Source organism: Scatophagus argus, chromosome 24 (genome assembly GCF_020382885.2).
Source record: "Scatophagus argus isolate fScaArg1 chromosome 24, fScaArg1.pri, whole genome shotgun sequence".
Classification (NCBI taxonomy): domain Eukaryota; kingdom Metazoa; phylum Chordata; class Actinopteri; family Scatophagidae; genus Scatophagus; species Scatophagus argus.
Window position 1 is genome coordinate 11,837,235 of NC_058516.1, and position 139,825 is coordinate 11,977,059.

The following is a 139,825-nucleotide window of genomic DNA, read 5'->3' on the forward strand; positions in this document are numbered from 1 at the left end:
CCTCCACTGTCTGATGCAGAGGGTGAGAGGTGTTATCTATGATGGATGTCAGCTCAGGACAGAGTTGTCCCTCCTGACCAGCTTATTCAGTCTTTTCCTGTCCCAGTCAGTGCTGTTCCCCAACAGACCACAGCGTAGTGAATAGCAGAGGCTACCACAGAGTCATAAAAAGTCCTTAGGAGGGGCCTGCACACTCCAAAGGAGTCTCCTCCTCAGAAGGTGGAGGTGACTTTGGCCCATCGTGTACAGGGCATCGGTATTATGTGACCAGTCCAATTTATGGCTTAAAGCTGTCCACCATCTCAATGTCCGAGCCCTGGATGTTCACCGGTGTAAGTGGTCGTGTCCTTCCCCGGAAGTCAATCACCATCTCCTTCGTTTTACTGGAGTGTAAGCACAGGTGGCTGCGCTCACACCAGTCCGGGGGCCAGCCGTGGCCTAGAGGTTGGAGAAGCGGGTTGTGATTGGAAGGTCGCTGGTTCGAAAATTCCCCCACCAGACGGACAGGAAAAATTTGAGTGTGGTGGAGTGATAATGTCCCAATCCCCCATTAGCCGGCTGATGTGCCCTTGAGCAAGGCACTTAACCCCCCAATATATGCTACCTGGTCGCTTGATGCAACCCTCCTGTGTGTTTAATGTCCACAAAGTCCACGATGACTGACACACAGCCAACAATGGCTGAGTCATCAGAGAACTTCTGGAGATGACACCTACTGGTGTTGTAGGTGAAGTCCAAACGTAGGTGAAGTACTCTTGAACGTGGAGAAGGTGTCCGCCTCCTGGTCCGAAACCTGAAGATGATTCCATAGAAAGGGAGCTTGATAACTAAAGGCTCTGGTTCTCGTTCCAGGATGCAGGGTTACTTGTGAACTACAAGAGTTCTGATTGGATAATAAGGTACTGTGAGGACTTTGAGATAAGGTGGCGCTTGACCATTTAGGGCTTTGTACATTTTAAAGTCTATTCTGAATTTCACAGCAAATAGGAAACAAAATTACATGGTTTCTTGTGTGATGAGGCTTTCACTGTCACATTCTTTAGAGCAGCGAGATAACTGACGGAAACATAAAAGCTCAGCGCACTGAAGTGTCATTAATGAAGCTTAAAACCATGCAGGCAGTCATTTAAATCAGTTTACCCAGTGCTCTACCATTATCTCTGTACTCAAAATTCAGTGCCTAGAAGTAAGATATTAGAGGAAGATCGGTTTCAGTGAAATAGGGCTTTAACATAGGAATTTATGCAACTTTTTGAAATTCTTTTGACTGAAAAACTATACATCATCAAGTGTACCTAGACCTTTTTTAAGCGTACGTAGTACATAGCTGGGTCACAGGTGGCAGCAGACTGAGCAAAGTATTCCAGACATTGTGTATAATATAGTACAGTATAATAAATAATTTACTGATTGAAATAAACAGAAATAAAGCTACAAAAGAACTTAAATTAATAATAGTAGTAATAATAATAACAGCAGTAAAGCTACAATTGTAAAACTATGATTGGTTGTTTCAAATAAACAAATATTGAAATTAAAGCTACTTAACAAAACATTCGGAATGCTTATATGTACTAAATTAACTGTGGCTCTGGATGGAGGAGCCCTAGCAAACAGAGAGAGCCAGCTGGTACATGATTGTGTTAGCCACCTGCGTGTTTATGAAAGTTGATTTTTATCTGGTTCACAGCCATCTTTCATTTTGGTACAATTAACAGAGCGTTAATTTTGTGTCTTCAAGTGGACACAAAGGCAAGTGACTCATAACTTTACTCTGTTGTTGCTATTTCAGCCCTCAAGAGGCCAAAAAAATGCAATTGTCCCAATTTTTTTTTCTTTTTATTTCAAAATTCTTTTTTTTTTTTGTGGTGAAAGTTACAATTAGGACTAAAGATTCTCCAAACTTGGCTTGCGCTTAGCCGAAAGACGTTTGATGAACAAGTCTGCATTAGATTGGTTAGCTGAGCAATCGTCCAGCCTATGAATAGTTCTAAAAGGACTAGCTCTAACTCAAAATGATATACTACAACACTTGTTCTGTTGAAGTGTGTAATCTTCTTCTCATCAGATCTTGATGTTTGCTGGCTGATGAACTACTTTTCACGTACTAATCATTATGTTGGTCAGCCAGTCCTAATCATCCAAAGAAATGCGACTAACCTTTAGTTTTGACTGATTAACCTAATAATTAATCCAGTAGCTGTCCAACTTTTTTTTTTTTAATGTCAAGGATTCCTAAAATGAAATAAATTAGATCATAGACCGAGACAAAGTGACTGAAAAGATTTATTGTAACTTATCTTATGTGACATAGACACAAGAAATGAATCTTCAGTCAGCCTTGTTGTGTTTCTGAACCATCAGAGGTATACTGAAAATACAAAATTTTTACTAATTTATGGACAGGGTGTAATAAAAAATAAGAAAAAAGAAGAATATCACACAAATAATTTCCACAGTGTCCTAAAGCCCTTGCATGGTGGATATAGATGTGAGAATCATCTCTAACGCGTAATAAACATTGCTCTGTGAACATTAACCATGCAGTGGTGGCGGCAAGCTGGAAATCAATGCAGTCTCTTCAAGTTGCCACCGCGGAGCATCTTCCTCTTGCCTGACGGATGAGCAACGCTCTCTCTTGCTCTTTATGTAGCGCTGATTAGATCCTGAGGCTTCCAATGACATCGGCACCTGCATGGTGATGTGATTAGTTCACAAACCAGCAGGTGAAAAACCACTCTGTCATTTGCAGATGGATGTATTTTTCCATTTTCCATGGCTGTTTTGTTGCAGTAATTACGGAATATAACATCATTAAATCAGTCTCACTTTTATTCTTTAATGTTTTTCATATATTCACCTAATACCAAAAACACACATAATTAACGTGTGTAGATCACATGTGGGAAACGTCACTCAGGAATGTGTGGGGGAAATACATATTTTCATATCACCTGTATTTGTGTTGAGGTTCACATGTGAAAAAAAACTAACATGAAATACACATGAGGAAAAACTAGCATGATGTCCAGATGCGTTCAAAAATCACGTGTTCTCAGTTGGACATTCACATGCAGTTTCCACATGTGTTTTTTTTTTTTGGTGCTAAACCTTAATGATTTCTACTTGCTTGGCTTGAATGTAATCTTAGTATCATCAGTTAAAGAAATATCATGCAACAATTTCACCTTAAAATAACAGCATCAAATTGTTTTGAATGATTTTTGAATACTTCTTTCATTCCCACCCTGTTCCCCAAACACTTGCTCATTTATGTTTATTTCAATTCAGTTTATTTATATAGCGCCAATTCATGACAAAAGTTATCTCATGACACTTTCCAATTAGAGCAGGTCTGGACCAAACTCTTTAATTAAATTGTAATACAGAGAGTCCAACATTACCCTTTGAGCAAGCAACCGGTTTCCCCATGAAACCGGTTTACAAAGCCCTGAACCCAGCGTATTGGCTCCTTGGGTCCTTCTTGATGATCAACAAACTTGCATTTCAGCTGTAACCCTGTTGGTGTCTCAAGTTTTGTAGCTCTTCTGGATGCCTACAAGCCATTTAACCTGTCTCCGCTGGCTTGTATTAAAGTACACTGTCTAATGTATATTTGCTGCAATTTAATCTATATGTTGCCAACCTATTTGATCAGATCCAGTACCTCCTTTGTCACCAACAAAGTCTGTAAATAAACCATGTGTAATATTTAATGAAATTTGTTGTGTGAACCTTTTATTTTCCAAGTAAGAAAGCTGGCATTTGTGTGGTGAAATGAGCATGGCTAAATTAGGGTGTCCATTGTACTAAAACGTAGGGCAACAGTTTAAGCACTGACCACTGCATGTAGGAGGTCAGCAAACAATATAGCATACTTTTGTGAACGTTGAGACTTCTATTCAAGAGCTGGGGGAGATGGACCTCCCTCCCCTCATCAGAGGCTATTAAAGTTCTTTTTTGTAGGATTTCATGGTGTAGTAAAGAATTGCATGGAAAATGTGGAATAGCAGCACTTCCCCTCCCTCATTACCACCGCTGAGGCACCCTTGAACATGGTCCTTAACCCCTAGATGCTTTAGTGGTGCAGGTCAGCAATGGGCAGATCTGGATCCTGAGAGAGAGAGACCTTCAAGTTATCCCTTTGTGTGTTTTGTATGTAGAGAGTTGCATGTCTATATTTATGGAGTTTGGAGTTAAGTACTGGGTTTGCTATTTATTCAGCGAACTGAATGGGAATAAACCTGCACTACCACTTACGGGCAACAGAACAAGCTACAAGGACAACATTGAAAAAAAAAAATACATTTGATATTGTGAGAGTATTAGCTTAGAGTAAGCAGTGACAGTAACATTAACATTGAGGTTTGTTCAATTGATAAATGTTCACTCTCCTTTCAGATCTGGTATGGTCTCCACCAAGTTCTGCTAAAAAAAAATTCTCCATGCAGTGCGCTGCTAAAAGCTCCAGTATGTTCAACAAAGAGTTGTGTTTGTTATCTGCTTTTGGGCACATAATGTAAATAAACTTATGAGTACTTTTTTTTTTTCTTTCCACTAGAAACAGCTGCCTACTGGAAACCAACTTGGATGAGATCAGTTACACTGAACCAAAATGGTGAATCAGTTGGCTGTAAAAACCAAACCAATGAGCTAAAAGGGTTGGTCTTGCAACAAACATCTCATATCAACATATCATATCATCCATCCATTTTCTATACCGCTTATCCATCAGAGTCACGGGGGAACTGGAGCCTATCCCAGCTGACTACGGGCGAGAGGCGGGGTTCACCCTGGACTGGTCGCCAGTCAATCACAGGGCCAACATATTGTGGGAGGAAGCCGGAGAACGCGGAGAAAACCCACACAGGCACAGGCAGAACATGCAAACTCCACATAGAAGGGCCCACACCGGGATTCGAACCTGGAACCCTCTTGCTATGAGGTGACAGTGCTAACCACTGCACCACCATACCGCCCACATATCATATCATATCATATGCAGTATACTTAACTCTAAAAACTAGAACCACAGCAACACTAAAGTTAATGGTTGTATTGCCCCACCCAACCACTATTAATCTAAATAAGGCCTTTCTGTAAACACACAGTTTCATTTTCTATTTTATTTTCAGCTGCTGACGCTCATTTGCAGTGAAAAGAGCAACGTCCCACAGTGATAACATGTAAATTGAGCAAAAATTTCAAAATTCCAAGACAAGAGGAGAAGCAGAGTCACAGCAGGGTGCACGGCTAATATACAGCTTTTCTATGGGTTAATCAATGAAGACTGCTACCTCTGTGTGAATCCATGTAACAAACTCTCAGACAGGATATTAATGGGTTCAGAGCTCTGCTCCGGGTTGGACAGGTAAGGACCCAACACACTCACACACACAACAGAAAAGAGTAATGGTAATGGCTAATTGTTGAACAGCTCACAGGAGATGGGAGATGTGCACCCAACAAAATAAGAAATAATTGCATATTTGAGCTGGTCTTACAACTCCCCTCTTCACATGACAGGCACCTTCAGATAGATTCTTTCCAAAAATGAAGAACTTAATTTTGACACTGATAATGGACCCACTTTCTGGAAGTCCAAGACATCAACTTGATATATGTGTCAGGAAATACGGCATCGCTGATACAGAGGAAGCTGAACCCCTAAAATCCTGGACTGTAAACAGCATGGCAAGCAATTTCAGACATGAAGACAAGGCAAAGCACTGACAACAGTGACGGGGAAGACGAGGACTAAATAGACTACATAACAAGACACAGGTGAAACACATTAAGGGAGGAGAAAGCAATCAGGAGAACCAAAAGCAAAGTTACATGAAAACAGACACACAGAGGAAGTGACGCTTTCAAAATAAAACAGGACATGGAAACAAATACACATGGACTCAAAAACCAAAAGACAAAGCATAACCTAAACTAACACGGCGTGACACTATGTTGAAAAAATGAATGAACTTTTCTAAAATTGACTTAATTCAAATCCTCAAGTAAAACTACAAATACCGTACGGCAAAAGTACTTTGTTAGAAGTCGTTTCCAGAGTAACAGTGTTACCAGTCAGAATGTAATCAGACATATATTGCATTAATGACATGAACAATAAATAGCCATTAAAGAATTCCACTAATGTTTCTTACATTTTACTCATGGGTTCTGCTTTAAAACTTTATGTCCAAGCTAGCCAGTAAACAACAACTCCGGCCCTCCTCAGAGAATCCTGCATGTTTTGTTCCTGCAGCCACATTGACAGCACTACATCTGTGTCTGCCATAAAGGGAGAAAGAGAAAGAGAGAGACCTCTGTTATACAGCAGTATTAAAAGAACCTGCAGGGAAGTAAGGTCCTGATTAAATTTGTTAGTCTGAGACAGACCCTTTACATTTTGTGAGTAACCCAATTTTAGTTGTGTCTGCTGGGGCTCGGTGAAAACATTGTTCCCTGTGCTGCTGCCGTCCAGCCAGCCACCATAAATCATCCGTACTGTTATATCTGGCGACCGAGTGGCAAGGCAAAATATCATCCTGCACTGACCTCCTTGTCCTACATGCTACGGTTTCCATCAGAGGGAGACACACAATTGCTCCTCCATTTTGCTAACATTGTGCTATACATAGACCCGGAGCTGTGCGTAACAGTATGGGTAATAATCTTTATTGGTTCCCAGCTGGCATTTGATGAACAGCAACTTACAGGCAGTAAAGATGAACATCAACCTAAACAAGAAAACAAGAACATAATGTTCACAACATGATGTTAATGCTGAGTAATTTCCATTCAAAGCATGAGATATTTTAACAAAACTACCCTCTTCATCTTCAGCGCTACTTTCATTGCTTTCAAATCTATCAAACGCATGCAGTTTGGTAATGTGACCGATGGTGTTTTTAAATTTAGCAGGAATGGATAGCAGTATTATGGAATCCACATACATGAATGGCAGCAGAATCCTTTTTTTTTCCCTGTAGGAGGATCAGGCTCCAAAATGTGAATCATGGAAATTGAAATTCAGGAATCATATTAATAGTTTATAGCCTTTGGTGCATATAAATAACATCAGTACAATCCAGTGTGTTTACATTATGACACAGCAAAATGATGTGATCAACTTAAGTATTCATAGTCACTGTAAAAATGTCTGGTGATATTATATCCATCCATAAATCCATCTGTCCTCTAACCCGCTTACCCTATCCAGGGTCACGTGGGAGCAATTCTCGATGTGCTTTTCAAATAAATATCTCTAACACAGACTGGATAGTAATCGCAAAGAAGATAATCCCAAGTAAAGCACAGATGTAAATATGATAACCCAATACAAAAAAAAAAAAAAAAGCAGGTGGACTGAAACTTAACTAAACAACTTCAAGGATTTAGTGCCGCACATGCTTTGCACATTCCCTGTAATATAACCATTAGCATCTTCAGTTAGACCTCCTCTGGTCTGTTTTGCAGATACATATGTCCTTATACATTCCATCCCTTCTGTTGGGTGCATAGACTTAGAGTTGATGACATCACAGTGAAGTCATCAGAGTTATTTTCTCAGACTGGACAAACCTCCTCCAGAACCAAAAATAGTGTTATAATGATTGTATTCACAGACTGTACAGAAACTCACCTTCAGATCAGTGGAGTTCCCCATTACTTGAATTACCCTCGGGATCAATAAAGTATCTATCTATCTATCTATCTATCCATCTACTTAAATGAGTCCAGAATTCAAACTTTTTTCCCTTCACTAATGGTCTCTGTCTCCTATAATCAGCTGTTGGTGCTTTATCCCTTGTTTCCTCTTCTGTGCATGTGAAGTCCACTTAGTGGTAGAGAGGAAGTCTACTTTCCTCTACTGTCTACTATCAACATCTGCCTATGTTGTTCTTCTATGTAGTGCTATTATAACTAACTTAAACAACATACCAGCTAAAAAACAAATACATACAATACATAGTCTTCAGAATTCCAATTATAACAACCTGTCATTTCTGTCCTTGTAATGTATGATGGCATGTATGTTTCTCTCTCTCTCTCTTTCATCCTCTCTGTCCTGTCTACCTCTTCTTTCCCCCCCTTCACCCAGCCGACTATCAGCAGGATGGTTCTCCCTTGTGAGCCGGGTCCTGCTCAAGGTTTCTTCCTGTTAAAAGGGAGTTTTTCCTTGCCACTGTCTGCTTGCTCGGGGGTTCAGGCTCTGGGTTTCTGTAAAGCATCTAGAGACAATTTTGATAGTATAAGATGCTATATAAATAAATTGAAATAACAACTGAAATAAAAAGTTGTGAGCTTGGGTATTATCATAAGATGTTCATGCCTAAAAAACATTTCATTCATCATACAACTACGTAGACCATTCAACCTAATGAAATATGAACCCTCTGAAGCCTTCAATTAAATCTCATATATTTGATAAACAGGTCTAGAGGTCAGGTCAAGATTTTGCTTACATTGAGCCCGAGGATTAACCCCAAACCCCTTAATTATTTTAATATTTTGCTCAAATCTCCTTTCAAATCTTGCATTATGCTGGAGCTTTCCATTTGTTGGCATTCAAAAACTATTGGAACCTTTTGCCACCGTAGTTGAAATAATATTAATATGAACACGGACCAGGCCAAAAACATTTAACGATAATAAAAGAGTCAACTTTTTCCCCCCACATCTGCCACCAGAAAACCGGTGGTGAAGTTGTACGACAGCTTAGCACACAACATGGCAGTACATCTGCTCAGCAGTCACACAGCTACGTTCAGCAGCATAATTACACTGCATCTGTCCTCCAACCCAAAAGCAGTCTTTCTCGGCCATCCTTTCCCCGTTTGCTGTCTTTCCAGTTCACATCGTTGACTGTAAATATTTTAATCGAATGGCATCAGTTTGATGTTGTGATGAGACAATGAAAGAGTGAAGAGAAATGAGGACATTAGAGCAGGCCAGCTGCTTCCCCCAGATGCACTCAGCTTACAGCATTAGTCCATCCGGGATCATTGGGGGGTCCTGCTGGACAGTCCATTACACACAAATGAAGCCTTACAGTGAACTGAATCAAAGTCCAATTTTAGTAGAGCAAATTGCAAACAACATATTTTTCCAATAGAAGTCAGCGCAAATGAATAGATGGAACAGACCATACAAGAACATGCATGTTAAACAATATCATCCCATGGACAAATTCCTAGATTACTAGGAATGTTGGTTTTTTTTCATGTTTAAGGCCAAAATCCAGCCTGCTGTCAGAAGAAGGGGTGAGACAATATTAATTATGCAATGATAATAATGGTGCTCACTTTCTGTCTCTCTCTCTCCTCAAAGGCATTCATAATGTTGCACTTAGTTAGATACATCCGAAATGGTTAGAAATCACGTAAAGCATCAGTGATTTGGAGTAAACGAGTGGGACTTGGATCATATATATTGACACTGAAGTGACAAAGCCCCCTAGAAGCCTGTAGAAATTACAATTGCTGTCCATCGTGAGCAAAAGAAAAGGCGGAGGAGGACAGGCTGTTCTTTGAAACAGGACGTTGTGTCCAATCAAGCATTATGTTGTTGTTTTTTTTGACCTCCTCACCATCGGCAAGAAGTTTAATAAAGAGGTACGTCACACCTCAACATGCATTGCGTGTTGAGGTGTGACATCGGGATGTGATGGGTTGAAAATTGCTCATTGCGCCTTTTTAAATCGTAAATGGACTGTGTGCTTATAGTGCACAGCCCTATTCTAGTCTGGCTGACCGCTTTACAGCACAAGCCCACACACACACACGGACACATTCATACACCTGTTCATAAAGAATCTTAACACTCTCCATTCAAACATGGGCAGCCTTCCCCCTCAAGCCAGTGTCCCTAAGGCGCATTGGTAACAGGAGGTTTTTTGCTAACCATATACTTAGTACTTTTTAATTTTGGCATCATCATCATCATCACCCACATCACACCTTATGTCATCATGGGGCCACGCCCCCTACAGTGACTCTCCTCTGCAATCTTGCAGTGTTGCATCTTTTGAATATGCTTGGGTAAAAGGAGGTAGCAGAACTTGGGCGAGCAGTTACTCTTTTATGACAGTTAAGGTCCTTGACAGCGAAGGTCTTAATTTAACCCCAAAAATGGTTTCCTGAGTCAAATAGCCAAGCCAAATTTTTTTTATCCCGAGTGTTGAGAGATCAGGATGCAATTTTGTTTTTGTAATAATCTGTTGTAACAGCTTCTCAGCCCAGAGATCAAGCCGATACTGTGGAACACTCTACCATGTTAATCCAACCTTGGATAAATGGCAATGTATTTTAAAAATCTATGGATATGATAAATAAACCCGCTGCAATGCAGGGTAGAAGAAATTGTAATGGCAGTTTTCCCAGAGACATGCAAGGAGGTGCAGTTTTTGCAGCCGGAGGTGTCTTTTTCCCATTGTTTCCTATGGGAAGTAACCATTTTGTGCACTACTACTAATGCTTCCTGGGCAAATCTAATTTTTGTAGGTGCACTCTAAATGACTCGTGTTAAAAACAACTTTCAACTCAGAATAGCATGAAACACTATTTGCTTTTTTTTTTTTTCATTGTCCAATTAGATGAATTGAGAGGCGGGGCTTCTGCGGTGGTGACAAGAAAGCATATAGTTGCTTGGAAACTGTTTCTGGTCACCCGGAGCTATATGAGTTTAGTAAGTTTAATTACTACAATTTCAACAAGAAAGAGCAGGCCTGGAGGCAAATTAGTGTGGCACTTGAGATTTCAAGTAAATTGTTTTCATTAATTTAAACTGCATTTTTTTTTCCCTCCATTTTTTATTCTACAATAACAAACAAAAAAAGGCAGTGCAGGGCACATCAAATTTTGCAACCTGCAAAGCCTGTGTGATCCGGTCCACACACACACACACATTCACACACACATTTTTGACTCTTTAATACAAGGCTACATGAAATTTTGTGAAGGTGGCATGTCGTGGCAGGGGATTTAGAAAGTCAGCTGGCATGAATCCCGTGGTCCTTTGCTGCCATCACCTCTGAGTCACTCATTTACATGAACAGCAAGTGATGTAGAAAATTCCTCAGGTCAGGTATCTTGTGCTGCAACTGGTGAGAAAACTATTGTGTAGGCTGAAGGCTGATGTGAGCTGAGGACCCTTTCTATAATAATGTTGAGTGGGGATTTCTGGAGGCCATTACTGCTCCCTCAGTTCCTCACCACTAAACTGCATATATATTTATACAGAAGATTTCATATTCCTCTATTAAGGCTCCAACTACCCAGGGAGGGGAATGCAATCAACTGGCTATGCTACTCAGGTAGTTACCTGCATTTTAATTCATGTTTGTGGAAGGTTCTTGCTGCAGTTGTTCACAGCAGGGTTTTGTGCGGCATTCATAGCATTTAGAAACACCTCAACCCTCTTTCCCCTACCCCAAATCACACACACATACACAGAAAAACCTTCAGCCTTTGCCCACTCCCATTTGGTCCTCTACCTTGTCACCGTGGCGATCGATATGCCTCGGTAATGGCTGCCTGGAGAGCGGAGCGCTTGAGTGACAGTACTGGGACCGTGGTTGAGTGATGGAGCACTGTTGCCAGTTTAATTAACTTCCAGGCCAATCTCGAGTATTCACATCAGCACCCACCACCTTCACCATTTACCCATTACCCTAAGCATAAACAACATGCCAATTAAAAGGGTGCCTGCACATTTGCACTGCTTTGTTTGCACACAAGTCTCAAAATAAATATTCACCTCGGTCTGTGTAAGGCTTCTTTTCTGGATCATATATTATGGATGAAACAATTTTGATAATGAAAGAAAGTTTTCCCCACCTCATAAAAAGAATTTTACACATCAGCCTGTATGGGGGAGCTTTGCAAATGTCAAAGGAGATTGTATGGAGACATCCACTGTGCCTCAGTAACTGCAGATTACTATTAAAGATTTCAATTTTCCCCCTGTCACTTCAGTTTTAAGTCAAACGCTAATTTGCTTGGCTTGTTGCAAAAGAAGATCAATAGATTGAATAGTGAGAAGGGAGGCAAGGTGGTGGTGATGGGGAGGGTGATTTCAAGGCAGTTTTACTGAATGCAGGATGCTTAAAAGTCTGGATGTGAGTGTCAGGGGAGGCCTTAGAACCACAGCAGCAGAACTCTTTGCTATTCAGCTCAGATGTCTTGTTTTCCCTTACGGAGCAACAACGGCAAATCACATAGGCCAAAATAGTTGCAGAATTTAGCTTAGCTGGCAGAGCCCAAACTGTTTGCAAATGCAATTCAATGTTTCAAAAGTTTTAAGTACTAGATTGCCTGTATTGATTGAGTCAAACCCTATAAGAACCATGCATCCACAATCTGCCAGAGTCAATTTACCTTATTTAAATTGGGGCCATTTTCATTGTATCATCAGAATGCTGTAACAGGTAAACAAACTCTCAAATTCTGATATTGCTGACTGGATCACCATGTAGCATTAATTTTCCCCAGGAGATTTTGTGTCCGATGGAAGACGGACTTGGGTATTGAAAGGTAGGTTTATGGAGAAGCATTGTAAACAGCAGTGGTGTCATTATTCTTTCGTCATTACATCGTGCAATCACCGTTTACTTAAGAATGTAACATCAAAGCAAAGTGTTGAAAATCAATTTTAAATTACAAAAGTAAATGTGCTCATTTTACTGCTTTATCTGATATTTTTGGACTCATTACTGCTGCAGTAATGTATATATTGCATTTTACTGATCTAGCTTTTTACTGTTGAGCTGAATTTAACTGCTTTAAATACTGTTGGGTTGTTTAATCTACAACAATGAATCCCATTTTGTAAGCGTGGCTGTCCTTTGAGAACCATGTATCTCTAAAATATCAACTTTTCATCAGCTCAGAAAAACAGCACTGTTTCTGCATTTTCCAGCTAATCCAAGAGGGGTTTTACTGGTCCACTGTTTATTATTTAGCGGCATATAGCTTTGAGGTTGCAGTGAGGTCTAATCCATGCCTACAGTGAAAAAAGTCAGTGTTGGGTTTGTTCATTCTGGGATATTGTAGAAACGAGGGGGATTCTTTCGAAGAAGACTGGCTACCTCTATAGGCTCATTCTACGGCAAATAAAACCTAATCATTCCTCCATTCAGATTAGAGTCTAAAATCTCTAAATAAATAAACTATTTAAAGATGTAGGGGGATCTCTATACATAAACTGAATATTGAATTGAAGATTTTTTCAAAGCCCATAAAGGAATCCTTCATTACATCAGAAAACGTCAAAGTCAAAATCACATTTGGAAATGGTTTTCATTGGACAGGAAGGGTGGAAAAAGCTGCAGTAAGGAACTGGTAACTAAAGCTGTTAGATAAATGTAGTGGAACAAATAGTACAGTATTTCCCTCTGAGATGTAATGGAGTAGAAGTAAATGGTAAATGGACTATACTTATATTGCGCTCGTTTAGTCTGACTGATCACTTAAAGCATTTTACAACACTAACCAGCGTTCACCCACTGACACACGCATTCATACATTGGTGGCAGAAGATATCATGCAAGGTACCCCTTGATCATCAGGGGTGGTAATCATTCACACAGACACTCGTACACCAATGGAAGGGCCATCTGGTGCAATTTGGGTTTCTGGGTGTCTGGCCCCAGGACACATCAACATGTACTGGACTGCAGGGGCCAGGGACAGAAAGTTGACACCTACCTCCTGAGCGATGGTAGCACAGAACATCAAACCGGATAAAGCCACACAGTGCACACTCGAGAGCCAAGCACGTCATTGCTGTATGGTTTCTTACAGTTTCCGAGAAAATACAATCTTATTCCTCCTTGCCCTCAGGTGTGCATAAACTACAGGTTATGAACTTCTTTTAAAATACAAAAATGAGAAATTACAGTCGATTTCAGTTGTGTTAAGCAGGCAATTATGAGATCAGGAACCCTCAGGAGGCCATATGTATGTGTTTCAATGTATAAAGCAAACTTGGAACAAATAATAAATAAAGTAAAAAGTACACACCCATTGCCATCATCCCTAGATGTGAATGTGGATTTGATTGTCTGTCTGATAATTATTCAGTGGAATTAAGTTTATCTTTAGCAATAGTGTGAGATGATTTTGTGTTTTGAACTTCATAGCATGAGAGCTCATGTGATCAATACCCCCTGCTGGAGGCATTTCTGTTTTACAGGCTTTTGGTTATGATATAATAATCACGTAATTGTTCTTTTCAAGTTTCAAGTCAAGTTTGTTTTTTGTTTTTTTTTCCAAAGACACGTCAGCATACACACTTACATGAGAAATTCTAGTTTGTGAATGTGTAGTCAAGATTTGTGGTCTTAAAGAAATTACTTTACACTCTAAAATAGGGGCAACACTTACGCTTCTCACTTAAATGTGCGTGAATGGGTGAATTCAGTGTCATGCAAACTGTGGGAGCTTTCAGATGTATGCATAGAATTGAATTACACAGAGGCTGTATTCTCATAAAGAATATTTTTGCAACCAAAGGCTTTGAATTTTTTTTTTGAATTTTTCTTTTTTTTTTTGACCCAAAATTGAGCTTCTCCTTTTTTTTGGTTTCTTTGTTTTATTAAGTGCCTGTAGGCGTCATTCCGCTCAAGAATAAATGTTGCCATTACAAATTTCTGCTAACCAGGGATTATGCTGAAATGTTTGGTATGTTGTAACTTTGCACTTATTTACATTTAAGGTTTTATTATGAATTGATTTTTAGATTTAGGCACAAAAAACATAAAAACACAAAAGATCACGTTTTTGGCTTTAAAATACCTAGAAAATTTGAGAAAAAAAAATGAAAAAAGAAATAAATAAAGTCAGGCTCTGGTTCTTACTGCACTTTAGGTAAAACACTGAAGTAGAACACTAAAGACATCCAATCACATTTACACACACAACAAACACGCTCGTTAAATCAAATCCAATTAAACCTTCCATTTCTTTTTTTATCTTTTTTTTTTTTTTTTTTTTTTTTTTTTTTAGAAAATACTGTGATATTTTATTAAAAATGTTGCAGAAAAAGTTTATACAGGTGTCCAGCCAGAAATATCTCTATTATTACTTAAGGCAAAACCGCAAACAAATATAAGACAAACTAAGGATTTTAAAACTCTACATTAAAACCCTTATTATTTTGACTGGTTTAGGGACCAAATGGCAAGAATATATATATATTTAATAGAATTTACAAATAGCTTAAAATCTTCTGGATGTACTTCCATTTTTTCTAATAGGATGCAAAACAGAAAGAGAGTTAATGATTACTTCTGTTGTAATTTTATATTAATTAATCATTAATATTTACACTCATTCACTTGCTTTTGTAACCAAAAATATCACAAGCCTGGCACAATACTTTACATATTGCTAGCATATGACAATTTGAAATATCTAACATATATTTCTTTACAAACATATCCAACTAATATTGATACAAAAAAAAAAAAAAATCCACTGCCTTTTTTTTTTTTTCATTTCTAAATAATACATTGCTGGTCACATTGTAAGCTCAGGCAGTGCTGAGATTGCAAGACAGAAAAAGCCCACAAATAAAACTATTGGAAGCATAACAGGATGACAGCAGGTGATGGGATCAAGTCAGTCCTCATTCTCAGACAGGACACATGTCTGAAAATGGAGAGTAAAGCTCTTCCTGGACATGCAATGTCTAAAAAAAAACGGTAACAAAGCAAAGCACAAGACAGTACTGTATGCGATGACCTGCAAATGCACAGTGTACATCTCTCCAAGGATGGGATTGTGTTTGCATTTTGGTTGTTCTGTGAAAATAATAATATTAATAATAATGAAACACAGGTTGTAAACAGAGAAAAAGAAAGAAGGATGTTGGAATATATTTACACGCACCTAAACAGAAAGCACAAGCTGGGAAAACCCAAAAGATCTCAGCCAAAAAATAAAAACAATAATAGGAGAATCTCCTTTCATATATATTTTTTTTCTTTTTTTTTTTTAAATCTTTAAATTCCCACACACAACGATATACTATTTTTTCTGTTTTGTTTTGTTTTGTTTTTTTTAAAAAGTTTTTTAATAAATACATTTCACGCTGGGGTGTAGAATTCTGTGCCCAAGTCAGGTGTCCGATGCATGAAGAATCATGAAAAGATGATGCTCCGGATGCTTAACTGTTGCTTTTCAACAACTGTTGCCATTGTCTTCCTATTTATGGCACAAAAGCCTCCGCAAAGGCTTCTTTGTCACACTGAAACTGTTTTTTTTGTAAGAATATTAACAGTAATCCCCTGGTTGCCTTGTCTTTTGGTAAAACTCCTCAAAACCTCCCATGAAGCTTAGCTCCAAATAGAGTTATTACTATGATAACATTCACTTTGAATATTTTTCAATTTATACTATATATACTTTTCAAGAAGGCATCGTAGCAAAATAGCATCTGCTGAGTCTGTGCTTCACACAGTTTTATCTTGTCATATTTGCCTTGCAAGGTTAGTGGCTAATCCAGAGGGAATCCAGCACTGTCCAGTCCCAGCAGAGCTATACCCTTGTGGTGGAGTGGCCGTGGGGTAAGTTGGTACTGTTCTGGCTGCCACCGAAAGTGTTGAAATTGTGCAGGGGCTGCATGCCAGCCAGCGAGTTGGGGATCATTGTGATGGTGCTGGGCGTCATCAGGGGTATGTCATCGGGCGATCGGCGCAGTGTGAGGGTGTAGTCGGGTGGGCACGTGAGGCGAAGTGTGTCGTGGGTCTGCAGCGACTCACACTCGTGGTGGTGCTCGTGCTCAAGCTGCTGCTGCTTCATCTGCAGAGACATCAGCTCCTCGCTCTGTAGGTGGGCCACATCATTGGCTGTGGATGGCGTGTTGGTTGGAGCAGAGTTGCGTTGCGGGGTGGGGACGCGACGGTTTGATTCGTGCCGGCGCTTGTCTTTCTTGTAGTAGAGCGCAGCAAAGGCAAGGATATTCAGAAAGAGTAGGGATGCTCCAACTGCGATAGTGACACTGAGCTCGGTGGAGTAGTCCCTTTTGGTTTCGATCACCACGGTTGACTCATCAGTCAGGTCACCACTCTTGCGCTGGTCAGTAGTCTGTTTGGTGTTGGCGGATGGAACCCCTGGGTGACGGGTGGTGGACGGCCAGTTATTTTTTCCAGGGAAACGTTTGGTGTAAGGGTAAGGGGTGGTGTCCTGTGGTGGTATCTTGGTGGTGGTTGATACATATTGGAAAAATTCATTTATGTTGTGAAGATGCGGAACTAGTTCTAACCAGAAAGCGACCTTGGTAGCACGGTAGTGGTCTCGGACTCTGGGTTTTAGACCAATGTGAAGGTAGAGTTGGTCTTTAGGGTTATACTTGGTCCAGGCGACCTCCTCAAAGCGGTTGGGTTTTGTGTGGATGAACTTTGTGTCCTGTGGTACTGGTTGATTGGGATCCCTGAAGGAGGAAAATAAAAAAGAGAAGAAATGAAAACCAAAGACAGTTAATCAAATTACCAGCCCGTACTTATGTACCTGAATACAGCCCCAGATGTACTGCTCGATGATTGAATATATGGTACCTTTCTCCAAATCCATTATGACACAGTAAACATGCAGTAATGAGACATAAAATAACATAATGACTATATTTAAAACTGTCTGTAAATTTGCTTTTTTTTTTTCTTTTGAAGCAGCATGAGAATACAGATGAGTCATTACTCCATAAAGTCAAAGCCTTTCCTCTATTTTCCCTCTCCCTCTGTTCAAAGCTAATGTGTTTCCAGGTGACTCAGAATTTGAATGCATGAGCTGACAAAATGTTCTGCGTCCTTTATACTCTAATGAAACATTCCCGACTCTGTTGTCACATTTTTTTTTTTTTTAATCAATGTCACCTGGGGTGCTTTTTTTTTTGGAGTTTGGAGTTTGCAGCAAGGGAGTGAAGGCCAGACAACAACCTTGGAGCTGACACACTCAATCATTTGTGCATGTATGGATGAAAATTCTTTCCAAGTTTATTTAGCACTTACTCACTAGTATGTAGCGGTATGTATTTAGCATGGAATTGGGAAACAGCATATACATGTGAGGAAGTCAAGTTTAAATTAAAATAAAATGAAAACCATATGGCCTTTCATTTTCTTTCTTTCCCTTTGAAAACCAAATTGCAAACTCACATCTGAATTTGAAATATCTCTGTTTAGTCTAATTATTAGACTACTGCATCTAAAACTGTGGTATTACACACAAACACACTATTACAATCAGTGTCAAGGAAACTTGTTTCCATGACAATGTAATCAAGTGAAACAGCACATGCAAGCGGCATTTTTGACTGATCACAGCTCTCGTGATTGTAAGATAGTCTTAATAAGGCGTTTTCTTTTTCTTTGGTTTCTTTGGTTTGGTTTTCTTTCCATACTTTTTAATAATTTAGTAAACAACTAACATTATATCAAAAGTCACAAGGTTCCTAGTACTAGTACAAGAAAAGTGGGTCACCTTGTAAAACATGATGTATTATCTAAGTAGTGTCTGCATAAAGGATATTAGTGCATGGATTCATGGAACACTTTATAAATCTGTTGTGCGTATTGTGTTGTACTCCGGCTTCCTCCCACAATACCAAAAAGTAGCCAATTAACCTAATGTGCATGTTTTTGGTATTGTGGGAGGAAGCCGGAGTACCTGGAGAAAACCCACTCAGGCACAGGGAGAACATGCAAACTCCACATAGAAGGGCCCAGACCGGGATTCGAACCTGGAACCCTCTTGCTATGAGGCGACAGCGCTAACCACTGCGCCACCCCTACATTTATACATTACATTTATATTAAGACATTGAACTAAACTGTGTGATGTTCATACCACAAAAAGTACCCTTTGGCTTTCCATGCTATTGTAACAGAGTGTTTTGTTAATTAGGACCTCAGGAAGAGTCGTTGTTGCCAAGATAACAGCTATGGGGGGGGAGCTGCTAAAGGTAGGGCAAACACGCTGATCCAAAATGTGCACACTTCCACCTGTGCCTTTGCCTTTTGTGGCTCTCCTATTAATAATTCTGCACCCAGCCATAATGTAAGGTCTGCCCTCCAACTGGTGGCTGCATATGGAAGCATACATGAGGCTGTACTAACATGTGGTGGGCCTGTCATCGTAGTACTAACATATGCTGGAACAATATGCCACTCCTCTGCCAGTGAAAAAACACAATAAAACAGAGCCTTCCATGCTCACTGAACTGCAAAATAAGTGATTTGCTTGAATATGTTTCCATAATGCATCCAAACTGATGATAATAAGAGTGACTCTTGCCATAGGTTGAGATGCAAAATCTGTACTCCTCTTAGTCTCACAGGTGTGTGAATACTGAAAATTCCCAGTTCTCAGAGTGATAGAACAGATGCTTTCAATTACTTGGATGAGCCATAATGTATTCAGCGTTATCTTCTACTGTCTAACACCAGAGCAGCTTTAGATGTTTGAGAAAAAAAGCCGCTTGTATATGTTGTGTGAATTTTAGAAATATAAACATATAGCTTTTTACTTCTTTGACCATTATTTTCATTCGTGCTTAACCTTTTTTTGATATTTATGCGGAAATGTTGCTATATTCACAAGATTTCTTTTTTTAAACAGAAATATTAAATTAATATCAATATGTGAGTCTGTCTGCAAGTGCTGAATGCAACCCAAGGTGACCCGACATCCTGCAACCAGCCTATGTGTGCACATCCACAACTACCAAATCCTTTTTGCTCTGAAATCAGGAAGAGTTTCTAAGCGTCAATCTGTTGTGATTCACAGCAGGAGACTTTGCATAGAATGGATGAGACTTGTTGAAATATGGCCACGCTCCCAATGACGAATTTGCTTTCAGTCAAGAGAAAGGAGCCTTTCCAAAATGTCTTTAAGGCAGCCATCCCCCTGCTGATCAGGCATCAGCTGGATGGAGGCCAGACGGGGAGCAGGGGAGTGAACGCTACGGCGTATGAAGCTCATCAAGACTTTATTTATTCACCTTAAACTGAATTTTCAGTCTGACTGCACTGCAAACACCCAGATACCTAATCTCAAGGTGCATGAAACAAAAACACGATCCAAATATAAACAGCAAGCAAATCCTCTCATCAGATTCAGCATTGCCACAGCACCAGAGGAGGATTTGACTTGTTTTATTAACCTTCTCTTGATCCCATTGACTCAGAAGTCAATCATTAATTAATCGCTAATCATAAAAGTTTTTGTTGATAGGCCACCCCAATTCCATCTTTTAAGTATCTAAAACTTCTTGTCTATAGCTACACTATATAGACAAATTATACAGATGCAATTATTGCAATTAGTTGTGGTATCGGGCTGTTTTTCAGGGGTTGGGCTAGGCCCCCTTAGATTTCATTTGTAGCGAAGGGAAATCTTAATGCTTCAGCGTACCAATACATTTTGGACAGCGATATGCTTCCAACTTTGTGACAACAGTTTGGGGAAGGCCCCTTTCTATTCCAGCACTGATTGTGACCCAATGCACAAAGAAAAGGCCATAAAGACATGGTTGGATGAGTTTGGTGTGGAAGAACTTGACTGGCCTGCGCAGTACCCTTACAAATGCTCTAATGCATTAATGGACAAAAGTTTCCACAGAAACACGCCAAAATCTTGTGGAAAGCTTTCCCAGAAGAAGATGCTGTCTATGTATTTAGAATGCAATGTCATTAACGACAAAGGTATTGGCGCATTTGGTCATTTCTTCAAAGTTAGTGAGGAAAATTTGGCTTCACCTATTTAGCTTTTGGTTAGAACTGATAATTATTAAATTGCTAGATCTTCATGTTATTATTTGGATGGTAATATTTACCATCATTATTTTCGTGTTCTGTGGTAAGCACGGGTTGAGTTCGGATGAGAGCATTGTTACGTCCACGATTTTATGGATGAATAAATTGAACCCTGAACCTTGTGTGTATAGACAGCAATAAACTGATTACTTTTGATACAAAAGAAACAGCAAAACTCTCACATTTAAGTGATTTCTAAGCCAATTATAGGTGTTTATTCTCAGTGGACAGAGTAAAGAGTAAGTGATTCCAGCAGCACGTTTGGCTGAGTGATCATTCCCTGAGGATGAGGTGCAATTTTAGATGCTGAAGTGAATAGTAACGTTCTGCATTTCATAATACTGTCGGAAAGGTTCTCATATATATAATGGTACAACATGAATAAAAATGCATGAAAACCCAAGGAAATGAAAGAAGGACTCACCCTGTTTTAGCAAAGTTTGTCCAGTAGGTCATGACGACAGCGCTGAGCATCACGTCATTCTTAGAGAAGTTGCAGTTGAAGAGATCTGTAGGGCCTATCATGGGGATTCCAAACACATATGGTACTTCATCACCATGGGCTGAGTCAGCCCAGCTAGGCTTCATGTCGCTCTGACAGTGGTGGTAGAAAGCATAGAAATAGGTTGGTGAGCCATACTGGGCATGAAGGTCAGCTGTGGCCACAGCTGGTGCCACCCACTGGTGGTCAGTGAACAGAGCCACCAGGGTCTTGCGCCTTGTCTCTGGGTTCTCCTTGTCTGCCCAGTCTGTATACATGAATTTGATGGTCTCGCGCAGAGTGTCTTTGCCCTCTGGGTAGCCATAGAGATGATCCACAAAGTCCGACACAGCAAAGTCAAAATCATTGGCAGACACCCCATCCTCACTGTCCACAATGCCATCTACAAACTTAAACCCCTCACCTTGATTGACCCCAAGCATAATGTCATAGTTGAGGAACTCCCCTTGTTCCATGAGGATTTGGGGATCATCTGGGATAACGTCACCATCAATCACAGGCCCGAAGGCGATGTGGTACTTTGCAGGTGTGATGTACTGCTCAATCAGTTCTTTGTAGTTCTTGTTCTGCAGACACTCCACCAGGTCGATGGTGTCCAGCATGTTGCAGCCCACCTTCTCAGCCAGGGCACGTGTGTACTTGGCAGGCTGGTAGTTGACTGCCCAGCTGGATAGTGCTGTGCCACTCTGGATGATGGCTTTCTGGAACAGATCTGAGATTGGAACTGGTATTAGTGAAATACAAACATACATACACAAATGCTGCCAGCAAAGAGTTGATAATTAATTCTACTAATTCGAGGTAGTTGATGCTTCTGTGCATGGAAAAGGGCACATTTTCTTTTCTCCCAAATACAGATCCTGATACACAGACTCGGGTATCTGCCTATACCAGTACCAGTGTATGATGCTGTGATCTTTTTTAAATTATAGCTCACGTTTTCTCAAAACCAATAAAGGGGCATTTCAGTGTTTGTGATTGATGGACAGTTAAAGGTTTGAGAGGCTGAAGAAAGCATCCAGGATCCAGCTGTATCATTTAGAGGGTACAATATCAATCCACCGTGTCAAAACAACCTACTGATGAACAGTGTAGAGTGTTTTTTTTTTTGTTTTGCTTTAAAGTGACTAGTGTATATGGCAAACATCTTTGACATTAATAACGAGAAACATGGTCAACTCTGGTTCCACAGTGAAGTAATATCACTGCCTTGAAAAATCTATCTCTTTTCAAGCACACAGAAGGTCTGACATGGTCCTAATCGTAGCTTTTGCACTTTAACAAAACAAAATATTAAAAAAAAAAATATTTGCTGTTTATATGGCAACAACACAGTTTCAACATCCTGGAACACAGCTTCACTCACTGCTATTCATCAAGGCCACAATATTCTAGGAACACTGGAGATATTCATATATATATATTTTTCTATATTTACTCATACAAACACAGTTGTGGTGACTCAACCAGTCCGACTTGAAAAGTATGTTTTGCGCACACACGCAGACATTTCCCACAAGGCCTGGTTAGCAGTATACAAGCTTTTACTGCTGCTGCTGTCAGATATGGAGTATCAATTAAACCTCAAGTCAGATGTTAACTTCAAAACTATACATACAGAGTGACTGAGATTTGCTGTGGTGCGTTTTCTGATGCACAAGCTGAGTGTAGTCCCATCTTCATGGCAGCTTTATAACAGTTTAGCTCCAGCGTACAATAACAAATGTAAAAATGGGACTTTCCTGATGTTGTATTATAAATCACCAAGAATGCTTGGGCTGGCCATAGCGTTGACTCTCTCAGTCATTATTTCTGCACTTCAGAACATGATGACTTTTATCTAAATGTAAAGTAAGCCATTCCTGTTCCCTCATGTACAAGTTGAAGAAAAATGAAACAGACCTAATCACTGCAACACAATACCCAAAGAGTGAATAGAAAGCCTTCCCCAATCTTACTGCCTATAAGGCAAACCAAATGGATTTTTACCAGCAAGATAAAAAGGTTGATTTTGTGAAAATATGTATTTTCTTTTCACAAAGCCTACATTTGTCCTACACAGAGAAGAAAATGGCTTGGGAACTAAAGCAACACTGAGATCCAATCCTTCAAATTCTTTTTTTTTTTTCTGACAGATGGGTCAGGCCATTTTCCTGGCTGGTTGTACACATTTGAGTTGCAAAAACTATTCATTTGAGCAAACGAGGCTCTTTTATTTAAAATGTACATTGTTAATATATGTAAATACAGCTTGATAATCTCAGTATCTGCTCCTACTTATCTCTTCTCCTCTAATGCTTTTAGACTGAGGCAGAATACACACTCGAATAAATACAGACTTTGTTGTTTCTGCGTGCGTGTGATCATGATGAGTAATCTGATAAAAAGTTATCAAAACAGGCTATTTGAATAACCAATGCAAATGAACTGATTCAGTTGTATTGTTAGGGGGGTTAGGGTTGGCTTCTGATTTGTGTTTGCTTGTGTACAAAATCAGGACTTTTACATGTTGTTCACACAAACAATGCACGTCAAAACAAAATACTCTCCGAGGCTACACTAAAGAAAAAAAAAATATTTTTTAGTAAAAGTGCACCCTGAAAATATTAGATCAATAGGAAATCTACAGTACAGAAAGTGGCCCCTTGATGCCTCAATACTAACTATCATAGCAATTATGAGAGTCTGGATGGGCTCAAACTCAAGTCCCAAGAGGGTTTTATCCACTCTCTACAGACTGCAGATCTCCCCAACAAATTTCTTACAATTCTGTTCTGTTACATGTTCTATTCAAGAGGACATTTTGATCCAATGTTTGAGTTGAACAGGAGAACTGCTTCTCCTGGTTACAATTTCCTTCTCTACATTTAAACACATTGTCATACCAATATGTGAATCAGCCCAGCCTTACTTATCAATTTCAGTTCAATTTCAATTTATTTATTTATATAGCATCTTATACAATCAAAATTGTCTCTAGATGCGTTAGAGACCCAGAGCCTGAACCCCTAAGCAAGCAGACAGTGGCAAGGAAAAACTCCCTTTTAACAGGAAGAAACCTTGAGCAGGACCCGGCTCGCAAGGGAGAACTATCCTGCTGATAGTCGGCTGGGTGAAGGCAAGGAAGAAGAGGTAGACAGGACAGAGAGGATGAAAGAGAGAGAGAGAGAAACATACATGAATGTATGCAGTCACATTAGAGAATTAATAATCCAAAAAGATAATCCACAGACTTTGTTGTGAGCTGTTTCACGCAGGAACCTTCTTCTTTCTGCTGAACTACGCAGTGTCACCATACAGAAGGAAATATGCATCCACTCATGAGCGAGAGGCTTATGCTCATGACAGGATGGATTTCTTTATTCTTTTTGCTCTTTTAAACGTGTCATGTAGTACTCAGACTTGGAAACTCACACCAAAATATTCAACATAGATATATACCACTACAGGTACTAGTTTATTGGGAAAAATATGTATTTTTGATTCTAGGGTGAAATGTCTCCTTAAGTGAAACGCAACTCACTGTTGATGTTGTTTATGTGAAGCCTGCGATGTATGTATGTATGTATGGCGTGATGAGTAGATGAGTAAATGATGAAAAGGACCTTTGAGTGTGAGCATATCTCTGTGTGGTTATGCATGCCTGTGAGTCAGGAAAACATACCTTCTGAGTAATGCGAGAGGGTGAGCAGGCTGACGCATGATGCTCCAGCACCAGAGCCAAAAATGGTCACTCTCTTTGGGTCTCCTTTGAAGGCCTGGATGTTTTCTTTGATCCACCTCAGAGCCTGAATTTGATCCAGCAGGCCGTAGTTGCCCTTCGCCGCCTGGTCTCCTGTGCTTAGAAACCCTGGATTGATGAAAACAAACAAGAGAAAAACAGATCTAAGCTTGCTTTTTTGGCATTGATTCAACTGAGAAGTCCAAATATTTTTTTTTTATCGTTTTTATTCATCAAGTGAAGTGCAGAATCCATTCCTAAAAGGCCTAAAAACCTCCTAATGTATCTCTTTCACTGTTAAATTAAGTTAGTTTAAGTTAAGTTAAATTAAGAAGCCATTGCAGCTTCCATCTGAGCTCCTGTCTTCAGTATTTTATGAAAAAAAGCTGTTTGACCTGTCAGTGTATATGACTTTATTACCTTGGACAGCTATCTTTAGTGAGATTTTTAAGCGAGGTTAGACCTGTAACAAGCTGTTGCTGAATAGCCTGCTTGAGAAATTACATGCCATGTGCTACGTAAACAAGTTTTATGAGTGTATCCAAAACCTGATATATTTTATTATTCCTCTGTGCCATAGAGCTTCAGCGCTGTCCAAAAAACACACTGATGAGCCACACTGCTGCTCTGGGTGACATTTTCCTTTATTACCATAGGCACACATCGATTGATTCAATCCCACATAAACAGTCCTATTCACTACAGAGCACAAAATGTGGATTAATCTGCTCCTTAAAATTATCCCCAACAAATTTCGTCCTGTTTGAGCAATTCTTAAAATCTACAGCATCCGGCTGTTTTAGGAAATGAAACCATGTAACCAAATGTCTGTAGGAAATGTACTTGTAGCTGAGAGCTTTTTGGGGCTATCATTCTTATTCTTATTCTTTGGCGATCAGTGGAGTAATAGTGATCAAACATTGTATCTCATGTCCATAAAGTTACCGTACTTGGGTCTTAAAGGTCTCGAAATCTTCAGAAAACACATTTCCTCTATTGTTCAGAGGTTGCTGGTTCAACATTTTTTGGGGTTTTAAAAGCATTTTTGAGACAATTATAGAGCTGATTTATGAGCGATGTGGTAACAGATTGTTCCAGGAAAATGACTGTGTAAAAGCTCACTTTGTACTAAGTGCATTCTGAAGAATGTCTTCCTATCTTAGTCTATTTTCTTCGGTTTTACATGTGTGGCTATGGTGATTATATATTGGACTATAAACACTGCCTAATCTTAGATGGCTTACACTTCACTACTGTGCCTAAACACATCCTGTAAAGACACTGAGCACTGAAGCTACTGCTCAGTTAATGTGCTGTACACAATGTGAGCCTCTTCAGCGATAGCAAACGTGTGAATGAGACATATTCTGATAGATCTGATCATCTTAAAAAAAGTGACTTTTAATTTCCAAAACATCTTTTCTGAAAAATCCTCAGAATCAGTTTACAATAAAACCTCGGACAATTATAATTAGTTAGCACATCAGCATGTTTCTACTGCCTCAAGTATGAAAAAGCCTTTGAATATGATTTCACTCATGGGTCCAGAAATGGTTGGCCAGTTGAGATCCCTTCCAGTCAAGTGCCAGACCAACCAGCCTGGCAGGGAGCTCCACATCCAAAACTTATTTACAAATTAGCAAATACGCCTAAACCCATTAAGTGGCTTTCTAAATGCTGCCACTGGGGGAACCGGTGGCTCCTCCTTGCCAGGTCTAGGCTTGGCAGCCAAGCCTGGCAGCGACAGCTCGTCCCTATGAGCTGACCAAGACCGAGGCAGTGTAAATGACAAATGGGATGAGGACCGCTGGGTAAGAAAGGAGGAAAAATAGGAGAAGTAGCCTGTGGCACTTTGATAGAGAGCAGATCCGGTTTGTCATGGTGAGGTGGAGGGGATGATAAAGAGGGAAGGAGGGCAGGGGTGGGGGAGGATTACAAGGACCCTGGCAGCCTCATACACCCTGTAGGATGACCACAGGCTCTCCACTTCACTCCCCCCTTCAAGCCCTCTGATTTCTCTTCTGTTCCCCCTTTTGCTGTCCCCCTGCCATCCCTCACCACAAAAGAACTGACGAGACAAGCGTGGCCTACCAGGCGCTCTCCAGGATGTGTGAAGATTAGCTGAAGCTTCATTTCAAAGAACTATCCCTAAAATAGACTGCAATTATAACTAAGCCTATTGCGCGCATACGTCACGTCAAAATATATGAAGTGTTTTAGCCAGGGAAATTTTATGTCAATGACCACTGATTTCATTAGCTGTAATGAAAATGTATGTGTAGGAGACAATGGCTGTATTGTCAGAGTAGGCACATAAAAAGCTCTTTCAGAGAGTCTTTCATATGGATTATTTTGTGAAGTAGTTCTCTTGCCAAAACCAAACCGCAACAGCAAATAACTCAACAATATAAACATAATTTTCACACATAATATGAATCCCTGTCTCCACAATACTCCCTAGGTGGTTTTTGTTACTCTTTATGTTATGTCACCTGACTTCCTAAAGTCTCTCCTGTGTTTTCCTGACAGAAAACGTCTGATCTGTTATGCTTATGTATATTTGTTCTGTCAGTCTGTTAAACAAACGCTGTTACCTCAGGCTCAGTCATCACAAATATCAGAACATTGTCACATATGAACGGTAGTTTGTCATCATAAACCATAAATGGTCACCTATGCAGCTGTTGTAACCTGCTAATTATAATGCCACTTATGAATGTTCTGCTTATAATTAAGTAATGTTCATAATTAAAAATGCCTTATTTCAACGGCATGGCATGGCATAAAAACTCCAGTTAGCAAATTGCATAGCTAAAAATAAATATTCTGCACACTTGCCTTCCTCAGGGTGCCTATGCACAATAACCTCCACCAATAAGTAGTAAGCTGTGTTGAATTGAACCCAATACATTAGACCTCTAGAAAGGAAAGGAGGCATTAGATGCTTCTAGTATTACTGCAGCTTAAAATATTTTATGTATTTTTTATATATTTTAGGATATTACCTCACAGTACTTGCAATTAGACATAAAGTTACCAGACAGAATAGGCAGTTGACGGTATCATCTGATTGTGAGCAATGAACCATGCCATGAGATCAGGTTCCTCATTTAGCCTGGGTCATTTAGGGCTTTATGGATATATGTGTAATTTGTTTCTCCACCACCTCTAATATTCAAACATATGGCCTCTATGCATATAAATCTCAAAAGCGGAATCATTCACACATGTTTGACCACAATCTGGCCAATGGATAGCCATTCTCAGATGTCCTTTACCTTAGCCTTCTTGTAATGTGACCTGTATAGCAGCCACAGGGAACCCAAGCTTGTAGGGAACTCTGGAAATGTTTCTGTTGTAATTATTTTCTCTATTATTGAGTAAATTTACTTGAAGGTGGAATTTCCACTTGTTTAATAAAAGAATTGTGGGAAGGCCTTCACAACTGTTATTTAATCTGCTTCTTTTTATGTAGAAAACAAGATCAAACAAGTTTTTGTTGATATTTGATACATTCATATCTTATTTAATGTTTTGCTTACCACAAATGCAGACAAAAAGTTCTTAATAATAAAGCATATAGCCTCTGATATCAGAGCCATAGTGAAAGGCATTTACATTCTGAGTACAAGAGTGTTGGAGAAAGACAAATGGCTGGTAAATACAACATGACTCACGCTGGCATCGCCCATTCATTCCACTGAAAAGTTCATGATTTCAAAGACTGGTTTTAAATTCAGGGAGAGAAAAGAATGAAATAAGTTAGGCTTCCTGGAAATCCAGTGGACATTTTACCCCTGCTGTGTCTGTCAGAGAGTCAATAGTGAAATTAGAGCCAGAGGAGAGCTGTCAATAATAAAATGGAAAGCATTTTAATGGTACACTTTAAAAAATATTCGGCGTGGTGAGTTATGTGGGGGGAAAAAGCTGTCTATCCTTTTAAATGGATTGTTAACACAAATTAAAAAAAAAATTGTGTCAGTTTGGCAGGCAAAGATAAGTGCTTGGTTAATGTAATATAATAATGATAATACTTGGACTCTGGGAAACAGTGAGGAGTGATGACTTTTTAAGCACCAAAGGGAACGGTAACCCTCTTCATTTCAAGGGTCCAACGGAGGCTTTTTTTTCTTACTCTTTGGAAGGGTAAAGGAAATCCTGAAAATAATACCGTTGGGTAGGCTACTGTTCATATCTAGAAAGTCTTATACCCCTTTCACATTGGGCAAAAAAATCCACCTGGCTTTTGTTGGCAATAAGAAAAGGTGCAATTGGCATTCATTCCCACGTCAGATGATTCTGCAGTAGGCATGGGTATTTATCGGGTTCAGCTTCAATTGTCTGTGATGTAAACATAACACAAGGGTGGGCACAGTAATTTTAACCAATTTTCCGTTGTGACACACATTGAAGTTAAAGATGATGGCTTAAAAATACTTGGTTACCCATTCATTTTTTTTTTTTTTTTTACAGTGTCATAATTTACCTTTTCAGAAACCAATCAGTTCTAAACCAACCACCTTTTTTTGCCAAGCTGTAAAGAAGTGTATCATCTGCATACGTATAAATTTAGCTATTTCAAGAATCAAGAAAGATCCTTGAATCTCAACTGGTGACATAGAGTGCTTATCTCAGTAATGTCCAACTATCCAACTGAAATGTTTTCTGATTTTTTCCAGGTCTGTTTTCTTGATGTGACTAAGCATTCAGTGTGTTTTCATGCTGTGCTACCAAAAGATTGCCTGTTATTCAACCAGTTCCAATTTGCAGTATGGTTATATGTGCCACACGTACATGTATATCATCAAGTTTTGCTTTTATAAGCAAAATTGTTAACTAACTCGTTAAAGTCTACAGCAATGCTGAGTCACCATTGTGTTGGATAAATTGGTGTCTTTCAATAATATCAAAAGGTATCAAATGATTATTTCAGCCAAAACACTGAATCCTTCCCCACTTGTATTTGTATTAATCCAACCTTAACACTGACACAATTGATGTAAATCAAATTTAATGACAAAGCACATAGTGGTGAAAACCATGAACAACAGATATGAACACTGAGCCAAGAAGTCTAATGGGTGACAGCATAGACTGATTTTTATATCGTTAAAATACCCTGAAAACATAAAGGCTTTATGAACAATAACTGAAAACATAATCCCTCCCTAACCTTAAGTATTTAAGTAGTCTAAATCTTCAACTTTGTACACCCACCATCCATTCTGATCACCAACCAACAACTTCATAACATAATTTTGGCAGCTATTATGTTTTGTACCTTCACATAATTTATTATCTTTAAAGACAACAGCTGCAAACTCTACTGGAAAATCAGCTTGGTCAAACTCAACAAGGGGATAAAATGTTGGCATTTTGGAGACACAAAGACATTTGTACCAGACAGAATTCCAAGTGCCTGAGCTTTAAGCACAAAATGTTCACATTCTTTATGTCAATTTTGAATATTATAGTTACATAGTTGGTATATTAGGTATGTAATATGGCAAAGTCAGCAATCAGCAAATCATGACATGACTGACACATTAAATACAGTTTCTTTTCAGTGTCATTATTAAACAGGGCATTTTTGGAGCCCTAGGTGAAATCTGTTCAAAATGCCTCTGTCAAACCCCGACAAATAAATACTATAGATAGTATTTATTTGGCTGCATTTATACTTCCATCCGAGCTGCCCTAGACACATGAAGAGACTAAGTTTAAATAGGCTAGCTGAGATTAATTTTCATTGAAATTAGGTGCAAGATCTGGATCACTGACACCAGACTGAAGTACAAAACAAACTAATAAAACTAAACTGAATAATGCACACGTATTTTTTTTCATCTATAATTGTAATAGTACAGAAGATTAAAAAGTAGAGGTCCTTTATCATCCTATCCTATGGAGAAAGGCAGGGCACACTGACAACATGACAGTAATAGTACTTAATTGTGCTCTCTGTCCAGAAGATAATCGCTCCAGTGGCTACGAGATTAAATGTTAATTATCAAAGGGAATGATGGGAAGGGAATGGTTCAGGATAAGCTCGGCAAGGTCAGCTCAGCACAGCTGTAGCTATGTTCAAACCTCCTATCTGTCAGATATGAAGTTGTCCACCAGGCCAGGTCAGACCGGCTTCAAACGCAATAACAGGGAATGAGGGAAGGTGAAGAGAAGACAATCAAAGTCAGGCGTTTTCTCGCTGCTGATGTCTGTAATTAGACTGATGCATTAAAGCCCACATGGGGCACGCCTGGTGTTAAACATAACCTCCCCTGACTGACATTACAGCAGTGAAACAAACACACCACAAGCTGTCAGAGCATGTCAAACCCACGTCGGTGCATTTGAGGGTCACATCATGTGGCAGATTTTGGATGACAGCAGAGCAATGAGTCACACTAAGAATGACATTATGATAATGACTAGAAAAGACAAATGTGGATGTCCCTCTACAACTTCTATTTTTCTTAAGCTGCAGATTAGCTGTGCTTGGCTAGGCTATGTCCTGCCTCCACAGACTAGATGTATTTGAGAGTATTTAAGAGGATGAAGCCAGTGTCAGTTTTTTTCTATCATCACTGACACCTGTGGAAAAAAAAAACCCCAAAGCAGGTTCTTCTTACTACCCAAAAGTACTAAAATTTATTAAAAAGACCTCACAGAAACACAGTGCTGCCTTATCTAATGTCGTCAGTCATGTTCAACAACACATGCTCTGCAGTTTTGTCTTGCTGTGAATTTATTAGGCAGCTAATTGCAGTTTAATGTGACTATTTTAACTTTTCCGTGACTGTGCACTGTTATTTACTTGTGATGGTAGTGATTAAAACACAGAATCTTATCAAGAAAATTTCAAAGTGACTATGAACTACAGCTATAACATGTACAGTCATCTAAAAAGTATCAAATCTTGAGTAACATCTAGTGTAACTACTGTATGTTAAATGAAGGTGGGCAACCTAGACAACTGCTTGAGCACAGGTCTTTGAGGGATCCTAGATCCCCAGGAGCTGCAGAACCTCAAGGTACCCTTAAACTGCATTTTGCTTCTACAAAATACTTTTGGTAATATGTACCATTTTCACCAGTCCAGGGTGAACCCCGCCTCTTGCCCGTAGTCAGCTGGGATAGGCTCCAGCTCCCCCGTGACCCTGACAGATAAGCAGTATAGAAAATGGATGGATGGATGTACCATTAGCATAGAGCATAAACTGAAAGGTGTACCACTGCTGCATTTTAATAGCAGCTTTAAAGATAAACCAAGGCCATAACAGTATGCCCTTTTGTTTGTAATAATGAGTAAATATCTGAGCATCTCCAGAGGTTTCTTGGATGAGATCTTAACTTGCATTCCGGAACAGGGTAGATGTGGATTTAAAGAATTTCTATAATTACAATCTGGTCACCACGGACATGAGGGAATGCAGGTGGCGGAATGGTTTCTGTGTCCACTGCATTCTGACATTTGAATAAATTCAAGTGGTGGAATATGGGTTTGAAAATCACAGCCAAGCAAAACAGAAACCAAACATTTACACACACATTATAGAGGGAAATTAAATGAATTATACAAGCTTTTTTGCTCATTCCTCCTTGCCCTTAGCAAAATGTTTTTCAATATACATATGCAGAATAAAAGCCATCGACTTACAAGAGGAAAAAAAGGGATTGGGAATGTGCCAGAGAGATATTCTACCACAGCAAGTCCCCCTCAACTGTGGAAAAGTGCGATTGGTTACACATTCATTCAGCCAGGGTGCTACCCTAGTGATCCACCAGTGTATGTTCATTAAATTTTGCAGAGCTAATTAGAATCTATTTGACATCCGTGGGGAGACATTTGCACAGCTTGCAGAACTGCACAAACAATTCATGGGCATAAGCATGCTATGCACAACGAAAGGCATTTTAAATGGGGAAAAAGATGCTTTTACAGCACGCAAAGTATTGTACGGTAAGTAAATAAGGAATGTGACTTTAGAACGTCTCATTAGCCACATATGTGGATTAGCTATTACTCCTCCTTAAACAAGATGTGCCTATGACAGCCATCATGTTCATCACTATTATCTGATGCTGACGCAGCTCATCACTGAAGAACCATCAGAATGTAAAATCCATGAGGATTGTTCCCTCTGATACTCATTTCATGCCATCAGCAAACCAATTTGCCACAATAAACGCTGGCACAAATCTTCAAACCAGAGACATATTGATGCTTTACATTTGGTATGTATGGAGTGACAACACTGTGCTTAAGGTCTGATTATGTTTGGGCACAAAAACATTTGGTTAGGGTTAGGAATAGATCACGTTTGCTTTAAAATACCTGGTTTTGTCACCCAAATCACACCTGGAAAATCTGCTTTTTGGTGCCACAAAGACAGCTGCAAAATGTCCCACCGGTCATTAAATGACCCAGTTTGTTGCCGTCGTGCCACCCTCTACCCCTCAACCTGCTGATGGGACAACTCTCACCTTATATGTGATGTGATACGTATTGTAGAAATGCTTCTGTGATACACCTGGTTTCGCAGAAATGGACAGTGACAACATTTTTCTGGTGACTTGAATGGTCATTATTGTCCAAAAAAGGCCTGAAACATCCATCCATCCATCCATTTTCTATACCGCTTATCCATCAGGGTTGCGGGGGAGCTGGAGCCTACGGGCGAGAGGCGGGGTTCATCCTGAACTGGTCGCCAGTCAATCGCAGGGCCAACACACAAAGACAAACAACCACACACTCTCACACTCACACCTAGGGGGAAATGTAGAGTAGCCAATTAACCTAATGTGCATGTTTTTGGTATTGTGGGAGGAAGCCGGAGTACCCGGAGAAAACCCACACAGGCACAGGGAGAACATGCAAACTCCACATAGAAGGGCCCAGACCGGGATTTGAACCTGGAACCCTCTTGCTATGAGGCAACAGTGCAATGTTTCGGCCCGGCCCGAAACATGAAAAAGAAAAATGGTCTAAAGTATTGTCAGTTAATGGGAAAAAGTAAAGTTTTTATTCCAAATGTAAACTGACTTAGTGAAATGCAGGCCTTATCTCGATAATGAGCTTGTAATAAGAAGACTGATTAAACTTGAGCACCACACTGTTCTCCTCTCCTGCTGTAATCTGTAACATTTTGGATTCACACTGGATGTCTCGTTTCACAATTAAAAGTCTTTAAATAAATGCAGTTATTCAGGTTATGTTCTTGGCTGAACGAGAACATGGCAGAAAGCAGGACTGTCGCCATGGGAATAGATGGTCGCACCCCGGTACAGACTGAGCTTTGTTAATGCAGATGGAACATGAGTCAAATCTCATGCCAGGTTGTTGGGTATTTTTTATACACTGCTGTGTCACACTGTGTTTGATAAACTCACTTCAACGAGAACATTTCGGGGACAACTTATAAAATCCACACTTCAATATCAACGTAAGTAATTCAATTCAATTCAATTCAATTTTATTTAAAGTGCCAATTCATAACACAGTAAACAACATATTCAAAAATGCGTGAGCATTTGGCGACAGTGGCGAGGAAGAACTTCCTTTTAACAGGCAGAAACCTTGATTAGAACCAAGACCCTTGATTAGAACCAGACTCAGTGTAGCACAAAAACGGCACGCATCACCTTTAAAAAAACAAACTACGAACTTGTTTAGTCAGATTCCAGTGTGGAGTGTGATATTCCCAAGGCGTGTGACTCCCCTAGTGTTTGTCACTTCATAAATGTCAGTAGACTCCGACCATGTGTCAGTCCGAGTCAGGGCTACTTCCTTTTACTCCTCCTCTCCTTAGCTTCCATCCGTGACGGCAGGCCAGGGGCAGAGCCGCTGCAGCTCCAACATCATTAAAGCCTCATCATCACGGGCCATCCACGTGATGGTACACACACTCACACACACACAAGGCTGTTAGGAGGCTGACAAGCCTGATGCAGAATCTGTGAAAAAGCTCCTGCTAAACAGCCGGTGAGGACAAATCAAATGGGCACCCTCATGTGTATCTGGTACAAGGGGGGGGAAAAAAACCAAAACACGCCTACAGGGTCCAAAATATTCAGTATTTTGTCTGCCTTTGCCTCCCATAGCACTCACCCATTCTCAACTCCCCCCCCTCCTCCCATCATGCAGCTGAGTTGAGTGGGGATGTCAGGCCCCTCTTAGATTTCCAAATTGCTCCTGAAACCTAGCCAGGCATGGCAAGATCCGCATTCGGCAAAGGACGGAATGAGGGCACAAGGAGAGGAATAAGTTTCTGAAATGAAACATGCAGATGTTTCTGAGCTATGATGGCCCCCGGGAAACAAGATTTTTAAATGGCGAGGGGGGGGGGCACTTAGTCATACCGGCGGATAAAAGTCGACCTTCAGGATACTCAAAGGACAAAGAAGCAGTTTTTTTAATGATGCGCAATGTATGTAGGCATTTTCTTCTTTTTTAACGTGTACAGTTTTAGCCTATCTCCTTTTCTTTTCCATAAACACTTTACATTCAACACGAGTTATGTCCCCCCCCAACCCCCCCGCACCGCTTTTCTTTCTGATATTCTCTTTCAACTTTTTTTTTTCCTTAATACCTTCTTAATTCCTCACTTGCTCACCCATGTCACATTTGTTTCCTTTCAGTTCTTCTTTTCTTTCATGTCTTTCCCGGATTTTGTCCTCATATCTTTCTATCTTTTATTTTATTATTTACTCCTTTCAGTTCCTCTATCTCCACAACCCTGCAAGGATAAAGCAGGTATAGAAAATGGATGGATGGATGGATGGATGTTGTCCTCTACCTCATTCTTTGCTCTTCTTCATTCTTTCTTTTTCCTTCTTTTTATGTTTTAATTCATTTTTATCATCCTTGTTCATTCCCGTAGTCTTTCGCCAACTTTGCCATCCCACCCCAATCAAACTCCTCCAACAGGAGTGTTTTTTTTGTATCGACCATTTTATCATTCCTTCTCAAGCTTTAACTGCAAGGCGGTTTTACAGTTAATGCAGTATTTTCCACAGTAGTATTGATATTTGAACTTTTAAAGATCAGAATATTTCGTGCACAATAGTACTCTTTATTATGTGCACAGAATTAGGTGTATATTGACTCAAAACTTAACTCAAAAGCAAAATTGGTGGAAATTTGAATGTGCAGTAGCGACTGTGGACCTGGCAGCAAGGCTTAACAAGCTTTCTGCTCTGACCCCAGCTGTGCTCCCCCCCACCCACCACCACCCTCCTCGGACTCTGCAAGCGATGGCGTACATATTGCAAGGGTGTATGATGTGTGACAGAGCTGTCATAGATATCAAGCCTGCGTGCGGCAAATCCACCGACTGTGGCGAGGAGACTGGGGAGGACAAGCGGGACGGGAGGGAAATAATGGGGGGGTGAGGGCTGAGGTGAGGAGAGGAAGGGAAAAGGGGGATCTCCATTGGAGTGACAGTGAGGTGGGGGGACAGCTGGGTGACAGTGATGGAGGGGAAAGTAACTACAACACACACAGTCACCGTGTCCCTATAGTCACTGCTATCCTTTGCTGTCTTGTGCAGTTTTTATACTGCTGAGAACCCCCGACTGTTTTCTACATTTGTGCAATAAAAGCAAATAATAGTGTGTACACGTACTGCATTGCAGCATGTGAAACTATACAGACACGCACAATCACTGTGAAAATGAATACTGGACACACGTCACTGCTTAGGCTAGATCTGGGTCACAAGGCATTAAATCCTCTTGTTCATCAGCTGCCCTTACACACACACACACACACACACACACACACACACACACACACTACTACTGTCACCTCACCACATACCATCTGTCCTCCAAAAGCTGAACTATGAAATCCATCAGGGTCTAACAGGTCAACCTCCATAGAGCCGGCAGACACATGTGAACCAATGGGCTGACAAAGGCCATGCCTCTGCTAACAACACAACATACAGCCTGGAGAAAAAAAATCAAAATTTTAAAATACAATTTTTTAATCTTCTAATAATGATGTAGTAAGTCTCATGATTATGACTTAGCGTCTTGTATGTTTTCACCTCGCACATTGTACCACCTGCCAGCCACATTTGCTGGGCTTATAGGGCGTATGACCAGAGCACCAAAATCTTTCATTTTCATCACATGTGGCATATTTTGTACTAAACCCTAGCTGTGGAGGAAGCAGTGTTTTTTTAAAAGGAATGGTCGGAGTGAAGTGCTAATGGAACATGTTGGCTCTCTGCCCAGCTTCTGTCACTGGAGTGCCGGCTGTGTGACTTTCCATTGGACTGGCTTTTATGTCCTGACACTCGGGCCACTGAAATGAAATTGGCACAGTCGACGTTGTCGTCGGACAGCTAGTGTTAATTCCGAATCAAGTTGTAATAATGTTTGATCAGATTTCATTTTACGAACTTCACAGATGGCGACATGTGTTCCCGTTGTGTGTCCACAATGTGTTGAATGACAAAATGCTTGTTAAACAATGTAATTAAACACATTTTTTTATTTCATTTTATTTTTTTTCCACCAAAAATACCTCTGGAGTCTTCTGTATAATTGTCCGTTTTTGAATACTTTTGATTTTACCTTTATATTTCAACTTAAAAATGGTTTACCTTGCCTTGTTTGGTATCATTTTTCTTTTTTTTTTTGATATCATTTTTTTCAGAACAACCTCTCAAGTGTGACTTTACTGTTAATTTTTCATTTTGACATACTGTATTAACACACTGGACCTAAAAACCACACAAAAATGTAAAATCCGAGTGGGAAAAAGTTTGATTTTTCACTGTGAAAATCACAAAAATTTTTAACGAGCAATTTTTAAAACTTAGAATGCAAATATAAATTGTAAATTTGAAATAATTATGTGCAAATTTAGCAAACAAGAGCGTTTTATTGTACAGTAATATACAGTACAGCTATAGTACAACACAATCAGTGTCACAATAAAATACACCACAAGTTATTTGTAACTCCAAAGACCAGAAAAATGACTAAACTACACACTACACACACTTCACTACACACTAACTACACTAAACTACAATCCAAACACACCAAATGTCATAAACCACTCAAATCTCAAAATGCGCTATCGCCGTTCACAATCTCTCGTTCGCTGCCGTTTCTCCGACAACTTTTCCCTAGCAACAGAATGCCATGTGTGGTCAATCACACATTCTGATTGGTTCCTGTGGTGTATTTTTTCACCAATAGGAAAGAGGGTGTCATGTTTCCTTACAACGAGCCGGTGTTTACTCCATCTTCTTGCATAAAACTCGCACCAAATGTGGCGACAATGTTCAGGAAAAAAACATTGCGTATATTGTTTATCATAACTCGGGTTTTACTTGACATATTAAGAAAATTTAAAAACTTGTATAAAGTGCCCACTTTTGACTCAAATTAAAATGGAGACTCAGCAGCTACGTCATCTTAAATCAGTCACGTGACAAGGACGTGCCGGCGCGTCTGTCGACTCCAGCGGGTTAAATACCCTTAGCGTTAAATGTTTTTTTTTTTCTGGCAGAATTGATCTTCCATAGAGAATACCTCCATGTTAAAACCTTACCATTCATGGTAAAACTGCTGTAGAATACTCTCGGGAAAACCGATTGGCCAACTGATAGAAGCGACCATAAAAAGGAGAACAGAGAGGCACAGACAAGGCAAAGACACAAGGAATGCTATGCAGAAAATGAAGAACGTGTGGCAGGAACAGGAGAGCAGAGGAAGATCAACAAAGATGGAGGAGGAAACCGCCAAAAACCTCAGCAGTGTTTTTATAGACGGTATCTTCCTGTCAAACCCCACCGTAAAATGCTCGGCTTGTTCTTCAGAAAACCATTCAAGGCAGATGAGAAAAACTGACCTCCACCACGAAAACAAACAGACCGTCTAACAGACATTCTGTCCAATCAAGCATTAGCCTGTGTTTATTGGTTATGCTGAGCCACAGAGATGTTTTTACACCGCTTGAACAGTTCTGGAGCACCCATACCAAATTGGAACCATGTGGAGTTCACGCTCTGACAGGTTTATGTTATGAGGGTGAGGGGAGAAATTCTATATCATAAACAATCAATATATGTGATTACATATCAACTCCAGGAGTCGCTGATGACAGAGCATCGTTGTCCATGCCTTGACTTTCCATTTTTCTGGGCTTCTTTCCATCACATCAACCATCATGCCAAATTGACAGAAGTGGGTCATGAATCAATACTAAGCAAACATATAAGCATGTAAAAGCAGCTGCTAATCCTTTTTTTGTCAGGCAGCGGTTCATATAAGGAAGGCGACAATGACGCAAACAGCTTGATAACACCCTACCTTGAATAACAAGGTGTGAAATCAATCCTCTGCTACTGGAATATGTAAAACACAATTGAAGTATTTGCTTACAGTTCACTTACATCAAGTTTTTTACTTTGTAGTCACAATTACCGTCACAGGAAAGAACGTGTAGCTTTTTCTCTAACGTCACGTCTTGCCCTTTATAGCCGAGATGGCTGAAAAGAATTCGGCTGGATGCTTTTTTTTGTAATTATCACACATGAATGCTGTGAAACGCAGCAGTGTGACAGGTGATCTCCTCTGGGGTGCTAAGAGAGAACAGGACATCACTCATCTCAGTCATACGGGATGAATTCAGGTATTACGGGACATCAAACTATTTTTAAGATCCTCCTAACTCACTATGAAAGGACACACTGCACAGTCATAACTCTCATGCCATCCATTTTTTTTTTTGTTTGATTCCTGTTGATCAAATCAATAGATGGCAAGTAATTGTACTGTTATTGCATTGTTTCCTGGCTCCCCCATCCAGCTGTTTTCTGCTTGAGCAACACTGCTTTCCAAGTTGCTCTACAAGTGCATGTGTACAAGGTGTAAAAATATAACGGACGAAACTGCCTGCCAGATGAATGCAATGTAATGATCATTGGGTGTGAGACAATACTCAGTACACTTGAGTACTGTGATATCATGTTTTGTGATGCTGTATAAATTTCCAAAAACACTGTATTGATTTGTAATTAATAGTCTACATGCCATTTTGTGTTCAGCCTCTGACAGCGAGATAGCAGTATTGTAATCAGTCTTTTCATTTCACTCTTCCCCTCTAATGCAACAGTGTCATCTGAGAGAGAAAGCAAGCAAGCACGTAAACAGAGAGAACATGGGCCTATGAAACAGTACACGGCCTTGCTTCCAATATGTCACACATTAAGGGAAATCTTAATGCTTCGGCATACATTTTGGACGATGCAATGCAACAACAGTTTGGGGCATGACTGTGCACCAATGCACAAAGCAAGATCCATACAGACAAGGTTGGATGAGTTTTGGTGTGGAACATTCTTTCTCTTTCATCCTCTCTGTCCTGTCTACCTCTTTTTCCCCCCTTTTTTACCCAGCCGACTATCAGCAGGATAGTTCTCCCTTGCAAGCCGGGTCCTGCTCAAGGTTTCTTCCTGTTAAAAGGGAGTTTTTCCTTGCCACTGTCTGCTTGCTCGGGGGTTCAGGCTCTGGGTCTCTGTAAAGCATCTAGAGACAATTTTGATTGTATAAGGTGCTATATAAATAAATTTAATTGAATTGAACAACTTGACTGGCCTGCACAGAGCCCTGACCCCAACCCCGTTGACCACCTTTGGGATGATCTGGAACGGAGCAAGGCCTTTTCGTCCAACATCGGACTTCACTATTCGTTTACTGCATGAATGGGCAAAAATCAAAAACAGCCTTGTGGAAAGCCTTCCCAGAAGAGAAGAAGCTGTTATAGCTGCAAAACCTTGTATTTGTTTGAAATGCAATGTCATTAAGCATTCTAGATGTGTTCTGAAGTTAAATAACAGAAGTAGCGGTGTTAACCCTGCAGATCCAGTAATAATAAACCTATTTCTAATAACCACCATTAAGTCAGTCTTATCAAAGACGGTAGATACAAGCTGCCAATGAAGTGAACATCACATTCTGAAACCTAACAGAGTTCACAACTGATACTAAATTCACCCTACATGACTGACATTCGCTGCTCTAAATGAGAGATGTCCTGTCATCTCTTGATGCCCAGAAGATATCACCTGCCACACTGCTGCAGTTCATTGCATTTAGTTGCGATAATTTGCAATGGCAGCCAGTAGAACTCGAAATTCAAATCAATCAACGAGACTTAAGGGGATACAGTCGTACCCAATGTGCAGACATTTGCCAAATGTCATTGCGGACTCTCTCCAGAATAACCAGCTCTTGTGAGCTTGGAAATAATGACTCATTAGCAAAAACAGAAGTAGCATGATGTCACAGCACCATAAAATCTTGTAAAGGGGGGATAAGGGTGGATGACTTGAAGTAAAAATGTAAATACTTAGACACAAGAGAATATGGTTCAAACCCCTTCCATACCAATAGTCAATGCAAATTGCTTTTAACTATGGTCGCCATCTTTTCCGAACCTTAACCATGTGGTTTAAGTTTCCTAACTTTACTAAACCTTAATCATGGAGGTTGAAGATAAGAAAATACTCTAAGAAAAAACTTTTATAATCATAAGTTCTTCGGAACTATGAGTAAATAAGGGTGATGAAAACTTTCTACACCGTTTTGTAAATTACAGCACTTATTGAGAAATTTAGTCCTGCAGTTAACTCAATACGGGCTGATGGTTGAATTGGTTTTTTTTTGTTTACAAGCAGCGCTCTTCTTCCCTGCCATTGCTGGCACATTGATGCATATCTTGGTACATTACACCCACTATTTGGAAGAAGTGTATGAGTTTTAACACAACAAATCTTTCTTGGAGCTATGAAATTAAATCATCCATCTTTGCTCACTACATCTTAAGCCTTTCTTACTCTGGGGTGTGCATAAATTAAAGGTTATGAATTTCTTTTTAAAACACAATAATGTGAAACTATTTACATACATATTTACAAAGAAAACCAAATGGTGTGATCACTCAATCTGGCCCTTGATACCTTATTAAATTGCATGACATAAAAAAAAAATATAAATCTTTACAAACGGTGCGCAGTTGACAGTTGCTGTCAAATTAAATGTTCTTGTCTCTCGCTGGCAGATGAGTATTGTGTAGAAGAAGTTATGATATGTGTTGATGCATTAAGGTCAGAGCGCATGCAGAAAAATAAACATGTCTACTGCAGACTTGAGAACTTGTGTTATATGAGCATATTCATGTACATTCATTAGGATTCAGACGGGTTAATTAGGGAGAGCGGCAGCAGCCGCCGCCTCCACGCGTGGTGTCTTCACAACATCAAAGCAGCGTTGGCCCGCTTGGTGGTCGGCCAGCTCGCTCTTCTCTGTCTCTGCCCTCCAGTTGTTGAGCGTCGTCGCTCTTTAATCAGCTTTGCATCTGGGGAACGCTCTGCCCCACAGATATCATGCAAATGAACTGACTCCTGTGTGGTGGGAACAGCGTCTGATGAGGCCTGATGCATTCTAGTGGCTCTGTGGTCCGTCGTTATGTAAGACTGGATTTGTGAAGGCGCCGCTGATTTTCAAGTGGTTTCACAGCAACAAAAAGAAAAATGTACCTCTTCACTTCAGTTCTGGCATGAATCTAGTTGTCTGTATGGACTTCCAGATGCACGTGAACAAGGTTACTTCTAAATACATTCAACGCAGCTTTTCTTAGTCTTAGTTTTTCTTTAGAGAGGCAGGGATATACCAATTTGGTCCAATTTGGTCACTCTGATCACATTTGTGATCTACATCCAAGAAGTGCTTGGAAAACGCTTTAGTTTCTGAAACTGGGCCTAGTCCTTTTAATCCCACGCACATGGAGCAAGAATGATACACTCGAGTGATGTTTGAGGAGCCTTGGAACACATTTTGAGCAGCTCTTCTGAGGAGGCCGCTGTGGCATAGCACACTGTCGACAGCAACAGCCAACAGCATGCACCTTTACCTACACAGTAAGCATATCCTTAAGCATGTGAGCAGCCCTAACCGCAGCCTAAAGTGACAACATGCCCACTCAATACTGAATGAAAGCTTGTGGACCACAGCAGGCAGCTCAAGTTCTCTCATACCACTACACCGACATCACTGAGGCCCGTTCTGCCATTACTGACTATGACCTTGGAAGATTAGATTAAGGAGGCCCATGACGCTAGCTGGGACAGCAACGTAATGGACAGGGATGAGAAGCTAGAGTGGTGCTGTTTGGACACAAGTCTGATCAACCCTGCCTAAAATACCTAGTAAGGATCTGTCTCAGTGCCTCTTAACCCTATGGAGTCTTGTATAATTGTCAGTTTTTGACTATTTTTGATTCTAACTTTATATTTCAACTTAGAAATTTTTTTACCTTGCCATGTTTGGTATCATTTTTGTTCAGCACAACCTCACAAGTGTGACTTTACTGTTATTTTTTTCATTTTGACATACTGTATTAACACACTGGACCTAAAATCACACAAAAACTATAAAATCTGAGTGGGAAAAATGCGCTGAAGTGCGCTGACTGGACGGCAATGTTCAGGAAAAAAACATTGAGTATATTTTTTATCATAACTCGGGTTTTACTTGACATATTAGCAAAATTTAAAAACTTATATAGTTTGAAGTGCCCACTTTCGACACAAATTAAAACTGAGATTCAACGAGGCTGCGTCTTGCAGCTACGTCGTCTTAAATTGGTCTTGTGATAAGGACGCGCCGGCGCGTCTGTCGACTCCACGGTGTTAAGGTGTACCTTAGAATCAACCTTTTTGTATGTACCTTTTTTTTGTTTTAATTTTATTTACTTTACTAATCCCAAGCATTAATCTCTGCATTTAACCCATCACTGACTGAAACACACACACACACATGCAACACCCAGCTAATTGGGGGTGGGGGGGGGGCGTGTATTATTAATCACTCCACCATACCCAAATTTTTCCTGTCTGTCCGGTGGGGGAATCGAACCGACGACCTTCTGATCACAAGCCGCTTCTCCAACCTCTGGGCCAAGTGGCCACTTGTGACATTACATCTTATACCTTTGCTTAACTTTTTTTGTCACAATGTGGGCTCAGAAAATAAATAAATAAATAAATGAAAACATCTCCCCTACTTTGCAGGAAGTTGATTTTTGACAAATATGGTATACAGTATTATGACATGTGACGGCAGTACCTTCTGGTCTCTTAAAGCTGTGTCTGACGCAGACATTGACGTCTCTTCCCCTATAGTAAATTCCTCCCCCATGTGATAGCTGGATGTCAGCGCAGAACAACAGCTTTTGAAATGACTATGACTCTTAGATTATGACACACACAAAAAAAACAAAAAACAGCTGACATTTACTGTTTATGATTTAGATCTCTGAAACATTTTCAGCCATCAAACTCCAGATCAAGGTAGAGCAAAGCTGTCTCACTTTGACATCACATCATCAACAAATGACAAGGCGTCCACGGGAATAAAACGTCAGGAGGAACAGGAAAATGGATGTCGCCGCAGCTGCATCTGCCATATCATTGTTTAAGATGCACAGCTCATTGGCTGACAATATAATCCTTAAGCTGTGGGTATGATGTCCATCCTCATCTCTTTTCCTTCTATTTCTCTCATTTACATACCTCTTCTGCCTTAATGCAGAATATGACAGTCTGCAGATAAGAGAACTTCTTTAATATCTTCTGACGGCAGCTTTTTATTTTTTGCCTTTCTGCAAGTGTAAGGAATTGCTGTCTTTGATGTTCTGAATGTTTGCAGGAGCTGAATGAAGGTATACTGAGCCTTTGCGCAGACATCCTGCTCTTTAGCCACAAAAGAGAAGCGAGAATGATTTCAAAACTCCCAATGGCGGCTGTGCATTCACACACACGTTTGAGTCATTTGAATCAAAGCCTGTTGAGCAAGTCATCTCTCTGCAATGCAGTTTAGTGTTTCATATTACGGCTTTTACCTCAGTTGTCATTCAGATTCCAGGAGTGAATGCCAATGAACTAACATGGTGGGCTTTGTGGTAAAAGACTTGGTCTACCTCTTTGTGCTAGAAGGCTCTCACACTAAAAACACATTTCATTTCTGTCAATAGACCCTCCTACAGCCTACACACTGAACCTTTAAGGCCCAGAAGACCTTTTTTGATCAGCATAATATGACCAGGAATTAACTCCATCAGGTACATCTGAATTTAACAACAAATCTCATTGTTTCCCCTATGACAACACATAAAAGAGCTGTTTTGGTGTGTTTTCTTTACTCCCTAAACATAACAGCAAGGTTGCAAATATGTTCATGCTGTTGTGTGGGAGTGGTCTCCCCAAATAAAGGTATCTAGGCAAGTTCAGGTTCAGGTGGAAGAGGTTTGAAAAAGGAGGCAGCGAAGAGTACTTCTCTCCAAGATGTCCAGAAGCTAAATGAGGCTCCCTTAAATAGGGCCACCGGTTGAGCCCAATTGGTCCAAACCATTATTGAGGGGATCACCCAAAATCATAATGGTCCATACAATATTATTAAGCATAATAAATCAATACCAAAATAAAGAATGCACTACTTCCTTTACCCACACACCATATATTCACACATCACACAATAACTTTGTACAAATAATGTATAGCCAACACAATAAAGAAACACAAACACCCCCGAGTGCAGTGGGATGCGCCCCCTTGCCCAGTGCTCGATAAAGTCCGCCCCTGCAGCAGAACTGCATATTAGTGTACTTGTATAGATAAAAAGATCAATACGTTCAACATTCAAAATCATATTGATTCTTGCTGTATGTCTTTATTTGTATTTCTATATTGACTTAATAATAATTTATAAGTGGTTTTTGATTTAGCAGATGCTATGTAGGCCAAAATTGTTATGAATTGTGCTGTCATTTAGGTTAAATACTGTGCAGATCAGTGGCTAATGGGAAAAATGTACCTAAAAATCAATAAAGCATATTTTTATACCTCTTACCTGTAGTGCCTGTTTATCCATCTAGATTGTTCTGGTGGCGAGCTCTGTGGATATCGATCGTAGAGATGTCTTCTTTTGAATATAATGGAACTGGATGGCACTTCACTTGTTTTGCACTAAAAAGCATTCGAAAAAACTCCACCAGCCATTGTCTGTTCCCTGAAATCATGACCCACAGATAATCCACAGATCTTATTGTGAGCCGTTTCATGATTTATCATGAAATATGGACAAGAGCCTGTGACAGGGTATTGTGTACATATCATAATGGCGTCTTCCTCGGCTGAGCTGAAAGAAAATCGGTGGAGATGAATACAGACATAAAGAGATAAAATATGTATTTTTGATTTTGGAATGAACTCTCTTTAACGCAGCAGCCAACTACGCTACAGAGTGATATACTTAAACCAATGGCAGGTATTTACCCCCCAGTGTGCATCCTACAGTACAGTAGAAACAGGCGGCTCCTTATGTTATACACATGGCATACTATTCTGAGGAAATTACATATGAAGAAATGGGATATTTTTCATTTGAAGCCAGTGATTGAACTGAAATATGGTGGGTAGGGGGGGGTGCTGGAAGGGCAGGAAGTTATTCATGAACCCCCAGGTGGCAGTGGGGGAAATGGACCATAGTGACATTTGATGAGTGACTGTAACTGCTGAGCCAACGAAGACACCAGCTTTTGTGAACTCCGCGATAACAAATCACTGACACACAATGCTATCAGGGATTAAAAGCTAATGTGACTATCTTCGCTGTCATTCTGCTCCACTTAGCCATTTTTGATTTAGATGTTTTGGGGATATATATATATATATATATTTTTTTTTTCTGTTTTTGTTTTGTCAAAGCATCCATTTGGATGAGCTATTTGCTGTTCCCTTTCATTATCTTCCAGACCTGCTGTGCTGCTTTTCAATTCAGGCAAAATGAGCCCGCCTTCTCGCCAACTGTAATTGCTGAAAATTCATTTGCAATTATCTTGACTATACTTTGCTAATACCAGCATTTAGTCAAAGGAAAGTATATCACAGTCATCTAACACTATTCACTGAGAAAACAGGAAAAGGAGGGGAGGTGGATGGGTTGCTGTTGGTGCTGCAGTCATCATCTGTCATTGGAGTGCCAGCCAGGGAGAAACAACATCATGTCTGATCATGGAGATTTACTTAGTTGTTGACCAAAGGAAAATAATAATAATAAGAATTAAAGACCATCCTACTTGGAGCCATTTTATCAGCTGTCATTATCTGTGGTAAAGCCGTGTGCATGTGCAGGTTGAGGCCAGCAGGGACATCTATCTCCTCACAGAGAAAAAAAAAAAAACCATCTGGGCACTTTTCAAGCCTCTCAAATCCCTCCAGTGCATCTGTTGCATTCTGTAGATGACAGTCTGTATGGAGAACAGCTCCCAGAGCTAATAAATCCTGATACTGCAATGTTTTCTCAGCCAAGGATGACTCCTCTACGTAACATTTTGTTGTGAACCAAACCCCACCCCCTCAAAAAAAAATAAAATAAATAAAAAATTCAATCCCTTTCAGTTATTTCATACAACAGAGTTGTGAAAGAATACATGACTTCAACATGAATATCAGTATAGTTTGGTTTCTGTTTGGAATCAAAGTGAAGGCTGTGCAAAGGGCAATGACAATGCTGACCTTTAAAGGCAGAATTGGTTAGAAAACACTGACGCTAAGGTTATATAAGAAAAAAAATTCCAACAAGTTATAAAAGCAAATGGAGTGAAGAACCACACTACCATCCATCCATCCATTTTCTATAACGCTTATCCATCAGGGTCGCGGGGGAGCTGGAGCCTATCCCAGCTGACTACGGGCGGGAGGCGGGGTTCACCCTGGACTGGTCGCCAGTCAATCGCAGGGCCAACACACAAAGACAGACAATCTCACACTCACACCTAGGTGGCAGTGTAGAGTAGCCAATTAACCTAATGTGCATGTTTTTGGTATTGTGGGAGGAAGCCGGAGTACCCGGAGAAAACCCACGCAGGCACAGGGAGAACATGCAAACTCCACATAGAAGGGCCCAGACCGGGATTCGAACCTGGAACCCTCTTGCTATGAGGCGACAGTGCTACCCACTGTGCACCCTGCCGCACCACTGACCAGATTATGTATATTGATATAGTAGCAATATATAGTCAAATTATTCTACCAACTACAGCCAGAAAATGTGCAATATTTTCTTAATAGAATATGTTTAATCAGCATCTGGGTCTACATCAAAACACACCCAGATCTTTTTTTTTTTGTTTTTTTCTTTCAACTGAATACAATAACAGTGAACATGTTTACAGTGCAATGGTTCCCAGATTTATTCAAAATCTATCTCTCTTACCAGATCTTTGAGATATCTTACAAATAAAATTATATTTTTGCCTAAACCTAACCACAGACTGTCTGGTGGAGTCGTGCGCTTTGTGTGGCATGAGAGAAATATGCTATGATTGAAACAGCTTTGGTACTAACACCTTCATTTTTTCCCAAGTGCATCTTCTTCACAACATTTAAGTCATAAAAACAAATACATACAATACATAGCCTTCAGAATTCCAATTCCACCCCCCATCCCCACACCCGGCCGATTATCAGCAGGATGGTTCTCCCTTGTGAGCCGGGTCCTGCTCAAGGTTTCTTCCTGTTAAAAGGGAGTTTTTCCTTGCCACTGTCTGCTTGCTCGGGGGTTCAGGCTCTGGGTCTCTGTAAAGCATCTAGAGACAATTTTGATTGTATAAGATGCTATATAAATACAAAACAAATCACTAAACCCAAGAAAACAGTTCGTGCTGTGGTGTTTAACCGTATGTTACACATACAAGGCTTCGTTTGCTGCAATTTTCTCATTATCTGTGGTCGGTGTCACAAAGAATGCACACAAGATTGCAGGTTTATCCACTACTGTCTGTCGTCCTGGAGACACAGTGGTGCGGTGTTTCGCACTGTTGCCTCACAGCAATAATGCTGTAGTGCTGAACGGGCCTTTCTGTGTGAAGTTTGCCCGTTCTCCCTGTGCCTGTGGGTTTCCTTAGGGTGCCCCGGCTTCCTCCAACAGTCTCGAGCCATGCAGGTTCATTGGTGGCTCTGAAATCACCCGTAGGTGTGAATGTGAGCCTTTGTATCAGCCCTGTTATGAACTACGACCCTGCCTCTTGCCCAGTGATCAACAAGCCGTCCATGTTCTGATTACAGCTAAATACTCATCACTCACCCATGACCTTCTCACTGTGAGAAACCAAATCCAAAATGTGGAATTATTTCTCTAACCTGATTCCATATGAAAAATGCCACATGGAAGCAGAAGAGAATGGCATTAATGGAAGCTAGCGGGCACGGCCAGCCAGGGCCACGGCAGTGGCAAACATTGTCAAAAGCGCACCGCAGAGCACCATTTGTCGTGTTAACGGCCGCTGTGCCAAAGCGACAGATGACTCGCTTCACCCTCCTTCCCTCATCCTCGTCATGTGCGCAGGTCAACATGAAAAGGATGTTTTGCAGGATTTCTTTTTCTTTTTTTCTTTTTTTTTGCAGAGTCTGAGCTGCAGCTGCAGTCCTCTGCCTTTCTGCGTTATGTCAAAAGGCATCAGCTCATCCTCTGACTCACAAGTGGCGTGTATGTTCGCCATGATTGTCGTGAGACAGTGAAGGCATGTTTCCCTCGCTCCTCACGTGCTGTTGTCACTCTAATGCCAGGGGGGTGGGGGTGAGGGTGGGTGGGGGTGTACTGGAGTGGTAATGACCTCCTGCTAGCTAAAGCTGTCCTTGCAGAGACAAAGGAGTCATAAAGGAGGAGGAAGAGGAGCCTGAGTACCTACCCTCTAGCTACTAGAGAGGCTGCAAGAATAGAACAGAATGATGCAGAATGAAATTAAGGTAAACTAGAAAAGAATAACATTTAGAATAGAGGGCATGAGAGGAGAAGTATGCACATAAATGTTCTTACAGTTTGTAATAAATGTGACACAGTAATAATTTCCAACTTTGTCCGTTGTTTAGTACTCGGCAGGTGGCGCATAGTGGGTTTATCACAGCGGTGGAGGAAGTACTCAGATTCACTATCACTATTCACTTCAGTGAAAGTATTATTACCACACTGTAAATACTTTGTTACAAGCAAAGGTCCTGAATTCAAAATCCTTAAGTATGTAAGTATTTTGATAAAGCTGTTGATAATTTTGTGCCCTAATTAATTAGACAATTCCAATTTTCTTAAAATATTGAGAACTGCCCCAAAGTTACAATGTTTGCAAGTTTTATGGTGATATAGTGTAACTTTCAATCACTTCCTGTCCCCATCACTCCCCTCCTAAAGCGCTCACTGATTGTTTCATACAGAAAAACTCTGAAGCACAAAATTGTTGATGAAATTCACTTGTTGTCTTTAATGTTTTTTTTTTTCTTTAATAATCCCTGAGGTCAGGGAGAGTGCAATTTCACAGCTTCTCTTTTATAGTCTCATAGATAATTATCATATTTATCTTATTGTGAGAGATTTCCCTCTCTGGGTCACTGACTCATGGTATGCAAGCAATTTAAGGTGCCCTTAAGTAATACCACAGAAAAGTATCTTTATATTCCACTCAGTGTCAAAGGAGGATATCATATCTGCCTTTATGTTTCAATAGACTTTAGATTGTCAGATGAACACTGCAAATGAATGGTCATTTGTCAATTTGTCAATTATCACCACATGAACAAAGAAAAAAAGCAAAATGTATCAGGTTTTCCGGCGTAAAAATGGAATAAAAATACATGTCGAACATTTAATAAATAAACCTATTAGCAAAGAGACTGCATCAGCTCGATTTGCTTAACCATGATTTGTTACATTAGATGTGATTTATTGATGAATAAAAGTTCTAAATGGCCTCTCATATAATTTTAAGCTGAGTGGAGTTGTTACAAGGTTGTTTTTTTTGCTGTTTTTCTCTCCAACTGGTCCGGCTAGAGAGCAAAGCAGCGACACATCTCCATCAGACAACCATCACTAGTTGTCTCAGCTCTCGTCACAATGGACAGTGGGGGGGGGGGGTTAGAGGGAAAGAAAATGGAGAGCGCCATGTGCCTCTGACAGATCCCAGTGCTGCGTAATGAAGCTCACCGTCACTTTGGCTCATGTGACAGCTTCCTCAGGCCAGATGGCACTCGGCGTTATCCAAGAGACCTCATCCTGGCACCTCTAGCTCCCCACTGCTGGAACCAAAAATCTGTACTCACTGATGACCCACTGCAGCTATGGTGCAGGCAGCTACCTGAGGGCCATCTTGCTGGAAAGGGGGAGGTTAGACCATGGCCCTGTTGGTGTTGAATGACGCTACATCACTGTCTGTCCTTAACAGCACGTGTTTGCCTTAAGCTAATGCCTAAAATGCCTAAGATTTGTGTACTGCCCTGCACCCTTTCGGGTAAGAATCTTTGGTAGCGCACCATGGATCTGTATGCACTTTCTCTGCTAATATTCTCTGCTGTCCACTTGTGGAAACTTGTGGACTCCTCTGTGTCAGTCCGTGATTTAAGAGACACCAGTAGCGTGCAGCAGAGTTGGCATAAAAGAGACAGATTCAGAACTACAACGTGACCATGTTGCGAGTGGTACGGCTTTGCTCAGCTCGACTTATGTGTCTTTTGGTACTTTTCGATTTCTAGATTTGGGCCAGATTCTTCAGCTGGTCATCACAGTAAATATGCTGTGACATATGTGTCAATGTCATTATATATGTAATGAATATCCATAGTGACATATAAATGACATAAAACGTGTTTTATAGTTTGGTATCTCAAATGGTACAGGTGTGCCAAACTGTGTCAAATGGACAGTGGAAGTGGAAGTGGAAATAAAAAATTTTATTTGGGACTTCAGGTGGCACCGTGTTGGAGGAGACTGGCTAAAAGGTTAGCACTCAAAAAAAAACAAAAAACAACTAAAACTAGCTCTTTAAAACAATACTAATGACGGAAAGTGAGTTTTTCCTTGCGACTGTCTGCTTGCTCAGGGGTTCAGGTTCTGGGTCTCTATGAAGCATCTGGAGACAATTTTGATTGTATAAGGTGCTATAGAAATAAATCGAAATTGAAATTGAAAAAAAATACTGGGTCAGTTGAAGAAACTACAATGTTCACTTGTGTTAATACAAGAAACCCACTCAGGTGAGGACAAACAAGTATCTTTTATAAGTCAAATATATTATGAGATGGGCAATAAGTTGGTTACTTGCGTTCCAACTTCCAACAACTCAAACAAATAGAATAATCACAAAAATAAGACATCCCAGTTCCAAAATAATCATGACTAAGCCAACATAGACCTTTTGCGGAGTATAATAAAAAATTATACGGCGACTCAGAATCTAACTTCATTGAAAACTTTAAAAAACAACATTTACCATCATTGGCGGCAGAAGAGGCATCTGAAATGATAAAACCAATTTCTTTACAGAATTTATCTGATGCTATAATACTCTTAAAAACAACAAAATCCCAGTTACAGATGCTTTCCTCTGAGAATTTTCTAAATGTTTTGCAGAGATCACACCAATATTATCTTAAGTTTTTACCTGTGCTCTATCAACAGGAAACCCACCAAATACTTGGTTTGAAGCCATAATCTCTGTGTTACATAAAAAAGGGCAAAGATCCAACTTCATGTGAGGGATATAGGCCTGTCAGCTTGCTCTGTTAATGATTTAAAAATATCAACAAACATACTGGCACAGAAAATGCAGAGATATATAACCAAATTAATTAAACCAGATCAAACAGATTTTATTCCTGGGAGACAGAGGGCTAAAAATATTAGAAGAACATTAAACCTTATATCATGCACTAAAAACAACCCCCAGCCTGCCACGCTGCTTAGCCTAGATGCACAAAAGGCATTTCACCACGTAAACTGGAACTTCCTATATCATACATTGGTGGCTTTGGGTTTCATTTATCATTCATAGAAGGTATATAAAAATCCCAAATCACAGATCAGAGTCAATGGTTGTTGCTCAGACTTCTTCTGCCTAAAAAAAAAGGAGTTTGAGTCTGTTGCTGTTCGCTGTAAGTATTGAACTGTTAGCAGAATCAATAAGACAAAATAAGGACATAAAGGGAATAATGGATGAAAGAGGCAGAACACAAAACAGCTTTATTTGTGGATGATTTATTAACATATGCCCTTCACATTTACGCCAGCTCTGATTGTATTTATGTTCAAAGTTACTTTTATATTTGTAAAGTACTTTTGCTAACACTGAATGCACGTTAAGGTTAATTTATTGGAAGTGGATTATTGGACTATTGGAAATATGCGGCGCAAGTGTATGAACACTGACTAGTAATTGCAATGTTTTAGTCTATCCAAGTGTAATTGTGTATTTTATACATCACTGTTGGGTTTATGTGTATGTGTGTATATATATATTAACTAAAAAAAATTTTTAAAAATATATATAAAAAATATAATATATAAAGATTCCTCATTAGGAACAGGTTATGTAATATACCATTGTAAGTTGGTATAAGATAATAGCTATGTTAAGTTTTATATATTATAAAATATAGAATGATAAAAAATATCATATAATATTATATAATAATTATACAATAATATATTTAAATTGGACTTGGAATTGACTCGGATCAGTGGCGGACTTGACTTGGACTCAACTCGGATTTTTCTTGAATGACTTGGGCTTGACTCGAACTCGAACACTCAAAATTGGACCCGCATTCCAAGTTTGGTGACTCGACTACGACACTGCCAGTCCCTATTGCGAAAATCATAAAAGAGTGAGTACAGTCGGGTTGTATGACAGCAATAGATGGTATTTCTGGTCTGAGTCTGGTGACATAAACGATAAAAAACACTCATGACTATGACATGCTGACATAGAGGCCTCACACACTGTGCATATCAAGTTGAAACTTGACTGAACAAAAATCATCATTTGCATAATGTATCCATTTTTTCTTCAACTTCACTTTAATAATTTCGAAAAAAAAAAATGTTTCATGAAAATGTCTCATTTGGTACTAATTATAGAGAATCATTTGGTTCAGTTGATTGATCCCAATAATTACAAGCATAACCCAGAAAATCAGCGGATGTAAGCTGAACATGAACAATTTGGAATGTTCATGCCGGTGCATGCTACTGGACTATATCTGGATCACTGATGGTGATGTCAGCACTATCAACCCTACCTCTTGCATCCATAAATCCATCTTGTATACCACTTATCCATGCAGGGTCATTAGGTGGTTGGGTGGGTGGGGTTGGGTTAACAACAGACAAGAGGTGGGGTACACCCTGGAATGATTGGCACTCAATCACAGGGCTGACACACAAAGACAGACAAACCACACACTCGCGCCTAGGGGTAGTGCAGAGTAGCCAATTAACCTAATGTGCAATGTTTTTTGGGGATTGTGGTAGTATAACAGTTAATGAAATGGAGATCACCTGACTGCAGTGAATGAGTCTCAAATTATAATATGAAGGCACCCGTGTCTGGAAGGTCAAGTTGCCTACTAAATACTGACTTGAAAGGGGTGAATATTTATGTAATCACTTATTTTACATTATTTTTATTGCAAAAAAAAAAAGCCAAATTATATTAACCATGATTCCATTTATAAAACCAATAAAAGAGGAAAAGCTCCCATGGGGTAAATACCTTTTATAAGCACAGTACATAATTTATTGTTGTTAATGTAATGCCAATAACTGCAGTCTTGGTGGAATAAATAACAACCATATCTGGTGCCAAAACCAATTCCTCACAGTCTGCTGAATCATGCATCAGTTTGAACAGGACAAGGAAATCTTCTTTTTGTAAGTACGAACTGTTCATTTTGTTGTCTTGTTTTACTGGAGTTTCTGCTTTGAAAGAACAATCTCTCAAATGGTCCATTCAAATATAACCTCTGCCTCAATGTTTCAAACCGTCATTTTTCACTAGCCGTCATTGTTGTGATGTCATGATAGATAACAAGGACGAAATCCATCATAAGGCAACCAGTGTTGAATATATTTAATGAGGAAAAACTGCCTTTTAAAAGGCAGAAACCTCGGAGCAGACCCCGGCTCAAGATGGGCGGCCATCTGCCTTGACCGGATTCATGTTTGGCTGTTGTCTATTTAAAGGCTCTGCGATTGTATTTATTTCTTAATATTCTACATTGTTACATGTTTGTGTACATTCCAGAGTGATGGAACACACTTTTCTGCAAATAAAGATAAAGTTACTAACTATAACAGGCTTTTACCTCAGTGACTCCTCTATTTATGTATTGGATACACTATAATAGTTGTACCTTTGAATCAACCCATGAAGTGAACTGAGGTAAACTGTGCAAGCAATACAGCCACTAACTGCTCAAGTGGTGAAGGGTGGTGAGTGTGTGATGATTCTTCTCACACACACACACACCTCTACTATCAGCCTGCAGGGCACAGGCGTTACCGAAAGCTACTCGGCCTGCAGAGCTCGTCGTCCCTTCATACAAGGTGTCTGTTTCCGCAAAGCCTTACTGCATCGGGCACGTTAGCACCTTCGCCACAGCATCTGCAGGTATCAGTTTGAATAATTTGAACCAAACCAAACTGTCCATTGTGAGGATCCATCACGCTATCCAGACCCACTTGCTACTTCAACTTTGACCTGTCATATGCGCCATAATGGCCTACACACACACACTTTTTCTGTGCAGAGATGTATTAAGTTACTGCCAATGCTAATGCTAACTGTCCTGCAGAACGATTAAAAGGTTTATTCATCGCAAAATCAGCAGAAGCAGCGTGAGTGTGAGTGCGCACAGCACTTAAGTAGCAATTATTTAATAGATATTTGGGAACATGGACATAAACAACTCTATTTGGTCATAAAGGACCCAATAAACTTGAATTATTTTATCCAACAAATTATCAAACACTATCAAGGACACTTGCATTGGTCTGTTAGGTCTAATGACACCAAAGGAAACAAAAAGACACCAAACACCATGAGTGCTCAATGTTGTATTTGCTTTCAATCTTATCTTTGTCGCTTTTTTTGGGGGTGCACAGATGACTTCCCTCCAGTAACTGCATTTTAAACGACAGGAGAATTAAATATGAGCTACTGTTTGTCATTTAGCGAGATGGAACATTCTCTTGTATCATTTTGTTGTTTGGGCTTTGTGTTTTCACATTAAAATCACTCTGGTTTTCTTTGTATTTCTCTCTCATTGTTCTTCTTACCTTTATCTGTATCCTCATCTGCATTCTCTCTCTCTCTCTCTCTCTTCCTGTCACTCTCTTCATCCCTTTTTTTCCCCCTCTCTGCAGTGCACACTTTTCCAGAACACCTTTTCCCCCCGGCTCTGAGGCAACTAAATATAGTGACTGGTGCAGACATATCGGCCTTATAACAAATGGTAAGCAGAGCCAAGCAGAGCAGCACTGGTAGTAGCACGAGCATTAAGGTTTACCCTGTCTTCACGGACAATGAACCCCATGCCAACAGCATAGAAACTACATGGCAGATATATCACTTTCAAAGCTACAATCAGTGGCAATCATCATCAGCACCAGGGGCAGGTGATCTATTATTTTATATGTGACAAAGCTGAACAAATTAAAAGGCTACAGGCATAGTTATGGAAGCACAAAGCTCAAAGGTAGGGGACTGGATGCATGTGTCAACACTGTTCATTTTAAAACTTCTACTGGCAATCAACAATGGTTTTTAGCCATGGCCAGGGGCACATCCAGACCTGTTTGACTCGGGTGGCCCATGTGGGGCACTGACTTTTACGGGGATGGCACAAGGAATAACATTTCTTTTTCACACTATTACAGTGTTTCATAGATTCCTACGTAATAATTCTCCAGTTTAACCAAGTAATTTTTGTTCCCAATGAAATAACATTAGACAGATTATTCTGGAGTTTTGCTGAATGTTTTTGAAAGATAAATACAAATGATGCCCTGTCCAGAGTGGCATCGGATTTGAGATCACTTGTTTATATAATTCTAGAGGACATGGACAAATGCTTGTCATTTAATGTGTTGACTTGTAGCAAACGTTTCATGTTTGACCTTTAACAACAGACATTTTTAGGATGTTGGTACAACAAACTACAAATGAAGGTCTGGAATAACTGGTATAAAACCTATACTAGCGTGACTAGAAAGTCTGAGGGCCTGGTAAAGGCTATTTACGACAAAATAAGCCTGCCTGTTTCTAAATGATACGTTCTTGTTCATGTAAAAGTTTTACCAGGGGAAAAATGCGATAACTTTCTGCAAGATTCAAGCTCATGCCGAACTCCAGTGATTAGAATTTTTTACATTCAGCCACTGAGCTTTTTGTTGAGTTGACAGCCTTAATCAATCTGTTATTTCCTCCCCTACAGCCCTCCATCTGCAGGAGGAGTGCATGGAGTTCTGAAGCATATTTGATGTTTTTCCAACAAGATTTCAAGCTTGGTGCCTGAGGACTTTCACTTTCTTTGCTGTTCAGATAAGATGTTTCTTTAACAACACAGCATCAAATTTCAGTACAGCGTCATTGCGCCATTTACGTCACGTGTTCATAAATAACCCACTGTAGTCATGTAAAATTTAGCTCTGACTCAGGCTTGGTAAATTTGTCCCTGAGGGATGAACTTCGCTTGCAGTTACCAATTAGGCATTACAAGCTGTTACAAAGGGGAGAAAGACGGGTTCATAAGTTTGTTTTCTGACCAATTTAAAGGTTTCAGTCTGTTTTTCAGTCAACATTTCCACGGCAAGCACTTCAGCTCGACAAAAGAAGGGCAATGTTCTTGAGAAAATGGCCCCAGCTTTGCTTCCTCCTGAAGGCTTTCAGTATAAATTGGCTAAAAACTCTTTCCCTCAAAATGTGTGAAATTATCAGCCCGCTCTCGTACTGAAGCATTTTCTTGGGCAACAGACATTCAAAACCCAAACCTTTATGTAAAACGTAAGATAAAGAATCCCTGTGTGAACCAGAAACCACTTTCATCTCATAAACAACAACAAAATCAGATGTACGGCGCTGTGGACTAGATACGAGCTCAGATCGCAATGGATCAATTTTCACAGCATGGGACTTTTTAGAAGCTGACAGACGTTTGATGCTGCAGAATGATTAAAGTAATTGAAAAGTCTAAAAATGTAAGAATCTTCGTTTAATTTGCATGTGCTTATCTTGTCCCGCTGGGGTCATTCAAGGCCGCATTTGAATCCAACCACTGAAAATAAAGAGGAAAAAATGGAGAAAAGGCACATTTCCACTTGCATGGCCATTAGCAGCTGAATGGTACTGGGAAGAGAAAAATTAAGCTAGCTGGAGGTGGAAAACCCCACAAACCATGCAAGCAATCAAGTGCCAGAAAGGTATCAAACATTTCAGCGGTACAAGCAAGACTGGATTAACCTGCTTGATTTGCTTTGGTATACATTTGCTCTACAGGAGTGACATCAGTACCACAAGTGATTCAAGTTTAATTAAAGGCATCAAAGATGTAATAATCTTATCCAGAAGAGATTAAGAAGATTTCCACACGTGTATACCCAGACAGCAACAGACTTGTTGTTCAACATAGCCGTCCCTCACACAAAGACCAGCCACTTTGTGAAACAATGGGACCAAATGAGTAATTAAATCAATCATTGAACCCAGAATTCACTTTTAGATTCCAGATGAATTCCAGATCAATTTAAGCTCCCATTGGTAGACTCACCCAGAACTCCAAGCCGGTAGTTGATTGTGATGACGATGACGTTCCCATAGCTGGCGAGGATGCTGCCGTCAATCATGTTACCAGTTCCCTCCATGTAGGAGCCACCGTGGATGTAAACCATGACTGGCTTTAACCCATTTTCATCGTGGATATCTGCAAAGAAGATAAAAAATATATTAAAAATCATGTAAAAATTACTTCAAAAACATCTTGCAAGCATTTTATGGCAGTCCAAATGCTTATGGCTGAATCTCATCTCAAGAACATATAAAAAAAATATGACAGAAAACATGAAGAAATTTGTTTATGTTATGTTTACTCAAACAGCTGCATGGAAGCACTTTAGCACAGTACAATATGTGTACATATATGTGTATAGACTATACACATAAAATCTAAGGAAAGATATAACAATGAAATATCAGCAGATCCAAATTTTATAATATTAAAAATCTAATAATCAATCATTATTGATTATGTTTAATTAATTTTCTGTGAGTGTTCCCTATGTTGTTGAGTGAGTCCTGTTTAATAAATGCAGAGAGCCTCCAAACCACACGTTGGTAAATAAAAGAAGATATAAGGAGAAGATTTAAGTCCTCCCAACAAGTAGGGTTCACAATAAATCAACCAGCAGCCCCCAGCTGATTTATGTACACTGTTGGCAGCCTGTCGCTGAAATGGTGTTTGTGGACACATGTTTTTGCTTAATTCCTTTTAACCAAGAAAAAAAAAAAAAGATAGTATCATCAATGTCCTCACAATTGACTGGATCCAACAAATGAATGAAACCATTATACCTGGCCCTGGCATCCAGGCTAACCCTGGCATCCGGGCTAACCCTAACCCTAACCCTCAAATGTCATCCAGGATTAGAGCAGTGAGGAAAATAATAAAGTGAGAGGCCAGATTGTGTGCTCATAGTGTGAGAAGTTTAAAGCCATGGTGTTGTCTTTATTGTAAATTTTACAACAGCAACACCTTGACCTCGACAGCTAATTCTAGCTAATTTCCTGTTTCATAATAATTTAGCAAAAAACATCTTTCCTGAACCTCTTTTAATTTGCTGTTAATGCAAACACAAATTTCATCATCATATCACACTCTGACATAATTATTGCTTTCATTCATTCCATTTTATCAGTGCTCTCGTCAATATAATTCTTTTAGTTCTGTATTTGTGCATAGAATCAAATAAAACAAAAAGAATATGCAATTACATAAAAAAAAGTACACAGGTGGGATGAAACACACCACTGGGAGCTTGTAAAAAGAACCCACCCAACACTCAAATAAAAAACAAATACATACAATATATAATCTTCAGAATTCCAATTATAACAACCTGTCATGTTTGTCCTTTGTAATTTATGATGTTTATTACATGTATGTTTCTCTCTCTCTTTCATCCTCTCTGTCCTGTCTACCTCTTCCTCCCCCCCTTCACTCGGCTGACTATCAGCAGGATAGTTCTCCCTTGTGAGCCGGGTCCTGCTCAAGGTTTCTTCCTGTTAAAAGGGAGTTTTTCCTTGCCACTGTCTGCTTGCTCGGGGGTTCAGGCTCTGGGTCTCTGTAAAGCATCTAGAGACAATTTTGATTGCATAAGGTCCTATATAAATAAATTGAAATTGAAATAAAATAAATTGAAATTGAGAACAGCTGTATATCCTTGCCACAAATGTATGAACATATGAAAGTGTTTTTTTTTTTAAAATGCCTAAAAGGGAAAAAATGCTGGAAATAAAAAGTCCAAGGAAAAAAAGTCGTAAAAATAATTAAAATATAATTGCACTGCTTTGATACTTCTAACTTTGATACTGTTAACATACCTTACTGAAACTCAGCACTTCCCATTTAGTCTATACTATATTTGAAATTACCTCTGCAATTTTAAACAGAACCTGCCACTAATTCTAAAGACCTTCAGTCCATGTTGCATATTTTGTTAAAAGAGGTTTCCTGCTGCCACACCAATTATTGCCATCTCTTCCAGTTGCTAAAGGCTGTTGCAAGATACAAAGCTATGCAACTGGAACGCTGGCTGTATTGTATATGTTGCACCTCAGTAGGCTTAGTAGAAAGTAACAGAGCAAGGCAGGCAGAGCAGAAGGAGTGTATCATTCTCCTCCTCCTCCTCCTCCGCAAAAGAAAACAGAGAGGCAAAGGAGTCGAAAGCAACCCACAGTGACAGGTTATTAATCTCCGCTGTGCTCTGAGTGGGTGCCTCAGCTTTGCTAATGGGCCTGCATCTCTTTCACCTGCAACCAAGCGGGGGTAGCGTGGGTTCTAAACAGCAAGCCTCAAGAGGAGATGGGGTCGACGTCCCAGACTGACCCGGACAGATTCACTCCAGTTAAATACAGCCCTGCTAATTACAGAGGTAGGACGGTGTCAATAAGTTCCTGTTTGTCATTCAGCACCACATTACAAGGGGCCTGGTGGAACGGCGTGGGTGGTGGAAACAACCTTGAAGAGACAGATGTACATAAAACAAGAGCGCAGCCATTAAGTTGTCATAGTCCCTAAATGATACGCATCTGATGGTTGCTGCAGGCCTCAGTGGGCTCGAACAAAACTATTCAGCCGGCTCTCCATCAAACAAACAGGCAAATTGACTGTTACTGCTCCGTCTCTTTCGGCGTAGTGCAGTTGCGGAGTCAGAAGTCAGAAGGGAAGGAGGTGGCGTCCACTCAGGGCGCTTTGATCCAACAGAGAGATGCCCTGCAGATTTAGAGCCATGTTTTATGGCTAGGGAAGAAGAGGGTGGTCTCAGGGCATTGTGTCCCAATCCTGTCAGCATGGAGTGCACTTAAAACTAAAGAAATCAAACTGCTTCAAGTGCTCTTCTTTCTCTCTCTGTCTTACTGTCTGTGTGTGTCTCACTCTCTGCACTTTCTCTCTGGCCTGTGGAGCTTCCTGGGTGACTGTGCAGTGTGTTTGTCCCAGACATTCATCACTGCCACCCAGATCGGGGGGGGGGGATAATATATTCCTCCGCTGGCTATGCGTTGTTGCACACATTACTCATCTTTATATGGGTGAGGGGGGGGGGGGGGGGGGGTGAGGGGGAGGCAAGGGGTGGTGTTTAAGGGAGGTTGTTCCAGGGGGGTCTATCTGAATTTTCCATTGCTTTCAGCGTTTTCTGTTGAATGCAAATGGAAGTTAGCGGAGGTGATGTGAAGTGTGTTGCTGCCTCTGCTTCCACCACTCTCACTGCCATCAACGCTGTCTGTCCCAGCACGCTCTCTACAGACAGCAACTCACTTCCTGTTCCAGTAGTTACACTAAGATGCTCGCCTCCGCCCTCCAGGGCAGCATGTATGTAAGTCATTATTTGGTCTAAACCTGTCAGGAATGGCTAACCAGCTACTAAAAACTCTATAGTGAGCATATTGTCAGTAAGAAAATAAAACCTAGAATGTACATATCAAAATCTAAAATGTGGCCATGACTATAGAACTTAGATATGGACTGTATAATAAATGAAGATATATTTCGAGCAAATTTCAGCCTTGTTGTATATTGAAAACTGTATGTGCTAATAGATAGAATAGACATATATACACATGTACAATGAGATTAAAAGGTAGCAGAAATATTTTTTTGGACATGTAGGCATACCTGAATTCCATTTTTAATCCTGGCAAATTTTTGTTAGCTAGGTTATATGCATAAAAGTTCAAAAATTTTGAATTCAATGGCCATAGTTGTGCATCATCGCCAAGAATCATGAAACTGATAGAAATTAGACTCACATTTGATAAGATTTTGTTGACAAGATTTTGTTCCACGGTTTACTATCTGATAAGAATTTTTTTCTTGTAAATGTTTTATTACAGAAAGTGTATGGAATCTGTAAATAACAGGGCTGGGCATTATTATGGTGCCCGACAAAACATCCATCCATCCATCCATTTTCTATACCGCTTATCCGTCAGGGTCGCCGGGGAGCTGGAGCCTATCCCAGCTGACTACGGGCGAGAGGCGGGGTTCACCCTGGACTGGTCGCCAGTCAATCGCAGGGCCAACACACAAAGACAAACAACCACACACTCTCACACTCACACCTAGGGGGCAATGTAGAGTAGCCAATTAACCTAATGTGCATGTTTTTGGTATTGTGGGAGGAAGCCGGAGTACCCGGAGAAAACCCACGCAGGCACAGGGAGAACATGCAAACTGCCGACAAAACATTTTTTTATTATACTAATTATTTTTAAAGTCCGTCGCTCACTAGCTAACAAACCGTTGCTCACTTGCTCTCTAAATAAACTGCGTTGATGCGCAATAGAGTGATTGTCGGTGTTGATTGAACGATGCGTTAATGCCCTAATAAGTTGGCGCGTTAGCTTGCCCAGCCCTTGTAAATACTTATGCAATGTGTTCTTTATGGATTGAATTATAGTGAATGTACTTTGAACTCACCATTATGTTCTTTCCACATTGTCTTTTTTTTTCAGAGGAAGAAAGTAATTACAGTATAAAATCTCAAAGAAGCAATTCTAGTAATGCCCTTAACACTTCTTGTTCTGGGGACATAAGTGAATAATTAGAATTAGAGGGTACATTTGATTCAAAAAGAAAAAGTCATTTAACAGTAAAGAGCAAACTTTAAAGAAGGAATGTGGGAGGGTATAGAACATAAGGTCTGACAGAGGCTGTCTGCAGTGCTGTGAGGTTTCTCCGCAGCAGCCAGTTAGGTATAGGTAGAACCACGGGGGATCCACGGGAGTAATTCATCGCCACTGCAGATGTTCAAACATTCAGAGTACATCCATCCTGTGTGCTCTACTGAAAACACAAGCAAGCCAAGGTAATTCCTGAACACGCTCTTTTTCCACATCTTTCACCTTATAAAATTTCTTTATCCGGGTATTTGTTTAAACGAAGATCATCAAAAGCTGACCCTTTTAACGTTCTTTTGCTTCTATTTTATCTCTGATATACTAATATCTGTATGGGGATACTTCTACCTACATAATCAAAGGCATTCTGATTTCTTTTTAAATTCTGAGGTGGATATTGTCTTTTATCCACATCAGCTGTGGGAAGACGGTGTTTTTTTAATCTGTCTGAACTCCAGCAGATCTGGCCCTTGTAATAACTGTGCTATAGCTATTAGATGCAAATCCAATGATGGTATTTCTCCACCGGCGTGATGAAAACCCTGGAGGTAACTTCAAGCTTTTAGAGGATCCAGCCAAAGCAACACTAAAGAAATTGCATTTGCTCTTATGCAGTTTTTGAAACATTAGCGTATCGAATCCTTGTGTTTATTTGGCGGACAATTTAACCCATACGCCTACAAACCATGTTTATCCCATGCACCTACAGAATTTTGGGGTGCCGTGTCCTGCTGGTAGAGCTGGTTATCCAGTAAAGTCCAGCTGCCTTTACTCAACCCTACATGGATAAAAAGGCAACACTTTTATCAGCTTTTTCACCCCATCTTACCTTTGTTCTATCAGTCAAAACTGTAACCTCTTGCTACTATGTCTCACAAATTAATTCAGTTTTTGCATAACTGCGTAATTCCTCATAATGACATAATGACTTTAAAGGTGATATTGTTTTTACAGCTTGTTTTCCTGCCTCAAGTGGCTAAAAGCACCAGTTACTGCAGTTAAATATTAATCATAAATAAAATGTTAACAAAACTTTATTTTTTATTAACATCTTTATTCTTTATTTTCAGACCATTTCATTGAAATGTGCTATACAGTGTTCAATCAACTCATTAGTTTCTAAATAGACATAATCAGCAGACTTCCCAGCATGCACTGCTGCTCCCTGTTCTACAGTAAAGCCCTTTACTCTAGTCATTTCCCATCACCTGACCTTTCCTGTCCATCTGCACACCTATACCCACTTCCACATTAGTCTTGCAGTATATATCCCATCCCATTGTTATTCATTCTCCGTCAGATTGTCTAATGTGCCTGCCATTTAGCATTCCGGCTTATCTCTACCTGCCTGATCCCTGGCTGCTTTGACCCCTACCTGCCTTTTGCCTCATCCGTAACTGGACACATTTTTTTTTCCCTTTCTTCAGAGTCTGCCTGGTATTGATCTTTGCCTGTTTCGGATGAAAAATAAAGCTGATCTCTTTAAATTTGCCTGCCTCATCTCTTAATTGGGCCTTTGCGTCCAAACCTATTCATTACACAGGTCTGTATAGACTTACCATAGAGCTCTATTGTTGTTCAAAAACTATTATTAAAAGGTCAGCGTCCTCGACTTATGTATTGGGTGACTGATGATGTTATTTTATTATCCTGATGTACCACTGCAGCAGCTCATTGCAGGAGCAGTTCAGTAGATTATAACACAGCCAAATTTGTATATGTTTATGCCATGCTGAGTACAACTGATAGAGCTCAGCAGAGTATTGAGTTGAGTTATATTCAAGTTTAATGTACACAAGACAATACCTCCTTGTTCTCTCTTTGAATGAATGCCCCTTTTTTTTTTTTACCAATCATGATACTATTGCTTCTTACAAATGGACCTGTTTACCAGTGGAATGTTCAAAATCGGTGGTTTCAGAGTATCCCAGAGCTTTCTCAGTCTTTTGTTACCCCTATCCCAACTTGTTTGAATTGAGCTGCTGGTGTAAAATTCAAAATAGTTGTATATTTACAAAAATCAATTAAGTTAATGAGGTTATACAATAAACATAATGCCTTTGTGCCATTTTCGCAATTTCTCACAATTATTTCAAACGGCTTGGTCTAGACTTAAAATTATTCCATCATTTTAATTTTAAGTCTAGTCTTTTGCCTTAAAACTGCCAATTTTGCAGACTGCCTGTGTTGTTTAATTTATTTTGTCCACTTTGGATCTCTATAAATCTCCACATCTACGATGAACGTATGCAATAAGCAGACATCTTGGTTTTTGCAGATGCTGTCAACAAGGTATGTACATTTAGAGCATTAATTGCGGCAGGGCTCACATAGAAAATATGTGGGAAGGGAGGGAAAACTTTGTTTACAGACCCAATAAATGAATATAATGAGGTTTGACTTATCCACAGCAGCTGCTTTTGTATGATAATATATTGTGAAGAAGTCAAATCAGCTCAATCAGGTAATTGAAGATGATGCTATCTGTCTTTTGCGAGCCAGACATTAAAATAAATCAATTTTAGAAACTGGATTCTGGTCTACACACAGCATACAGAGCTGCCTGGCTAATGCTTAGTCATGTAAAAGAATAGATAGTGAGGATTATGTCAAATATCACTCTCTAGAGCAACATCCATAAAAACTGAACAACTGCCCATAATAACGTGATTCAGAAATGTCACTGCTTTTTCTGGCACTTGCATGTCTTTTCCCAAGAGGACAAATGGTGCCCTTTAACTGAAACGTCTCCTATGGCTTTCTCACCTCCAGTCATCTGCCAGTCCCCACAGAATACCCAACACAGTGAAGAAAAAAAAAAAGGCGCCATTTAGTTATCGTCATGCAGCGAAACGAGGTGTTAATAGAAGAAAGGGGGGGAAAAAAGAAGAAAAAATATATGTGGCAGAGATTCTCTCCAAGCCACTGATGAACAAATTTCCACTGTCAAAACAACATGGGTTAGTGCTCATGCTTCACCGAGCATTGGGAGAAGGAAAAGAAAAGCAAATGTAGAAAGGAAGGACATGATCGTTTTAAAAATTTACTTCATCAGTGGAGACAAAATAACATGCAGAGCTTAAAATCAAATTACATCTAAGTTGGCGACAACAGGTGAGAAAAAAAGGATTACTGGGACCTCCTTCCTGTTTAGAGGCGCCCTCTCACGTCATACAAGATCCTCCTGATTTACATGACTCCAAAGAGGAAAGAGGTTGTTACAAAAATGAAGAGCTGAGGAGTGCACTCAGATGCACTTCAAGGGGCGTAGAAAATAGAGCAGGAGAAAAGGGGGGGTGTGGGGGGGGTCAAAAGAAATTGATTTAAAAAGAAGTTTGTAGGTTTGCTGTCATGCACAAGTGTCAGGCTTTTATTTTGGCGGTCAAAAATAGGGGGAAAAGATAGAAAAATACCTTCATCACTGCCACCATCATTACTGTAGAAATCTGCACCTTGCGCCCTGTTTGAGTAGGCCCCTAGTGTTGAGGAGAAAAGTAGAATAAGGGGGGGGGGAGACATTTAAAAAGAAAAAATATTTTTCAGGAAAAAAGAAAATCTGACTAAAAAATAGAGGTAATGGAGGTGGGGGTACTGTGTAAGAAAAAAACAAGATGGGAACAGATTTCTTGTGAGCTGAACAGGCTGTGGGGTGATGAAGAGACTTTGACTAACAAGGAGCACAACAGCAGCCAATGCAGAGCCCAACAGCAATTTGTGACCAAACAGTTCCATCAGCTGAAACAAATCTGCCACGCTGGTGTGATACACTCTCATTACCCGTACAGTCAATGTGCAGCAAAACAGGCGCATCAGCGGAGACGCGAAGAGATTTTCCGTCTCGGGAAAAGACGAGGCGATCATTTAAACACGGCAAAATACGGAAGACAAAGTGATAATAATTGAATCTTCTGAGGTGAAAGTCAGTCCTATCTGACAGTCACGGTTCTATTTAACACAGAAGTGTGATTCTGATATCAATCAATCTTTTCATCTTGCTCTTGGAAATGGTGAACGACAATTCAAAGGCACTTTACAAGCATTCAACCATTCACGTAAATGTGGCAGAGGGTACCGTGTAAGGTGCTACTTTTTCTTCAGGATTGATAACCAGAAGAACACTCATACGTTGATGGAACAGCCATCAGGAGCAATTTAGGGTTCAGTATCTTGCACAAGGACACCTCGACATTTTAGGCTGCAGATATCACGGATTGAATTAGAATTAGTATATCTTTTGTTTGTATTCAAATACCAATACCATACTCCTGCTCTCTCTCTCTCTCTTTCTCAACCCAACCGGTCAAGGCAGATGGCCGCCCATCTTGAGCCGGGGTCTGCTCCGAGGTTTCTGCCTTCTAAAAGGCAGTTTTTCCTCTCCAGTGTTTGCTCAAGGGGGAATGTTGGACTCTCTGTATTACAGTTTAATTAAAGAGTTTGGTCTAGACCTGCTCAAATTGGAAAGTGTCATGAGATAACTTTTGTTGTGAATTGGCGCTATATAAATAAACTGAATTGAATTGAATATTTGGTTTGTTTAATGTGTACAACACTGTAATGTAAAAATAATAAGTTGTAGTTTAGAAACAGTCCAGAGAGGTTAGAAACAATGTATGGTTATAAATACATAAAGCTTTCTGAAAAGTACTATGCGTTCTTTGCACTACAGTCCTTAAGAACAGGAAAACATCAGATTTGTTTTTATTATTATTATTGTATATGAATTGTACATTTTTGTGTTTCATAATCTGAAAAATGACTCATGTTTCCCAGTTGTCATAGCAACACAATAAGCAGTCAGAAAAAGAGTCACCATCAGAGAAACGGTGGAAAGATTTGACACGGAGCACTGAACTGGGCACATAGAAATGGTGATACATTTAAGCCCTCAGTACTGTCTGACAGGACCGTATCTGAGACCAGTAACCAAACTAAAATCAACGCAACTTGGATAACAGCTTGATAGACATATTTTGGCTGCTGATAAAAAAAAAATCTGGTATCACATCCAAATGTGATACTGCATGTTTTCAACATTGTATGTGCATTGTGGCTTTCTCATCTCTGATATATGTGAAAACAAGAGCAGAGGATTGTGCTCTCCCTCTGCCCTCCCCTCCCCATCTTTTTATGTTTTAAATGTAAGTATACACTGAGCATATTGGCTCACTTGAATGATATTCATTATTTTACATTATATTTCATTCAACATTCATCTGTAACCAGCAGAGCATCTGCTGGTTATTAATTTGAGTGTCTGAGAGTGGACCTAACTGATAATACATACAATATAATAATAATATAATATAATATAATTTTGTTGGTGGCTTGGAGTGCTGTGATATAAAATAAGCTAATATAATAATAATATGCATGATTTGTAAAATGTGCAAATAGCTGTGAATAACGTGCCCTACAACCCTAACATATGGGCCCTATGAAAAACAGTTGATAGTGTAGAAAGGGCATTGATTATTGAAAGGTAGTTCTATTTTACAACACATATGTGTCTCAGAGACTAGTGACCAACACCAAAACCCATGACTCTAGTACAGATTCCTGTCTGTGGTTAGGTTTAAGCAACAAAAGCACTTTGGTTAGGGAAACATTTTATTGAAAATTGTCTGTTAAATGTTCCTGAAAACAAATTAAATACCTTGTCATGGAATATTTTTTATATATATTTATTATATTTTAATGTTAATTAATTACAGTTCCCCTTTATATTAAGCAAAAATGTAACTTACCGGCATTACATTTCCCTTGTAAACATATTTGCTGTTACAAATTGGCTGTATACATTTGGCAAAGATCCAAATGGGGATAAAATGGCGCTTGTACAAATACATTTCTGGATTATCTCTCTCTCTCTCTTACTAACTATATATATTTATATATATATAATCATAGAATGTGTATTTATTGCTCCAAGTGTTGTTTCGCTACAATGAAATGAATTAGGCATGATAACAACATATTAAAGACAGGAAAAAATAGTCTTATTATCCATGCTGCCCAACAGACCTTAAGCTCTTACACTGTTCAGTATGTATCATCTGCTCCTTTCACTATGCTCCCACCTACATATGTGCTTTAGCATTCACTGATCAGCAAATGGTGGCGAATAGGTCTCAACAGGCACATAATGTGGCTGCATAGCTTGGGATGGTGGAGTGTTTGAACAATATAGCTGCTTCACTGAGAGACCAAGCTGCACAAACACAGACCAGTGCCATGTTGGTGTTACCCGGCCGAGCGTGAACATCCACATCTGCTCAGGCTCTGCACACACAGATATACACACAGCATATATGCAAGCCTCAGTAAATCAGAAAATTTACACAAAAATTAATCTGAAAATATTTCACAGTGATTTTAGTATGTAAACCATGCTGTTTTATCTACCAAATAATTAAAATACATGTGATTGTTACAAGCATAGAGATTGATTTCTGATGATGATGATGATCATTCGCTTATTTTGGTATTTTGGATGCAATAGAAGTGAATTAAACAACCATATACACCGATCCGCCATAGCATTGTTACCACTGACAGGTGAAGTGAATAACATTTGTTATATCCTTACAATTGCACTTGGCAGTGGGTGGGATACATTAGGCAGCAAGAGAACATTTTCTCCTTTAAGTTGATGTTAATAAAGATTTTAGGCAATTTGACATGGGTCAAATTGTTATGGTCAGGGGACTGGTTCAGGGGATCTCCAAAACTGCAACTCTTGGGGGATGTTCCAGGTCTGCAGCGGTCAGGACCTATCAAAAGTGGTCCAAGGAAGGAAAACCAGTGAACTGGTTACAGGACCATTGGGGCCCACGGCTCACTGATGCATGTTTGGTGTGAAGGCTGGCCAATGTTGTCTGATCTAATACAAGATCTAATAGAACATACTTTGTGTATGGGGCTGCATAGTCGCAGACTGGTCAGGGTGCCCATGGTGACCTGTGTCCAATGCCAAAAATGCCTGCAATAGGCACGCGAGCATCAGATCTAGACCACGGAGCAGTGGAAGAAGGTGGCCTGGTCTGATGAATCATGTTTTATTTTTCATCGTCTGGATGGCCAGGTGCACGTGCCTTGCTCACCTGGGGACGACCTGGCACCAGGCAAGCCGGCAGAGGTGGCGTGATGCTTTTGGCAATGTTCTGCTGGGAAACTTTGGGCCCTGTCATTCCTATGGATGTTAATTTAACAAATACACTGTTGCTGAGCAAGTACACCCTTTCATGGAAACGGTATTCCCTAATGGCAGTGGCCTCTTTCAGGAGGATGATGCACCCTGCCACACAACAAAAATGGATAAAGAACAGTTTGAAGAACATAACAATGAATTTGAGTTGTTGACTTAGCCTCCTAATTCTCCAGCTCTCAATCCAATCGAGCATCTGTGGGATGGATGGCTGGAAAAACAAATCCAATCCATGGAGGCACCACCTCACAATTTACAGCACGAAAGGGATCTGTCACTGTAGGTAAGGGTCAATGGGTAAGGGTTGTTTCAGCCTACTCAATATTAGGCAGGTCTTCATAATGTTATAGCTGATCAGCATATAATAGTCAGCAATTGATCCACATAAGATTAATGAATCAGTTGATTATTGTGCCTAAATGTACATCTATAGAATTTAATATTATAAACAACCAATCCCTTGGAAAATCAGATTGCCAGATGGAGAAGCTTGATTCGTCATTCCAGAGAACGCATCTCCACTACTCTAGAGTCCAGTGGTGGTGTGTTTTACGCCACTGCATCTGACGCTTTGCATTGCACTTGGTGATGTATGGCTTGGATGCAGCTGCTCGGTCATAGTAACCCATTCCATGAAGCTCTCTATGCACTGTTCTTGAGCTAATCTGAAGGTCGCATGAAGTTTGGAGGTCTGTAGCGATAGACAGAAAGTTGGCGACCTCTGCGCACTATGCGCCTCAGCATCCGCTGATCCAGCTCTGTCATTTTACGTGGCCTACTACTTCGTGGCTGAGTTGCTGTCGTTCCCAATCGCTTCCACTTTGTTATAATACCACTAAAAGTTGACTGTGGAATATTTAGTAGCGAGGAAATTTCACAACTGGTCTTGCTGCACACGTGGCATCCTATCACAGTACCAAGAAGGAATTCACTGAGCTCCTGAGAGCGGCCCATTCTTTCACAAATGTTTGTAGAAGCAGTCTGCATGCCTAGGTGCTTCATTTTATACACCTGTGGCCATGGAAGTAATTGGAACACCTGAATTCAATTATTTGGATGGGTGAATGAATACTTTTGGCAATATAGTATATGTTAACTTACATCACAATACACCTGTCGCTGACAGTTATTCTGGAAGTCAGTGGAAAATTACCTGTTTCATAATTTAGGTATGTGTTGAAATTTCTGTATTATTAATGCACTAACTGTAATATAATATGCATAATATGCAGAATTAGCTGACTGTTGTATCTCATTTCTACGTCCTCAAATTGCCACCAACCCAAAATGCTGGTATTTGACCTCATGGGGATGAGATAAAGACAGATAAACAACAAGAAAATCAGAAAATATAGACAGGGAGCAGAGTCTCTGCTGATACAGACACCACCCCAGCCTTCTTGAGGGTCATAATTGATGATTGAGGGGAATTATTTTTAGTTACATTGCAATACAGTCTTTTAAATGAAATTCCTGCATATAATCCCTTTGACTTAAAATTTCATTTATTTTCTGTATAGAGACATGATATGTTTAGAAAATGTCGGACTTGCATCTTTACTCCAAAGAGCACTATTTGAGTGTTTTTTGGGAAGAATATCATAATTACAGATCTTTTTGTCAAGCCATGCTTCTGAAAGGCAAAACTCAGGGCAAAGAAGCCCTAATGTAAAACTGATATGAACACATAATGTAATATATATATATATTAAAGCCAACAAAAGACTTTCTATGCAACTACTAATAACTGCAGGCAACCTGGATGCATTTAGGTGTTGTCAACTTACACAGTAATTTCTCTTGTAGCAGTTGGATAGAGAAGATACTGTAGAGAAACTGTTGAAATGGACGTCAACTGAGTTTTCAGTTTGTCTGTAGTGATTTATTATGGGTACTGCATAAGCCAGAATTGGCATCTGTAGCAGAAAACTAGGAAATATTTTTTTTCTGCAGACCATCAGCACAAATCACATTACTTAAGTATTCTTCTTACCTTTTCCAAATTAGGAAGCTCTCACAAGCCCGTATGTTCTCCTCCAACTCAAGTGGTTTTGAGCTGAATGAGCACTCTCCAGTCACGCTGAGGGTTATCAAAAACAGCAAAAAGACCTACACAAGAAGTTCCTCACTAAACGTAGAAGTCACTTCTGGAGGATCGATCATGAGCTTGTTAGCATTTAACACTTTAGCTACATCCAGCATGGACCCGATGGCCATGCAGTATTGTGGGTGTGTGCACACTGGGTGGTGTATTAGTGCATCAGTCATTAATTAAGGTATATGTAATCTTTTTTTAACCTATGCAAAGGTACAATAATGCTAATCTTGATTAGCATCTTTACAGAACAGCGCCGAGAAAATATTTAGCTTGATTCGGGCTAAAGGCTGCACCAAATAAAGCGGAAGTGCTGATTTACCTTCTACAAAATTATATAACCATTTGATGTTCTTGGCATTAAGATGGAAGTAAATAAAACTGAACTGCAGCAGCTCAGAAAAAAATCAAGTCTTAGAGGTATTTTCTCTCTCTCCGTTTACCACCCAATAAAGTGCAGAATATTTTAATTTAAGGAACAGCTTGGTCAATCCCTGCACCAAAAAAAATGGAATGGAATGGAATAAATCATGGCTGCTGCTGAAACATTAAGCCACTCATTGTGCTTGCGGAAGGTCATATGAAAGGAAAAAGGCAGCTGTTAACCACTGCTTTGGGTTTTACATTTGAGCTAAGTGTTGAGATGAGACGGTCGTGGTATTGCCCCCCCCCCCCTCCTGGAGACAGCCCCCTTGAGGACACATCTTTACTATGATTAAGTCACTTCACAGCTGCATGCTCCCTCCCCAGTCATTCTGCATTTACTGTAGATGCTGATAAAGCCTGCTTTACTGCCTTAACACTCAAACTAGCCTCCATTTCTACACATCATCCATATCCTCTTTCTCTCTTTATATACACAAATGAAAAGAGCGAGTGACTGTATTGCTTTCTCTGGCAATACAGTCACTTGAGCATGCTCAGTGCAGGCCATAGTGGATTTTCTCTTTCAACTTCAAATCAGATGACAAAAGAATAGGCATTGCTTAATCTGTCAACCCACTTGAGGTGCAGTAAAACTATAAATCCCTCGCTGATCCTCCGCTGGCAGGATATTTTGACATTACACTGGATTTCTGAAAAGGCCAACTCAGGGGATATAAAGATGATGGGCAGCGAGTGGAGCTCTAACTGGGATAGACATGTCACTCCCTGCTGAGCTCATACTGTAGAGGCACCTTGTGATTCTTTTTTTTCACTTGTTCCTCACCCTTTTCTTTCTCTATTCGCAAAATGGGAAATAATGTGACTTAAAAATTGAATACATTATCTTTTATCATTTTGCATTTGTCCAAAACTAGGGATGTTTAGCAAACTTCTAATTTGCTTTTGTGTTTGGTTGAAAACTGCATAACTCCACTATATTTCCTACAGGTTCACCTCACCTCCAAGCGTACTCTGACTCCCACTGCTTTCAAAATCCATTAAAAATAGCTTAGAGACATAGTGCTGCTTAGACTAATGTAGTGCATCATGTTCACAATGCCTGGTCCGATGAAAACCTTTTAAAACCCTGTTGGATAAATGGATAAAGTCATAGTAGGAGTGCTGAACAGCAGTATATTTTGGAAGCAATTGTAAAAAAGGTTTGATAGACCAAACGCTTGATTATTCCTAACCTTAATGTTAAGAAGGTTAGTTAATAAAAAAATGGAAATTTGAATAAACATTTAATGAGAATAATAGACTCTTGATTGCTTGACAATGCGCAAACAGCTTCGCACATTCACAGAAGGATGTTTTTAACTAATAGCTATTATAATAATAAATATATAGTAGGAATAGGTGAGTTAGCTAGTTGTGCCACATAATTCTGCCGTTCTCAGAATCGCATGGTACAACAAGATGAGCCGTATTTGTGCATTGTACAATATGTGAAATATGAAATAAAGAGAAAGTCAAATAATAGCCAGAACAAACAAATGAAGGTTGTGGTTTATAAAAGGCAGCAGGGGAAAAGAGTGAAGTGTGTGAAGAATTATCTGGGAAGCTATAGACCATACAGTGTCTTTCCACCAGATATTTAACCAAGACAGTAGCACCACTATGTTGTGTCCGCAAACACTTCCTGTTTGCCCTCTTCACCTATTACTGGTCCAGCTCCTCACCTATGAAAAACACATTCCGAATATTCTAATGACACTGCCTCACATTCACTCCTCACTGAGAATAACACCGCTAACTTTCGGGCTAGCTCCCACTTTGAACAGTTACTTTCAGCACAGCAAGTTTAAGGCACAAAAGCTACGTGGTTTGGTTTCGGAAAAGGATCAAGGATCAAGGAACTTTTATTGTCGTACCAGCTCACATTTACATGCTTATGGTACGAAATTAGGACTCAGGTCCCAGGAGCAATAGGTAGGGTAAAGGTAGGGTAGGGTAGGGTTCTTTTGTATGGTATACAAACTCCATTCTCCTCGGTGAAAGTCATGAAACCCCAACCTCCACCCATCTTGGGATTTATGTGCTTTGTAAACTTTTCCTTGTGCAGTTGCTCCGATCGTCCGATACTGACGGAGATATATTTGCATTTACCTTCTGTGTCTGACAAAAAGGTCATACCTGATGCCCTGGGAATAAGACCTGATTCGCTGAGAACTCTTCCTCTTTTTGACATTTTTCTCACACTTCCTTGTTTCTGTTTTGTGTATGTATAACCTGACTCTGTTGCTGTATTGACACTGTGGTGTTTGACACCTAAACATGCTGTTGAGTTTGCGAGAAATATAATCCAACCTCAAATAACTGTTTTAATAAAGGCCTGGTTCTTCTGTCTTTAACTAAGCCACTTAAAGAGAATCTATGATGCACTCTACTCTCCCTCCCTTAAATTCTCCCTCCCTTTCTTTTTCTCTCTGTATCTTTCTGCAGGTACCTCTATGTTGAACTGCATCCAGCCCGCTGACAAACCCAAAGTCTGCTGTCAACATCTGCCCATGTCATTCTTCTATGTAGTGCTATTAGCAGACTATCAGCAGGATGGTTCTCCCTTGTGAGCTGGGTCCTGCTCAAGGTTTCTTCCTGTTAAAAGGGAGTTTTTCCTTGCCACTATCTGCTTGCTCGGGGGTTCAGGCTCTGGGTCTCTGTAAAGTATCTAGAGACAATTTTGATTGTATAAGGTGCTATATAAATAAATTCAAATTGAATTAAATTGAAATACTATGAAAAATGACAATGACAAATTGCACACGCCGTTGCTTTATATAATTGCAAAATACATGATGCCAATATGCAAAAAAAAGGGTTTAAGACAACAAAGCATATTTAAATGTAAAATCAAACCTACGACTGTGGAGACTGACTCCTTAACTCAAGGGACAATTTCAGGCTATTTCATATATTTAACATATGTATCAACTATGCCTGCTGTCACCTACAGCATTATATTGAACAGCTCACTGTGACTATCTTTGTTTGTACTATTTCTCCTTGTAATATTGAAAACAGATCCACTGGCCAAATAGTATAGAATATCTCGAATGAATCTTCACTATCTTGGTAAAACACATTGATTTTTCCTGTGGCTTTTCTTTACAATAAAAGCATTGCAGGGACACAAACGTGAAAGTAAATTTTAAAACCCAAAGATTCAATTAAAAGCCGCAGCAGGCTACTGAGAGCTTAACACAGACAGATGTTTAGAAGCAGAGGTAGGTCACAAGTCACACATCTGTGCAAGACAGGCAAGAGACCATCACGTGTTGTGCATGGTTGGCTCTGCTACCAAGCTGGCACAAAGACAAATTATATTATACATAGCAGACTGCTGTCTACTGATTTATTGCACTCCCTACTAGAGTACAATAACTTTTTTTTTAGGGAGGTACTTAATTATTTGAGAAAAGCCCCCAAACAAAGCCCCGGCACTGATGTAGGATTGTGAGATTATCTCTCTCTCCTGCACTTTTTAATCTGCCGTGTACTCAAGAGCACAGACTAAATTTAGCACAGAGCTGTCAAGGATCTCAGGCAGAAACACAATGTGCTTCGCTATCCTTCCAGAGGCCATCCACACTGTCCCACTGCTTCCTAAAACAGCTCAGCCAGCCTGCTCTCCCTGACCCCTAACCACTCCGGGTTATGTTCAACACACTTTTCACAGAGCACACTGCTGTGCATGCTGGCTGCAGCAGAAACCTGAATGGGTAAAGTGCTCTGTTGGTACAAGTGTCACACCCACTCCAAAAGTGCTCACTCAAACAAGGAAGTGCGGAAAACATTATGGATGATTCTTCAATCTGAGAGCAATACAGAACATCCTGTGGTTCTTTTTTTTTTTTTCATATTTTAATCTTACATCACTCTTGGTCAACAGCACTCTTATCAGTCGTACTACAAAGCAGAATGGATGGACAGAGCTTTCAGCACTTTGACAAGAGGCTCTGCACTTCCTGTCTTTTGGACAAACCATTGTTCACTGATTGGACTGCTGGCAGAGTCAAGGGCAATAACAGCAACAACACCTTACTCACCAAAACAAGATAATACAAATGCATTGTAAAAGTAAATAAATAAATAAAAATGCATAAGCTTGTCCATGATTAACCCCAACATTTTATAGACTTCTGCTTTGAGAATAAATTCACCTTGTCTAATGTCTAAACTGAATGAACAGAAGGTCCAACACTTCAAAGTGATTTACAATTATTTGTAGATAAAATGTAGATAAAAACTAAGAGAATTCTGACTGGTTGATGCCCAGATAGGGAGCACAATTATTAGCCCAGAACAGTGTTGGGATCTCAGGCCATGTGCTGAGATTAACAACAGAGAGGCCTGTATGTCATCCTAGAGACCTGAAGTCAGGGTTTTACAACCCTTTGTTTGAATGAGTGCCAAAAGCACCTAGCTGTAAGGCTTAGTTTAAATAAATAAATCTGCTCCTATCTATACACAACAACAGAAACTATAAATGTTATTTCATTTCAACTTAACTTCAAAAAAAGTGATTTCCGATTCGTTCCTGATGTAATTTGCCGTTAATGCTAACTCAGCAGTTCCTCCATGTTTACCTGTTGCGTTGATATTTACAGTGTAATATCCATTGGAGGTTTTTGCAGCATTCAGCAAGTTAAATTCTTCTTAAAATCTTTACAATATCTTTAAACTTTTACAATACCACAATAGTGCAATTGAATCCTATCATTATCATACCACTTAACGTATGAAAATGTAACACCTGTAATGATAATATGGCCTGTTATTATACCACCTCTTTCAATATTCCCAACAATATGTATCCATTTTCTACACTGCTTTATCCAGGTCGTGGGGGGGCTGGAGCCTATGGATAGCCTCCAGCCTATGGACAGACCCGGTCAGGGCTGACACACAAAGAAAAACAACCACAGACTGACACACTCACAGTTAGGGACAATGTAGAGTAGCCAATTAACCTAATGTGCATGTTTTTGGGATTGTGGGAGGAAGCCGGAGTACCCAGTGAGAACCCACACAGGTACCGGGAGAACATGCAAACTCCCCACAGAGGGGCCGGGATTCAAACCTGGAATCTGCAACAGTGCTAACCACTGTACCCCCATGCCGCCCTCCCAACACTATATAACAACAATTTTTAATGATATAACAAATTTAATTAGTGTTTCCTGGAACCTGATTAACCAATTAAAAATGAATAATTCATGGAGTTTATTTAGGTTTTCATTAAAATCAATACTTTCAAATCATTCTGAGCTGATGTCCTAGGTAATAGCGGCAAAGTATTTTCTGCAGGTCAGAATGTGCTGACTGAAACTCCACTGAAAAGCACAATCCACTGTCATAACATTCCCGCTTCTATTCAAATGTATAATGTCTGAACAACATGTGATCATATACAGAGACATAAAAGAAATAACATTACAGGCAAGATGTGATTTAAGGCTTTTCTAAATAAAATGTAAGACCCTTTGATGCCTATTAAAGTTCTATTACAGTAGAGTTTACAGTAGCAAATAGCATTAGCACTGAATGTGCATTACCTCACCCCACCATGCAGCTAGATGTACAGCCTAAATAGCTGACTCTCAGTCCGACTCCTAGTCAATACAGTTGAAATGTTACTTGCCATCCACTGCCGAACTGGAACTGAACACAGAATCAGATACCAATAGAGCTAACTGTCTAACAACAGCTACAATAAGGACCTTTAAAACTTTCTGTCTATCAGGAAACTCTGAGGTAGTACAGTTTTATGTAGAAAGCCCTGATATGACAAATTGTGTCAGAATTACTTCACCTTCAAATGCTATAACAAAAATCAGTAAGTGTATCTATCTATCTAAGATGAATCCTAAAAAATAACATACCATTTGTTGTGAGTAGAGAACAACTGTGAGATTTTGGTTAAAACATTACCTCAAAGCTCAAGGCAAAGTTGCTTGAGCAAGTGTGAGAAACAAAATGGAACAACACAAAGACATTGGCTACAGGAGCAGGCAGAAGACAGAAAGTAGACAAGAGACGTAGTCAGTTGAACCTACCATCCTCTGTGGGGACGTAGATGTTAAGGTAAAGGCAGTCCTCACTCTGCTCCTGCACATAGGTTACCACTGTATCCAAGTTGGCGGTGAACCACACAGGGAGCATATCATTGAGTAAAAAGCGATCCTCTAAGAACTGAGGACAAACTGGGGCAAACTGAGTAGCATTCCTGATGCCTGGCCAGGACATGGGTGGCTCCGGCGGCTGGAATCTCCGCTCTCCAGTTGGAGCCAGCGCATAAGGAATCCCCAAATACTGCTCCACTGGTCCCAGGATCTCATTGGGTAACGTAACCTTCACTCCTCGCAATTTACCATAATTGGTGGTGACCACAGGGTGTTGTTGGGCCTGAACAGCAACCATACAAATTGATGCCAACCCCATCCACAGCAGAAGGTTGGCTTTAGCCGTGGAGCAACACATCCATGAAGGGTCTCCAGGTGCTAACATTCTCCTTCTGTACTGAGCCAGAGCCTGGCAGGTCATAGTCATGGTCCACCCTCTGCACCACCCCAAGGCCCCTTTACCAAGATACTTACTGCTCTTCCTCAGGCTATGAGCTGAGAGAAGAAACCCCAGTCAAACAAAGCAGCTTTTTCAGAGCCCCCCATTCCGAGAACCTGCATGGAAATAGGTGGCTGCTATGTAGGTCCCGTCCAGAACAAGAGAGGGCCTAGGATGCTCTTTGATTGCGTGGGCTCCGACTGGATGAGGATATTCTGAAAAACAAAGAAATAAGGGTTGATCCACTTTGTCATCATAATTTTGTTAATCCATTTATCCATACAGCAGATGTGCAATAATAGATTAACACCAGATTTAGATCCAATTTTATAGTGGTTAGGGTTTAGTCCAACCAACAAAATGCTATGCTAATCAGTGTTTGACTGTACAGGGGGTTGTACATTTTTATAATTTTGTCAGTCCACCACTTTCTCTCAAAATAAAATACTTAACAAGCATTGGATGGATTGCAGGGAGGATACATTGTGTTTTTACAAACATACAGCCTTTGCCCACCTGTTATGGGCAATAACAGGTGGGCAAAGGCTTTTTTAATTTCAGACCCTTGCTGGTCTGTGCATGTATATATAGTATATTACCCTCTCACTCAAATAACAGTGTGTGCCACTGAAAGTCAAGCCAAATCAATAATTAAATCCATGTGGCAGCACAGTGGATTACAGCAAGAAGGTTCTAGGTTCGAATCCCGGTCTGGGCCCTTCTATGTGGAGTTTGCATGTTCTCCCTGTGCCTGCGTGGGTTTTCTCCGGGTACTCCGGCTTCCTCCCACAATACCAAAAACATGCACATTAGGCTAATTGGCTACCCTACATTGTGCCTAGGTGTGAGTGTGTGCGTCTGTGGTTGTCTGTCTTTGCGTGTCAGCCCTGTGATTGTCTGGTGACCAGTCCGGGGTGTATGGATGGATGCTGACCATGCTGACTCCTTTCTGATATGAAATATAAATGAAAAGGCAGCATGAATAAATGAGTGCGGTTTCGCTAATACGGTCAAAGTGCGTGCCAATCTTTGCGAGCAAGATAAGCTGAACAGTTCCAACATGAACACATGGACAGAACAGAAAGGATTCAGGTTATTGACTACAGATGCAAGAATCAGTCATTTATGGTGTCTTGTATTTGGGTAACAACATATGTGCCACTGGTAAACAATGCCACGTATGGAAGAAGGAAAGGAGGCCTGATGTAATAGGAACAAAGGGTGGTTATGATTAACAGTGTTAATTAATCTTTAATGAGACTTTTAGACTCTTAGCTTGTAATGTTTGGGGAAAGACAGAGCAAAGTAAAATGCCAGGCAGCAAACAAGGACGTAAAAGACACAAGTTTCAAATATTTAAAACCTTGGCTTTGCAAGTGAAATGAAAACACAGATGGGAAACCAGAAAATGGGAAACCAAAAAGAGAAAAGATGTTAATAATAATAATAATACCAGCCTTACATTTGAATTCAATCACACCTGAGTTTAGCTCAAGCAAGAAAATACGTTTTATGTAAACTGGATGAACCAAACCTTAAAAGTTTGCCATTCTACCCTCAGGCTCATTTCAGAGCTAGCAGTGGTGTTTCCATGGCAACAATCAATGATACTCGCTGACACCTGGCAAAAACCAAGGCAAAAATGTCTCGTTATTTCAACTTTGCTAACAATGTTGTGAAGCCAGCGAAGGGAAGAGAAGACATTCTTCAACACTGCAGTAAACAAGCTATAAAAATATTTCTGAGGCAAGAATTGTTTCTTAAATTCCCGCAACTGTTACTCTCATCTCTGAATTTCCTAAGTAAACATCCTTGTGACTGTTTTTCAAAACTCCTTTGCTCTTCCAGAGTGAAAAAGGCCAAACTGCCTATTGCCTGATTTTGAAATAGTTAAACGTGAGATAAATAGACTTTTTGTGGCAAATTATATTCCATCCCTCCATTTTCTACACCACTTATTAGGTCAGTCAGTCAATTGCAGGGCTGACACACAAAGACAGACAGCAACACACGCACACACTCACACCTAGGGTCAATGTAGAGTAGCCAATTAACCAATTAATTGGTACCCGGTACCCATAGAAAACCCACGCAGGCACAGGAAAAACATGCAAACTCCCCAGTGAAGGACCAGACCAGGTTTTGAACCTGGAACCCTCTTGCTGTGAGGTGACATCGCTAACCACTTCACTCATGGGTAATCATGATCCATATGCTATTTTTGATATTTGGCTGGTAGCAAATGTCTAAAGATCCTACATGGTGTCAGTGCCGGTGCTGGTAAAATCTATACCCTAGCTGGCCTTCACAAACGCGACACACATGCTTTTAACTCTGCTAACAGAGTTAACTCTCCTTGTAGTGTGTAGGGTCCATATAAATCAAGCTAGAGTGTAACCACAAATTTGTAGGTGGTGTTGTATCAGTATCCATTCCAGTTCATCCCAAAGGTGTTCCAAGGGGGTCAAGACTCTGTGTGGGCCAGTCAAGTTCTTCCACATCAAAACTCATCCAACCATGTCTTTATGGAGCTTTGCTTTGTGCACTGGGGCACAGCCATGCTTTAATAGAAAAGGGCCTTTCCAAAACTGTTGCCACAAAGTTGGAAGCATAGCATTGTCCAAAATGTCTTGGTATGCTGAAGCATTAAGATCTCCCTTCACTGAAAGCAAAGGACCAAGCCCAACCCCATCTTTCTTCAATTCTTCTTCTATTTGTTGACATATTGTATATCTCCCTATATAGAGAGTATATTCAGTATATACTATATGCATATTTTTGCGCAACTAACCCTTTTCTTTCTGTCACCTCCTCTCAGTCACAGTCACCATTAATGAACAAAATATTAATTACATGATCTGTAGCAACACCCCTTTAACTGAAACAATGTGTGCCTCTCACCATTAAGAGAGACAACGTGTCCATTTGCTATGATACCTTGTGGGTTCATACATTGCTTCACCCCTCTTCCTCTCCTCACAGTTTTAATGCATAAGTGTTTTTGCCTGTGCAGCTGCTGCTGCTGCCGCTTTGACATACAGCAGGCTATTATGTTGTTAAAGCTGCCTGCGGTAGCGTAACATTTTGTAAAATCAGTGTCAAATGTTTTAATAACCTTTAAATACAAACCATCCTCATTCAAAGTCTTCAAAACTATGTCTGAGATACATAAATATTCATATCTAAATATCATACAATTGTGGTAAACACATTTTTTTAAAAATGCCTACATCATGGTTACATTGCTGAAATCTCTCAGATGGATGGAAACGACTAAAAGTAAAAACATTTTACCAGGTTTCTGCCTTCAGAAATGACTTCTTAGTAGTAATGAATTACTACTTGATAACAAAGATTAAAAGATACAGCTTTTAGTCACATTAGCGCAAAAGAAACAGAGCCCTCTCTGCAAAAACCAAGTTCCTCCTAACCTCACATCAGGGAAAGTATAGTTTTGTAACAGTAAAGATTTATATCTCTCCCAACCAACATTTTCTGCAGTAGGTTCTCATGTACAGCACCTCTGATAATTCACAGATTCATAATTTGCTAAGCAATGTCCTATAATGAAAAAAAACCCCACAAATATATGAATTTATATTATTTACTTTTCTAAAAATGGTGATAATATTCTATTTGAACAACATGTCCACATTGTTACAGTGTACTATCCAACTCTGGTTCACCCCAGAAAAATCTTTACTTTAAAGTCACGTACTCTTCACACAAGTGACACAGCAAGAGGTCTAGTTTATAGAGAATTAGGATGATGAAAGACAAGATTTCACATTATATTTCAAGATACACATTCCACAAAGGGTTTGCAGCGATACATACGAAATGTACAACTGCTAGAGATCAGCCTAGTCATGTATTAAAATGTGTAACAACTAGGGGTTAAATAGTGAGAATGACTATCATCTACTTTTTATATACTAGTGACATCCGACTAAAATGTGTCATTGGAGCTGATTGAAATTTATTAATTTACCCTTCTAAAAAACATATTCTGTAAATAGTTTTCTAACCTCTTGTTATCAATAACATTGAACTGAAGCTCAATTTTTGTAGAAGCAGGAAGCTGAATCAGAAGAAGGGCTTTTAACACCATCCAAAATAAATAAATAAAATAATAATAATAATAAAATTAGAATTGACATTCCATACAAGTCTCAAAATTCTAAATACAGTTATAGACCCAATATTATTATTATTATTACCTGCATGCAGAAACATAAAGTTCATGGGCAGATAGGCAGTAATGAATGCAGCGCTCTAATAATTAAAATTCAGTGAGTCGTCAGATTTGGTAAATATCAAGCAACAATACATGGCACAATACTGTCAAAAGTTAAACAAAGATAAGAGCTCTCTGCCAGCAGGTCCTGAAGTTCTGCCCACACACACTAGGGTTTTGGGAGAGCTGCCAAACAATCCGGGCTGACCAAATCATCTCAAAACCAAAATTAGATCAAATATTGGAACAAAACCACCAAATCAAAAAGTAGATTTGAATTATGTTTGACCCTAAACATGGTGGCAAAATACTTGACCACCATGACTGACAGAAAATGAAGGAAAATGTTGACAATGCCCAGACTGAGTGAGTTTACTGCTTGTGTACTACTTATATAGCTGTTTATTCAGCTCCCTATCCTCAGAAACTGTCCTATCAATGTGGGGAGAAGTCAGTGTGCAATTCAATTCAGTTCAATTCAGTTTATTTATATAGCGCCAATTCACAACAAAAGTTATCTCGTGACACTTTCCAATTAGAGCAGGTCTAGACCAAACTCTTTAATTAAATTGTAATACAGAGAACCCAACACTCCCCTTTGAGCAAGCACTTGGCGACAGTGGGGAGGAAAAACTGCCTTTTAGAAGGCAGAAACCTCGGAGCAGACCCCGGCTCAAGATGGGCGGCCATCTGCCTTGACCGGTTGGGTTGGGTTGCAATACTAGTAATAAATACTTTGACTGTTGTCAGTGGCGTTTGGATCCAGTTATGGGCAATGGGAGTAAATTTTAAAATGGTATGAAACCCACCGACAGCAAACATAGTATACAGTATGTTTATGTGCATTACCTTTTCATCTGTACACCAGTCTAGCAACCAGTCTAACTCGGTATAGCATTTTAGATTTTATTCTATATATATCTATATATATATATATGTAGATATATATTGTATTTTAACCCTATAATTTCTTATAAACTTCCTATATTTATTTTGTACATGTTGTATGTGCATTGTTGGAGGAAGCATACTTCATTTTCACTGTTTTGTATACGACAAATAAAGGACTTTAAAGGAGTTTAATTTATTTATGGTTGCATTTGGTTTTTATCACTTACTAGTTGGGTTTGTAGTTTGTAGATTTTCCTCGCCACTGTCGTCAAGTGCTTGCTCACGGGAGTTTTGTTCAGTCCCTCTCTCTTATTAAAGAGTTCGGTCTAGACCTGCTCTGTATCAAACTAAGTAGTTTAGTAAACCTTTGATTTTAAAAAGAACATTACATGGTTTGACTAAGTGGTTTTTGCATATGAAGCATTATAGTCAAAATACACGAGTTAACCATTTAGTAGCAACCTCCAAAATTGAGTGACTTGATTGATTGGCTGTCATTTTCCCTTCGTTATGAATGGTGCCCAGAGGTGAGTTTAAATACAAGTTAAATTCTGTTATTTACTATAAATATTGACTTATTCATTTATTTCTGATAGCCATAATTTGAGCAATCATTTTTCTACATCTAAGTTAAAATGGCGGTCGTGATAAAAACTAATTTGTTAAACATCAGGATGTTAACATTGCCATTATGAGCATATTAGATCAAAGTACTGCTGTGGCTAAGTACAACCTCAATTACATCCAGACCAGTTGGTAATCCAGGTTCCCTGCCAGGACTATAATTATCATCAGAAATAGTCTTTTATATGGTTTTATTTACAGTGTCTTTTTATATACATGCATACATATGTTACACAATGTTGAAATTGACCAGTTTATGAAGAATATATATCACACACAAATGGCCAGACAGTAAAATGGGTGAATGCGGCAATGTTTTACACAGGTAAAATAGTTGCTCATTGTTCACTGAGGTTATATGCTTCTCAATGTTTCTGTGATAAAGTACCACTGTGTACAATATATGTAATAATGTGGTATTTTATGAGAAACTGTCCTTCAGATAGCTAAGGCTGAGGGCAGAGCGTGCTCGGTGGCTCTCCTTGGCAGAAGCACACAGGAGATTGAGAACATTGTTCTCACCCTTAATGATTATAGGAGATAAGTCATATGAATATCAATGAAGGAGCTCCCTGTTATTTGCATTTCAATCATTATAAAATGATCCTGTCAGCGCCCTGTCCTCCCAGCTATAAAATGTCACAAACACTTTGAATCACCGCAGCAGATAATTAGCTACACATACATATGATGATGTATTTGTGCATTTTAGTACACCGCATGTGTGTTTACTTGTCAGGTTAGAAGTACTTTCCGAGGTACAATTTGGTCCGCGATCAGATTCATTAAACTAAATACAAGTTACTGTCAGAAACACAAATAATTATACTCCTGCGTCTTTTTAGATGTGGATTAAATGGGCTGTACGAGTTTGAATGCGCTACTACATTATGCATTAGAGTTAAGACCTGCTGCGAGTGTTTTTAAGATGCATGTATCAGGCTGTAGCTCAGGAGGTAGAGTAGGCCATCCGCTCATCAGAAGGACAGTGGTGCTTTAGTTAGGAAGCACTGTATAGCTGAATGAATGCGTGGTCTATTTACCATCTGAATGCCTTTCCAGTGTCTGTGTTTCAAAGAGATAATGCAGTCTTCACTTCATGTGTGTATTATGTGTGGATGTGAAAATAGGTGCCTTTTCAGTTTCTGTCTCAAGCTGTTTTCTTTATTCTTTACACAAGCGCTTTTGTCAGTTTCTGTGTGAATAACCAAATACATTATCACGAATGTGTCCCGTTATTCTCATTTTAAAGACTCGTTGCATTGTGCCACTCTCCGTGACAGCCAGCTTTTCAGCAGCAATTCAGAATTTTTTATTAAATAAAGTCAAATGGCACTTTCTAAGGACTAGATAGTTTCAAGCTTAGCCTATCATTTAGAAACATATATTACCTGCTCACACTCACTGGGTGAGATACAGTTAGGTCAATATATATTGGGACAAGAACATGTTTTTTGCCATTTGGCCTCTGTACACCACTACATTGAATTTTAAACAAAACATTCAAGATACGAGCAAAGTGAAGCTTTTCAGCCTTAATTCAATTCATTTCAATTCAATTCAGTTTATTTATATAGCGCCAATTCACAACAAAAGTTATCTCATGACACATCTAGGTCTAGACCAAACTCTTTAATTAAATTGTAATACAGAGAGCCCAACATTCCCCCTTGAGCAAGCACTTGGCGGCAGTGGCGAGGAAAAACTGCCTTTTAGAAGGCAGAAACCTTGGAGCAGACCCCGGCTCAAGATGGGCGGCCATCTGCTTTGACCGGTTGGGATTAAGGAAAGGAGTTTGAGGAAAGTGTGAGGAGGAGCTTCAGGAAGTCAGGAAGTTCTGACGGTGACATTAAGATGGTGCTAACCAGTGAGCCACCTTGCAATTTTTTTTCCTTTTTAAAATGACCAGCCTTACTGATATCTCCCACAACTATGCAAAGGTTTGCATGTTCATAACTTTATACCTTCTACTAACAGCTGTCACCAGAGAGTACTCAGCTCAGCAGACATTTGAATATATTTCTATCCACCCTTTAGAGTGGGATTTTATTTTCTCATCATCAAAATTATGTTTTCATCATTTGTGACTTTTGTATCAATCCTACTGACATCATTTCCAGTAACCAGTAGTGGTCGATAGGAGTCAGAGCAAAGTGTTGATTTCAGATTTGATACACCTGTAAGATGACTTACAATATCTTGTGCATGTGGACAAAAATGTGTATATTCTTTTTCCTGGCCGTTGCTATATTGCTATTTTTCTAGCTGTGGCACAGGAAGATGACTTCCCCATTTGTAATCTCGCTGACACACGGAGAAAGACAACACCAGAACTGAATCACTGTAAAAGAAATGGACATCTACATCTGCTCCCTTAGTTATCCAAGTCAGTCGTTGCACAGCAGATACTCTGACATGCCACAGCAGCAAACTGACAGGTGTATTAATGACTGCTGCATTCCACTTAGAGAAGGTCCTGCTATTGTGCACTTTACTGGGTTACTGGGATGCTAATAGAAGCCATCGTTCCTGTCATTTGTTCCACTGGTGTTTTCCCTTTTTGCGACAAGTCAAAATGTCTGCCAACACACCACAGTTTGCTTGTGTCAAACAGGAAGAATCTCACTCTGGAGTTTAGGCTCACTACGAGCTAACTAAAACTTAGAGATCCGAGGGACTTTTGCACACTAAATTGGAAAATTAAGTTAATTACGTGTTTAGGAGGACTCTTTAATGTCTGTCTATATGAACAGAAGCAATAAATTAGCCTGTTTTGGAAACCTTTGATTAAGCAGGACACTCTATGCCTTGTTTCTCTAGTCTTAAATACTGGAGACATGACAGAACACATTTCACATTGGGAACTGAACTTCAAAAAGAAGGGGGGGAAAAAAAAAAAACCCAAAAAATGATGGTACTCTTGATGCTAGTCACCCAGTGGCACAGTGTGGAGAGGCTGAGGAAGGATCAAGTTTTTGCAGATTTCCTCTGATGTGCAGGAGCAAGAAGTTGGCGACATCCAATTGCAATCTTCTTTTTTTTTTTGATTCCCGCCTGAAATGGAAGCCTTAAGTTCTACTACACTCGGCGCGTTCAACAGCTTTCTATGTCTCGACAATAGAACTTCAAAAAGACGATGATTCGAAATGTTACGTGGAAAACACGTCTCTTGAGAAACGAACTACCTCCTCGACAGCTGATAGCTCCAAGACTCTGCAACTAACATCAAAACAATCTGGATGAATAAAGAGTACTACAGGTAAGAGAGAAAACATGGATTCTTTAAAGATTAAACTTATCTTAAGCAATACGTAAATGTGTATGTGTGGGAATTGCCTGGCGACCAGTCCAGGGTGTACCCCGCCTCTTGCCCGTAGTCAGCTGGGATAGGCTCCAGCTCCCCCGCGACCCTGACGGATAAATGGTATAGAAAATGGATGGATGGATGGATGTATGTGTGGGACTTACACACATCAGGACTCAGCAGTACTCCCTCCTTCAGACATCTAGTACCTACAGCAGATAGCCTAGCATACACATACTCCTGCACCTGTTGTCATACGTTTGTGCACATATGGTTTGGCTACATCAGCAAACAGCTGCTTGTTCAGCATCAAGATGCCATTACGGACCTGTCAGATGAATATGTTAATGCACCATATGTTGGAAGGCCTGCAGTGGACGTAATTTCCTTTTGTGCACTCTACAAAGGGAACCGGAGTCGGCATTAACATCCATAGGAAAAAAAAGAAGAAAAAAGCAAAATGTTCAGTTGATACTTTAGAAACACTCGCCAAAGAGTATTCACGGACAAAAGGCTAAAAAGCAATTTCCTGCGTTTGTCCCCTGACATGTTTCCAGGAATCCTTGATATTATTTGGAACATGCAGGAGGAGTGGATTATACGCGCATGTTGTGAATATTTGGCTTTCATTTTTGAATGACATGACTGCGTCTATGTAGTTTGCTGAAATTGGACCAAAAAAAAAAAAAAAATATTGTAGAGCAATCACAGGAGAGAGGAAAATGATTGAAAGAGGATGACTTATTGGACATGGAACTTTACTTGTGGTGTTGTACTATTTTTTTTTCCCTTCATGTAAATTCCCAAAAGTTGGACACGTCCCTTTCTCTCAGTCACCTCCCTGGCAGTTCTTCTTCCCTCTCTGCTAAAGATGGCGAAGGAAAGGCGGCCGTCGCTTTACACCTACACTTACGCTACCAGATATTAAACTTATATTAAATATATATTAAATATCCCTTTAGGGATTCATTTATTAACCCTTGTGATAGCAGTGTAGATGTGAGAGGGTTTGAAACGCAAATGGGGTTGCACCTAAACCTTTCCAAAGCAAACACACACCCACAAACACATTTGACAGGTCTTGTGCTATTGTTCTAAAGGGTCTCCGTGGACCCATGTCTTTTGAAGACCTATAAGCCGATCTGATCGTTTCATCTCGGAAGCAGGTATGTGAATGACAACCAATCAAGGTCATCCCATGTTAAACCAGCAAACCTTTGTGAAGCTGCAACCTCTTGAGGAGGAAGAGCCTAAGTCTAAATGCCACCTAGCGTGAACACAAGAAAATCACAGCATTAGCAGCAGTGTATAGCTGTATAAAATCATGCAAGGCACAAACCCCTCTCAACACCACCCACCCACACCCCCCACCTTTTTCCCTAAAAAAAAAAATAACACAAATCCAGATATCCACACCACCATCTTGTGGCTGCTTAGGATGGAGAGGCGCACAGAAAGCTGCTGAAAGATACCTGAAAGATTGTTATGGAGTTATGGAAATAAAAAAAACAAAAGGTGTGAAATGGGTTTAAACGAGGGAGGGGTGGGGAAAGAAAGCGTTTTATGTTGTGAGATCACAACTGTCTCTCTGGTCGTCCTGTCGCATTAAAGTTAACCGAGCTGTTGCTTTTGGCACCGAGTTTGGTTAAAGCGCCACCATCACGGCGTCTGCACAGGAATAACGCTCTGATGACTGATTTCTAATAAACAGACGGTGAGGATGATGGGTGATTATCTTTAATCGACATTTACAAAGGAATAAAGCTCAGTTGCAAAGTGCGTCTCTGCTGCTGTGGGGGTCTTTACGTTAAAAAAAAAAAAAAAAACCCTCCGTTTTCCTGCGCGTTTTCTGCGAAAGTTATGATTGCGTAAATGTCTGAGATGCAGCTGAGGTTAACAGTAAATGTCCGTGAATGAATTCCCTGTGGATTATGCTTTTTTTTTTAAAAATGGGACTAAAGCCGGACAAGCTATTAGTGGAGGAGGTTGAGGAGGAGGGGAAGGAAGGAAGGAAGGAAGAGGGGGGGGGGATTCAGCGCCTCAAAACGCACAGAAATTTTGCAGCTTGTCTATAAATTTAGTCTGTTGGAGAAAAGCTGCAATGCTCAGCATCTTATAAATCCGGCAGTTCCACTCACCTTAGCCTGTATCTCCACCGTCTCACTCTTTTATGTAAGTCCCGACTTTAGGCGAAATCACACCACATAGGAAATAAAAAAAATTAAAAAAAAAAAAATACAAAGTCCACGTCCAGCCTCCTGCTCTGGAAAAATCCAAAGTACAAGAACCTCAATCCCGGTGTACACTGAAGGCAGTCCAAGTATCCGTCCTATCTGTGTGTGTGTGTGTGAGTGAGTGAGTGTGTGTGAGCGTGAGTGTGTGTGTGTGTGTGTGTGTGTGCGGTGAGGGAGAATAGAGATGCGGCTTTATCAGCGCAGAAGATGTTTCAATGAGTCATTGCAGAGGCACTGAAAACGGTGCTGAATCTAATTGCTCTCACAGTGCGAGCGTATTGCGAGGACAAGATTAGTGATAGAGAAACCAGGTCTCTCTCTCTCTCTCTCCCTCCCTCTCTCTCTCTCTCTACCTCCATCTCTCCAGCTTGCCATTGGACTGAAATTTACTAAGCCTGCAGCCAATGGATTGCCGCATTCTCTCCATCACCCTTAACCAGCCGCTGTGTTGTGGCAGCTCTGGCATGGAGCATGGAATATGGCACCGGCTGCTCTACAAAACGTGATCCCGGTGGTCCTTAGAACAATATATGCCACAGAAACGCTACAAATACTTTACTAACTCTGTATATTTGAAGGTGACAAAAATAAATCATTCTTTCTGATTTTTTTTTTTTTTTTTGTTGTTGTTAAAATCTTTTATTTTGAAAAGGGAACTGCGTTCTTTTGGTGTTAGTTAATTTGGCGGAAGCATACAAAAGGAGCGGGATGCGTCACCTCTGTGTATGGCAAAGTTTGTTCTGTTGTGCTACCTAAAAGAGAATAAGTTTCCTGTTGATTCTCACATGCGAGGTTGTTGGTTCGATCCCCGCGTCCTGCGGTCTGCACGCCGAAGTAAACCTCAAATAACTCCTGATGCTGTGCCATCGGTGTATGAATACATGTGCGAATGTTTAGACCATCGCTGCCTGACGGATAGCAGCTTCTTTCATCAGTATGTGAATGTATGGATGAATGTGACAGTAGTGTCAACTTCCTTTGAGTGGTCAGTATGACTAGAAAAGCGCAATATAAGCACAGTACATTCCATGTAGAGTTGATCAAAATCAATTTTATTGAACCGGGGTTTACACCTGGGGTGTCTGAGAACTTAAATGTAATGTGTCATTTTGTGTCAAGGCAGATGGCCGCCCGTCTTGAGCCGGGGTCTGCTCAGAGGTTTCTGCCTTCTAAAAGGCAGTTTTTCCTCGCCACTGTCGCCAAGTGCTTGCTCATGTTGGGTTCCCTGTATTACAGTTTAATTAAAGAGTTTGGTCTAGACCTGCTCTAATTGGAAAGTGTCATGAGATAACTTTTGTTATGAATTGGCGCTATATAAATAAACTAAAAAAAAAACAAAACTGTCTGGATTTTCAGAGGACTGGTGGTTAAACATAAATGTAGGACATTATTTTGCTCAACATTAATGTATTGCTTTTCTTTGTGTAGTGTAGTAGTATTATGTATCGATTCATATCCGAGTTTTATTTGATCTCAGGAAACCGATGACATGCATATTCAAAATCCATAGATGATATCCTTTCCCTTCAACAAACTACATTTACATTTGAATAATGATAAGGCCTGGAAAATGGATGCTAAAGCTTTTAACATTTCGGCCAGATTCCTGTGATATCAAGGTCGAGTTAATTAAAAATCAAGACGCTTCTCATCATCGTGTCGGTTAAAAACAGACCTACAGCGGGACTGAACAACAGAGTCAGATCCTGAGGATGAGGCGGGCTGACAGCTGCACGGATAGCAGGCTTCCCTTTGATATCGTCATCATTTATTTCCTCTTCCAGCATCATAACCCTCAGCGGTTGGGGGGGTATCCTCCATGCCTCTGAAGTGTATATCAGCTTCTGTCAGCAGCTCAGCCCAGAATGACTGGGTGAGGCTTCACGAGGCTGATGAGGGGACGTCACTGCAGCCCGGGTAAAGCCAAATCAGATGTTCAGCAGAATAATAAATCCACCTGCAACCAACGGCGGTGAAGATGGCGTGTGACCTTCCTCCTCCTGTATTAGCATGCATGTAATGATAGAACAGTCACTGATGATTTCATCATTACAAAGTGCAGTGATGCAGCTGTAGTGTAGGTTTTCTGTTTCTGCTCTAAATAGTTTTTGGAAAATGTGATAAAATATGTCAAGAATTTCACAATATGACTTAAAATCTCAATTTCGTTAAAACCAATTATATTTTTATGGTTCAGGGCGATTAGATATATTTGTCAGCTTTGGGTCTGGTTAAATTTAATAGTCTAATAGTCTAGTTGTCACATTCACCATTAATCATTAAGCTATTTCGGCATATCAGTCTTTTTATTACCTCTGCCAAGCAGGTTAAATTGTTTTGTTTGTCAGCATGATCACAGGAAAACTGATTTTTATTAAACTTGCATGGGCTGAAGAGAAAAAAGTTTAGCGCTGCTTTGAATTATAGATCGAATACACAAATTATTTTTCACTTTCCAGAATTAGGAGTACAGGATTCAGTAGATAAGTGTTGAATTATAAAAATAAGTTCAAAAATCAAATCATCAGAGGCTGATATAAATCTTTATCAGTCTATAGTGCCATAAGCACTGGATTCTACAATTCGCAGACTGCAACAAAACATCTTATCCTTGGAACTTTGGTCCCTCAAATTCCTGTCTTCCATATTGTATCTCAGGCTTAATGTTCTAAACATGACATTTTCAAACCCTCATCACACATCACGTTTTCAGCATTGCGTAGACTAAAAGCACCTGAGTCATATACAGCTGCTTTCCCAAGGAAGGATTCATGCATTTTACAGCAATCGGTCTATTCAGCCACAGTAGATCTCTGCAGCATGGAAACAAAGTAAAGCCCAGTGTAAATCCAGCAGTGGATTGAGTGTGTATGGATGGATGGAGTGTGTGGCCGTGTGCTCTCTTGCAGAATGAGGAGACTGTCAGACCTGTAGACTTACAGCAGTACCACAAGATGAGGGCAAGAAGTGTGGCGCTTAATACTTCACAGAGGACAAGCTCGCCTCTGATGATTTAGACAAACAGTGGCAGTAACCGCATGCAGAGAGACAGAGATGTGGAGAGAGAGAGGGAGGAGGGTGGAGGGGGGGGATCTGAGACGAAGAGGACTCCTCTCTTCCTCTGTGTTTAAGAACAGACAATTCCTGTCGCCTCAGGGTAGCAAACAGATACATAAAGGCGGTAAAGGGACCGCTGAGGCATGACGATGGGATTCTTCAGGAGCAGCCAGCTCTCTGATGTTGACACGTGAAGACAAGGATGAGGCCTCTTCAGTGAATACTTAGCATTGACATACAGTAGTTTCTTTGTTGATGCAATAGAGATGAAGCAGCTTCTGTTTTTTCCCCATAATATTTAAAGGAGCAATTCCTCTTCCCATACAATAACCATACATCTACAGTGATCAATTCAAGTCACTCCTCTGCTGGTCAATGAGACTTCAGGCTTTCTAAACAGGAAGAGACGCTGAGAGACACTCCCTGGACGGTCTGGAAAGGTGCAGCTTTACTTTTCAGTTCTGAGGACGTCAGCCTTCAAACTCTGTGATGAAACACACTTCAGCCTTTCATGGGTGTATTGCCTCCACACATTAGTCACATCGCAGTTATCATCCAAAAACTGTCTTCACCTTGGTCACTTTAAACGACCTGTGTTACATTTTCCTGGTTGTGGTTTTAAGAATAATGAAGGTTGATTTGTCAGAGGGAAAGAAAGTACCTTTAAAGGACACCTTGGTTGGGAATATGGACACAATATCCTGATGATTTTCGAAACAGCATCAATGGCTCAGCCAAAAACATAGGGCTGTCTCTGTGTTGCTTTGAAATGTACTTCATAAACCCCAGAATCTGTACTTGAATTGCCAAGACGGTTGTTTAAAACAGGTTCTATTTTTTTTCTTTTTTTTACATATGCCCGCATCTGTCATTACCTAGTTGTTATTTCATTACAAAATTTACTAGTAATTAGATGCTAAAATAAGTTGTTTTACCATAGTGTTATTAACCCAGTAACTTGGACTTCAACTAATGATTAGTTCAAGATTAATCAGTCATTAATCAATGCAGTTAATGTAAATGGTGCTGTACACTGTCACCTCCCAGCAAGAGGGTTCCAGATTCGAATCCCGGTCTGGGCCCTTCTATGTGGAGTTTGCATGTTCTCCCTGTGCCTGCGTGGGTTTTCTCTGGGTACTCCGGTTTCCTCCCATAATACCAAAAATTAGGTTAATTGGCTACTCTAAATTGCCCCTAGGTGTGAGTGTGTGCGTGAGTGGTTGTCTGTCTTTGTGTGTCGGCCCTGCGATTGACTGGCGACCAGTCCAGGGTGAACCCCGCCTCTCACCCGTAGTCAACTGGGATAGGTTCCAGCTCCCCTGCGACCCTGACGGATAAGCGGTATAGAAAATGGGTGGATGGATGGAATTTTAATAGGTATGTAAGGGGGCATATATCAAATTTACACAAAGATCAGTTCACTTATCATGGTTAGTCCATAGCATCCGGCGAAGACAGGTATAAAATAGTCTTCTGTGGCTTTGCAGAAGCTGTTTTAAGTCTCAGAGATGTCATTTCAATTTGCTCAGTTTGGGCTTAGAGATTACATATTTGTAACAGAAGGCCTGCATTACAAACAAAGTCAACTTGCAGTTGTAGATGTTTACCAGGAAGGATAGTCAAATGAAAGGATGTCATTGAGGATACAGCAAGGGAAATGTAGGATTAAGCCTATTCCAGCGGGAACGGGCGAGAGGCGAGGAACCCCCCCCTGTACTGGTTGCCAGTCAATCGAAGGGTTGACACACAAAGACAGACAACCACATATGCACACACCTAGGGGCAATATAGAATAGCCAATTATCCTAATGTGCATGTTTTTGGGATTGTGGGAGGAAGCCGGAGTACACAGATGAACATGAATCAGAATCAGAATCAGAATCAGAATTCTTTATTTGTCACATGTGGATGTGCATCCACAGTGAAATGAAAAAAACAACACTCCTTTTAACAACTGTGCAAAAATACAAGAGAATAGATTAAAATAAAAAATAAAGAATAAAGAATAAAAATATAAAATAAAGTAAAGTAAAGATAGAGATCTATCTCTATGAGTAAAATTTCTTCCTATGGGACTGCACTGAGCGGCCTTCTTCTTCTTAACCTTAGTGGTGGACAAACTAGGAGAAACGACAGCCTGGGAATGAAGGAAGAATAATGTACACCACTCTAATAGCCTGCCAAAATTTCCCACCTCTTATCATAATACACAAGTCCTTCACAGTGGGCAGGCTAAACACATCTACAGGTGAACATCAAATCTCTATGGACCATATCAAGCTGGAGTTCCTTGGGAGTGGTATCACCTTGTGTACTGGGTGTATTTGTCCAGTATATCAACTGCGGATCGAGCAAGGTATTGCATCTCATTTGTCCGTGTTGGGAGGATTCTTGACGACTGTATACATTTAAGTGATAGAGCTTCTGGTGTTGTCAAAACACTGTATATTAGCTACTAAGTAAAGCTGCAAGCTGTCCTGGGATGCTGCAACAGTTGAATTTCCTCTTTGGGATCAATAAAGGATTATCTTATCTCCTATGTTTGAAGACTGGTCAGGGGTTGTATCAAACATATCAATGGAGAAGGAAGTTATAATGTTCAGCAAACAAAAAACCAGTGATGGAAGTATCAGTTTAGATCTGATGACAGTAAAGCTGTGGTTAAAGGGGAAAAAGTCCTTTCATTTCCTCCAGACAATAATTTCAATTGATGCAAGAGGATGTATTTATATATCATGAGTGAAGCTGTGTCAATGCTGAGGGTCTCAATTCAGACACTGAAAGTGCCATTCAAGGGTGCTGTATAGGCAGATGGGCCTCCTTTATATAACACCTTTGTCCAAAACACTTTATAATTTATTTAACTCATTCCAGCACACGCACTAACGTAAGAGTGGCTTTCCATCCTTTCCCTCTCACCTGACAGCCCTACGCAATGACTTGTATATCACTATTCTGTTGAAAAGCAGCCTTTTATAACCTTTTACCTGACCTGCTGGATTTTGCACCGTTTTTGGATTTGATTGCCTGTGTGGACTGCTGGTTTCTGGTTTTGATCCTTGCCTGTCTCAATGTCCTGTAAGCTTTCTGTACCTTTGATTTTTGCATTAAAATATTGTAGTGTCTCAGGAACCAGGAATGTCTGTCTACTGTGATACATCAGGTGAGATGCCCGTCAGTTATTTTTCATGTTGGAGTGTGGAGAGCCTACACATGTTTATTTATACCATCCCCGTAGATGTGGACAACCCTCCACAGCTCAGGGTGACTCAGTGTGTAGTGACACTAAAGGGCTAGTAGGCAGGAATTACTTTGGAAAAGGTCATTGTCACTGCTTTTTACACTGCATTGTTCTCTCAGATTATCATTACCATATCAGGTGAAGTTGTGGTACTACTTAATTTTGGTCCTGCATTTTAGCATTTATAAGCAGTATATAAACCATGATTTATAACACACTACAGTTGATTTGGTGGCAAACACAATGACATTTTAATGAACATTTTATGAATACGGTCAAACACAAACAGAGCCTTACAATGTGTTATGAAGCATTGGCACACATTCTCAGCTTTATGTCGCAAATGTAGATGTAGATTTGTGAATGCACATTTCTTTTTCTTGACCTTGGCCCCTAAAACCAATACCCTACAACAATGAATTATTGATACTTTATCAATAAATAAAATTAAAGGTGGGATGAGTAATTCTGGAGAAAGATAAAAAAAACTTGTTGATTCTTATTTCTGGCCATCAAATACTGACCCTGAATCACTCACTCTACCTTTAAGAAATTCTTTATAATATTTCTTGGATAGTAAAATATGATGACAATATGTATTTAAATAGGAATTATGACTGGGAATACTTTTCTAGACGTGGTGATAGATCATAGAAAGGGAATCTAAGCTCACATGATGTGGTAGGCCATGAATGTCCAGAACTCCCTGAGAAATGACAGTACAGTCACACAGAGCAGTCTGAAACAGAAACATTTGAGGTAACATTCCAAATACTCACCACAGACAATTGAAACAAAACCCAGACTGCAGAGCTGCGCTGTGGGGACAAAAAAATCTAGTCCATGACCTTGACCTGTAAAAAGCAGGCCCTACCTCGCAGCTCTCACTGGCTGCAGTTACTGAGAGCCCATTAGTCGCTGGCAGGCGGCGTGTAGCTCTCACTGCCTGGTTTTAGGAATTTTGTTTAATCACATAAAATCGTAAGTAGTGGGCATTAGTTTGTGTAATCACGCATGTCTCTGGCTGTGAGTCGGCACATTCAGAAACAAACTATGTCAAATGTTCATTAGACGTACATTAGAGCTCTACAAGTTGAACAGAAAGTGGCTGGACGTGAGGCCGCATTTACGCAGCTGCCATGTTGGATTAAGATGGATTATTTGTTTGGTATAAAAGTAATCCTGGGTAACTGCTGATTAGCTACAACCTTCCTGTGTTGTTATCGGCGGGTTGTACCGAGAGAGGTATTCAAAAGTAATTTTATCACAACACTCATTTATCTTTATTTATTCTGTGTGTCAGTTGTCTGTTAACTTTCAATGTTTCCAGTTCATTTAAACCTGAAAGTCAAAGAGTATGTTGTATCTGTACGGATGCCGGATATAGGTTTCTTTTTCTTCTGTGCTTGATTTCGCAGATAATTGGAAGCACCACATGAGACTGCGATTATGTATTCAGGCAGTCACCTGTAGCCTACAGTATATTTCTCCACAGTTGTGCTGGATGAATAAAACATTCAGGAAAGAATTTAATTTATGATGTCATCCTGCTGATAGGAGTGTCACTAAGTACTGATTCAGTATGTGTACAGCATAAAAGTTCATTCTTGCATTGAAAATAAAAGTTGGACAAGTCCAAAGACTGAGTTAATCTGTTTAGTTATCACGGAGGTGTCTCAGTTATCATCATGTGTCAGCATCTCTGCTGATCCAACCTTAAGACAGAACGCCCACAGGTAGGGGGGCTAGAATGGTGTATGAGTGGACAGAAACCCTCGGGTTACCGGGCAAGAGGTCGGCGGCGAAGACGGAAACCATTTGGAGGTTGGGCAGAAGGTGCTCTGGAGGTCACACTGATGATGATTCTAGGGATCACAGCAGGAGATGGGTCACAGAGCAACTGGACTGGATGCCGACAACTGGATGGCAGGACTGGAGGCTGGTGACACAGCTTCTGGTAAGGGAGCTAGAAAGGTCTTGGCAACTAAAAACTGCTGCTGGCCTGAAGCTGGTATCTGCTGAAGGGCCTTGAGGTAGCTGCTGCAGCTCAGGGACTAAAATAATCAACAGAGGATTTTCAGAAGGAGTCGGCTGGGTAATGGGCTGAAGACTAGCTGGAGAGGTTGGCTGGGGTTCTGTACAGGAACCAGGGTCAGATGTCAGTCGGAAAACCAACTTTTAACCAGGGTCAAGTGTTGTTCGGGCTACCGACTGAGAAAGAGGACAAGAATGGCGCTGGGCAGCAGAGGCTCTGGGCAGCTGTGGGACCTCAATGGCTGGACAACAGTGAGGCTGGAATGCTGGACAACTCAGGGACTTAAAGGAGGCTAGCAGATTGATGGCTCTCTGAGTGGGAGGCAGGCTGAAGGCTAGCCCACTCTGAAGCTGGAGTTGATGGGAGACTACCAGGGCAATGGCTTGCTGGTTGGAAGGCAGGCTGGAGGCTAGCTCACTCAGGAGCTGGAGCTGGCAGAAGACTGACCTCCAGAGTCATGGATCATGGCCTCAGAGGGTGGATCAGAAGCTGGAAAATAGACAGGGTAAAAGTTTCTGCTGGGTCTATAGCTGGTCAGTTGATACTATTATGTTTGTTCAAAAAACAGGACCCAAAATGCAGGCAGTACATTTGCCAGGATTATTAATTCTTCGAGTGTTCTCCTTGTGTTCCTGTTCTCTCCTAGTCCATGGTCTGCTCATTTTTGGAATCCTAACTTTTGTCTAAAACAGAGCAATCTGGCCTCTAATATGGACCCCGCAGACACTCATCCCGAACCAGCAAATTTTCGACAAACTCTTGCTGCACATGGAGTCATGCTGAGACAGCACAACCAAGCTATAAAATCCATATTGGACAGCAATAACATCCTGGCAGCTCAGATGTCTGAACTAACCTGCAAGATTTCTCTCCTTACTAGCAGTTCATCTCCTGCAGTGACACCTCTGACCACCGTAGCCACCACCCTTCAAATAACCACTCAGTTTTCTACTTCAGTGAACAATGGTGTTGAAGTACAGGCCTCAGACCTTTCTGTCAGATCAGTATAAAGTTATCTACATTCTGGGTCTATTAATGAGCTTTTTTTTTGGGTTGAGGCAGTAATCTCTGGGGCAGATGTCTCCAGTGAACATGAGCCATCTACTTTTCTTGAGGCATTTTGCAAGGATTCAGAGTAGTTTTTGACCATATTGATTTTTTTGGGGAATGCCTCTAGCCATTCGTTATGTTTGAAACAAGGTAAAAGGAGCCCTGCTGAGTAGCTTATATTGTGGTCAAAAGGAACATTTTCTTGCTGCCTGGCCTATTCGGCCAAAAGACAGGGCTCATTAGTAGCTGTGGGCGAAACAGGACCTCAGCTATCTTCAGTTCCACATTTTCATACCCTACAAATTTTGTTCTTTAACAATTATCTGTACCTTTGCTAGCCTTCGTAGATTCAGGAGCTGAGGACAATTTCCTTGATGCAGAACTAGCTCTGCAATGTAACTTAACATTACATCAACCCCACTTACAGCTACAGCTTTAGATGGCCATCTGCTGGCTAACATAACTCATTGCGCTGTCCTTTTAACCCTTTAGGTGCCTTTTTTTGTTTTGTTTAAATATTCAGTTTTTGACACCAATGTTTTAAGAGGCTGTAGCTTGAACATGGTTAGATATAAAGGTATACTGTAAATGAGAAAAATGCTGGATAGAACCCAAAGTTCATGAAGAGTCTTTGTTCATCTAATAATCACAATCATTGCTATTTCTAGTCCTATCAGTTGGGATTATTCGTCCTTCTTCCTTCTTTTTTTGTAGCTAAGAAAGACAAGACCTTTCGACATTATTGTGGTGAAGAACAGATATCTTCTGCCAATGAAAAAGTCCATGTTTGAATTGTTACAGGGAGCTAAGATTTTACTTACTTTAAAAAAAAAATAAACATAAGATGTCAAATTAAAGGTGGCTGGTCTAAAAGAATAATAGAATAATCCAAGTAATGTGGGTAGTACAGCAAACACAGGGAAACACAGACAGACCATCAAAAAAGGAGGGAAAACATACAGAGAAAGGAAATTAAAAAAAAATAGATGCAAGAGGAGAAAAATTGCAAAATAAAATAGGAAACTAGTTAAACTGAAACTTCAACCATGACAAAGTCATAAATATTAAAGTTATAAAGGGAGCTGTCAAATGAGAACCTGATTCATTCTGGGACACTTGTTGAAATGTCCTTCCTGTGATTTATTAAATGTTCCTTATTAAGATTTGTAGGGTTTTCACGTTCGTTAGTGTCATAATTAAAAAATAATTGATTAATCGTGTTTAAAATTTAGCAAACAGACCTTGGCTCAAAGAATAGATCATGTAATCATATTTGTAATTTCCTCCAGAAAATTTTGGTCCATGAAGTTCACAGAAAGGCCAGATTGTCAGGGTGTATTTTTAAGCTTAAAAAAAGCAACTTGAAGTAAATATAAGAGAGAGGAAATGTGCTTCGGGGTAGAACTTCAGTTTGGGAATAGCTCATTTTCAACAGAAGTTTGCACTCTGGAAACTCTTTTTGATTTTACAGTTAGCCTTAAGTTCATTTAAACTACCTCTCCATGCAAATACTCTTTTTCCACCTGACACAGCTCCACAACACAGGCAGATTTGGCAGATAATAAGTTACACACAGTTGCTGCAGAAAGTTGGTGGACTGTTTTAAAAATGCATTAGCAGCATGGGGACCCTGAACAGATCTGGATACTTTCATTATTGTAGCCATTTATAGTGATTGCTGTTTCTGTGAAGCTACGAGGGAGAATGTTTTCTCCATCTGCTCCCAGAATCTGTGTCCTCAGTTCATCACAGTCTTCTACTTCATGTCCAGGGTACTCGTAAGTTCAACAGTGAATGCTGATATGCTCTCTTGGTCAGTTCTTCGAGATCAGCTCTTCTGTTCAGGACAGACCCATGATGGTTAAGTCCTCTTAGACCCCGATGTAGATACCAACCTGTTGGAAAGTTCGCTTTCCACCCAACTTGGCATTGACAAAATTGTCTCGATGGATGTCTTCTGAGGAAGACATTAGACACAGGGATTGGGTGACTGATTCAGCTGACTGAACCCTTGTTCTCTGGTTGTTAATTGCATCTTATCTGGTCATTGTCTACAACGTCCTCATTCCTGTGATCACAACTGTGTTGACATATGGTTTTTTCACTGTCCCCTCCAGCTTCCTTCTCGCTTATCCTTCCATTGTTTCCAACAGTGCCCCGTATCCCTTTGATTCCTTTTAACCAATTTACACACAATATGATGGTTGTTGATTAACCGTATAAAAGTTGCTCCTCTATCATTGCTCTTGGTCAGCTCACCGACTGGGGCCTTCTCTTTGTTGGTCAGTTCACCAGTGTATTGGTATACTCAATTAAACTCACATCACCACAACAAACTTTTGAGTTGTACTTCAGTGAATTTCTTCAACACCTCTCTGCACAGAAAACCTGCCAGGCTATCCTGTCTGCCCAGGCAGATTCACACACAGTCTAATAGGCAAACTGAGCACAAGAGCTAGGAGAAAAAGACTGTCTATTGTACATTTATTTATTCTTGTTTGTTTGTAGAAATCTGAACTCAGCAGGAAGGTCTGCGCGTGTTCATAAATCTACTGAAAACACTGCACTTAACTTAAAAGGGTTTCTTCAAAAGAATTTCTTCTCTTAGGTGAAAACCCTCTGAACTTGTTAAGGGTTTTATAGCAATAATATGTTTTATATTTCACCTAAACACAATCTAGTTTCCTTAAACACCCTTATATTAATGGTAGCAGTGGCGGGTATATGTCTAATCAGCATTCTAACAAAAGAATTTGTTCGCAGGTTGCTCTAGAATATTTGAGAAAGCTTTACACTTATGCTAAATGTAACAGCACCCAACTGCTTAACATTAATATTTTCTAATAGGGACCATTGAAATGTATATTAACATTACTAAATTCTCAGTCTGCTAATTAACAGTGTATTAGTGGAACCATTAGTTGGCTCTCTTTGTGATGTTGAACACATTCAGTGGATAGCGTACACATTGTTGTGTAAATGCACACAAACCATGGTACTACAGTGGGTCTCAAATTTCCACAGAGAAATATATGTTTCTGATCTTTTCTTTTTGTCTGCACAGAACAATTTTGCAGCTAATTTGTCCATCAAGGAAAACGTCTGCGAGCATCCAGGGACTTTCAGCATTACAGTGCTCCATTAACCCACAAATCATTCAATTGTTTCAATATTCTAAACACTAGGGAGAGACCAATTAGTGATTGACACAATATCTTTATCTCATATCCAGCACTAGATCCATCTAGAGTGAGCCTTTAAAAAAAAAACAACAACTAACTAACCATGACCTCTCAATTAGTGTCCAATAATAGTGTAAGGAACTTGGATGTAACACTAGAGTTCCAGCTATCACTTGCTGTCAGTATTGCTGTGACTGCCTTCTCCTGAAGATCTCATCAAAAAGATACATTTGTTCCTCATCCAGGAGGCATATATTGTCAACTAGACTACTACATCTTGCTCCTGGCTGATGTGCCTTCATAAACCATCTGATTTCTGCAGCTCGTCCACAATGCAGCAATTCAACTAGTCTTCAATCAATCAAGGTTCTCCCGCAATGCATCACTCCTCCACATCTTGCACGAGTTACCAAATCTGACTCAAGACAATGGTATTTCATTACTAGGCAGTCAATGGCTCAGATCCATTCTATATCCAGGACATGGTCAAACCAGACCAATGCACTACACTCTGCTAATGCCAATAGGCTGGCTGCTTCCCCTCAACAAGGGTGGGGACAGCTATCATTAAAGTAAGTAAAGAAAGAGCTCCATATCAATGTCAGGACAACAGAAACTCATGAGATGCAAACTGAAACTTGTTCAAACTCAACTTTGGCCTATTAAAAAAACTCTTTCTATATCTCTTTATAGAAAGAGTAGCATTCAGTATATTTGATGCAGCTGATGTACTTGCATGATGCTGACATTTTTTTGGGTTGTATCCTAATGACTGAATAGGATAAAAAGCATTATTCAAAAAGCATAATAAAGGTATCAGCTAGATAAATGTAACGTATGTTCTTAAAATACTCCTTCATTTCAACTTCATAGCGAAGCAATATTTGAATGTGTGTATGGTTGATTTCCAATCTTCCTGATTAATAAATAAATATTGGCAGATATTGTAACAAAACCAGGAGAAAGGCGCTAATTTTCTTTTGTTTTAGATGCACCCAGTAAACCACTTTCATTGGAATGACTGGGTAGTCATCCTGATTTATCCATTTCTCTGATGAGACACTTAACAATGTTAATGTAGACAGAACTGTGCTTCTTTCACATCAAGATTTCCCATTGGTATACTGATAGCTTTGACATAGCCAAGCTTTTGTGTGTGTGAGCTGGCTCAACAAAAATATCTAAAAACCCAATGAGAAATATCACAAAGGTGATTATCAACTATCTTCATTAATGCAGACTTTCTGCTTCAGACTCAGTAGGTACTCACAGTAGGTACAATTAAGGTAAAAAAGAAATTCCTAAGTTCATAACTTGTGATTCTTAATGCCTTGTTTATTTCTGATGTGACTAAGCACTTAAAGGTTTGAATCTCGGTCTGGGCCCTTCTATGTAGAGTTTGCATGTTCTCCCTGTGCCTTCGTGGGTTTTCTCTGGGTACTTCTGCTTCCTCCCACAATACCAAAAACATGCACATTAGGTTGACTGGCTACTCTACATTGCCCCCTAGGTGTGAGTGTGTGAGTGTGTGCCCTGCGATTGACTGGCGACCAGTTCAGGGTGTACCCCGCCTCTCGTGTGAGTCACAATGGATTTATTGGTGATATTTGCTATTATCAAAACCAGGCAGTTTCTGAGTTCATAACCCATACAAACACAGTTTTACTATCAGTGCCCTGAAGTCAGAGAGTGCAGTATGTAAAAGTATATTAAGAAGGGGAACAAGTGAGGGGGGGGTAGAAAGGTTAATCAACCACAGTCAACAAGGCTCAAGGCAGACCATCAGTGGCATTCGGCCGCCCTGCACATCCCATGTGAGTGGCATGCAGCAGCCCTGACCCACTTCTCCCCACTGAGAGACCATTTATGGGCCTTGCAACAGGGAAGAGGACATGCATAAAACAAGGCTGCGCCCCTGGGGTTAGTGTGTGGATGGGAAGCATGGGTGCAGAAAATTTACTGACACAGAAAGCCTCTTATGAAACCAAGGGGGCAAGCAGAGAGGAGGATCCATGCTGGACACATGGATGATAGATACGCCAGTGGTTCTCAGAGTGGGGTCCCAGGACTTTTTTTTTCAAGAAGTATTTTATTTGCTGACATGAATTTTTATTATGAAGACATCTGTTACTTTTCATCATTTAGGGTTTTTCTTCTTTCTCTTGTACACTCTTTCTGTTGTGCTATCGCTTTAGTCTACACACACTGCACACTCTGAGTGAACATTTTGTCAATGTAAATATATAATGTAATATATATATGGTTTTCAGCCCACCAGTACAGTGATTGTAGCCGGGGTCTGCTCCGAGGTTTCTGCCTTCTAAAAGGCAGTTTTTTCCCGCCACTGTAATTGGAAAGTGTCACGACATAACTTTTGTTGTGAATTTGTGCTATATAAATAAACGGAATTGAATTAAATTGAATTTTTAAAAACTGGCCTAATACTGTAGGTCACTAAAATTCCTGTTGTGTTCCTGAAGGCCAGACTGGGCCTGGATGCATTTCACAAATAGGCTTGGATGGTATGCTAGCTTGTCAGAAAGGATGCTTAATAATGCTCATAAATTAGACTGAATTTGACCATTTTTAAAGAAGACCCTTGACCTCTCACCTCAATATATGTGAATGAAAATGAGTTCTATGGCTACCCACAAATCCCTTTAAAGTCATACCTTCTTTATGCTAACTGACCTAAATACAATGATTCTTAGAGATTTTTGACCAGGAAAAAAACTTTTCACTTCATGCTGAGCTGCATTCGAAATTAATTTTCAGGTACCTAGGTTTCAGATGGGTATTTGACTTCTATGTGTTATGTAGTGTTGGACTACTATCTCACTCTAGAGATCTCCCTGTCCCTTACTAAAAAACACAAAAATGGTCTATGGTGGATCTCTAAGGGTTTAAAGTCGTGTAAAAGTAATGTAAAGCACTTTTTGTTGTGGTTTATGCATACACGTGCCACTGATGCCAAATTCAAGTAAACCCTCACACAGTCATCAAACCATCTGTATTTCCAGTCTTTCATTCTATATTTCTACATATTGTTTTCCCAATCGGTAATCGGTAGCTTCCTCGACCGTCATCTCTTTGTTAACTCATGGACTACAGATGAATGGTATGGTGTGTGTGTGTGTGTGGTGGGGGGGGGGGCTAAACAGTTTGTAACAAGAGTTTGTGACAAAATGCCACAGCCTGCCTTATGGTTATATGACATATAGCTGTATATTTGTCATTAGCCACCCTGAGAATCATGAAGGCCGAGTGGACCGGCTGTCGGATCCCTTGGACATTTTCTTGGAATGGCTTGATGAGTTTTGGGGTGCGATCAATACGCCCACTGCCTGCCATCCATCTGTAATGCCTCCCTTGCTTCATCCCTCACGTCCAGTGGTCTACATGTTTCCCACTAACCACGCATCTCCAGACAAGAGCCCTCTATTTTAATAAATTCTAACTTCCCTCCAATAAACCTAGGAGGATGGATATATAGAGAGAGCTTTCTTCATTAGGCAGCTACAGAATCTTAATCAAAAAGCTATTTGCACCCCGCAATTGATTTGTGTCTCTGTGTTTAGATATTAGAGTGAAAATTCCCCCTGAACTGGATGTCCTCCTTTGCTTTACAGGTGATTAGAGGAAATGGAGAATCTAAATGTGTAAACAGAGAAATACCATGTCTGAAGTCTCATCCTATATAAAGTTTGTTATTGCAAACAAAATTACTCTAAAAGCATAAAAAAAATGAAGCAATATTGTGCAAGACATTTTTTGTTTGTTTTGTCTATCACATATCAACAAGAAAACAGGATATATTCAGACTGAATAAGTTTTTACATAACTCTTGACTTGTTCTGTTGTGTCTCACCACTCAGGTTTAAGTTCCTGTCATGACAAGCCATTCTAATGTAGATTTGTTGACCATATTTTAAGGATACGGCATGAGCAACAGTTATAGCCAGTCGAAAGAAATGCCCTTAACAACAGCACCATTAAATATAAACAGCTGAAGGTCAATGTCTGGCTAAGGAAATGAGAAAATCAACCCTTTGCTTCCCTTTTTTTTGCACCATGTTTAGTTTCAGCAGTATGTTTGTACTGCACCCATTGTTGTATTTAGGTACATTAGTACATTTTGTATTTAAATATTGTGTATGTTGTTATTGCATCAGCAATAAATACCAAATTTGACTTTTTTACATTGACTTGAATTATATTTGAGCACTTGAGTATTGAGTATTTGAGTTGACATTTTGGAAAGCTAATAAAATACAATAAATTAATAAAGATAAACCAGTGACCAGTGATATTTTTGCTCTGATTTTAATTTTGTAATTTTATGTTTCAGATGAATTGCTACTGTTAAATAACTGAGGCTTTAAAGAGGTAGAGTTTAATGTCTTTAAAATTTAATGCTCTATTAATAGCTTTTGGATAATAATGGGTAATCGTTATTAAAAACAATTACAAGAATCATGAAAAACATCAGCTTTAAAATCTCCAAGGGGACTCTAAGACTCTAGTTTGAGGACAGTTTACTGCTCATTCCACTTGAAAGGTATACAACAGCTGAGCCCAGTTCTGCTAACATTAGTGCATACAAATTTTTAGTTTAAGTAATTATTAGATTTTTATAGTAGTTACTAAGTTTATATGAGAGACAAGATGTGAGGTAGTCTGGAAACTCAGACAAGCTTTAAAGATAAATGACACATGATGACCGTTTCTTCTTGATTACCAAAAGGTCTATTCAATCAAGTGATACAGAGAACAATGATAAGTACAAAATTTGTCATTTGTGATACACAGGTTTGAACTTCTGAAGTGTTGATGGCGCAACATGACAATACAGAATGTCCCCATAGTCAAGGATAAATGTAAAGGTTGACTGCTGTAATAGTTCTACAGTTGAAAGAAAACAGACATTGTTTAATTTCTAATCTTTAAGTCAATTGTTGAATATGAATTTTGAATCACAGTCTGGTGTCAAGCCAAATTCCTAAATATTTGCATAGTTCAGCCAGAGGAATAGGAGGTAGGTCTATTTATTTGGTTTGTTGACATTAAAATACAGAATACTGCCAGTTGCAGCCTTCAGAAATCTTGTAAAATCCTACAAGATTTTCACAATGCTCTAAATGGAAACCAATGAATTCCTGTGGTGGTAGGCAATGCAATAATTTTGCCCCACTAGTAGCAGGGCTAAAAGATGATATCAGATATCAGCAAAAAAAAAAAATAATAATAAAAAAATAACCTAATAACTGCAGTAAAGATTCTAAGACTACTATCAGCTCACAATTTCAGCTCCAGACACTAAATGTTTTTACTGTGTCCAACATTTTTGAATTGTCAGGTGTAATAAACAGTGAGTGAGTGTTCATTACATTTAGCTCAGATGGCAAAAATATTATGATACATTGAATATATTATTACAAAAATTAAAATATATTCAATGAGGCCCTAGACCAAAAAATTCCATTCTAAAAAGTTTCATAATATAATAAGAATTTCCTGAATGAAAGAGTGTATAGTGACCATGTCTGCTGCTCTTGAAATGTAAATCAAGTCAGTGGCCAAGTTTGATTGATCTATCATTTAAGACAGTAGAGAGGGAGGTTAAATTAGGTATTGAACCAGCCTCGGGCTACTGCCATCCATCGTTTAACTGCTCTCTGACAAGTCAGATACAAGCTGATATAGATGACTATATCATCTGTTTGGAGCTGATCCCTCAATAGCAGCAGGCTACTGAAACAGAGTTAAGCTATATTACAGCAAAATGAGCTGGACTTTATTCTATAATTATTCTATGTGTAAATCACTTGTTAGTTATTGACATAATATACCATGTACATACTGTTAATTTATTTATTATATAGATGCTAAACTGCATTTTGCTGCCCTGTACCTGTACAAGTGTAATGACAAAATAAATCTAATCTAATCTATAATCACTTTATGGTCATGTTAAAGAGTGAAGTTAATGTAAAACAATTATAGGCTGAATGAATGGAGTTCAGCACACACACACTGAAGTTAGAAGAAAAAGTTTGATGCTTCGTTTTGATTTGTTGAAGATCATTCAGCTGCGATCGTTACGATGACACACGCGAGCCAGACTTTCAGTCTAAAATAACTCTTTTTCTAATGAGCTTATTTGATTTAAGTGCCTTCCACCACAATCCTTAGTAAACTGCTGACTGTTTCACGTGTGCACGCTGAGCAGCAATCGTATACGAGACCAACAGAACTTCCCACGTGCAAAAGCAGTTTTATTCACAGCCTGCAAATGGATAATCAATGTGCAACTCTGTGATCAATATGTGGTCATGACACATTCTCATTAACAAAAAAGCTGATATGAATTTTATGCCACTGTGTGATGTCCAGTGATCTGATAATATGGAGCCATGCATTGGCTCCATATTCACAGGTGTAAAAATTACTGTTAAAATGGGAGTTTGGAATCACCAGCCAGACAGACCTACATACAACTGTGTACTATATTGCGGAGTACGCAGTATATTAGCCCTATTGCCAGACAGAGCCTACTATTCTGTTTATCGACCATATTTTTCAATATCTAGCATCCTTATTCATCAAATTACGCTGACAGGGTTTCTACACTCCATCTCTACATGGTAACGAGTTCATGGAAAGATTATGAGAAGTAACCTAAAATTAAAGCTGCAGTGATAAAAGTTAAAACTGCAGTAGTAAATATTTTACATGAACAAAGGGATCAAATGACCAGATAATTTTTACAGGCTTCTAAGCCTTTTTCTTACTTCATTGTTTTGAATTTCCAGCCCAAAAGCTATGTTCTCATCAGCATTTAGCTCTTATAGACCCAGGTCATTTTCTCAGCAGTTGGTAGAGATCATACAAAGGTGGACACAAACATCACTCCAAATGAATAATAACATTGCTTTGTTGCTTTGCTGTATGTGGAAATAAGCAAATGAGGTTCTAACAAAGGTTCCGCCACAATGATTGTTTCATGCTTCATATGTATTTCATTTACATATTTCCTATCATTCATGCCTGTAATGCATCTCCACTCATAATCACCATGTAGTCTATCTCTGCAGTTGTCAGCTGAGATATCAGCTGTTCTCATCTCCATCTATTCATTGTTTGCCTATGATCTTGCTGCTTTCCCTTTGAAATGTGTTTCTTTCTCTGCATTTAGTTCATTCATGCTGCTGCCCTCCCTTCACCTCCCCAACATCAGATTCACCAGCATCATTATTTTTTCAGCCTCATCAGCCTATCAGTCTCAGTGGAGCCACCACCACCGCCTGGACTCCACTGAGGGGGATTTATCTTGCCGATGCTTAGGAAAGATGGTCCTAAGTAAGTCCTGGTCCTGGTAAGAGCTATTACTGAGGCTGGAAGTGCGGGCCTTTAGGGCTCTGTCACATTTTCCATATGGCAGTAGTGTGAACAGGTGTTGGAAGGGATGTGTACTGTCTTTGAAAATGTTGCCAGAATTTCCCTCAGAACCGGTTTGATAATAGTATCAGTTTTCAGACAGGTGGTGGACCTGAGGAAGACTAAGGCTCCAGTGACCCCTATTAACATCAAAGGGGCCACTGTGGAAGTGGTGGAGGAGTACAAATACTAGGGGGTGTACTTGGACCAACAACTGGACTGGTGCAAGAACGTGGACATGGTCTACAGAAAGGGCCAAGGCCGCCTCTATTTTCTGAGGCGGCTGAGGTCCTTCAACATCTGCAGGACGATGCTGAGGATGTTTTACGAGTCTATGAGTATGCAATCTTTGCTGTTTTTATGCCTTTCTTAAGGTTTTTGCTGTACAGTTCTCAGTTTCCATATCTGTAGGCTGTGTTACAGTGTGTGTGTGGTTGTCTGTCTGTCTTTGTGTGTCAACCCAGTGATTGACTGGTGACCAGTCCAGGGTGTACACCGCCTCTCGCTCATAGTCAGGCTCTATGGATAAAGTGGTATAGAAAATGTATGGATGGATGGATGTGGACAGGTTGAAATATTTTTCTACATCTCAGCATCAAAACTGAGCAAGGATGTTATTATAATTGATATAAATAGCGTCCCAAAATGTGCTACTGAAAAAACGTAATTTTCTTTAAAGTTGACAGCTTGTTAACTTCTGATTCGGACATGTAGTGGGTTGATTGTGGTTCTGTTATCTGGAGTAAAAGGCACACACTGGCACTAAAACTGAAACAAACTTTAAATTATCCATTGTGGTGTTATAGCAAAATCAAGATTCAGCAACTCCGTGGCCTCATTGTCACCTCAGACAGGAACAGATTAAAGCGAACAAAGCTGAACACCAAGTAGTCATTAGTTTCACAAACAAGAGACTGTGTCAGTTCTGTGACTTGGTTAACTTTGCTACTGCTGTCAGTTTACTTTAAATTGTCTTTTTAGAGCAAAGGACTGTGAATTTATTTTCCACTGCTCAATTTCTCTCTGCCCTGTAGAAGAAAAGTAAATCTTTTTCCTTTGAAACATTCCATCAAAACATGTTAAACTTTTGCAACAACATATGCCCACTATTACATTAGAAATAACCATTCATCCATCCATTTTCTGTACTGCTTTTCCATCACGGTCGCAGGGGGCTGGAGCCTATCCCAGGTGACTATGGGCGAGAGGTGGGGTACACCCTGGACTTGTTGCCAGTCAATCGCAGGGCTGATGCTAGATACACCTTGGAGAATGTATTTTTGAGTCAAGATTGTATTGTGGTGAGCATATTCCCAAACAAATTTGCAATGAATGACATAACCATAAACCAACAGACACATAATGAATACAGGGTCTTTGGAACCCTGATGAGATGGAGTCCACGGGGATAGCTGTGTGCTTTTCTTGTACGATATTTCCGTCAACTGTTCTGGTAATGATACCTTTTAATAATTAGCATTATGTTTTTTATGCTGTCCCAAGCTTAATTTCAAATATCTTTTAGACATACCATATTATAGCAGGTCAGCTGAACATGCACAAGCTGAAAACACAAGTAAGATATCATCTTCTCAAGTTGATACAATGAAAGTTAACATTTTCTTATTTACAGGCAAAGTCTGGTTCGTGTCCACCTGATAATATTCAGCTGCTAAATACACCAGCAAGTCTTTAAGCTGTCACAAAGCAATTAAAAGGTTGTAAATGGATCCTCCATATGGTTGGACAAGTCTACCATATGGAAGATGGAACTTTATGCCGTTAAGTGTCCATGGCAGTGTCCTACCTCCAGCATATATAACCCCTGCAGTGAGCTCATCAGCACCCACAACCATAGTTCAAGAGATTAGTCTTTCCTGGTGAGGGTCACAATCAATGTGGAATTCTCAGATTCAGCATCAAAGCGATTCCATGCCTTTCTGACTAAGATGAAGTCATCGCGAAACCACATGACAGCACCCCACAGGCAGTAAGTCATAGTTGCGTTGTGACAGCTGGTCTTGGTGATCTCCTCCTCCTTCTCCTTTTCGCCATCCACAGTCTCGCACCTCCACGGCCTCCCCTTCTCCACCTCAGTGACTGACGGGGTTGAGCTGCTGGACCAATTAGCAGCGCACAATTACCCCAGCACAAATGTGACCCTGAAATTGATTTAACACTTTACCTGTGAAGATGAGAATAATGGGAAATTGACCTGAATTGTTCCACTTGGATGATGTGCCTGTCGGGAGCCACATGACATTCATTCACATCACATATGAGATAATGACGGTCTGAATATTAGAGTCTGAAAATGCTCTAGACAAATAATTCTTACAATCTTGAGACAAAGAGTATGTTCAACAATCAGCTGAGTGCTGCGTGATCAACTGGCCATATGTAAATAGTAAATGCACTTGCATGTATTTAGCACTTTTCTAGTCCACTCTTCTCTGTAACACATGCCACATTCACCCACTCACAAACATATTTATACACTGATGGCAAAGGCCAGGCGCAAGGTGAAAGGAGCAATACAGCACTTTCTATCCAAAAAGGTTCCATGATTTACACATGCATTGATGGAACAGCCATTGGGAGCACTTTGGGACCGAATATCTTTCTCAAGGACAATTCAACATGCACACCGGAGATCAAACCTTCTGATTGCTGCACAACCTGCTCTACCTCCTGAATCACAGCCGCTCCCCTAATTTAGTAGAGTTATGTGCCCTTTTCTTGCCTCTAGAAGAGACTGTAATATAATGATGTGACAAACTTTTCAGAAAATTTAATAAAATATAATTCCTCTTGCTCAAAATAGCAGGACGTGCTAACCCTAATAACTAATTTTCTTGCAAGTTAAGCGTGTTTTCTAAGAAAACTGATTTTATTTTTATTTTCTGTTTGTTTTGTTTCAATTTTGGAGGAATGTAGAGGTATTTTTATATGAGAAATGAGTTAATGAGAGAAGAGAAACATGGGAAATGACATGCAACAAAAGGTCCCCAGCTACATATAAACCTCCAGATGAATGTTGCTGTTCATGGTCAATATCTTAACTCCTTGACCACTAGCGCAACCTTTTTCCCAAAGCAGCATTTGAGAGTGGGTAAACATTGTCTGTGGTTCTGACTAGAATGCTAAATACTTTAAAGCAATGGCTGCCAACCTCTGGGCCTCAACTAATTCTTCACCACAGAATATTTGCTCTTCTAACACCAGGAAACAATATAATTAGGCAGAAAAATACAGTAATATAAACAATGACATAACTTTCAGGCAATTGGGTTCAGGTTTAGGACAGTGCAGAAATTTAATGGTATGTACCTAATCCAGTCCTCGAGACACTCTCACTCTGGCACTGATTAATTCACAATTAATATTTTGAATATATTAATTTACAAAGCTTTTGAAACATCTATTCCTCGATTCTCTTTGTCCTCAAAGGTCTGTTTGAATTGAACAACAGCGGAAGTAAAAATTATAGGTTAAGTCAAAATTTAACAGGAAGGCTCAGTGAAAATGTATTTCACTTTGAGGAAATCCACTGGTTACTGTCCAAAATGTAATTGTTGTAAAACCAATGACCCACTTTGTAGATTTTGTACATGTACGAAATGACACAGCTGGAAAAACGTGTAGTATAATTTGTGGAAAATATGTTTTTCTTGTGTTCAAGTACACATGTACAACAAAACCACTCATAACAAGAAAATGTGGAAAAGACAGTGGAAAAACCTTGATTACAAGCAGAACAAGCAAAAAAAAAGGTATATACTACATTACTTTCAATACTCAGAAACAATACTACTGGCAGAGTAAAGATATACTCACTATTGTGCTGTCATTTTTCATATTTTCCTTTATAATTGCCATGTTTTTTTTTTGTCGCAAATCAATTTTAGTCAAAAGAGGATTCTACCCGGAACTACTTGAAATTTTTATACCTTTTAGTGACAGCTCTCATTTCACTTATCCGGTGCATGGCATACACAGGCGAGGGGTCGGCGCACTTGTCAAGCAACTTTTAGCGGAGCAGTAATCACGCACTGCGTGTCACGGCACATTTGCATTAGCTGCTGTTAGTTCATGACTGTAATGAAAATGAATAAAAGCAAATGAGATGATGAGTCAAAACAATTCCGGTGGGGGGGGGGGGATGCAAATGAAGACAAACTTCCCTCTGACTTAAGCCGCCACTGCCTTTGAACATGACATGACTTCATCAAACACACTGAGCCGGAATGTCTCCGTCCTCGCTCGCATTGCTGGAGGTGTTAAAAGGTTTGTAGGGTAGATGATTTCTAATCTTTAATGTCTCCTTTCCACCGGAGGCATTTACATTGGGAAGTTCACAACCAAACTTGTTCCCCCGTGAACAAACTTGAACACATTAAGGAATCTAATTACCATTGATCTCATGCCCGTCTGCATTCTCAGAGTAAATTCATTTTGCCAGTGCTTCATGGTCCACCAGCTGTGGATTTACACAAGAAGCAGCGGCTAGTTGAGCTTGGTAGACAACCTCAGGGCTATACTGTTCCTTCATATGTGCTATCCAATTACAGTATTACTCAGCTGAGGTACTTTTTAATTATGATTTATTAGGCCAGCCTAGATTCTCCTTATGAATATGTTTTCAACACTTTCCTCCATTTTAGGCTATTGCAGAATTGCTCTTTATGTGTAAATCCTCTTGAAATTCAGTTCTTTCCACATTGAGGCCTGTTTACTTCAATCTCATTTCAACACCCCACACAGCTTAAGCACTTGACTGTATCAGTTTTTTTTCTGGAACCCAAGATAATTTTGTCCTCTTTATTACAGGTGGGGGTGATGGCAGGCTTTGACGTTCTGTGAGGTTGAGGATAAACAATATCTGGAGCAGATACAAATGATCACAGTGATTAATTCAATTCCCTACATTCCACCCCTGTATTTTAGATGTGTATATAGGCTTTTTGTTTGGCTATTTATACTAGCTTCCATTTTTTTACTTAATTTTTACTTATGCTTTGTATGAAGCAACGGCACGCATTTGGAAAGTTTGGACATCCCATTCATGTGCAGATTGCAGTGGTTTGTTGTCCACCGAAGCACTATCCATCTTGTCATTAGCAGTGAGTACTTAATACATCGTTCAACGCAAAATTATGCTGTCGTCTTCAATTTGAGGTGTGTAGCTGTTGTTTTTAGTGAGGTAGCTAATGCATTTGCACCCATGAAGTGTGGTAGAACTGAACTAAACTAAATCACTTTCTTTCCTTCCATCTTGAACAAGTGTATATCCATTGTGGTAGAATATCAGCCTACATTCTAACCTGGCAAATGGGGTTAAAATGGAAAGGAGGTTCCTCTATTGCTATCTAGTAAAACAAGATGGCAGATGTCGCAGCCAACAACAACCGATCCCAAGACAAAAGTAGATAAGATACAAAATCTCATCAAATCTTATGGTTGAAAGGTTGCCTTTTTTTACACTCGGCAAACAAACTTAGCATTTGTAGTCTGATATGACCTGAAAAATCTGACAAATTTTCGAAATAGAAATTAGCTACAATGCAACTAATCAGGAAGTATTTGAATTTTTGTCTTATTCTTCTAATGTTACTTTTCCCAAGTAATATTTCCAGTGCGGAAAGAATGCTGAGTGCAATATACAACCAGGAAGTGGATTTGCTTATGTTCCTGGTAAGTTTTTACACTTAATCATTTTCTGTTAATCTCAAAAAGATAAGGAAAATTAAAAGTGCATACCAAACAAAAGCTAGGGCCCAAGATGTTAAGGATAAACACATATTGCTATGTCATATGCAAGTGATGTCTTTTCTGTTACAGATGCTCAAACGTTGCATCTTAACGCAGCTGCAGAACTTTGCCTCATTCTTCACAACCATGTGATTGACAAACTGGCCGGGTGGAATTCCTGGGATAGTGGATGAGCTTCAATCTATCGTGCAACAGAAATATGGGTGGGAGTTGGTGTCACACCATGGTGAGGTATTGTCTTGTCTTGGTTTTATGTCTCGTCACTTCCTGTTTTATTTTGAAAAATAACTCCTCCATGTTCATTTCTTGCCTCTGTTCCAGAGGGATTTTTTTTGCTGTAAATTTCATAGTATAGGATTTAGCCATAGATTAGTGACAGGTTTTGTTCTTAGGTTTTTTTCTTTCTCCGATGGAGTGATTTTTAGTTCTGTATTTATTTGTTTTCATAGATAGTTTTCCTCTACTTGTAGAGTGATTTTTTTTTGTTCATAGTAGTTTATTCCTTCCTGTGTTATTTTTTTTCTGTTGTAGTTACTTCAGTATCAGACATTGAAATCTTTCATAGCTCTTTTGTTTTTCTCTCTACTGAGATCTGTAGATTTCATAGTCTAGTCAAAGTCATAGCCTAGTTAATTTCATAGCCTTTTGTTTTTGTTGCTCTGTGCGAGGTTATTTAGGGCTGAGCTTGGTTAATAAATTCAGTCCTCTAACACCATCTCTGCATCTGAGTCCTGCGTGAGCCCAAACCTGACAGTGGGGAAGTTTGCCTTGCATACAGTAATAGTAAAGGAAGTTTTTCCTTGCCACTGTCTGCTTGCTCGGGCGTTCAGGCTCTGGGTCTCTGTAAAGCACAAATTTTGATTGTATAAAGTGCTATATAAATAGATTGAAATTGAAATTAATGCTGATTTTGGAGGGGTTTTTTCTCTTACCTCAACAAGAGATCTCAAGGACAAAGACACAATTAAGGTTGTTCATATTGTTGAACTCTCCTCAATCAACTTTCTTGTCATTGAGTTGGATAGCTCCAACACAAGTGTATCCAGTTAGCTGTTCAACCCACCAGTGTTTCACATGAATCCTGTGATACAACAATACCGTCATCACCTGAACATGGGAATCAGAGTTCTCAGTGTTGGCCTTCTGAATTTCCAATACCACGCTGCCACAACGACAAAGAGCTTGTGCTTGCAGGAGGTAATGAAGCTTTCAAGAAAGATGGAAGTCTACTCAGCTCTACTGCCATGCTTTCAGACGTCCTTGAGAGATTAGCTGAAAGCACCTATGAGTATGTTGCCTATCCTACAAGTGCACAGTTTGCTGATGTAGCAGAAGCATTGATTCAAAAACATCCTTGCCTTAAAGAACCAAGGACCTACAACGGCTGTTATGGATGGCAACAAAGACTGAAATTTAAAATGGGCAATTACAGACCCAAACTTTGAGGGCTCAGCTGTCCTGAGCTGGATGTGAACTCTCTCCAAAAGAAGCGAGCGAATGAAAAGAACCCTGCTAAGAATGTGAAGAAAACTCAGAAGGGTGAAGCAAAGCCTTTGCCACCTCGTCCTTGTGGAGAAACACCAGAAAGTTTAGAACAAGAAAGAGTGGAGCTCCTCAGTGCAGTTAAGAAGAGGAATAACTCCAAGATCATTAATGAGAAAATAGAAAAGACATTATCCATTCGCAGATAGGAAGTTGTCACCCTGGTTCCACCTTTCAGTGACTTGAAGGAATTCAAATTTATTTATATAGCACCTTATACAATCAAAATTGTCTATAGATGCTTTACAGAGACCCAGAGCCTGAACCCCCGAGCAAGCAGACAGTGGCAAGGAAGAACTCCCTTTTAACAGGAAGAAACCTTGAGCAGGACCCGGCTTGCAAGGGAGAACTATCCTGCTGATAGTCGGCTGGGTGAAGGTGGGGAAGAAGAGGTAAACAGGACAGAGAGGATGAAAGAGAGGGAGAGAGAAACATACATGCAATAAACATCATAAATTACAAAGGACAAACATGACAGGTTGTTATAATTGGAATTCTGAAGACTATGTATTGTATGTATTTGTTTTATAGCTAATATGTTGTTTAAGTTGGAATGATGGCCTTTTTTTTTTAATCCATTTTAGTCCTAGAGAGTAAGTTAGAACTCCTGATTCAGGATCATGCCTTTGGATCCTGTTCAGCGAACCTCTCCCCCACCTTTCTGGGTTTTATGACAAGTACTCACCCATTGTTTGTAAACTTGTCAGCTCAGCTGAATAATTTAAGTGAAGTGCACACATACCATTCATGGATCAAAACATTTCTAAATTTGGCTGAATTATAAGAGGTAGAAGTGATACAAAATGAAGCGCCTTGTCAAACGATATGGCTCACTAAAAAGAGTTGGAATTCCCATTAGTAGTGACAAGTGAGTCTCAGGAAGTTAATGCTGAAACCATGTAGGATTAATTGATGCAGGAAAAGGAACCCTCTCTGAGGGTTCTATCACAGTGGGTAGAAAGAGCCTTAATAAATAATTTGGGGATTGCCCTAAATGGCAATGCACAGCAGTTTGTTTAATTGGAGCAATTAGGCCCTGCTTCAAGTAATCTGAGGGAGAAAAGGACCTGAGATTAAACAGCAGTACACAGTTGAGAGACGATACACGCAGGAATATTCACTTGGTTGCAGTTTGCAACCTCACTACTACATTACACTAAATTCTACACCCCAAAACTTTAATACATCCCACCCGGGGAATATTCATAGTTCAGAAAATAAGACCGATATTGTAGTTCACAGCCCTGAGATTACTTCCTTCCTCCACCGCTTTACTTTAATTCTACTCCTCTAAACATGTGAATTATTCCCAATTTTAATGAGAAATTGGAGACGTTCTTCAAGATCTTATTATTCAGTCTGGTAAGATGGTTATTTCAACATTCAGCATTTAGCCCCTTACGTAAACAAAAAAAACAAGAAGAAATAAAAGTAGCCTATTGATAGTTTTGGTTTCACCCAGTTTGTACATGAACCTATGCATTACAGTAGTAACATCCCGGACTTGATTCTGACCTGTTGAACAGAAATATGTAAAAACATTTTGAGATTTTGTTTAAACTGATTTTAACCTTGATATTTTTGATTTTTTTGTCTGCTTTCAGGGCCTTTCATTCAACTGAAGCTGCACTTACCACAGTTGTTAACAGCATATTGCCTAGTTTTGACTGGATTGATTTTCACCACACAACATTGCCACTTCATACCTCATACTGTTTGCAATAACTGCTTTACCTGCACTTCATGGTTATCTCACATACTCTACTTGCTTTTGTGTGGAGTATGTCAGATAACATAGCCAGTGCTGCTCCTGTTTTGTGTTTTAATGTTTTCTTTGCATCATGTGTAGTTTTGTCGCACTATTTACAGTTTTCTTGTAATAGCTTTTGTTGTACTCTGTATAGATGTATAGTAAGTACATACATGGTATTGTGCTGGCTTTTAATACTTTTAAACACAGTATACTGCTAGAATAACTTGAAATTAATTTAGTATGTCAGATTCACATATCTTCACCTATCCAATTCTTAGTCAGCCATAATCTTACATCAAAATTTCTGACATGAAATGTGATGTTCTTTTTTTCATGTTTCATCTATTGGCTAAATTGTATGCAGTTATGATAATAATGGCACAGATTTTACCTGCAAAGTCAGAAGATCATGATCAAATTATTCATTTAGAGGGTTGTCAGCTTGGAAAAACCTACCTGTCAAGTTATTTCATGCTCCTTAACTTCTAATAAAACTCAGATGTTGTGTACGTTCAAGAGCAACTATTTGATTCCTCAAAGTTTAATCACGAATGTTTGTTGTTATTGCACTCTCCTTTGATCAGCACGTTAAAGAAATGAGTTATTTATATAGTCTCTTCCCACTGATGCAAAACATAGCTAAAGTTGAGGCCCAAATTCACGCCTTTGTTTTATTCATTTTATTATTATTATTTTATTCATTCTTATTTGTCAGGTTTGTATATACTGTGATTTCTGTTGATATATTCTAACATCTGTTCAAGCATTTTTACATTTTTGAAAATACTGGGTATAATAATAATAATAAATGAAACTGAAGTTTGGGAAAAACAGGACTGTAAGGACTGTTATACACTAATATTCTGTACCATACTATTATTATTACCATTACCACTGTTTTGTTCACCTGGTTTATACAACATATGGTGAAGTTGTGGAGCACAAGAAAAGTAACAGCATCAGATACAATAATAGTTTACAGACTGTTTGAGTTGTAATGCGTGCATTAGACAATTAACATGGACAATGTTAACTGCTGCTGAATACATTGGTGATTTGCAGCTCATGTACCCAAGGATGTTTGTGTTCAATTCAATTCAGTTTATTTATATAGCACCAATTCACAACAAAAGTCATCTCATGACACTTTCCATTTAGAGCAGGTCTAGACCAAACTCTTTAATTAAATTGTAATACAGAGAGCCCAACATTCCCCCTTTAGCAAGCACTTGGCAACAGTGGCGAGGAAAAACTGCCTTTTAGAAGGCAGAAACCTCGGAGCAGACCCCGGCTCAAGATGGGCGGCCATCTGCCTTGACCGATTGGGTTGAGAGAGAGAGAGAGAGAGAGAAGGAGAAGGAGAGAATCATCCAATGACAGTACTAAGTAGATGTCTGGTGTCAAAGCTGTTTTACCTGTCTGTTCCTGTATTAAACTTTATCTGTGTTTGACAGTACCCTGACAATGCTGTAGGTTTTGACCACTCACTGCACTGGTTTCACATAGTGATCGAAAGCGCATAGTTTTGCGTTATGTCGTGAACCAGTCATCTGAAATGCATTGTGCATATTTGTTCACTTTTAAATGGATATTGTTGCAAAGTACATAGAGCTGCAATGATTTTTTTAATCAATTACTCAAACAGATATTAGACTTAATTGTTGACTTGGGAATTGGAAAATGGCCACTTTGGGTTCTCTGTTTGGTTAAAAAGACATCTAAAGGCAGAGAACACTCACCCCACTAGAACAGTGTAATCAAACAAAAGTGTATTTACAAAAATGTACAGATTTGACAAACCCAATGTCTACTATCAACATCTGCCCATGTTGTTCTTCTATGTAGTGCTATTATAACTAACTTAAACAACATATCAGCTAAAAAACAAATACATACCCCCCCGCCGACTATCAGCAGGACAGTTCTCCCTTGCAAGCCGGGTCCTGCTCAAGGTTTCTTCCTGTTAAAAGGGAGTTTTTCCTTGCCACTGCTTGCTCTGGGGTTCAGGCTCTGGGTCTCTGTAAAGCATCTATAGACAATTTTGATTGTATAAGGTGTTATATAAATAAATTGAATTGAAATTGAATTAAAATCTGCAACAATCCCCAGAGTCTTGAGGAATGAGCTGGTGCTTAAAAACTAAGATCTCCAGGTGGAGTTGATTGGGTGGAATGCAAGGCAGCTGTGTAGGTGAGCTGGCGGGAAGAAAGTAGGTCAACCCCATTCAGCTCTGCTCAGACAAACAAACCCCGCATGGGGAGAACAGACATAGGCAAAACAAAGACACAGGGAAAGTGGAAAACACCAGAGATCGCAAGGGAAAACTGGAAACTAATCTACAACCCTAACATCAAGGCCAGCATGGACCACAGTCACCTCCACCGACTGGCACCTGGAGAGGTGTGTGTCCCTCAGAAAGGCACCCTGACAACTTGTAGCACTGCCTAAGTTTCAGCCCCATCACTCTGACATTTCTCCACTCTCGAATGTTTGTCTGTATGGCTGCAGAGTAGGAGAAATCTGGAAGGATTTGTACCAAACACAACTATTTTTAGCCAGTAGACATAGTGATGGCAATATATGTGGTTTATCACCTCACAGAGTGAAATATCTGAACAACAACTGAATGAGTTGGCATTAATGCAGATGTTCATGGCTGGTGTGAACAGCCAAGCTATTGTTCGCATTGGAAATTGACATATAGTAGTGCTTTCCGGCCCTTCCACCACCTGTGATGGCGATGATATACTGCTCACACTACAAAATAGTACAAAATATTGGCTGCAAGATCACAGAAGTTTCCACCAACTGAGAAACAAAACTTTCTGATATAAAACAGATGGTAATATGAAAGGCAGAAATATGCAAAAGTTGCATAAATAACACAAATGAGTCCAGCTGGTGTTAAAGTGTGGCCTTCTGAGAACATTTAGCAGATCCCACAGTCAAAGCCACAGATTCACCCACTGCTCACTTGGATGTCTGCACGTTCTATTCTGCTGGCTTCAAGCTGATTGGTAAGTCTCTCTGCTGAAAGGAAAAAAGCCAATGTAACAATGTACCAAATGTAGATTTTTAAAAATTTAATCAACCATTCAATTAAATATAAGCAGCAGCAGTGAGGGGAATTCAATATGAATGGGCAGCCTGACCAAAAGATGGTCAAGAAAAATGTGATGTCTGTGGTAAAAGATTTAACTGATTGTCTGATTGTGTTTTTCAATACATAGATTAAAATCATTATTCTTGTTGTCTATATTGTATTTTAGCAGAGATAAGGATATAATGTGTGTATATATATATTTTGCAAGAAAAAAAATTCTGGTTCCTCAGTCTACACCTTCAGTACGTTTAGTCCTTTAAATTGTGTTAAATTGCTTGCTTCTTTCTTTGTATTGTTATTGTTATAAACTCAACAACTACAACACTACAACTACTAAACCAATGAAGTTTAACAGTTCGAACATTACATATCTTGACTTTGTGCTTTATGCAATTAAGTATAGCATAACAACAATCTGCAAATCATAGCATTCTGTTTTCTTTTACATTTTACATAATGCTTCTTGGAATCAGGATTATATAATGATCTGATTCTAATAAACGATGAAATATAGTATGTCCATGCTTGTCAAACAGGTGACTCTGTGGCTCATGTGGGTAATGTTGGTACTCTACTTGTTAATCTGAGTGCTGAAATGAAAAGCAGGAGCTTCCACAACGCACACACGCCTGTGTGTCTCAACTGCAACATTTCAGGATTTGTTAAAGGTACATCTACATGGAAGAGGATGAGTGAAAACCAACAAAAAAAGAGGGGAGAAGAACGAAGCGGGCTAGGAAAAGAAGAGCAAAGAAAGGAGATAAGAGCTCCAGGTCCAGGATATAAAGAACATTCTACTTTATTTAATACATGCTTCTTCTTTCTTGTTTCACTGTTTTCCTTATTTTTTCATCTGATAGCTGCTACCCTCTTCTTCTCCAAAATAGCTCTTACAGAAAATTGCTGGCTGCAGCATGGCCTTTCTGCATTAATTAGTTGAAGGTGATTTCGAATTCACAAGTAAAGGCTGCTAATGTCCATCAGGAATAACACAAGTCTTCTCACTGGCAGCCCAAAGTTCTACTTTTCTAAAAAAAAAAAACCCAAAAAAAAATCAAAGCACTAACCCCTACAGATCCGAAGTTTGTTTGGTTGTGTGGACTTTTCTGAATTAAACACCTTCTCACAAAAAGAATAAGTGGGTAATGTGCACAAATGATCAGCAGTCTAAACATGCTGGCAGTCCATCAACCTAAGAGAAAGATTTTTTAATAATTAAATAAACATCTACATGTTGAACTGCTCTCTCTCTTTTTCATCCTCTCTGTCCTGTCTATCCCCCCTCCCCCCTTTATCCAGCTGACTATCAGCAGGATAGTTCTCCCTTGCGAGCCGGGTCCTGCTCAAGGTTTCTTCCTGTTAAAAGGGGGTTTTCCTTGCCACTGTCAGCTTGCTTTGGGGTTCAGGCTCTGGGTGTCTGTAAAGCATCTATAGACAATTTTGATTGTATAAGGTGCTATATAAATAAATTGAAATTGAAATAAATGATGCTCCGAACATGGATGGAAACAGAGCTAATCACTGAGGTAGAAATAAGAAGGTGGTTTCAGAAGTGTGGAGAAGTTTTCCTCTCATGTATTGGGTGAGGTGCATTTTGCTTGAATTCATCCCATTCAAACTTGTCCTGCTCTCGAATTGAAACCCCTCTCCCTGTGTAGACATTACATTAATTCTTCTAGACAGAAGCTCTTATCAAAATGCAACAGGCTTACTTCGTTAAATAAAGGTCTGGCAGGGGGAGACTGGAGTGCACTAGGGCTGAGCCGTGGGCATATATAAAAAAGATATTAGATCCATTCTAATTATGCTATTGGAAACATGGTGGCAAGCCTTTGCCATCTACAGTAGAGGTCAGTGAGAATAGTACAGCAGTGATTATGAAATTGATAGCTCTTCACTGATGGGCTGGATTGTAAAAGGCTAATTATGATGATAGCTGCCTCAGCAATTAGGTGGAATTTTTCTACTGCAAAAATCTGATTGGAGGGAAAATTGTTATCCAGGAGCTGTAAATAAAAAGTTGGGAAAGTCCTTACATCAGGAGAAGCATCCCATTTATCAAATTTTGCATTGTAAAAGTTCACTATTTACAAGCCACAATCCACTACTGGACTGTCAGGTCCACAACAGGGTCTTCAGCTCGACATTTAAAACAACAACACTACTGAAACTGTCCTCAGCAGAAATACATCAGTGGTTGTTTAGACATGTTAAAATTTTAAATGTTATGTTAAATCAGACCTCACCAGCAGGGCCGGATTAATACTTAGCGGGGCCCTGGAGGAGAAATGAGCTATGGGCTCCCCTCAAGTCACAACATTTTGAGTTCACTTGACCTCAGAATAAATCCCACTTTAAGTCCCATCTCATTTTGTCTTCGCACACCTTCATGTGGATAGATGGACCAATAAAATGTGTCCATCCTGTGTCTTAACAACAGCGTATGATATTTCAGGGGTTACTTGGTTTCTGTAAATGCATAGTGTGTAATTTCTGCCTCCCTCAATCAAAACACAGGGGGAGTTGTTGTCTTCCACTACTGCAGATTAAAACCTCTCTGTCTCTCAGAAAGAAACGTCATGGACATAATCGTATTAAAGTTTGATTCATATTATGTTAAGTCACGTTTGCTGACTCTTCTCTTCTTAATTCCATGCAAGATGCAGGCTAGATTTGCTTGTCCACCCACTTTTTCATGTCTCTGCATTGTTGTCTTGCCATAGCCATAGTTTTAGTTTAATTAGTTTTTGTTTTGTTTTGTTTTTTTCCAGAAATTACAAAATGAAATCTCATTTTGTAATTTGTGTGAACTTATCCAGTTATTAACTTGGGGGCAGAAAAAACAAGTGGGACTGTCGATAAAGAGCAGCTCAGAACAGGGGAAGGCGATGTGTTAAAAACGTCCTTTGAGGGTTTCATTAGAAAATCCTTTATACTAGATGGAGAAATAGGATTAAATAAGCATGGCTTCTTAACAGTAATTGGAGTATTTTCGGGAGAAATGCGTCTTCTAATATTAGAGATCTCTAGAGTGAAGAATGAAAAGAAATTAATTTGCATTTCTCAAGGGTGGTGTCTAATGTGTGTCTCAGGGAAGGTTCCATGGCACGATATCAATTAAAGTAGCAAAATATTTAGCTCTAGAATGTTTATCCTCAACATTAAAGTCTTCAGAAGAGACCTGAGCATTTCCAGGTGGACTGTGAGTCTAGATGCTTTCCGTAATTGTTCCAGTTTACTGCATTTTTGCTGCATCCTCAGGATATTTTCATTTATTCAGGGTATAGAGAGGCAACTTCATCTTTTTGTTTTGAAGGAAGGGATTTCATCTAAAATGGTGGAGCATAGATTATCACAATTATTCAGTAAGTCACTTGCAGAAAGAGTAAATCCAGAGGAATCTGGTGGAGATGTTGAGGGCAGTACTGAATTTGGCAAATATTCTAGATATTGACTGTAGATATAGACTGTTATGGGAACAGGTCGATGAGCCTTGAGATAACACAAGCCAACACTAAATTAAACATAAGACATTGGTTGTCAGAGATATAAGAATCTATACAGTTAACATACAGTTAAGCAGTTTATTGAATCTAGTCAGAGTTTCAGACAGCACTTCAGTAAATTCACTGATAAATGTGTCTTTATATAATCGAGCTCGGACAAAGAGATTCCGCTTGAATTAGGACATAAAGAGCTTCAGAACTACGGAACAGACCCAAATCAATACCATTACCAATACATTTGTGTTTTTATATATGTATATAAAGGCTACCCCACCTGTCTGTTTTCAGAGTTGGATTGGCCCAGATATTACATATTATTTACCCAGACTTTCAACAGTTACAGCAAGAAGGTGGATATCATGATGGAGTCTAATTGATTGTACCTTAAATCATTCATAGCCATTTGGACAAAGACTGACTGTGGGCCAATGGGTAGAGTTCAATAATTATGGAGATGTACTGGGCTATAACCAAACTTTTGATATTAGAGGAACACTATATTAAGCCCCTGAGGAATTCCACAACTGAGTGTCCCCCCCAGTAGAAACAACATTTGAGAGTGGGTCACTAAAATTGATAACACTTGCAGAAGCAAGAGGGGGGTTGGGTTCATTTTCAGCCAAAATCAAGCCCAAATACTAGAAAGGCCTGGAACCACCTCCTCTCTTCTCTGGGCAACTTCACTATCAAGAGGCTTCATTTTAGGATCCCTTTGATGAGCACAGATTCTGTATAATTAATGAAGTGGATGTATTACAGAACACATGGATTTTTCCAGCCCTTATTCTTCTGACATCTCATTAGTTTTAAAGTGCCCTGTCCTATAGCTGGCCCTGCTCATTCTAAAGGGGGAGTGGGCAGGCATAAGTTCTACATTCAGCTTCAACTCCCAGAGGATTTGGTTTCTGATGTGGTTGGACAGTGGGTCCCCTGAAGTAGCTACCAAATGGTAAAAAAAAAAAAAGAAAGCCCAAAGCCTGTTGAAGCCTTGAGTTTAATTTGATCCCATAATGATTAAATTTTATAAGGCTATCACATATGCACACACAGGAGATCTGTAATTGGCCGTCCACTACAACACGAATCCACTATATTTAACCACATACATCAAAACATTATGAATATCAAGTTAAAATGTAATCCATGAATGGGATTTAGCATAATAACCATCACCAAATCAGAGATCAAAATGTACCTGAACACAATGAGAATATGAAAGACAAATGTTTAGGGTGTTTGATGGCAGCAAACACTCATTACAACCATTATATTAAAACTGCAAAGGTACTTGATCTGATTAATATGCTAGTAAAGGAAACAAGTAGAGAATGTTATTACAACCATATCATGAAACAACTGTGAACATCTTGATTTATTTCATTGCATATTGCTTTGTGGGCTTATTGGGTGCTAGTCATTATGTGACATTTTTATTTTAAATTACAAATATTGTATGCAATGTTTTTCAATGAAGAAAAGGTCTGATCAGGTTTATGAATGTCTTGAACTGGCAAGGGCAAAAAGTAATTTAAATTTTTTTGTAATTTGCAATCTCCTGCACAGAAAAATCCTCTTTTGTCCTTTTGTTTATTGGCCATTCAGATTGCTTCATGTGGCTCCGTAAGCCCCATGTATGTGTGGCCTCTTCGATTCCTTCAATTCCATGGTCATGCAGTCAGACGTGTGTTATAACATTGAGTTGTCTATATTTTAGCGTGTGGGTTGACATCAGTGTTGTGTGCTTACCGAGTAAGAAATCAGAGCTGGTCTATGGGCCCTTCTCTGGATTGCTGTGTTTTCCCCATCCTGGATGGTGGTACTGTCGCAGCTGGTAGCATCAGCTTTGCCGGGCAGTGCCTGCAGCCGATGTGTGACGTGGAATCCGAGATCATCAGAGCACATCATGGGACTGATTGTTGCAGACGGCATATCATTGGGGTTGGCTTATGAGTTGGTGGTTGTTCACACACTCACAGCTGGCAGGCCATGTGTATCTATACCCTGTGCCTGTTGTGTACTGGTAGGTCACCATATGGAGGGTAAACAATGCAAATTTGCCTGTTGGTTGTATGGGGGGTTAAACAAAGGAATATTTCCCCTCCTAGGTTCACAAGCATTGGAAAAAAAATAACATATGAAAAGAAGAGAAAAAAAATAAAGAAAACGATACATGGCAAACCCCAGAGAGCTCTGGGATAAAAATGCCTGTAGAAGATGGTCATGGCCATTGTGTGCACTGCTTAGGACTGGACCATGCATGGCCAGTTGGGACCCAGCTTCCTGCATGAATAATTTTATCCTGCCTTCCACAGTGAGTGAGGCTAGGGCTCTGGCCATCTCACGCAAATGCCCAGCCACTTATACTGAGCAGGAGCCTCAGGCTGAGCTGCCAAGGGTAGTGATCTGAAATGATGACGTGAGGGTACGGTCCTGGGCCCTATATTCCCCAGCTGTAATGGGTTTAACAGGACCTGTGACTACAGTCTCAGCTACTGATTATTCCCTTGCCTCACCCCTTATGGACATTCTGGGTGCTGGGTCTGAAGGGAAGAGTCTCCCCCAGGACAGGTGGTTATGGGGACCTCCTCTCTATCATCACCTTATTGCTCGGGCTGCTCAGTACATCAGTGGTCAAGCTTATGTAGATGGATGGCACGTGTACACGGTCGGGCTCAGCTGTGGTGTCGCTGCTTTCTGCTTTCTGAAGTGCCTTAGGGTCCCCCTCCAAGTCTGTCTAATGAACGCTGAGCTGAGGATCCAGGTGGAAGAGCTGAGCCTCATCTTGGTGGCCGCAAACTGCTTGTACTTCTCCTTCAAGGTCACCCATGGGAGCTGCCTGCCAGATGGGATTCTTTTCCACCCCTCCCCTCAGGGGCTTGGGCTTTGGGGCCAAGCTCCTAGTCATAGGATTGCACCAGTCTGTGGTTAGCACTCTGCAGGGAGCCCGGGCTCCATCAACTAAGGCAGCATATTCCAATCAGTTGGGAGTGCTAGCCATAGTGGTGGCCTAGAGAGAAGGGGAGCTCCATGTTCTTTTGGTGTATTAGCTGCTGGTTCCTGCCCAGGGATACAAGGTGGTGCTACACCCAAACCTTGCATTCCTCCCAAAAATCTTGTCTGAGTCTTGTACTACACAGTCCATACAACTGCAAAATTTCCACCCTCCTCAGGATGGTGAAGTAGGAAGGACTGTGGACATGTGCCCAGAGAACAATGGACCACCTTTTGTCTGCTACAAGCCCAGCTGTCTGGGACAACCAGTCTCCATGACAAGGCACATTCCACGCAGGGCCTTGCTGACATGTGCCTTGTGGTGAAGATTTGTGAAGCATGGTGTGTGGCCTAGCATCCAGCGGTGCCAGTTATGCCTCGATCGAATCTTGTGCCTCAGTCGTGGTTGTGTACATTGTGTATATTTGTAAATAGTTTCTTTATTCTTTAGCTCTGTCTTGGTTTCCCTCACTGTTTGTCTTACAGATTCCCCATAAATATGGAATATGTAGGGACAACACAATAGAGAAGGGTAGATTAGATGGTATCCACGATAATCTTTGAGTGGAGAGACTACTTTTCCAGCTCTAGCATGTCCTGAAACGCATTCCAATCAAGGCTAACTGAAGAGGCCACGCATGCACTGGGCTTATATAACCATGTGAACCAATCAGTGCATGGTCATCAACTGCCCCCATGTGGGTTTTAGATTTAGTTTAGATTGCAACTCATATGAAACAGAAATGTCACCCAAAGAGAACAAATCTTAGCCCATAGTGGACATAGGGTGGATATAATTATTAAATATATATTTTCTTTTTTTTCCTTTATCTTCTTGGGGGAAATGAATTGTTTCACCGTGTTGAATTCATGAATTTCTCCATATACTAAAATAGAGCTCAAAAAGAACAGCGGAGAATGAATTCTGTGTGAAAGAAGAAAAGTTTTTTTATTCTTTCCTGTTGCCCACTATTTTCCAACCAGCTGGGAAATGGCTAAATAAAAATGTGGCCATTCAACATAAAATCTTAAATATTGTTCAGGATTTCATTGTTGGAGTGACCCTGGAGATTTGCCTACATTTCTATCAATTCTGTATGTGCCACAAACAACCTGTATAATTAAAACTGTCTTCAATCAGTGCTGAAACGCTTTCCTTCCTCTGGGGATCATCCAATCATCTATAAGTAGAAAAAGAATGTTTTAAGGCCAGAACCTCCTGCTACCAGCAGCTTGGTGTCTGTGACTCAGTTTGTTCTGCAACTACTGACATACATACTGTATCCAGTACATACATAGGTTAAGCAGCAGGTGCACCCTGTCTTTACAGACTCCCATATTTCTCCACCTCTCCAGCAAAACTGCATGACTACCTTGTGATGTCACCCCCCCCCACCCACCCCACCACATGCTGAGTTTAGCTGGGATGCCTCCTGCTCATGTCTGACCCATCTCTGCCAAAATAAATTAGAAGTGGGCCACAGCCACCCACACTTAACACACAGTTCTTTTTCACTTTAACAAAAGCCTGTTGATTCTCCTCTGCCAGTTGGCTACAGTTGTGATTTACCTACCAAAGAAGAAATCAAGGGGTTCATCTGTTCCTTGAAACGTGGTATGAAAATGATGCAAAAGTCAAGATAGTTACACTCAACCATATAATTATGCCAAAAGTGAACTTGATGTATTTTTTTAATCAGGTGTAAAATTTCAATCTAATTTCTATTTAAGTTTGATGTAAAAGGACACATTCAGTGCAAACTTTTTCTATTTTGTTGAGGCACTGCGAATACGTTAAATTAAAAATTACATTAAAAATTACGTTTTAAAAAAATTTACATTGAAAAAACACTAAAATCTGATTTATCACAGAAGACAGAATAATATGAAATGCATTTCCTCTATGTATGATACTTGAATAACACCCAAAAAAATAAAACACAATTAGGAATATGCATATTTTATTTTTGCAGTAATTTAATTAATGAGACTGAAGTCCACCTTGATTGGTTTCACTTGTGTCTTGTTACTTCCCCTATTTAAGCACTGCGCTGTCTCCCCTATGTGTTAGCTCATAACAGTCTGTTGTGTCATTCTTATGTTTTATTTTTTCTTTTTTTATCTACAGCTTACCTTTCTGACTCTGCCTCTATTTTACCCTCAATTGTTCAGTTTATTTGCAACTACTGCCTGCCTTCCTGTGTACCAAACCTCTTTAATTCCTTGAATTAAAGTCGGAGTCTGTCTCCAGAGTCGTGCATTTGGGTCCTGCTTTCTGTTAGTTAACCAGTTATGTCATCAAAATTTAACATTGCTTCTTTTTACCATTACTGTGGCCATTGCCAAGCAGTAATAGGGATTAAGGAGGCACAGTCAATGTACCATTAATAAGGGCATCTCATCCCATGTTATTATGAACATAATCAAAATTGATGTATTTTGCTTGCTTGATGTCCATTTTTCCATCTCTCAGCATTTTACTATTGGGATCAATGGAACTGTTAGATTCTAGTTGAACCCTTTCTATTCATTAAAGATCTTGACATACAGTTGGAATCTCCGGAAAACTTTAGGTGGACTTTGGTGATTTTGTCATGATTGCCATAGCTTTAGGAGAAAATGTGGTGCCTTTACATAAGGTCATGTTATTGGAAGTCAATATAAACCTCATTTGTCCATCAGTTTGTAATTAGAAAGTAATTAACACCTTCAAGACAACAAATTGTCAGGTAGTCTTCTGTGCTCAAAAGACTTACATGAGAAAGAAATTTGGATACACATTGTCAAGAGGGTCGCCGACGCAGAAAAAGAACCCCAATACAGAATCAAAAAGGGCAGACAGGCGAGGTAGAGGTCCAAAAACAATAAATCTTTATTTAACCTAGCCAAACTCAAAAAAACACACTCTTACTGTGTCAAAAAAAAAAAAAAGGCAAAAAAGTTTTCCTGGCGTGACCACACAGGCACACAAAAGTAACGCTCTGACAAAGGTGACTGGGAACACGAGGACTAAATACACAAGACGAGACACAGGTGACACACATTAGGAGGGAGAAAGCAATCAGGAAAACCAAAAGCAAAGCTACAAGAAAACAGGGCACATGGGAAAAGACGCTTTCAAAATAAAACAGGACATGACAAAAACCTTGAACATAATACATGGAAACACATGACAAGACAAACATGAAACATGGCACATGGACTGAAATCAAAAGACAAAGCATAACAAAAAACACCAGGCATGACACACATTTAGAAAAAGGATTCTCAACACAAGGTCCAGTTTTTCACCAAATCTTGTGGCCTTCATCAGTGGATGGAGTTGCTCAGTTGTCATGGATTTGAGAAGGTTTTACGTTAAACTGCTGTTATTAAGGTCAAGAATTAACTTTCAAGCCAGACTTAGTCATCCACTTTTTCCTTGTTCTTAAACACTGAAACTTTGAAATGCGGAAAACAATGAATTTATTCAAACCTGTTATCAATTAGATTTAAGAACATTTCTATATTTACACAGTATTTTATTTTAAAGTGAGGCCTGAATCCCAACACTTTAGCAATTCCACTGTGTAGCGTGGACTGCTAGAGGCCACTGTACATTAAGGAGCTGACTTCCACTGTAGACATAACTCTTTAACTCTTTAATCCTGCACAACTGTCCAATAAAAGCATACTGAAGTATGCATATAATCACACTGTCAGTGCTGCTTTAAAACCACTTGAAAAGGAGTACACAGAACAAACAGATGGCCTTGTTTTACGTGTTAACATGGTTTGAGGGCTATTGAGATCTCAGCAGGTGATGGCCTAGAAGGGAAACACCTCCATTGAACTGACCGAGCTCAGAGAAGCCTTTCATGGCCATAGGTGAAATGACCATTTAAATGTGAGGACAAGGGGTATCCCTCACTGTCCATAAGGATCACAAGTGGGCCTGGAGTGTGAGTTACAAAACACCATTTTACAGCCAGGTCTTGTAACCCACCTGCTAGATAGGAGGAGAATTAGTCAAGTGTCAAATATTTATCCTGCTATAAATATGAGTGCGTTTTAAGCCATTAGCATGGAGAGTTATGAATGTTTATCTGATGAAAGTTTTTTTTTTCTTTTTTTTGTTGTACTTCAGGTACTCTGCTGGAAATACAGCAAGTCTGGAGAAGCTTTGACACTTCAAACACATGGCACTTTGAGAGTCTTTCCATGTGGATACCTGCGTGGATATCTGTGTGGTACTTACATAGTCATATCTTTATTAGACTCGGTAGTAGTACCATTTCATTGTCTGAAATGAATAAGTCTGAAAATTACATTGATTAATCTTCCAAAAATTGAAGAACTCTTCAGTGTTTTTTGTCAGTGTGTTTTTAAACAGAGTATTGACAGTTAAACTAAAATGAGGTTTTAAAAATGTGTGTGTGTGTGTGTGTGTGTGTGTGTGATAGAGAGAGAGAGAGAGAGAGAGCAGCGGGGGGGATTCATATCATCAACATCAATCATGTATGTGCTGACAAAACCATATGATTACTATCAATCTTTGACTTGATGTTAAACATACATAATGTAAGATCAAGTTAGGGTGGGGCCCATAGTAATTTGCAATATGTCTTGGACTGCAGTCTCTGTTGATGGCAGTAAGTCAGACCTGTTCCCAGTGCATGTTGGCCTCCGGCAGGGCTTGTCACAGGTTCATTGTTTTCATGGACAGGATTTCTAGGCACAGCCAGGGGACGGAGGGTGTCCAGTTCGGGCAACATAGGATTTCATTTCTGCTTTTTGCGGATGTTGTCCTGTAGGCTTCTTAGACCCATGGCCTTCAGCGTGCACTGGGGGAGTGGGGGGTGCAGCCGAGTGTGAAGCGGCTGGGATGAGAATCAGCACCTCCAATCCGAGTCCATGGTTCCCAACCGGAAAAAGGTGGTTTACTCCCTCCAGGTTGGAGAAGAGCTCCTTCCTCAAGTGGAGGAGTTTAAGTATCTCGGTGTCTTGTTCAAGAGTGAGGGCAGATGACGGATTGGTGCAGCGACAGCAGTAATGTGGTCGATGTATCAGTCCGCCGTGGTGAAGAAAGAGCTGAGCCGAAAGGCAAGGATCTCGATTTATCACACAATCTACCTTCCTACCCTCACCTATGGTCATGAACTTTGGGTCATGACAGAAAGAACGAGATCCCAGATACAAGCGGCCGAAATGAGCTTGCTAAAATATTATTGTTCAACTGCTGTGAGTGTAAACAGATCAGCACCTTATACAATAAAATTTGTCTCTAGATGCTTTACAGAGACCCAGAGCTTGAACCCTTGAGCAAACAGACAGTGGCAAGGAAAAACTCCCTTTTAACAGGAAGAAACCTTGAGCAGGACCCGGCTCACAAGGGAGAACTATCCTGCTGATAGTCGGCTGGGTGAAGGGGGGGAAGAAGAGGTAGACAGGACAGAGAGGATGAAAGAGAGAGAGAGAAAGAAACATGCAATAAGCATCATAAATTACAAAGGACAAACAAGCAATAATAAATACAGATAGTATGCAAAATTGACGGATACCAATGGTAGCTTTGTGCTGTGCATGTGTGGGGAAACGAAAACTGGGCTGAGGTGCACTGAGACATTTTGTGTAGTTAGGTGTGTTGTAGATCCTACTGTATGATGGAAAAGTTGCTTCTCCCACCTCAAACTGATGCTCACATATATAATTCAGGAAATCAAGGGAAACCAGCTCTCCTGATGTGTTCACCATGAAGCCTGAGGCACTTTTTATTGAACCCAGACAACCCTTTACTGGATCATTTGCTTTTCTTTAAGCTGCAGTATTCTTTCAACGATACACATTTATATTTAATTTCTTTTTATTGCAGCCGTAACAGCGAGGCATCTTCGTAAAGTGGAGGCTGTACCAGCCATCTTACTGCTCTGATGATGTATGGGGACTAGAGAGTGCTCTGTGGAACACTTGTTCACACACATTCTACCGGATTGAATGGAAGCTTGAAGCCACATAGTGTACGCCTCAAAAGGGGAGATTAACAGTAAGAGATAAAAAGAGACAGAGAGAAGGCTCTGAGAGACTGTGTGGACTGAAAATGAGATGCTGATACTCTGTTAGCTCGTTTGTCATGTTCTCCTTCGCAGGAAAGCCAGTATAAAGTATTCATGGGCTCTCTCTTACTTTACATTTTCCTACGTTAAATCACTATTGACTCTCACCGAGCCCTCCACAGCAAATAGTCTGTGTGAGAAAACCGCGATGATGTGCCAAAGTGTGATATCCCAGCACTGCTGAGGCATACAAAAATGACTATTCCCTTGCCAGTTTAACACTGGCTGTGTCATACCAGTGGAAAGGACGGTGGAATAGACATAGATGTGATTAATAATTAAGTCAGGAATCAATTCCTAGCATTAGTAATTCAACAGACCCGTAGAGGCTCAGATTAAAGGCATACAAAATTATTAAAGAAAGACTCAGATTGTGCATAGAAACAGCCAAACTGAGGGTTCTCTTTTGGGTTACATAGGGAAATGACAAACATCTGGAGGGAGCTAGGAATGGAGCTACTGCTTTTTTTGTGTGGGAAGGAGCCAGTTCAGGTACGGTAGTTCAAGCATCTCATCAGAACGCCTTGGGAATGCATCAGGAACTGGAAAATGATTCTGAGGAGAGGGACATCTGGATGTCCTCATTTATGTTTCTGACCCAAAAACCCATCTCAGATCATGGCATTTTGGGGATCTTACTGTATTAGCTGATAGATGTCTGTACAGTTCCAAAATTTCCATCTGGATCCAATTGGATCCATGGAAAACCCACCTGAAGCCAATGAGCATTGGATATTTAAAACAAATCAACAAATAAAGGAAAGTAAACACCAACATAGGAAACAGTCTACAGACTATCACATCCAATCATAATGTACTTAAGGATAATTAAGCTGAGCAACAATGCTGTCAGCTCAAACAAACCCAAATGGAGAGACAACACTAACACTGGTGTCAGAATGATAATTTATTAACCAAACTGCAGCAATGCCAAGAGGAGCAATACGTTCAATTTTTCTTGCACTTCACAGGTCACACTTTTCATCTGCCTAAAATAAACATTTCTTTCTCTGGCCTACCCAACCTAATTAAATGTATATAATTTGGGCCTGGGTTAGGGTCAGGAATTAAGGTTAGTTGGATTGGCTGCTTTGCTGGGGTTTGAGCACTGGGGATTTAAAAGATTTTCTTAATCCCACCATTGAACCTTAGCTACTATGAACCCCTTAAAGTCCAACTGAAATTAAATAGCTCTTTTTGTATTTACACCACACACATCTGGGCTGTCTATTACTGCTTATATGTTGTCCTTTGAGAAAATACAGAAATGAATGTATTTATTTTTGTTTTAGGTTTCATGACGACGACACCTAATTGTACAGAAGACTGTTTGCATATAGCTATATCAAATAAGGTCTTCATTTATAGGCACCTGAGCAATGGAGCAGCTGCAGCCCCACCATTAGAGCAAATTTGTCATTTTGCACACCCACTTTTTGATCATGCAACTCTAAAACATTTGGCTTTAGAGTGACATAGTTTTGCAATTTACATTGACGGAATAAGAAATATGTACACTCACTGCTAAAAACACAATGAAAAAATAATATCTTAATATGTAGTGCAATATGAACAAAGCTTTATACTGATAGAGCAGCTTTTCTAGTCAGGATCGAAGGCTCCATTTTGCAAGAAATACCACTACCACATGTTCTATCACAGGCAGAGTACACAGTTACACTGAGACAGACTCAGACTCTGAACCCACATTAGTGTCCCACTAAAATCTCCAGCCTATCTAATATCATGTTCTGAACCTTAGCTTGTCGAACAAGGGACCAAACACGCAGGATGGATAGCTAATTAGCGGCTCAGCCATAGTACCTTACATAACATGTGAACATACCTGCAAATGTCTTTTGGGCCTAATTAGATGCCAGTAAGGTCATGGACATGTAGAGTGAGAGTTATGTTCTTTGTATCTCTTCCAGTGTAACACTGCCACTCTGGCAACCTGCCAGCTAAGATGAAAAGAACTATTATTATTATTATTATTATTATTATTATTATTATTATTATTATTATTATTATTATTATTATTATTATTATCATTATTGAGAGAGACTGGGATATACATAAAGAAAATAAGAGTGTTCTACAATTCCTCATGATAAGGAATTATTTTTCACCACTTAAGTTAATGTAAGTCTATTTCAAGTTTCAGTTTAATTCTAATTCAATAATTCAGTTCATTTATATAGCACCAATTCACAACAAAAGTTATCTCATGACACTTTCCAATTAGAGCAGGTATAGACCAAACTCTTTCATTAAATTGTAATACAGAGAGCCCAACATTCCCCCTTGTGCAAGCACTTGGCGACAGTGGAGAGGAAAAACTGCCTTTTAGAAGGCAGAAACCTCGGAGCAGACCCCTAATGCTGATACACGGTAGATGTTTGTCTAGAAAAACATCTAGAGAAGTTATAACCTGGCTCTCAAGATAGCTACTAAGTAACTAGGCAAGGCAAAATTTTTGTTCTACTCCACTTAGATAAACCTTTAAAAACATAGATAAACCCTTAAAAATAAAATACAAATGTTACAGTGCTCTTTATTCAGAAAAACAGCATCTCCTCTGTAATTCAAAGTATGATTTCTAGACTTGCTCTGAAAGTATCTTGAGATTGTGGTTTGGCACTGCATAAATTCAAGTAACTTTATTTCACATGTAAATAAAGATGATTTATCTTTACTTTTAATACATTTAATATAAGATACTTTAGATCTCAAGTACTCTTCGTATGGATATTTTTCACATTTACCACACTAATATTTTAGGCTTCATGCTAGTTTACTTAAGTACAGTTTGGACTTTTTATTACACTGACAACATATATATCCTCTGATGGGCTAGTGCACATTACTGCAATGTCCCTGGCTCAACCTGTTTATTTGCTTTAAGTAATGTTTATTTTTCTTTCAATTTCCCCAATCATCTAAAATGCAGATACAAAACAAAAAAGTCTCAAAAGGAAAACCATAAATGCTCATATTATGTATTCCATAACAGTTTATTCAAACTTCCAAGATACTGACAGACAACAAAGGAGTTACTGTTTAATTCCACAAAGCTTTATTGCATAACATATTAATTTGATATTGTCTGGCCTTAATTGTGCATTAAACTCCTCTCTGTGATCACAAATCTGCTTCTAAACATCGTCCTCTCTGTCACCTGCTCCTGTAATCAAATTTATTCTCTCATCACTCGAAGTTGAATAAAACATGAGGTTATACATGCATCACCGAAGAAGCATTGAGTCTCATAGCAAGTACAGAAAGCGCAGTGCCTGCATCCTGTCTCATAACACACAAAGTGCTTCTCTCAGTCAGGGGCCTTCAATATCTTTATCTCCATAAAATCCCTTTTGGTTCAAGTTGAGGTTGTACACTTTGGCAGTGGAATATAAAATGGCATCCAGCAGAACTATGTCCTTTGGATCTTGGCACTCTTCTGTGCTCTAGTCTTCTTGGTAATTCCACCATTGTCTGCAGTTTGGAGATATGCAGAGTCGAGATATGCTTATTCTCGGTGTCTCAGTGTCGACTGTTCTGTCATCTTGCAAATGGTAGAGCTTTTTGTTTTTGTGAAGTGTTTTAATGAAAAGGAGCATTTTCTAGTAACACAAAGATGCTAGCATATACAGAAGTACTGTAGGGTATTTTGATGTTTTTGGTATTATGACCATTTCTGTCAGGTTAATCAATTAAAAGCCTCAACGGACTTCCTGATAATAACACAGAAGCTCCTATTCAATTGGTGATGACTTCTCTTTCCAAATCTTTTAAAGAAAAAATGTAAATTGCTTCCCTGCTTATAAAAGATATAACATTCAGTCAGTTTCTTTTGATAATGCATATCTGAGACAAGTTTGAAGGAAATGTACAGAAAGAAGCCTGCCTGCATTATCTGATGAGCTCCAGCATCCTGGTCTTTCCCTATTTACTCAGTGATTGTTCAGAATCTCCTTAAGACAACAACAACACAAAGTAATATCTAAAATGAGGTCATCCATACACTGTCTCTCCTTGGCGACCTTCCCTGTGGTGGAGCTTCTTGTCTAAGCGCTGATAAAATCTGGATATAAAAGCTGACGTTGAAGACGAATGTGTCTCACAGCCACTCTCGTCTATCAGCTGTGAGCACAGAT

The 139,825-nt window shown here is 39.8% G+C and overlaps 1 protein-coding gene across 2 annotated transcripts; it reads right to left on the reverse strand.

Annotated features, from left to right (window-relative positions):
• Positions 1–14,575: 14,575 nt before the first annotated feature.
• nlgn4xa (neuroligin 4 X-linked a) lies at positions 14,576–91,226 on the reverse strand. 2 transcript variants are annotated; one of them, XM_046382190.1, is made up of 7 exons: positions 90,815–91,226; positions 79,116–79,835; positions 66,748–66,810; positions 58,710–58,862; positions 24,979–25,164; positions 21,237–22,026; positions 14,576–17,433 (listed from the first exon to the last, which is right to left on the reverse strand). In XM_046382190.1, exons 2-7 carry the CDS (start codon positions 79,606–79,608, stop codon positions 16,539–16,541), a joined length of 2,580 nt encoding a protein of 859 aa, XP_046238146.1. In that variant the 5' UTR covers positions 79,609–79,835; positions 90,815–91,226; the 3' UTR covers positions 14,576–16,538. The 2 variants fall into 2 exon arrangements, with proteins under 2 accessions (XP_046238146.1, XP_046238145.1); XM_046382189.1 differs by lacking the exon at positions 66,748–66,810.
• Between the last annotated feature and the right edge of the window lie 48,599 nt (positions 91,227–139,825).

Excerpts from the sequence above, each read along its gene's own strand:
- nlgn4xa (XM_046382190.1), bottom strand. The coding sequence starts at position 79,608 with ATGACTATGACCTGCCAGGCTCTGGCTCAGTACAGAAGGAGAATGTTA. Across the intron at positions 25,165-58,709 it reads CTACCGGCTTGGAGTTCTGG|GGTTTCTAAGCACAGGAGAC; the intron begins GTGAGTCTACCA and ends TCATCAATCCAG. Across the intron at positions 22,027-24,978 it reads CCTCTCGCATTACTCAGAAG|ATCTGTTCCAGAAAGCCATC; the intron begins GTATGTTTTCCT and ends TTCCAATCTCAG.